At 44.2% G+C, this 144,179-nt stretch overlaps 1 protein-coding gene and 1 pseudogene across 2 annotated transcripts; both read left to right on the forward strand.

Moving 5' to 3' along the window:
* Positions 1–17,350: 17,350 nt before the first annotated feature.
* On the forward strand, positions 17,351–102,933 carry LOC310799052 (ferroxidase HEPHL1-like; the record flags this gene model as incomplete). The annotated part of the gene is made up of 22 exons (XM_083661620.1): positions 17,351–17,515; positions 23,485–23,690; positions 24,660–24,907; positions 33,656–33,868; positions 39,001–39,222; positions 41,884–42,138; positions 43,971–44,139; positions 65,676–65,815; positions 65,971–66,102; positions 70,367–70,572; positions 72,136–72,280; positions 72,573–72,785; positions 75,118–75,340; positions 75,479–75,618; positions 78,201–78,326; positions 78,454–78,560; positions 83,820–84,054; positions 88,385–88,524; positions 89,198–89,351; positions 95,509–95,716; positions 98,244–98,360; positions 102,680–102,933. 22 exons carry the CDS (start codon positions 17,351–17,353, stop codon positions 102,903–102,905), a joined length of 3,990 nt encoding a protein of 1,329 aa, XP_083517746.1. The 3' UTR covers positions 102,906–102,933.
* LOC310799200 (T-complex protein 1 subunit theta-like) lies at positions 84,784–87,989 on the forward strand (annotated as a pseudogene). Its single transcript has 2 exons — positions 84,784–85,272; positions 86,847–87,989. The product of its transcript is annotated as a T-complex protein 1 subunit theta-like (transcript).
* Positions 102,934–144,179: the final 41,246 nt, after the last annotated feature.

A 144,179-nucleotide genomic window follows, 5' to 3' on the forward strand; every position in this document is an offset into this window, starting at 1 on the left:
CAGTCGTGTAGTCTACAAGTTGTGTGCGAGATAGAGTATATATGTGCCCGGCGCCCTATCTATTATAAGTAAATGTATAGCTCAGTTCGTAGAGCGCCGTGGGAGAATGTGGTTCAAATCCTGTGTGAGGTGTTGCATTTTTAATTTAAGATATTTTAAGATATATTTAAGAAATATGCTCTAAATGTGAACGTTTAATCAAGGTCTGCAAATAGTCGATGAAAAAACGTTCACAAACTAACCCTAACCTTTCTTGCGCGTTTTTTCCAACGTTGACCCTAAACGTTTTTGAAACGTCTTTTCAACCTAGAAATCCATTTAGATTGTCTCCCCATATTTTGCAAGGATAGAATTGACCCGACCATTATTGAGTGAAATTAGTTTGCAATATGTTCAAAGTTACATTTACCCCTGTTTTTCACAACTGAATGGGCCAATCCAAAAAAACCCGTTTGATTGGCTCATTTGGCTGATGACCAAACAAACGCCCACCCACACACATGGCTCTGACACACTACTAACACACCGACATGCCACCGCCTCCTCCTCCTCCTCCCGCTCGGAAAAAGAGGGGTCGGTCCCCCTGCAGCAACTGTAAGTAACTTGTTACGTTAGGGTAGCAAAACGAGACGTCATTGTTGTAATTTTATTACTGAAAGTCCGACGCGCATCACGCGTCGCATTTGTGCCCCAGGCTGTCAAACTGTGACAGGCTAGAGGCTGTAGACAGGGACGCTGCAGCCTTTTCTTACGGCCGGGACACACATCTTGCATGTGCGTGGCGTGTGCGTGTGCGTGGCGTGCTTGCTGCGGCTGGCACGCCCGCGGCATCCACACAGGCAGCGTGGCTGCTGCGCGCTGCTGCCTGTCTGCCAACTATCTTCCTATAGAGTTTACCTTTTATTAAATTTGCTATAAACAATACAATGATGATTTTAACTGAAGATCGCTTGGGCTTACTTCAGAATCGAGGCAGTATCATTTGTGTGTGTGTGTGTGTGTGTCTGTGTGTGTGTGGTGGGGAGGGGAGGAACGAAGCCACTTGTAGCCTATGTGGTTTTCAGAGGGCAGGAGAACTGCAGCTGTGAGCTCAGCTCATCCTCTCGTCTCAAATCAAAACACAAATCACTGTAATATTACTGGTAAGTGAAAGTTAGTATAAGTCAGTGCACATTCTTTTATGCATGGTGTGTGGGTTTCAGTGGCAATGTTTTCTTTCCAAACCGGCTGTTTGTGAAAGAACATGATTAGATGGCTAAACCTACAGTTTGTGTTTGTTAGTTACAATTATGCTGACAGGACACATAAATATGGCTAAAAAAGGTTAAAAGAAACCTAATTTTTTTAATTTAAAATTAGATATTCCTCTAAATATGGCTAAAAAAGGTTAAAAAAAAAAGCTCACATTTTTTCAAAGCCGCCTCCCCTCCTGCCGTCCTCGACCCTACCAACCTTGAGACCAAAACGACGCCCTTGACTCTTTGGCTGTGCTCAGACGGAAACTTCAGATTTTTTTTTACCGGAAACAGTGCCATGACAGTTTGCCCACCGCATCAAGAAAAACGTTATATGAGAGCTACAAAATCTTTATAAATATCAACAACTAGCCAACGCTGGTGGCCTGTATGGAAACAGCGTTGTTCAAAATGGTTGAAAGTTATATAAATTTGGTCATTCAGTGGCAAACTACTTTACGGCCGTCACCTGTGTTTACCCTGCCTTTTCGACACAAAATGGCCCCCGAGAAAAAGAGTCTATAGAGTACTGCAGGGATGATGTCTTTTTGTAGTCAGAAGGCGGAAGTCCCGGACTTCCTGGATCTTACAGGGAAAAGTCAATGGGGTTTTTAGCTTCAGCAGGATAATCTTCACAAACGTGAATATCTTTTATGACTTTTGAAACGTATAAATGTTTTATTAAATGTGATTTTTAGAAAATGCTTCAAAAGGCATAAAAGTGATTCATGTTTGTGAAGATTATCCTGCTGAACCCAAATGACTGTTCCAATAAACTTTTGTTAACCACAGACCTTTGATGTTTGTTGTGTCGGGACCCAGGGCCGTAACCAGGGTTCCGAAATAGGGGAGGTCCAGCAAGGGGAGGGGGATTTAAAAAAAAAAAAGTTCCCCCCCACCCCTTTTTTTAGCCATATTTAGAGTAATATATCATTTTAAATCAACGTTAGGATTATACTGTTGTGATGTCATTATTCAGTATATTCTCTTTCATGTCACCACCTGCTCAGCTCTCCTGTCAACATAATTGTAACTAACAAACACAAACTGTTTTAGCCGAATTCATATCAAAATGACACCTACAAACACAGGTACACAACCCAAGCCGTACACAACACACAAAGTCATCATCGATAATAAAAAAAAACATACAGAGGGACATTTATTTATTCCTGATAGGAACGATTGAAAAATAAAATAAAATATATTATGTTGTTTTTAACTTTACACCACCTCTTTTTGTTACTTATTGGGTCATGAAACTGAAACCATGCATATAGCCACCTGCATACCTGACTTCGGGAGCTTGGCAATTGGCATCATGCATGATTAGCCAGTAGCATCCCAACGTGTCACACAGGTAACATTACTTAAGAGACAGACTAGACACTTACTTTCTTGGTTGTTGTTAAAAAATCTGTCAGTGTCACTCACTGTCTGTCGTTCACTCGCTCACTGTCTCGCAGCTCGCTCACCTTCAATTATCTCGCCAGGCAGACAGTCATCACTCACCACCATGCTGCTGCTCTCTCGGAATCAAGTTACCGCGGACGCGGCGTCAGATGACTTCCTGCCTGACCTGCCTTTCGTTTCAAAATAAAAGCGATCCCATGTTTTTCATGCTTTTCCATGCAGATTGTTTTATTTTTTTCTTTGAAATATTAGGGGAGGTCCGGACCTCCCCGTCCTCATAGCTAGTTACGGCCATGTCGGGACCACAATTTTGATCATCCTGATGAATTATTTTGTACTGTAAGGTACAACATGTCTCGCAGCTCGCTCACCTTCAATTATCTCGCCAGGCAGACAGTCATCACTCACCACCATGCTGCTGCTCTCTCGGAATCAAGTTACCGCGGACGCGGCGTCAGATGACTTCCTGCCTGACCTGCCTTTCGTTTCAAAATAAAAGCGATCCCATGTTTTTCATGCTTTTCCATGCAGATTGTTTTATTTTTTTCTTTGAAATATTAGGGGAGGTCCGGACCTCCCCGTCCTCATAGCTAGTTACGGCCATGTCGGGACCACAATTTTGATCATCCTGATGAATTATTTTGTACTGTATGTTTGTGGTGTACAAATAAATTCATTCATTCATTCACCTTATTTTATGTATTTAAGTGAAATCCCCATTCTAAAACCCTATTGACTTTTGCCCCGTAAGATAAGTCCGGGACTTGGGCCTTCCGACTACAAAAAGATGTCATCCCTGCGGTACTCTATGGGATGTGAGGTGCTGTGGAGATGACAGGCCTGTATCTGACCTGGTCCGTCTGACCTATATACTGTGAACTCTAGGACCTCACAAACCTCACACACAGACCGCCCATGCTCAGTCGAGTGCACCCGCAGGCGCCATTTTGCCCTGCTCTTTACCAGATTATGAGAGAAAAAAACCGCATTAGAAAACTGTATGGCGCTGAAAACTCATGGACACTAGCCTCCATGGCCCCGTTCCAATACCCATACTTCCATACTATTTAGTAGGCAAAAAAAGATTTAGTATGTCCCAATACATAGTGCAGATGCAGTATGCCAAGAGTACCAGGATGTTGTACTACATCAGCTCCTATTTCGGAGTATGCATCGATGCATGCTGCTTCAGCCAAACTTCCCCACAATCCTTTGCGCAGCAGGAAGTTATGTCTTCTTCTTCTTCTTCTAATGTTTTATGGCGGTTGGCAAACAACTTTTTGTGCATTACCGCCACCTACTGGAGTTACGTCGCACTGACTGAGCTGCGTGTTCATGAATGAGATAATTAACTTTATGTTAAAACCAAACAAGCATGGTGTGTACCAAAACATGCATATCTTGATTCCTGTTTAGATCTCTGACTTAATGTTTTTGCTTTATTTTATTTTGTTTATTTGATTGTCTGTTCCAATTTTGTAAATGTTTAGTCTGAATGTTTTGTATAATGTACTGTTTGTTACTGCCAGACTTTGTTTATTGAATAAAAAAAATAAAAAAAACTCAAATGTGGCGCTGCGGACATCGGCGGAAGTGAGCAAGAGGTCGGAGTTCAGGAAGCTCACGTGACGACAGATGTAGTGTGTCCCAATAGTATGCATTTTGCATGCATGCTGCACACTACAATCCATACTTTGTGAGGGCAGCGGCAGTACATACTACAAGAAAGAAGTACAAGTATGGGTATTGGAACGGGGCCCATGTTTTGTTAGCCCAGTTTGAGCTGACGTGGTTCAATAATGTGCATCTGGGCAAGTTGTGGGGAAGCTGTTGAAAGGATAGACCTTGCCCGCCATCTAGTGACAGGAGTTTAGCATTGCATCGTGTTTCTTGCCTATAGGTCTTAATGTGCTCCTTTGTGTTTGCAGTGTTGTTTTCAGTGTCTGTGTTGGACTTGCAGGAGTTAAGATCATTTCTGATTCCATGAAACAAAATAAGATCTCAATCTCATTGATACTCATAGAGCAGCTATTCAAATAATAGCATGTTGCATGTTGGAAGGAAAAAGAAGCATGTGTTTTCTCTCTCCTCTGTAGGCCATCAAGACCTGAGAGTGTGCAGGTTTTCATTCAAGCCAGTCACTACAGCAGCTGATTTCTCTGATTACTGGGACCTCCTACTTTACCCTGAATGGTTTAGGCTGATTGATTGCATGAAGACCATCAGGTGTTGTGGTCTATATTGTATCAGGGCTTGGTTGTGTTTCCTCTATCGAGAAGAACCAAGGCCCAAGTGTTATCAATAGACCCTTTTCACAGGGGCACTTTTGTGTAAAAAAGGCAGGGTAAACACAGGTGCAAGCAAAACAGTAATGAGGGTTTCCAACTTACAATCATCGAAGTTGGAAACCCTCATTAGTCTTTTGCTTGCAACTGTGTTTACCCTGCCTTTTTGACACAAAATGGCCCCCATATTTTCTATGGAGCTGGAGTCTGCAACATGTTCTCTTCTGTTTTCACCTGTTTGCCATTGACGGCATGTACAAAAATATATAATTTGGTGTGCATGATCTCTCTAGAGTAGTCTGAAAAATCTGTCACAGGGTTGAATGAATGAATGATTTAATTGTGGATAATAAAAGAGCATCAAAGGGATAAAAACATGAGAAAGTGCAAGCACTTATTTACATCATGGTCCCTGGTCTTATGGAAACAAGACATACAGCAACACATAACATCATATATACAGCACAGATCAAGCAACGAGTCCATCACTCACCCAAACAATTATCCATAGTAATATAAAAATAACAATAATACAAATAATACATAAAAACACAATCTTAATATCAGCCGGGACACAAAGCTCGAGGCTACAATAAGTTACTCAGCAACAATTTGTTCAGTTGGTTTTTGAACCCATTCAAGGACTGGGCAGATTTTATTACATTGCGATTTTTGTTCCATTCCTCCAACGAGCAGAGATAACCCAGTAGCTAGCTATAGCTCAATAAACCTAGCATGCTAAAAACACACCTGATATTTATTTGATTTGGAGATCATGGATGATGCAGTTGAATTTGATTGATTTGAGCTGGAATAACATGTGGATCATGTGGAGGAGCAGAGGAACAGGATCTTTTGTGATGGACAGCAGACAGACAGGGTAAACAAACAGGCTTCCTGCAACAAGCTCAATTACAGCTGCCTGTTATCTTGCTGTCACTGATATAATAACGATAACGACAACATTGACAAACATTGTAAACTTTATAAACATTCTAAATTGTTCCTACTTACTTCCTGTTACAGTCTTTGATAATACAATAGCTGACAGAAAATAAGCTAGATTCCCTAGCAACACAATTCTGTGAAAACTGTCTATAGAGCTGAGCTGTGTTGAGCAGAAAATATGAAGCAAAGTGCTTTCACACAACAAAAACAACAACAATAATAATAATATCAATAATGATGATGATGATGAATTTACCACTATTAAATACATAAAACAGTTGAATAATTTACATAAATGAATAAAAAATGAATACAAGGTAGCCTAATACAGGGCTAGATGGATAGAACTAGAAAATGAACAGGCATGCAACTAAACACAGATGTAAACAGATAAAAGTGAATGTGAAGAAGAAACATAATTACAAAATAAATGATAAAAAAGGAGATACACTGCCATTCAAAAGTTCAAAAAATTAAAAGTGTAAAAGTTTGGAGGCGAGTAAACTCCATTCCCCGAAAGGAACCAATGATCCACCCAAGGTCAGCACCAACCAATCAAATAAGGCACAGACAAGACACTGACTAGAGTACCGGAGGAATGAGTCCGGAAAACATGGATGCTAACACTTCCAGGTTCTTCACTGTTTCTGCCTATGGGATTTTTGAATGGGTTTTTGACGCGATGCTTTAAATAAGGTCTGTGGTTAATGCAAGCTTATTCAAACGCGAACCTGTGTTCAGCAGGATAATCTTCACACATTGTTATGTTTTCACACATGGAACGGCTCCACAAGCACTTTACATAATATGTACATTGTATTTTACATCCTTCACTTTGATGGTTGTCATGATGCTGCCTTCTTGGCCTGGTCTCTCCTGACAAACACATTTTAAATCTCATTGTGTCTACCTGGCCTGGCCTGGCCTGCCAATTTTTTTTTTTTTTTTTTGCAGGCCAGGCCACTCACTGAACAGCAGGCCAGGCGCCGCCTACTGGTTTACTAGTGGTTTTATTACTTTATTCAGGTTTAAAGTGGGTGCATCTCATTGTAAAATTAGACTTGGCCCAAATTGGGCTTCAAACGGCCCAAATTGGGCTTCAAACGGCCCAAATCGGGCTTCAAACAGCCCAAATCTGGCTTTAAACGACCCAAATCTGGCTTCAAACGGCCCAAATTGGGCTTCAAACGGCCCAAATCTGGCTTTAAACGACCCAAATCTGGCTTCAAACGGCCCAAATTGGGCTTCAAACGCCCCAAATTTTCCGCCGGCGGCACGCGCGTCGGCCCGTATCGGCCTGGCCTGCTTGGTATCTAATGCCCGGCCTGAATTATGATCCCAGTCCGCCCCTGATCACCAGTCTAATCTTCTGCACCAAAGTTCATCTATTGGTAAGAACCAAAGGCTTCTAACTTGTTCCACTGCAACATCATGGCTGGAGCACTGTTGTCCAAAAACGATAAGAGCCTCGCTCCTACCTTCAATACAATCTCTGTCTCCCTTCCAGACGGTAGACCAGAAACAGTATGGCTGCCTCTATCTCCACAAAATGTAATCCAGAAGCCACAGATTTGTTATAAATATCAACATAACCAGCCAACAGATATCAAAGCTGGTGGGCTTATAAGGAAAAGATATGGAAAGAACGTAACTCGAACTGGTTAAAAGTGACTATCTCTGCGTTTTGAGCCAGAACGGCCAGAACACTACGTTAGCAAACGTAGGGCTAGCTAACGGCTAACAAGCTAAGGGCAGATTGTATTCACTGTAATATTAAAAATTGTATGACACGTCTGCATAAGTGAGCGTTGACAACCGTGAAGTCTGACGTCAGCACCCGTTTCTAGTGCGTGATCCAATTTAAGACTTTGAGCCCAAAATAAGGTTATTTGTCAACAAAATACAGTGGCAACACTTTGGCTAATTAGCAGAGCAGGAAAAAACATGGCTACACATGAAATAGCTTAAAGGGGCACTAACCCCCTACATATGTATCAGAACAGTGATTTGAAAATACCTATGGAAAAAACCAAGAAATGACATATGCTCTTGTCTATACTGGACTCTTTGGCTTTGTTCAAGTCGAGATTCTTTTTCGGAAATCGACGCCATTACAGTTTGCCTACTGCCTCAAAAATAATTTATTTGAGAGGGGCCATATCTTTATAAATATCAACAATTAGCCAACGCTGGTGGCCTGTTTGGAAAGAGCTTTGCTCAAAATGGTTGAAAGTTATATCAATTTGGTAATTCAGTGGCGAACTAGAAATTTAATTATTTTTCTGCATGTTTCTCTATGGCAGTGTGTTAAACTACGTTACGAGAGCAAAGTGACGTGGGCTCGTTACAGCAGCACACCGCACAATACGACAAACCCCCCGTTCTGGGGTAACACAATGCGAGATTTCTCTACGTCATTCCCTCGTCCAAGTTGCCATATAGTCCCTTTTTCATTTTAGTTTGGGGGCTTTTCGTGATTCTTGTTAACACGTTGAGTGCCATGGACGAGATATCTCGGCTTACATGATCCAACCGTTAAGTGCCAAGGACGAGATATCTCGGCTTACATAAACATTTTTTTTTTTTGACGGTGGGACATCGATCAACCCCTTTTACGTCTCCTATAGCAGAATTGGAGGAAGAGAATGTGTATAATCTATTTTACCGACCAGCTAGGTGGCGACGGTGCCCTCCCGACAGAGAGAAAGTCAACCAAAAGCAGCCGCCTCCCGCGGCTGCTTCCTCCATTCTCAAGGAATGGCTTGCCGATTTTACAGTCATCAGTCACCAGACTCGCCGCTCTCGGGCCGCGCCAGCAGCAGCACACGGGGGATTGCAAATTTGCATAATATATTATGGGTAAAACACACTTTGAAACGCCCGCAGAAAGGCCAGAATCGCACGCATTCCGAAAACCCAGAAACGAACGAGCCTCATTCTCATACTGTAGGCGGGGAGGGAGGCTGCTCAAACTCGCTGCCAGGGAGGGAGGCTGCAGCAGAGCACTCGCTTGTGACAAACGCAGGCTGAAAGCCACTAGACACGCCCACGGAGGGAGGAGTTGAAGGAGAGGGCGTTCGGAACTATATTGTTTGGATGTCTGATCTCTCACTGATGCCAAAAATAAATGGTTAAAGTGACTGTTCTGCCTGTTTGATTGAATTTCACAAAACTGCGATTATCTCAGCTTTCACTCTCAGACAGCTGAAACCATGCTGTACTCAACGGCTAATATCTACATAACTACTAACTCTACAAACTAACTCTTTTAGACAGAGAAAGCACACATTCTATTAGTACTTTTGTGAACTTCGTGTTCACAAACTCCAAGCAGAAAAGAATCCTCGGCTCTTGTAAAATGAGCCAGAATCCTCAAAAAACGGCCTGGCAGAAGCTACCTACAGCATTGAAAAAAGGGCTGGCAGTCAATGTGTTAAAAGTTGTGCAAAAGTTTTCCTCTCAGCGCAGTGCAGGGCAGGCTGCGCCTCCTCCCTCCTGCCAGACCCAGGCTGGCGAAACAGCCTGCTGCATGCATGGGGCGCTCTAACCTCACGGAGCAACAAACACACACAGACAGAAATAGCTGGTGTGCGATTTGGAGAATACAGTCTGAGATTGGGTACAGGATTGAGGGAATCCCGCATCTGTTTGCGAAGGTGCGACTGGACAGGACGCTTTTCACAGACGGGCACAGTAGTGGGAGCGAGGCGAGTGTCTCTCAGGGCTACTCAGGGCACAGCTGCAGAGCTCTCCTCCTCCTCCATCGCGCATTCAGTCTGTCCAAAATCATTACCGATATAATCTCAGTAGGAGGGATGCAGGGAAATATGATAGTAGCCGATGTGTTTAGAGAAGCTTTGTCACGTTGTCACGTCGTAGTATAGCGTTATATTTTACATGTGCGCTAAACTGCGACCATATTTGTTTGCGGAAATATCAGTCTGCTCTCAGAGCACAGAGAGCTCTGCTCTGCTGCGCGCGCCCGCGGAGCTTGGAGCTAGTGCATGAGGTTTACAGTACGACTCTCTCCCGCTCGCTCCCGCCTGCCTGGGCTGGAGACAGCTGCTTCCAACTCGGACTGATAATATATACATCATTATTCGAGCTTATCCAGGTAAGATATTAATAAAGTAGTGACACATTCAGCGGGAAACTAACTATAATTAAGACATGTGCCAACTTTGACGACGTTTGGTTCAGTATTTTAAGAGCAAACTTCAACAGGAATAGGCTTGGAGTTCTGAGGAGCCGAAAGGGTACAGGGGGGGTAGGGGAGTAATTATCTTGAAATCCCATAGTCTTTGGGGGCACTGTGACGTCAGTGTGCCCCTAATCTCCCATTCATTTGAGAAAAAAAAAAGAAGCAGTGTTCGACCTTTAGAGGGCGCTTATGCCAGATATGCTGCTGAAAAATGATACAAATGGTCAAATGGCAACAGTTTCGTGTCAAATGTGGAAATTTTGACCAGAATTCTTCACACATCACCCCCAAAGTCATATATATTAGTTAAAAGCTGAAAAAAAGTGTTTTGGAGGTTAGTTACACTTTAAAAATGACAAAACTGACTGGAGGGTTGCTTTAAATGAAGATGTGTCTTGATTCGCCTTTTTCATCTCAGCCTTTTTATGTCTAAAAGGCAGGGAATAACACAGGTGCTTGGAAGTTGGAAACCCTCATTAATGTTTTGCTTGCACCTGTGTTACTTCCTGCCTTTTAGACACAACCTGGCTGCTGGTGAAAAAGGCTCATAATAGCCCATGAAGTCATGTTGTGTTCAGATTCTGGGGTTTGTCTTCTTGGGTTTGTGGACTTTGCTGTACAGCTCAGATGGATCCTCATCAGCTTCATGGCTGCTGGTTCTGAGAGGAGGGAAAAATATTAGTGCATTCTGAAGATAAGAGGATGTTCATAACATTAACTAAAACAGGTAGAACATGTAAATACAACGGTAATAAAATGGTTATAATCGATAAAGATCTTGAACATTGTTTAAAACTCATGCATTTTAAATCTCATAACAAGGACAGAGTGCTATGTTGGTGGTTCATTCAGGCCGGCTCACCCAGGATCAGTTTGGGGTGTTTTGAAGTTGACAGCAGCATAATGGACAGTCTCCTCCTCTCTTCTCTGACGTCTGACTTTGGAGGAGACAGGATCTGTCTGTGTCTTCAAGAAGTGGACGGTGGCGTAGTCCTGCTGGTCTGTCGGTTGTGTCTGTGCTGCAGCTGATGCGTCAGACACACGACCCGGGTTTAGCTGATGGGTAGACATCACATTTTAGACAAATCACTTTCTGCCATAGGAACAAACAAAAAATCTCACCCATGGAATTTCAGTCTGTTACCTTTATACCTACTTACATCTTCAACTGTGCAACAATACAGATGGTGCTAAGAAAGAGTAGCAATATAGCTATTGTGCTTTATTTTTCTTGTATTTTTTACTTATGAAAATGTGGTAGGACAGTAAAGAAACAACAACATAGCGTAGTGAAAAATGTGTAATTTAATTTCAAGTAGGTTCTCTTCTACAATCAGACTGTTTTGTTTTTTGTCAGGAATCCACAGATTACACCAAATGGCCATTGTTTTTAATTGAATAGTAAAATCAGATTTCTAGGATATATTCTAATAAATAGTCTATAAATTGATTGAAAAATAACATGCAAGAGGATGGGAGGGCCTGAGAAGAAATCAGTTCTCTTGATATCGTTGCAATTCCCACTAGTCGCTGATGGACGTCCATAAAGTGTTTGGAGTAATTAATGCCCCATTAAGGCCTTTCTATTCAAAACACTAACGTATTTGTGGATTGAACTGTGTTCTTCAATTTGATTGGTGAACCTCACCCTCCCACTGCAGACATACTGTACAGTGTGTTATATTTTACACATTTAGCTGAGTCATATTCAGACCAAATATGAATAAATGCAAAAGCATAACACACTTTTTAAATTCACCACCATCAACATGACAAGCAACCGGGATTGAAAGGGTCAAAGATACACCACCCACAGTGATGAAGAAACAAAGATTACTGTCTCAATAATTTGTTAATTTATGACAGAAGCGGTCGGTAAAGGAACACAAGGCAGGAAGAAAAGGTAGAGATGTTTGTAATAAACAAGAGAGGAAGTTGATTGAGTGCAAGAGGAGGAAGATGGGAAGAGGATGATTTATTTGGGTGAAGAAGAGGAAAGAGAGATGAAGTGAAACTCAGTCAGATGAGCTGTCAAGTTGTAGCCTGCTGGAAGACACAGAGTGACTCTGCAGTCTGAACTGAGGAGCCAGACTGCAGGAGGAAAGTACTTTTCTTTTTGGACTTGTTTAGTTCCTCTTCCTCACCTGCTGCTGCCTGTTGTCTGGTCTTCCTCCAGGTCCAGATGGTTGTTGGGAGGCCCTCTTCCTTCTGGTTAGGAGAATGAATGAACAACTGAATTCCTGAACACAGTGGATTTTAAATGCCCAAGTGAACATAAGCACAGTGAAACAGAATTGCTCACCTAATCCATAGGAAGACAAATAGACCTATGAGGAGGAGGATGACCAGGAGAAGAGTCGTAGTTACAGCAGCTGTTAATTTCCATGGGGCTGGAAGAGATCAGATGAAAATAGGAACAGGATTGAGGATGTTGATGTACACTGAGTTGACTTGTGTTGACCCTCCACTGCGCCCCAGCTATATATCTACTGGACAGTGCCCAGTTGTGAAAGTGAAGCAGGGCACAGCTGATCAAATATACATGATCAGCAAAACCTTTCCCTGGTTCATAAAGAAGACAAGAGTTGACAGATCAAAAGTGTTTAGTTGTTTTTACATTAGTTGTATTTCACTCACATGTCACATTGACAGAGACAGAGGCAGACCTCTTTGTCCCCAGCTCATTCTCAGCTTCACAGTGATACTCTCCAGAGTCAGAGGACTGGATGGAAACCAAGTCAAGCTGTGCTCCAGTTTTCAAAGCTTTCTCCTCTGGATCTCCATTCTTCTTGTACCAGGTGTAATTTGCTGCTGGGTTGGCATCACTGCTGCAGGTCAGAGTCACTGAACTCCCCTCCACTGTCTCACCAGAGGGACTCACCAACACTGAGGTGTTCCTGGGACCATCTGGAGGACATGGATTAACATGGATTAACATGATTAATGAAATAAGGATGTGTTGTAACAATGACACATAAACAATTAGTAGTAATATGTGGGAGGAAACATCTGTAAATTTGGAAGTCATCTTGTGACTGGAAGTCTGATGGTTTGAATTAGAGCCCGACCGATATATCGGTCCACCGATATTATCGGCCGATATTGGCCGATTAACCGATATATCGGTATCGAGTTATAGACAGCATGTTGTGTATATTTTATCTTTTTTCTTCACTCAAGTTATATTTTATATTTGTTCTATTTGTGTTTTTGTATTTCTAGTTATTTATAATTATTAAATTCCCAGTTAAGTTTACTGTTTCATTGCATTGATGTCATTTTGGACAATTTAGTGTATTGATAAACTGTAAAATATCCTCCCTACATTACATATCTCAAGTCATGTCAAGTCATATCTTTGTCAAGTGTTTGATATTTGAGGGATCATTGCAAAACAATTTTTTTAATATAATGTGTATAATATAATAATATCGGACGATATATCGATATTGGATTTCTGTTTTTACTCCCTAATATCGGCATCGGCCTAAAAAAATACGGTATCGGTCGGTCTCTACTTTGAATCCCCAGAACAATTAGTAGTAATAACGGTGAGCAGTGGTAGTGTCTCGACTACAGATAGGAACGTGGGTGTGGGAGTGTTATTCAGAGGAACACTATGCTTGTGGGACCACTTCCGGGGGGGAACTGGGCATGCGTGTCAGTCTCCGGTTACCGCCTAAGGGAATAGCTGCTAGCTATCGGTGTGACAGCCGCCTAGAGTTGTTGTATAACTAACTGTGAATAAAGATCCTTGTACCAGCAAGAAGCCTCTAGCTCTTCAATACCAGGAACGCTACATTGGCGTCAGAAGTTGAAAACGGTGAATATTGCCTCCGGAATCGGCGAGATGGTGAACAAGTTCCTGAAAAAAGAGCGGCAGAGGCTCAAACGGGAGGCGGGAAAGGAGAGAGCCGAAGCAGACAGCCAGGCGTCCGAAGAGGAAGACGAGTGGGTAGATGCAAACAATACTACAGAAACCCAGGCGGGAAAGATAGGAAGAAGCCGGGGGCCGGTGAAAGTGAAGACCGAGCCTGGCAACATCGCCACCGCAGCTATGGAAGCTGCGCCGCGGCCCAGCGAAGCTAGCCTGCGAGGAAGTGACCAGGACGGGGCGCAGACCGAAGCGACAAGGGAAGGCGGCCGCCGAGGGAAGAAGGAAACACCGCCGCCGAAATACAACGGTAAAGGCGAGTGGGAAGCATATTACACGATGTTTGAGACAGCAGCTAAAATGAATGGCTGGTCGAAGGAGGAGAAAGCCAGTCATTTAGTGATGTCCCTCGAAGGCGAAGCTACAACGTGTGTGGCGGCAATGGCGAATACAGAAGACTTAGACGTGGTGATGGCAGCACTGAGCAGGCGTTTCGGCCAATGCAAAGAAGAAGGCCGAAGATGGTCGCAGAGCTGGGTAACAGGCGTAGACGACCAGGGGAGTGCCTGCGAGCGCTAGCGACAGACATTGAGATCCTCAGCAGACGCGTATACAAACGGATGTCGCCAGAATCACTGGAAGAGTTAGCTAAAAACTACTTCATACAGGCCATCGAGCCACGGAGCCTGAACCAGAAAGTAACACTGAGACATCCAAAGACACTGGGAGCGGCACTGGAGTTGGCGCTGGAGATAGAGACAGTGGAAGGCTGGGACACGGGCAGAGGCAGAATGGAGGCCGCCCCCGTACTAAGAATGGCAGCGGAGAGTCCGCCACAAGAAGAGCCAGCGTGGAAGATGGCCTTGGCAGAGCAAGGCAACATGGTGAAAGAACTGTCCGAGTCAGTACAACAGCTAAAAGAACAACTGCTCCGCAGCGCCACCCTGCAGCCCAACCCCGCTCGGCAGCCCACTCAGCGGAACATGAGCTGGGGCAGAGGAAGAGTGATCTGCTGGAGATGCGGACGGCCCGGACATCGGGAAGCAGAATGCCGGCAGAGAACGTGGAACCAGGGAAACGGCGCAGGGCCCGTCCAGAGGGGGAGAGACGGGTCCCCGACTTCACAGTCCCCGTAGCCACGTCGTCGCAGGAGAGAGCCCACCGACAGCAGCGGGGGGGGTGGGGCTCCGTCTTCCCCCGAAGTAGACGGCATCGCCGGAGCCGTCAGCATGCAGAGCAGGCCGCGCACGATGAACGGCTGCCATGTTCCAGTCTACCTACAGGGGAGATACTGTGTCGCCCTAGTGGACACGGGGTCTACAGCAATGCTGGTGAACGTCAACAGCTGCTGAGGACAGTATCCGGTGAGTTAATGCCAATGAGGGGGAGGGGGTACGTTTGGATAATAGTGGGGGAACACACAGTGGAGTTTCCCGTGTGGGTAGTAGAAATGGCGGGACCCTGCATCCTGGGGGAGGACTATTTGACACTAAACCAATGCACAGTAGACCTAGGAAAGAGCACATTGACATTCGCAGGAGGGTCAATAGTACGGATGGGCCACCCTCCCACTGCCCCAGGGGAGAGAGCTAATGTAAATAACATCACTGTATATCGCGTCACTGTAGAGCACGAAACCCCAGCCCAGACCCCTGCCCCGCCCCAAAACCCTCCCCCAACCCAGACCCCTGTCCTACACCAAACCCCGCCCCAAGACCACGCCCCTAGCGCACCTCCGAACACTCACCCTCAGCCACCGCCGCAGGCGGAGGGGGAGACAGAGAGGTTAGAGATGCTGAGGGGATTGCACCAACGCCAGAGTGAAGGTTTAGAACCCCAACAGAGCGATGAACTGTGGCAAGTACTCAAAGAATATAAGGACATTTTAGCAATGTCGGATGATGAGCTAGGCTGTACCCACCTGGTGGAACACGAAATAGACACTGAGGGGGCGCGACCCGTCAGGTCATATCCCCGTCGGGTCCCAGCAGCGAGGAGAGACATAGCGAACGAAGCTGTAGAGAACATGCTGCGGGCGGGGATCATTGAGCCATCAGACAGCCCGTGGGCGTCAGGGCTAGTGTTGGTGAGAAAGAAGAATAGCCCCAAAATGCGATTTTGTGTAGACTATAGGGGGCTGAACAAAGTGACAAAAAAAGACGCATACCCGATGCCCATCATCGAGGAACTGTTAGACGCCGCGGGAGAGTCATCCTGGTTCTCATCCCTAGACCTCCGTAGCGGGTACTGGCAGGTGCCCCTCCGCGACGATGCCAAACAAAAGACCGCCTTCCGCACCGAGAAGGGGCTGTGGCAGTTTCGAGTACTCAGTTTCGGGCTGTGCAACGCACCAGCAACGTTCGAGAGGTTAATGGAGAAACTGCTAGGAGACATTCCCCGAACCGAATGCGTCGTGTATTTAGATGTCATCTTGACACATGGGGGCACGTTCCAGGCAGCAGTGGGGGTGCTATGAAAGGTCCTGCAGAAGATAGCAGAGGCGGGTCTAAAGTTACACCCAGATAAGTGCCACTTCCCGAAGAGGAGGGTGGAGTTCTTAGGGCATGGCATCGGCGCGGGGGGCATTCGCACCCAGGAAGAGACGACTCGGGCGATCGTGGAGTGGCCCACCCCCAGAAACAAAGGCGACCTCGAGAGCTTCGTAGGGCTAGCCTCATACTACAGGAAATTCGTAAACGGGTTTTCTAAAATAGCGGAACCACTGTTCAGGCTAAAAGAGAAGAACGCAGACTTCCACTGGACGACAGAATGCCACCTAGCCTTTAAAGCCCTCAAGAAAGCGCTGACCGAGTCTCCGGTGCTTAGAGCACCAGACCCCGCACTGCCGTTCCTACTAGACACTGATGCCAGCAACGGGGGTATGGGGGCCGTGCTGTCCCAGGTGGGGCCGGACGGGGAGCGGGTGGTGGCGTACTACAGCAAGACTTTCGATAAAACAGAACGTAACTACTGCGTCACCCGCCGGGAGCTCCTCGCCATAGTAGAGGCACTACGACACTTTAGATACTACCTCCTGGGACAGCCTCGGTTCACCATACGGACCGACCACTCGGCGCTGCAGTGGCTGTGGTCCTTCCGAGAGCCGGAGGGGCAAGTGTGCCGCTGGTTAGAGAAAATGGCAGACTACAACTTCACCATAGAACACAGGGCAGGGGCGCACCACGTCAACGCAGACGCCCTGTCACGACGACCCTGCGCAGAGAGAGGGTGTACGTACTGCGAAAAGAGAGAAGGAAGAGAGAGAGAGCTCCAAGAGGAAGCGAGGATATGCCCTAACCATACGGGGGACGGACCCGTATGCAAGGCACTACAGGTGGCAGAAGCGGCAGATTGGAGGGCCCATCAGGAGAATGACCTAGAGCTGGGGCCAGTAATGCGATGGGTAGAAGAGGGCCAAAAGCCGCCGTGGGAAGAGGTGGCCGGAGTCACCGACGCAACCAAGGTGCTGTGGTCAGAGTTCGACACCTTGAGATTGAGCAACGGCATACTGATGAAGTCCTGGAAGGAACCAGCGACGGGAGAGAGCCAGTGGCGGAAGGTAGTACCGGCGACGCTGAGAGAGGCGGTGTGCAGGAGCGGTCATGGAACTGCACATGGAACCGGACATTTCGGTGTAAACAAAACACTCCGCCGTCTGAGGCAGGGGTTCTATTGGGGGAGGATGAGGAGAGACGTGCAGGATTTCTGTCGACGGTGCGACCTCTGCGCAGCGTACAAGGGCCCGTTAGACCAGTCTCGCGCACCGCTCCAGCAGCTAGCAGCAGGAGCGCCCATGGAGAGGGTGGCGGTGGACGTGATGGGACCGTTTCCGCGCACAGACGATGGAAATCGATACGTCCTGGTCGCCATGGACTATTTCACAAAATGGCCAGAAGCATATGCGCTGCCCGACCAGGAGGCGGGAACGGTGGTCGACGCACTGGTGGCGGGTATGTTCAGTAGGTTCGGAGCACCGGAGACACTCCACAGTGACCAAGGGAGGAACTTTGAGTCACGAGTGTTCGCCACCATGTGCGAGAAACTGAACATTAAAAAGACGCGTACCACAGCACTGCACCCCCAGAGCGATGGCCTGGTAGAAAGGTTCAATCGGACACTGAAAAAGCAGTTGGCCATCCTCACAGAGGAGCACCAGAAAGACTGGGACACGCACCTGCCTCTCATCCTCATGGCCTACAGATCTGCCGCCCAAGAGTCCACCTCCTGCACACCCGCGCTGCTCATGTTAGGCCGAGAACTGAGGACGCCCACAGAAATGACGTTCGGCAAACCACCAGATGCACTGGATGCACCCCCGGGGCGAGAGTACGCCAGGAGGCTACAAGATCGGTTAGAGTCCGCTCACAACTTCGCTCGAGGCCAGCTAGAGAAAGCGGGCATGAGACAAAAGAGGAACTATGACGTGAGGGCGAAGGGAAACCATTTCCAGGGGGGGACTTGATCTGGGTGTACACGCCCCAGAGAAAGAAAGGGCGTAACCCCAAGCTGGACTGTCACTGGACAGGCCCATGCAGGGTCTTGGAGAGAATGGGGGAGGTGGTGTACCGAGTGCAGATGCCACGTGGTGGCAGGAAGGTACTCCACCGAGACAGGTTGGCCCCGTACCGAGGGGGGTGCACCCTTCCCCCAGATCTCGGCCACACAGCGGTTTCACCTAGACGTGCTAGAAGAAGGGAACTGTTTCCACAGGGAGGGGCGTCCGGCTATGACCTGACGGCCACCACCCAGGGGCTCGAAGTCTCAGAAACACTGCAGGTGGGATCAGCCCCACAGGCAGAATCACAGAGACTAACACGGCCACGGAGAGAGACACGGGCTCCAGGACATTTGGAGAACTTATATAGTTCTCCAGAGTTATATTGAAAAAAAAAAAAAAGGAGGAGGGTGTGGAAATGTTGTCAAAAAGAAAAAAGAAATGATGTGTGATGGCATGAGATATTGTGGGGAAGGAATATGTGGGAAAAGCTAGACAGGAAACATCAAGAGTGGGTAAGAAAAAAAAAAAGAAATAAAGATGCTGGAATGTTTTTGGTACAAGGGGATGTGTGGGTGTGGTGTCAACGTGGGCGTTGACTTATTGTTGGGCGGGGAGTATGTAGCGAATCAGTGTTACACATATAACGGTGAGCAGTGGTAGTGTCTCAACTACAGATAGGAACGTGTGTGTGGGAGTGTTATTCAGAGGAACACTATGCTTGTGGGACCACTTCCACGGGGGGGGCACGGTGGCTCAGTGGTAGAGCTGTCGCCTCACAGTCAGAAGGTCCTGAGTTCGATTCTCGCCTGGGACACTGTGGGCGCTGTGGTTGTGTTCCCCCCCATATCTTCAGTGCCTACTGCCCAGGTGGGGTATCTCGTCGTAAGGGCCTTTCTCTCTGTGTGGAGTTTGCATGTTCTCCCCGTGCTCCCCCAGGGGGTTCCTCCGTATATAACCCCCCCCCACTAAAAACATGCAGAAGATCAGATCGTCATCGTCATCCGACCAGTGACGACAACACCCGAAGTCGGTCCCCGGGCGCTGTACGAGAAAGCGACCACTGCTCCTGGCCTGCCCCTCGGAGGAAAGGACAAGCCAGGATGGGTCAAATGCAGAGGACAAATTTCACCGGCCACCGTCAGCATGAGTGTGTTTGTGGCCGCAGGCATGTGTTGATGTGTGATCGTGTGACAATAAAAAGACGGACTTGTCTGTCTGAAATCGTTTTTTTTTTTTCCGGGGGGGAACTGGGCATGCGTGTCAGTCTCCGGTTACCGCCTAAGGGAATAGCTGCTAGCTATCGGTGTGACAGCCGCCTAGAGTTGTTGTATAACTAACTGTGAATAAAGATCCTTGTACCAGCAAGAAGCCTCTAACTCTTCAATACCAGGAACGCTACAATATATTGGAGTTTGTATAGACTTTGGGACACACGCAGACACACAGTCGCAGTGATAGCTAGTCAGTGTTGGGCAATGGGCAGTAAAGTATAAGGGATTACAATTTCCAAAACAGCTAGTGGAACTTCAGTGCCCTGTCAGTAGCTACTGGCACTTTAGTGGCACGTGGAAGCTAATGGAATTTCAGTGGCATGTCAGTGGAGTACGTCAGTGGCAGCTAGTGGCACATGGTGGCACATCAGTGACCTGTCAGTGGCACCTAGTGGAATGTCAATGACCTGTCAATGGCAGCTAGTGGCACATCAGTGACCTGTCAGTCGAAGCTAGTGGAACGTCAGTGACCTGTCAGTGGAAGCTAGTGGCACGTCAATGACCTGTCAATGGCAGCTAGTGGCACGTCAGTGACCTGTCAGTGGAAGCTAGTGGCACGTCAATGACCTGTCAGTGGAAGCTAGTGGAACGTCAATGACTTGTCAATGGCAGCTAGTGGCACGTCAGTGACCTGTCAGTGGAAGCTAGTGGCACGTCAGTGACCTGTCAGTGGAAGCTAGTGGCACGTCAGTGACCTGTCAGTGGAAGCTAGTGGCACGTCAATGACCTGTCAATGGAAGCTAGTGGCACGTCAGTAACCTGTCAGTGGCAGCTAGTGGAATGTCAATGACCTGTCAGTGGCAGCTAGTGGCACATCAGTGACCTGTCAGTGGAAGCTAGTGGCACGTCAGTGACCTGTCAGTGGAAGCTAGTGGCACGTCAGTGACCTGTCAGTGGAAGCTAGTGGCACGTCAGTGACCTGTCAGTGGAAGCTAGTGGCACGTCAATGACCTGTCAGTGGAAGCTAGTGGAACGTCAATGACTTGTCAGTGGCAGCTAGTGGAACGTCAGTAACCTGTCAGTGGCAGCTAGTGGAATGTCAGTGACCTGACAGTGGCAGCTAGTGGCACATCAGTGGCATGGAAGCTAGTGGAATTTTCAGTGACACTTAAATAAAAATATCAATCAATCAATCAATCAATCAATCAATCAATCAATCATGTATCACTGCTGCACATGGAGTCCAGTGTAGTGTATTGTGATTATTAGAGTTAGGAACCTCAACAATCCCATCCCCTAAAGAGGAATCCCATAGAGCCTATTAATGACTGTTGTAGGCAAATTCTTTGTGTGTCTGTATCTAGTTAGGGTGTCCCTATAGTCTCGCAGCAGTGCCAGCCGTAGATAAGCTTGATGACGTCGATGGTGGGTCTGACTATGTGAGACTAGGATGTCCCGAATTTGTACAGTAAAGGCATGAGTGCATCAATTTACCCCCCGCTTGGTCTCTTTACTTGTACTGCAGGCAGTCGGTCAGCAGGTGTCGCCCTGATCCTCTGATGTTTGGAAAATGACACATCTCACACCTATAACTCACCGGCTCAGTGCGGGTAAACTACCCAGCTCACAAAATGACATTGTGCCATTCATTCTCTTGAATTAAACCAATCCAAATTTAGGCAAAAGGGGAAAACTGGCATGGGCATTTTCAAAGGTGGTCCCTTGTCCTATCAGTCTCACCTCAAGAGATCTGAATGAGAATGGGTCCTGGGTATCCACGAGTCTCCCCTTTCCAGACACGCCCAGTTTATGCTAATTCCATGCCGTTTTTGTTCAAACCCATTTGGCCTTTTGCCTGCATTATGTTATTTTCACCTATTTTTCTATTTGAATATTTATGTTACTGGGGCGGCCCTAACACTCTTGGAATTGCATAAATTATAGCTATGACTGGAAAGCTGAGACTCTTGTGGATTCAATGAGCCAAATTGTATTCATGCGTGAATTATCTTCACTTATAAAATAACCTATTGTGACCTATTATGACAGCCTCGTGAAACTTTACAACCACGGCCCTACAGCCCTATAGGGCATTCAGGGGACGTAGAGCTTTCCTATCTATACTAACAATAAGGGTTTCTGACCAATTTCCAGAACAGAAGTGCTCGCCACCCAATCACCAAAAAATGCAATTCTTATACAGAAATCTCCAAATGTCAGTGAACTAGTATGAGTTGTGCCAAACAAACGTTAATATCTCAAAAAGTATACATCACATCATCACTTATATTTTGACATTCTGAGTGAGAGCAGAATTAGTTCAAGAGTTTGATGTATAATATGTCATGTTAAAGTTGTGTGCACTGTCGCAGTTTTTAAATTGTAAACAGTGTCAGCCGGCTAGACTCAGACGCTCAAACTCAGGCTCCATAGGGTTCCATTGCCGTTTCCACCCAGTGATCTCCATAGCCATTTGTTGTGTCTTAACAGAATGTTTGTAGGTTTAGTTTCAAGGGAACAAATCAACACTAGACTGAAACAGGTCTCTTCAGAATGCTTTATTCAGTGAGAGAGCCAAAGACACGTCTACTCAGTTTGGAAGGCACCTGGACAGAACATTCCAGAATCAGGCGGCTCTAGCTCTGATCTTGGCGCAGCCAATCAGCTTACACCAATTGAGTATTAACCAATTAAGAGCACTCTGCTCTACTCACAGTGCACACATTTTTTTTTTTTTTTTTTTTTTTGCACAATTTTATTTATCATTAAGCTACTTGGTTTCAAACACCACACCATTCATCTGATCGACTTCAAACTTCAAACTCTGGGAGTGCGCTTAGGGGGACTCAACGGAGTGCAGGGAGCTGAATTCCATGTAATTTGGCATAGCGCCACCTACTGGCAACACAAAAAGCGGTTTATCTCGATAGCCATTCATCCGATTGACTTCAAACTTGGAGAGTGTGCTCCTGGGAACTCGAAGTAGTGCGGCGGAATTTCATGCAATTTGGACTTATTCCAGGACTGTCTGTATGTCTGTCCTTCGCGTATCTCGAGAACCGTTTGTCGGATCGTCTTCAAACTTGCGCTTAGCCTTAGGGGGACCTGACAGAGTGCAGTGTGTGTGCGGGGGGGAAGCGCCCACGGGGTGGTGCATGGGGGAACGGGCACTGCACTAGTGCTTATAAATGTCCATTTCACCTAAAGCAGTGAAACAGCACCGCATCAAGTGACTCATCATTAGGTAGGCTGTTGATATGCCTACACCTAAATAATCAGGCCTGCCTACCAGTTATGAAATGTGTGCAAGAGAAATTCTGCAATGGTGCGTCGGCTACGTAGCCAATAGGCTACTTTCCCCCAGGTAGTAGACCTACAGTAGGCTAAGTACAGTTGTGTCGACTGAATTAAAGCAAAGCCAAGGGGATTTAAAGTTGGTTGGAGAGTTAGGCTACAGTTAAGTCACTTAGGCATAAGCGTATTTTTTTTTTTTTTTACAAACAAGTGATGAATAAAGCAAAAGAGGCAGATGTATTTCGCCTATAGGCTGGCTAATTCTATAGGAATTGTATTCTTGTATTGTAGGAATGTAACAGCCTGAGGAGATGAGTATCCCTGCACGTCTGGTCTGATATGGTAGATAGCCTATAGCTACTGTACCACACCAGGTCGCCGTCACTGCTCTCTGCTGAATAGCGCGAGTGTTTTGCCAGAGTTTCATAATGCTGCTGCCCCCGCTGCAATGCAATGCGCAGTGTTGACGTGCTGCTTATGGGGAGTCAACGGATGTTTCCTCTCTTGAAGCCAAACCCCCGCTAGACACTCGGCCCTGCATCTAACGGGACAAATCATTTGGACATCATGGCAGGGACGTTGAAGCTGTTGAGTTTGTTGGCTGTTCTTTCCTCCCTCGCGGAAGGGGCGCGCAGGGAGAGAGTTTACTATGTGGGAATCATTGAGGACGTCTGGGATTACGCACCAAGTGGAAGGAACCTCATAAACGCCCACGAAGTCGCGAACGACAAGTGAGTTTGAGCCAGGGTCAACTTTAAATGTGTTGAAAATATGTAATCATGCGGATAGGAAGAAGACCATGCGCGACCTAGTGTGAAAAGTGATCATCAGGTTGATTCGCCCTGTCTCAACCTCGCATGGGGTGTAGTAGGCTGACAGATAGCCTGTGTGTGGTGATCGAGAAACGCAAGGGACAAAGGCAGACTTGTTGATTAAAACTTTCAATGAAAGTGATACTTCATGGGCAATATTTTTTTATTTTACTATATGAAGCCAAGATTCAAATATGATGAGGCATGATTATTAGTGACTGTCTTCTTTCATGAGGTTGCAGGCTTCATTGGCTGTTGTTCGTTTCTTTCAGTATTATAATTGTCACTGAACTGTAGAACAATTTAAATGTTTTCCTGCCTCATTGCCAGTCTGTCTCAGGTATGATAGTGGTGTAGGCACATTTGAGGCATAGCTTCCTTATTCCATAGTTTTAAAGAGATGTTTGAAGCATAACCCAAATTGTTAGCATTGCACAATTTAGCCTTTTCCATCACTTTCACTTACCTGTAGCTATATGCAGCACAAATACTTTGAGGTGTGTCAGTAAATTCCTATGACCAGGTGGTCAGTAACACCCTGAAGTCAGACCGTCACCAAGGTTATCTGTAATCTGCTGCTGGTCCCTGTAAATGCAATGCTTTCTGTTCTAGATTTTTGTTTGTTTGTGAATTGGATTTACTGTAGCACAACTATGGTGGCAACAGCTCCAGTAACAGGTTATTAGCCTGTAGCAACATTTTTAGCCTGTAGCAACATGTAATCACAATGACATGTTTAATTGTTAGAGCTGCAAAACAGATAGGAGAAATTTGTTCTCAAACACACCACGACACCAGCAAGAATGACAGCATACAAGCTAGTTTCTGTGTGTTTTAAGATGAAATTTATGCCGTTGCTGCTGTCCTTCCATCCATATCTGTTCTCAGACATGCATCTGACTACTTGGTGGGAGGACGCCATCGCATCGGCAGTTCGTATAAGAAGGCGATGTTCCGGCAGTACACGGATGCCACATACCGTTTCCAGGCCCCCCGGCCTAAATGGTTGGGCTTCCTGGGGCCAATACTGCGGGCCGAGGTTGATGATGTCATCGTGGTCCACCTGAAGAACTTTGCAAACAACAGGAGTTACTCCATGCATCCCCATGGAGTCTTCTATGAGAAGGATTCAGAGGGTAATGTACAGTGATACACAGAACACACACACACACACACACACACACACACACACACACACACACACACACACACAGCATCAAAGAGACACTACTAAGACTTTTGTATTTGGAAGAGTTTTGATGTCAAATTAGATACCTCCTTGACAAAAGTGACACAGACTGATACACAATGATAGCTAGGCTATAGGATCCGTAGTAATATATTTTAAAGAATATTAAATGAGGAATTAAAAGGATTTCTTTCCTAAATGGATATAGAGTTTTAGAAATGATCTCTCCTAATAAATCATGACAAAATGTGATGCAAAAGGTATAAAGGTAAATTACATAATTTCACATCACATTACCATTGTTTGGATGACATTTAAGACTTTTTTTTTTATGAAAGCAAGTGAGTGACATCACAGATACCTGAAGAAGTCAATGTGGACTGATCACACATACACATTCTAACATGTGAAATGCTCTGGCAAAATGTACCATCACTTTAAGTTAAATTGTTTTCTTCGCAAATTCCTTTAAAGGGGGACTTACCCCCCCCCCCCCCCCCCCATAAATATACAGCAGCAGCAGCAGCATCCATTCACTCACTGACAAATAGTCTGAACAACACACACTCACTGCGGCAAGTTGGTTGCAAAAATCATATCTAGGCTACATAAAAAATAAAAATAAATCTGATTTGTATCTGAGAAACCAAATCTCATCATATTGGGGGTCCATGGCCCCAATGTGAACTAAATTAGGGCTCCTTAGTATGAACAAGGTTGGGAATGATTTACAGCAACATAAAATGCAATTTCCTTCCTTTTATTTCTATTTATGATTATAGTGACTTTTATTGATAGTATTTATGTTACATCACCACATGGCCATCTTGGTAGGAAAATAACAGGCGATTGTAATCAATTAACAGGTGATTAACATGCAGGTCAAGTGACACAAACAGCCAATGAGCTGTGTGTATTGTAGCGCCATATTGGTAGGAAAATGCTTGTGACATCATGGGAATAGGCTTGGAGTTGTGAGGAGCTGGGAAAGGGTACAGGGGGAGTAGGGGAGTTACTATCTTGAAATCCCATAGTCTTTGGGTACAACGTGACGTCAGATTGTACCACATTTTGTGCAGTTTTGAGGGCAAAAGAAAAGCAGGGCTGAACCCATAGAGGTCACTTATGCGGCTGAAAATTATGCAAATGGTACAATGGTAACAGTTTGGTCTCAAATGTGGAAATTCTGACCAGAATTCTTCACACGCCACCCCCAAAGTCATATATATTGGTTAAAAGCTGAAAAAAAGTGTTTTGGGGGTAAGTTACACTTTAAGGGAGTGTGCTATTTAACCCAGCTTTGATCAAAACACTTGTTTTGGTCAAACAAACATGGATATTTCTCTGATTTGTTTCTTCTTGGAGCTTCCAAAAGCTTCCAAAAGTTTAATCAAATGTAATTTTAAAAAATCATGCAGAAAAGTAGAATAAAAATAACTATAGACGTACAGGATCGATGTTCAAGGGATTTAGCTGGTGGACATTCATTGTAGTTTTGGCATTCTTTTACGACACTGACCTGACATGGCTCACATCTCAAATAAGCAGTGTCTGCATATTCAGACACAAAGGGATATGAATTCTTATCTTGTATCAGGTTTTTTCGTTACCTGATGCTTGACTGAGATTCATTGGGGCAGATTAGATAAGTTCTCCTACTCTTCCACTTCGGGGCCAGACTGACTCGCATAACAGGAAGATGACATGGGGGAAAAAATTGCAATGACACAAACAGTTCTTTTAGATCAGTGCAAAAGGATGTGTGTACAAAGTGTGACCTGGCTGGCACACTTTCATTTTCACTTTCACTGGTATTCTATTCTGGCAGATGCACTGTCTTAAGTATTCTGAACTCTGCAAATCTGTTATGTAATACCCCACCATCCCCCACCATATTAGCGAGATGCTTGCTGTTCTGGGCATTTTCCAGTGCTCTCAAATGTTTGTTTCCTCCTTGAAACAGGTTATGAATGGTGTCCTGCCCTATTTCCGAAATGTAAGTCATTCTGTGAGTCATTCAGACAGGACAAATGTTCTGTAGCCTACAGAACAGAACAGAACAGAACAGAACAGAACAGAACAGAACAGAACAGAACAGAACAGAACAGAACAGAACAGAACAGCCTCTCAGGAGTCAAAACATCAAGTGATCAAATCTGCTAGGCAAGGCAAGGCAAAGCAGCATTATAGAACATCTCATACATATTACGTATTACTATATGACTAGTGTTTTATGTATGTGTGTATCAGTGGCGGCTGGTGAGCTTGGCAATAGGGGAGGACGGTTCTCCGGAAAAAAAAACGAAAAAAAATTGGGCGTTTTTTTTTCTTCTCTTTTGCAGTTTGAAGACAGATTTTAACAACATACAAACAAAACAAAACAAAAGCTCAGACACAGCTGGAAAACAAAGCAAAGCATACTATTGATTGACAATTATAATATGGTGCTACCACCCATATAAGGGTGCTTACATGCTTATAAAAGCATAATATGGGTTCCCATACAAGGGGCCAAGACAAACCAGCTGAGCAAGTCACCCACCGCCCCTAACCTCATCAAGGTAGGCCAGAAACGGGTCCCAAATATGTCACTCCTATACCCTAATGTAATCTCAATAGCAGCACCAGTCTCCTTCAAGGATACAAGATCAATAGAAATCATTAGCTACAGACCGCTTTATAGATCCACACTGTTACAGCAGGCAACATCAAACTTAATTTCAGTTTAATTCAATCACACAAATTACACCACGCACCCCCATATAGATAAGATTTTGTTCCAGGGTCCCCCATCTGATAAGAGTTTTGCTTTTAGATGTTTTATCACAGACATTAATGAAACCCATGACCAAAATAGTCATACATTCTGTGATTGTGTTACTTATGGATGGAATTATAGTGAACATAGATTAATCCCACCTTTTTGCTGGGGACCCCACTTTGAAAACCACTAGCTTATGCTACACCTGTTGCAAGAAGGTGAATTTTCACACATTTTCAATGCAGATTGAGGACAAATAAGATGGATTGTCATCTGGTGCATTTTAACGTTAGGCGCACCCAGGAGAAAGAGAGTTGAAGTGGGAATAATTTCTGGCTGAGCAATGTAATGCACCTCAAAATAAAGTAAGATATTTAGGCTACAGTTAGTCTGTCAGTAAAAGGTTTGATGGATGAACAAATCAATCAAAAACACTTCACTACGTCCAACATAGGCTACAAGTTTCGTTTCATTCCATTGCATGTTTCGTTCCGTGTTTCGTTCCATGTTTCGTTCCGCGCTGCCAAATTCAGTAAAAAATGAGTTTAACTCATTGAGTGCCAATGACGACTAAAGTCGTCAATTCAAATAGTAACGTAGAGTGCCAATGACGACTAAAGTCGTCAATTGCGTTTTTTGACGGTGGGACGTGGATCAAAGCCTGATGCATCTCCTGTAAAAATATGGGGGATGTTGAAGGTGTATAAGCTATTTTACGGACCCATTAGGTGGCGACAGTGCTCTCCAGATTAGAGAAAGATGAGGAAAAAACAGAGAAGAAGTCATGGGGAAACGGAAACCGCATCGGTATGCATCGATATGCATGAAGCATAACATTAGCTGTGCCTGTGAACAGCAGCCAATCTGCTCCCACAATTGAGCCCCTCCGTCTCCGCTGCGATAGCCCCTCCACATGATTAGTTGCCAGAAAAGCAGCACCCGACACCAGCGTCTTTCTGAAAAGTTACATTATTCTCAGCTGGAAGCGCTGGGAGCCGGCGACAAAAACGGCGGAGCGCTGTGAAAAAGCTGGGTGTAGCGCACTTTTCAGTGCAGAGCAAACGCAGCAGAGAGCCACCAGAGACACTCCCATGGAGGAGGGGTTTGCAGTTGAGGGGGGTGGGGCACGCAGGGCAGCATACAACACCAACCCAGACAGCAGGCTCGATGGACAGATTGGCAAACACAAGCTAGAATATCTGATGCCCACCAGCAGTAAATCAAGACCAGCAAGAAGGTGTAGGGTCTGCGCACGCAGGGGCCAGCGCTGCTGGTTGCAGCTAAAAAATATTATTTTGCTATCAAAATTCCTTTGTTTTCGCTGTTTTATTGAAGGAAATTATTTTTGAGGTGTCACTACATCAGAAAATATTAGCTTCAGAGTCAGTGATGTGCTTGAAATGCTTCATTTCACAAAAGGCTCATTATCTCAGCTTCTAGTTTGAAACGTCTGTTTTTGGTGAAAACAACCTATCTTCTACTGCTGATAACTAAAGAACGGAAAATGATATCAATAAACTTTTTTTTTGCTGATGATACAAGACAGTCTCATCGTTCTTTGGGCGTGTTCGGTGTTTACATAGTAATATCACACAATGTTCTGTGGGTCTTGAGAAATCACTGAAAACGCTCTGAAAGGGCTGGCACTGGGAGCATCCGTTTTCCAGAAGTGGCTGGCAGCCAATGAGTTAATATCGCCAAATGGCGGGCTATTCAGCATAAAACAATATAATACGAAAAAGTAGCACTGCTTGGTGGACGCCAAATTTAGTAGAAGACCCGGATAACTCGAACTTAATTTACTTACTTGAATATCCATGCTGTCTGTAGCCGTGCGAGTGCAGCCGATGAGGTTAAATTATCCCAGTGTTTGCTTCTGAGCCTCCATGTACCACGCTGCCCTTTCTAAACTCGTTGAGGCGCTTGCGTAATACAATGCAACGACTGTCTGGCTTGTGAGCTAACCTACTGCTTGATAATATAAAACATAGGAAAAGAGAAAGGGGACAATATAGGTGCTACTGTCTGTAAATCTATCTATTAGCCTGTCAGGTCTTCATTTCCTCCATTTCCAATGGAGTGGATTCAACAAGATTTTCAGATGTATTCAGCATTGGACAATACAGAATGTCAATCTTAGCAATCTATCCAACAACAACCAATTAGGTTTCACCTGATTTCACCAGGCTAAGGGCGTGTTCCGCTCCAGCTCAATCTGATTGGTTGGAAAACACATCACTCTCACGTGTTCTCTGTGAATTGCAAGTGTTTTTCAACCAATCATATTTTTTCATTAGATAAATTACCAAATAAATAAACGCCCACAGGGCGAATGTTTTTTAATCTACCTACTCCAGGCTGGGACCAGGGCCAGAGTGACTCGTCTGCATGGAGCTCTCCTTTCCATCAGTGCCCTACAGGTCACTGTTGTTGAAGCATTTTAAGAATATAATGAATGAAAAAATGAGCGTCTGCACATAAGAAAAAACACATTTGATTGATATTTTATTATAAAAAAAAAAAGAAAAAAGAAAAAAAAAAAGAAAAAGAAAAAAAACGACGATTTCAGACGGACAAGCCCGTCTTTATTGTCACACGATTACACACATCAACACATGCACGGACGGCCACAACACACACATGCTGACGGTGGCCGGTGAAATTTGTCCTCTGCATTTAACCCATCCTGGCTTTGTCCTTTCCTCCGGGGGGCAGGCCAGGAGCAGTGGTCGCTTTCTCGTACAGCGCCCGGGGACCAACTTCGGATGTTGTCGTCACTGGTCGGATGACGATGACGATCTGATCTTCTGCATGTTTTTTAATGGGGGGGGGGGGGGTTATATACGGAGGAACCCCCCTGGGGGAGCACGGGGAGAACATGCAAACTCCACACAGACAGAAAGGCCCTTACGACGAGATACCCCACCTGGGCAGTAGGCACTGAAGATATGGGGGGGAACACAACCACAGCGCCCGCAGTGTCCCAGGCGAGAATCGAACTCAGGACCTTCTGACTGCGAGGCGACAGCTCTACCACTGAGCCACCGTGCCCCCGGTGGCTAATAATTTGTTTTATATAAAATCCCCAATCTAATAGAGGAGGACCATCCCACTATGCCTCACTGGAAAAACCTCCTCTGGTGTGTATGTATGTACATATACATGTGTATGTATATATATATATATATATATATATATATATGTATGTATATATATATGTATATGTATATATATATATATATGTATATATATATATATATATATATATATATATATATATATATATATATATATATATATATATTTTTTTTTTTATATATATGTATATATATGTGGATATTTCTATAGTATGTGTTGTTATACAAGTATAAATGTAATAATTTAGTATTGTGGAAAAGGGGTGGGTGTTAATAAGTTATACTTCTTCTCACTCCTTTTCGAATATGTCTACATTTGTTACCCCTTCATCTTTATTTCATAATACTATTTCAATCGACTTATTAACGTGTAATTTTGAAGGCCCCGTATATTGTCTCTGTTTTGTTTACATATTATTCGAAATAAACATGACAAACAATACACTCAAGCAATTCAAGCTGCTTTACCGAGTAATAAGAAATAGAGTAAATGTAAAATACTCCTCCTCCTACTTCTACTACTACTATTACTACTACTACCACTACTACTATTACTACTACTATTACTACTACTACTATTACTACTACTACCACTACTACTACTACTACTGCCACTACTAATATTATTATTAGTATTAGTATTATTATTATAAAAAAGTGCAAAAGTATACAAACAAGAGATCCACAAGATAAGACTTAAAAAGTAAAGTAGTGCAGTTCAACTCAAGTGAAATAGAAACATAAAAGAGCCCTTGTAGATGCATATTGTGAGTGAACCCATATGTTTTTTCTTTAATTTTCTTATTTCCTGTCCTTCCTAATTCTACTCTCGATCAGATACATAGATACATATATATTTTTTAGATTATTTTTGGGCATTTGGGCTTTATCTATTTTTTATATAGGACAGTAGGGAGAGAGAGAGGGGATGACATGCGGCAAAGGACCGCAGGTCGGATTCGAACCCTGGTCGGCCGGCGTGCGAAGGGCATGAGCCTTCGTGGTATGCGTGCTACCAGGTGAGCTACCAGCCTAGGACGCATCTCTTGATCTGATATTGATGTCAGATCTCACTGCCTAACCTCCTGAGACCCTGCGACCTCATACGGGGACATTACAGGCATTTCTACACCATAATACTTCATTCTGCTGAACTTAGACCTGTTGTCCTCATGTGTAGACACTTCTTCTGCCTAGTAGAAGCCAATACACTATATCATGTCAAAAAAAGATGGCGGCAATCTCCACCAAATCCTTCTACAGCCACAGAAGTAGACAAGGTCCTAAACCTGATCAAATTTTAGTGATTTGTTGATTTATGCTTAGGACCATTTGTAGTTTGTAAAGGCATGCAGATTTGATCAATTTTAGCAATAGTCAATGCTGCAACGTTGCTAAAGAAGTACTCGTATGCGGACAACAGGACGAAATACTTCACTTTTTACCAGATTTTTAGGACACACCCCATTAAGTAAACACGGGAGAAATTGCTCAATATTGTTGAGGGATGATGATTTCAGATGATGAGGATGAAATGGGACAGTTTACAGCAGGGGTTCCCAAACCTTTTGGGCTTGTGACCCTATTTTGACGTCACAAAAATCTAGGGACCCGAGACATTTCAAATTCCGGTAGACCATCGATAATATCATCAGTGACATCGTCAGCTATGTCACATGTGCTTCTTTCCCCCGCAGAATTCTGACTTTAATCTAAAAATTCAGACTTTTTTCCTCAAAATTCCGACAGTAACTCTTGGTCCACAGATGGATGGGAATCATACAGGGTAAAGATAAAGCTCTGTCATCTAGCTCTTTGAGTTGTTAGATAAAGCTCTGTCATCTAGATCTTTGAGTTGTTAGATAAAGCTCAGTCATCTACTGTAGCTCTTTGAGCTAATTCTGTGTTAAGCCATGTCAGGTGACAAATGAGGAACTCAAAGTTCACTGGTGTATCCATTGTCTTTCACTATGTGTGAGGTCATTTATGTGTTTATAGCACATACATACTTACACATGACACGTGGCAGTTGAAAGCTTAAAAGTGATAGGACCAAAGTAGAAATGGATACCACCTTGATTTTGAATAGTAATAATATCAAGTTTGTGATTATAGTGTTAAGGCCATTTAAAGTTGATCTTATATCTCTCTCTCTTAAATCCTATATTTCATGTAGAATATGTTCTGCATTGTTCTGCTCAATTTAGTTTCTTATAAAAATAAAATCAATGGCAAAATTGTTCTTTTACAACACACATAACCATTTTGTTGTCTACCAATTTAACATCAAAACAGACAGGTCCAAATTGCTTTTCACACTAAGGGCCCTATCATCGTACGGCGCTATCGTTTGCGCAGCCGTTTGCGCACCTCTTATGCTTTCTTCCCTGCGTCTTAAGCTATCGTCTGCTGCCTTCCACCATCCAGTTTTGCGCTGGAATCTAAGGGCAGACACAGGTGTAGGCGTGTCCCAGGCGTGCCGTGTGCCTCTTAGCCTATCATCTGCCTCCCTCATTTTGCGCTCTGGCGAAGATACCATCATCACGCAGTAGCCCCCTTGCACTCAGCAAGAAAGAAGTGGACATGTCATGATCTCACACTTGGGAGTACTGTTTTAGGCATAAACACGCCTATATGGAAGTTTGCACGAGATGACGTGAAGCACAGCGGCCCGACACGCCCACAATTAGGGCTTTGTGCGGCGCTATTCCAGCGCAAAATTACCGCCTTTGCGATGAGCCCTAAAAAGCTAAGTGTAGGAAACACTAATCTCTGACTTCATGCATTTGTCCACCAGGGGCACTCTATCCAGATGGGACATCATCCAAGTTGAAGCAGGATGACTCCGTTCCCCCAGGAGGAAACTACACCTACCGCTGGGAGGTCAGGCCAGAATTTGCACCCACAGATGGCGATGCCAACTGTCTGACCTGGGTCTACCACTCTCACCTTGAAGCTCCTAAGGATATCTCCTCTGGACTCATAGGTGCACTGCTCACCTGTAAAAAAGGTATGAAGATATGTGACCAAATACCATGAACCCATGCTCACACAACAATATTAATTTAAAATCAGAAAGCGTTTGCTCAGAATGCATTTTTTTATTCACTAATTCATCATTCAAACAAAAATATTTATCAACCCCTCATGTAATATACAATTTTAAAGCTCTGAATGCAAATATCAGTAATCTATGACAAACAATGTGCCTGCCCCCCCCCCCCCCCCCCCCCCGTAGAAGAGCTGTAGAAGAGCACATGCTCCCTCCAATACATGTGCAGTTGCCAGCCGCTTCTTTCACCAGCAGGATCTAGCACATAGTGGATCACGCTATAATCACTATTCTTCCCCAGTTACCCTTCCCACGAACCTGCGCCCCGACTGACCAGAGGAGGCACCAGTGCAGCGACCAGGACACATATCCCTCGCCTGGGTAAACTCAGCCTTCAACGTGACGTAACAGGCTATGCCTGTAGCGTAAGTTTCGTGATAGTACATAGAGGTCACGTGGAGGCTGGGTTTACCCAGGCTAACATAGCCCACCGGGTTCCCACCTGCAGACAGTGGCGATTCCAGAGTCTGTTGGGGTCCTAGGCAAAAATTCCCAGGGGCCCCTTCCAACCAGCGTTCATCACGATTATTTTTATAAATAGGCTATATTTTTCTAGCCGATGCGTTTAGAACATTATTCTCAGTTTGCTTTTGCTATAGTGTAGCATATTTACATGCTTGCTGTATTTAAACTGCTGTGAGATTTGTTTGAGGGGCATTTGTATGTATGTAATGTATATAATGGAAACAGATGGGGATGAAAGAGGGAGGTGGGAGCTCACAGCGCTTTGGTCGGGCTTTTCTGACCGGACTGGATCGCACCGTGGAATCGGAGCTTGAAAGCGAACAATGTGATTGCTTCACTGCAGATCACCAATGGCCACAGTTGTGAATAATTCTACACCATGCCCACTAATAGCGCTGCGTCAGGCCATAAACGCTAATTTAAGGCCAGGGGGAAGATAGAGGCCATAGGCCTTTGAAGGCATCGCGATTTGACCTTCCGTTTCCCAGAAAATGTCAACATTTCTCTCATTGGATAAAAATGTGGTGTCGACCTCCCACTGTCCAATGGTTACGGTTGTGGAGATACGTCCGCCCTGGATGCAGGGCTTGGGGGGTTCCAAGTTACTGAGCAAACACTCTATTTCAGTGATTGCTGTCAGAATATAGAACCATTTAACACTTATTTGAACAAAAACATTGCTGAATGCAGCTTTAAAAGAAGGAAGGGGGCTTAGGGGAAGGGTTCTTGGTAAAATAAAGTGCGTGTGATTGTGTGGGATGAGGGGGCAGCCAGGTGGTTAGTGGATTTATTTAAACAGGCTCTTATTGAGGATAGTCACAGCTGATGGGATGAAGGATTTATTTTAACTGTTCTTCCGGGCCATTTGGACTTTCAGTCTGCAGCCTGAGGGTAGTAACTGAAAAGTTGGGTGGTGTGGTGGTTGGGGTTGTTGTAGTCTGAATTGCCTAATCAGTAGGCCTCTCTGCTCCACTGTCTGGCTTTCTTTTTCCTAATCCTCTTCTTCTTCTTTTTTTTTTACTTCCAGATAACTTCTTCATTGTTCTTCTTTCACTTTCAATTCAAGAGAAAGTAGATGAATCATGCAAGTTTGACGGGAATGACATGGGGCGTCTTTAGGGAGTTGTCATTGCAAATCGTCCATTGGTTGGAAATGGGGAGGGATTTGCGGTCACTGATGTGGAGTAAAGTTTCTCAGCCCCCTCATCCCACACAATCACATGCACTTTATTTGACCATTAACCCTTCCCCTATAAGCCCCCTTCGTTCTTTTCTCCTGGCCCCGCCTAATGGCCTGGGGCCCCAAGCAATTGCCTGTATCGACTCTGGCTGCAGACACAGCCAATTGTGTCTGTAGGAACATCTGATAAAGCCGGAAATACCGCTGCCGGGATATTGAACCCGGGTTTCCGCGGTGGTAGGCGAGTGCTTTTAGATCTACATAGTGATGGGCAAGCTACTTGGAAAATGTAGTAAGCTAAGCTGCCAGTTACTATAGAATAAATATAGCTTCACTACATTGAAGCTATCCCCAGAGAACTGTAGCAAGCTAAGCTACGAGCAACATGGCAAAAGCATGTTGCTGCATGTATCGAAGCTACCTTTTTTCTTTTTCTTTTTTACATTGAATCAACTTCATGCCAAATGAATGTTATCTCGTGATCAAGAAAAACTTTCCACCAAACAAATAGGCAGGCAAAAATTAAAAAGAAATCCCAATTCAATTGGTTAATATAAAACAAACTAAAACTCTCACTGCCACAATATTCAAAAACAGAATTCCAAAATAAACCCATAAAAGGCAGTGATAGAAACAATAAAAAATAATCTATTGGCGACTTCAACACAGGATAAATTCAACTCTCCTCTCCTCTAGTTTCCCCTCTCCTCCCTTCTCCCCTCGGGCTGTGTATTTTCCTTTCCCGACAGCATGACCCGCCCTATTCTGCCTCTGATTGGCTTACCAACCTAAACCAACTACTATGTCACTACTCATGCCTAAACCCAACCCAGAGCAATCTAGTAAGAGAGTGGCACCAGCGGAGGTCCAAAATGTGTGACATGTAGCCAGTGAATAGCCAGGAAGGAGGCTCAACTTTCCGGGAACTTTTGTGAGGTAAAAAACTGGTCCATTGGAGTGAATGGAGATGTCGCAACCCAATTGGAGGAAGAGTAGGGCGGGTTTAGCAGTGCAAGGATGGTAAAAACAAGGATAAGAGAACACTTGTCCCTTATATGGAAGTGCTTGCTGCTATCGGCTACACTTGACCAAGCATTGTCTCCTCCTCCTCTTCTATTCCAGACCGCAGCTGGAAGAAGGCAGATCTCCGCGCTGCCTGGGAGCTTTGCTCATGTGTTTTCTCTGGGAAATAACTTTTAGTGTTTGTGGGACGCTACCGCGCTACTTGGTCTATAAATAGCTTCGCTATTGAAAACGCGAATTGATTCAAAAGGAGCTACGCTACCACCAAGCTACTGAGAAATAGCTTCGCTACTTGTAGTGCCCAACACTGGATCTACACTACCCAGACATCCCATATTTTTCCCCTGTTTGCTCACGTCTGTATCTGTCACTATGTGACTTCAAAAGGCACGGGCATCATATCAGTGGGTCATTGTTATATAACCTTTTAGACCTAGGGATGGGTACCGTTCACATTTGAACCGATACCGGTACGATACCGGTACCTGGAATTCGGTACGGTACCCAAAACGGTACCATTTTCGGTACTTTACACCCTCTAATAACAAAAAAAATTACAGTTGTAAAAAAATAATAATCCAAACTTCTCAGAGAGAGCGGTCGGTATTCACTAAAGCCTTCATATCTCAGGCTCTGTAGCACATAGAAACATAAAATAAAAAGCATTTGAGAGCTTAACCCTTTGGCTTTTCGTATTATATTTGCCCTAATGTTCATTAAAAAAATGTTTTATCTTTAACCCCTAAAAATAAAAATATTCTAATGCATTTTAAGAAATGTTACTAAAGATTATGGCACATGTAACCCTGCCAAATAAAAAGCCACGGGTTTAAGCTCTCAAATGCTTTTTATTTAATGTTGATAGCTACTATACAGGCTGAGGAAATACGTTCTGTTGAACCCTTGACAATTACTGCAGCAAGAGTAACGTTAGCGTTTAACGTAGTAACGTTTGCAGTCGTTGTGAAGACAGTGAAAAGCCCCGTTATCTAACAACCACAACAGCAGTGAAACAACTTATCCAGCTAACGCTAGCTAATTAAATAACGTTACCTGATGTTGTAGAAGTCGATGCCTCTCTCAACGTTACAGCTGAGGAGGTGCTGCTAACGTTAGCTGCAGTGCGGTAGGCTATCTGCTTCATTCACCCTCAGCCTATCTAAGACGTTATAGTCTTCAGCGTTTAGCTAAATATATCTTGTGTTTGACCATGCTTCCTCAAGTTTGAGGTGTTTCCCTGGCCAGCTTTGCAATTCACATCACAAATGTTGCAACCAGTGTTGTCTGAGTCTATCTTGGTAAAGTGTAGTCACATTTTCGGGTGGTCCTGTTTCTTGATGTTTCAGGTGTGTGACGTACTGACGTAACGCGCTCTCGCGTGTTGCCTTAAGGTTCCGTCGGAATTTCTATTTTACCCACTCTCTTCTATTACTCAGATGCGTTCAAGTACCGAAATGAGGTACCGTTTTATTTCATGTGAACTGATACTCGGTAGTACCGCCCCCTTTCGGTCGGTGCCTGTAAAAGTACCGAGTTCGGTACCCATCCTTACTTAGACCTGCTCATAACTTAGAGACATCAGATATGTTTTAATCCTGCTTTTAAAATGTTCCACAAAGTTAGCATCTCCGATCATTACTGGGAGACTATTCCAGAGATATGGTGATCAGTAACAGAAAGCCCCACTGCCTATCTTTATCCTTGGAACAGACAGGAGACCTGTATCCTGGGATTGCAGAGGTCTTATTTGTATGGGATAATAAATTGGTTATACTAGCTCTATTCAGCAGATGAAAAGGGCAGTTTATGTATTTCAAATGAAAGGTCAGGATCAAACAGGACACTAAGATTCTTAATGAAGAGACTCTGTGATACTCTAAAAAGCCATCAAAATTAAAAGAAAAAATTGTTGCGCCAAGAATCAGCATCTTTGTTTTGTTCAGTAGAAGGAAATTTGATGTCATCCTGCCTTCGACTGAGATAAGCATGTCTCTGCATTTTGTATTTGCAGGTCATTTTTAGGTTAGATGGAGATGTAAAGTTGACTATGATCTGCATAAGAATGAATTCCTAAACTGTATTTATGAACTAGGTACCTACGAGGCAACATGTACATGGAAAATATAATTGGGCCAATGACGGAACCCTGTGGCACACCGTAGGTTACCATAGGTCCTCAATGAGAACATGAAAGAACTCCCACAAACACCTTCATTAGAAAAAAAAAAAGAGAGAAAATGGGAGAAAGACGACACAGAGAGGGAGCCCCTCTCTGAGTGGGCAAACAAAGCTGAAGTTTATGATTGCCTAAGTATTTAGAGTATTCACCCACAGTTTATCTCATGTTTCTGTGTGCACACAGGCATCCTGAAGGAGATTTCTCAACCAGTCCGGGGTCAGACAACACCAGAGCCTGTGCTAGAATCAGAGCGTAATGATGTGGACCAGGATGTGTTCCTAATGTTCAATGTGGTAAATGAAGGCCTGAGTTGGTACCTGGAGGACAACATTCAGACCTTCTGCTCTGATCCAGACGGAGTCAACCGGGCAGATCCTGATTTTGAGAAGTCAAACCTGATGCATGGTGCGTGATGACATTTTTAAAAATCATATTCATTGTTTAGATCTTAACAGGGCGTTCACACCATACGGCGAAGCAATGTTCAAGCCACGCTGAAGCTGCGCCGAAGCGATCATTCAGGATTCAGTTCTATTTTCCAAGCGTCAAGCATGAAGCTGCCAGGCAGGAAGTCAATGGAAGTTGTGGGTGGGGTCAAGGCACGCTGAGCAAGGCGCTGAGGAAAAGAGAGTGCTTCTTGTGTGACCGGTTTAACGTGAGCTCAGCTTCAGCGTGGCTTTAGCTTAAGCTCTGCTTCTGTTAAGCGCCTAGTGTGAACAAACTACTCTACATGGATTAAGTTGGTTAACCACAAGGATATTATTCATTATGCTATGGAATATTGTTTTGTTTTTTAATCTGAATTGCACATTTAGAATACAAATTTAAAATACTTATCCCAATTTTCTTCCTTTCCCATTTTCTATCCCCTGCCCCCGATGACCCTACATTTTCAATCTCTGTTATCCTAGTACATTGCTATGAATTATATGATTAATTTGCAGCAATGCTGTCTGTATCCTTAAATTCTTTTGAAATGTCCGCAGAATGCAGTTACATCACATCAGGTTTCACATCACTAGCCAGAATAGCCTTCCTCTTTCGCAATAAAGCCTCTTTCACTCACGCTGCCAAACTAAAAAAAATGACAGAACTCCCAATTCTTGACTATGGCGATGTCATCTATAGAACGGCTTCAGAAACAGCCCTCAAGAAACTGGACACTCGCCATCATTCGGCCATCCGCTTTGCCACCAACGCACCCTTCCACACTCACGACTGTAAACTTTATGATCTGATAGACTGGCCCTCCCTCAAAACCCGGCGATCCCTCCACTGGCATCACTTTATATACAAGACAATAGTAGGCAAGACACCACACTACCTCACCTCTCTCCTCCATATAGCCTCCAATGCATACAACACTAGGTCAAGTGAGCACATCAAGCTCACCATCCCCAGCTCAGTCAGATACAGATCTGATTTCGGCCGCACCTCCTTCCGCTTTGCAGCCGCAAACGATTGGAACGCACTCCAAAGCACCCTCAAACTCACAACCCTGACATCACTTTCCATCTTCAAACAGAAACTCAATCAACTCTTTGTTGACCGCTGCACCTGCTGATTAGCTCCGGATCTCTCTCTCACACACACACACACACACACACACACACACACACACACACACACACACACACACACTTACACACACACACACACACACACACACACACGCACACTTACACACACACACACACACACACACACACACACACACACACACGCACGCTTACACACACACACACACACACACACACACACACACACACGACCGCTGTACCTGCTGATTAGCTCCGGATCTCTCTCTCTCACACACACACACACACACACACACACACACACACACACACACACACACACACACACACACACACACACACACTCACACACACACACACACACACACACACACACACACACACACACACACACACACACACACACACACACACACACACACACAACCCCCCCTTCAGTTTAGTAGTAGTGTAGCACTTATTTTCTGTGTATATCTGTACATTCTGTCTATATTTGTACATATGCTGTTACTTGTCTATATGTTTATATGTTTATTTGTACACTGTCTATATTTGTTCATATGCTGTTACTTGTCTATATGTTTATTTGTACACTGTCTATATTTGTACATATGCTGTTACTTGTCTATATGTTTATATGTTTATTTGTACACTGTCTATATTTGTTCATATGCTGTTACTTGTCTATATGTTTATATGTTTATTTGTACACTGTCTATATTTGTTCATATGCTGTTACTTGTCTATATGTTTAAATGTTTATTTGTACACTGTCTATATTTGTACATATGCTGTTACTTGTCTATATGTTTATATGTTTATTTGTACACTGTCTATATTTGTTCATATGCTGTTACTTGTCTATATGTTTATTTGTACACTGTCTATATTTGTACATATGCTGTTACTTGTCTATATGTTTATATGTTTATTTGTACACTGTCTATATTTGTACATATGCTGTTACTTGTCTATATGTTTATATGTTTATTTGTACACTGTCTATATTTGTACATATGCTGTTACTTGTCTATATGTTTATATGTTTATTTGTACACTGTCTATATTTGTACATATGCTGTTACTTGTCTATATGTTTATATGTTTATTTGTACACTGTCTATATTTGTACATATGCTGTTACTTGTCTATATGTTTATATGTTTATTTGTACACTGTCTATATTTGGTCATATGCTGTTACTTGGCTATACTTTTATATGTTTATTTGTACACTCTGTCTATATTTGTACTATGCTGTTACTTGTCTATATGTGTATATATTTATTTGTCTTTTTGTTACTAGACTTTGACAATGTAGCTATTCCTACTGGGCCCTCTTGGCCGGGTCATGTTTGCAAATGAGAACTGGTTCTCAAACAATTCACCTGGTTAAATAAAGGTCAAATAAATAAATAAATAAATAAACTAGTTCTCTCCACAGACTATAAAAGAAAGATTAAGATGAAATATGTTCACCGTTTGTCCTGCCGTCTAACTTCTCCCTCTGGTTTTTCTTTGTGTGACAGCCATTAACGGGTACATGTTTGGCAACCTGCCTGGAATCGAGTTATGCCAGCACCGCTCGGTGGCCTGGCATTTGTTTGGTATGGGTAACGAGGTTGATATTCACTCCGCCTATTTCCACGGGAACACACTGTTGGACCGTGGTCACCGCACGGACGTCCTCAGCTTGTTCCCAGCCACGTTTGCTACAGCCCAGATGGTCCCGACGGCAATGGGAAAGTGGCTGCTGACCTGCCAGGTTAATGACCACCTTCAGGGTAAGGGCACTGCAACTTTAACCTCTGTGTCTCCTCTTGTCCTCTTTGCTGTGACACCTGATTGGTTGTGGAGAGTTGCTGACAGGGGGAGAATGTGTTTTGTTGTGAGTCCACCACTGCTATTATTGTCAATGCACTAGTAAGAGGTTAAAGTCATGAGCCTGAGTTTCTGCTCTAAGAGTCACTTTTGTCATGTGGAAACAGGCCTTGAGTTTCATTTCCAGGCAGGGGCCTGTCCAAAGTCTGAGCCTTTCACCTTAATGAGCAATACATGCTCAGTGTGAGTAATGCTGACACTTGTGAAAATACGACCTCTGTGCATCACACCGGACTTTCCATAGTGTGTTATACTTGTCTCTGTAACTTTACAGGAAAGTCACTTTATGGTCCACACATTACAGTAATTTAAAGCAGCTACGAGCAAGATTTTCGATTATTATTAAACAGTCTAAATTTAATATCGATGCCTCACATCTTACCTCTAATAGTAGACGAGACCAACGCCGAGTAGTCTCGCTTGAACCCCGAGTGAATCGGCCAGTGTTGTCTTGACGATTAGTCTGTCTGCGGCCAGGGCAGATCAGGAAGTGAAATTAAACGGTTTGCGGCAGCCACTTCTGCCATAACCACAAAATAACAAAATAACTTCCAAACAAACTGTTAGAATATAACGAGAGATGTTTGCGAGAGTAGCAAGCCCCTGCATGGCGTTCTCCGTGTTTATGGTCTGTTGCTAGGCAGAGCGAAACGGTTGAAGGCAGGCAGCTGCCGTAAACCGTTTTGTTTCACTTCCGGGTTTATCCGGCCCGCCGGTAGACAGACACAGACTCTATAATCATCAAGAGAGCAATCTCCGATTCACACGGCTTTGGTCTCAGCTACTATTATAGGTAAAATGTGATGCATCAATATTATAATTATACTGTTTAATAACAATCGAAACCCTTGCTCGTAGCTGCTTTAAAGGCTCATTACAAGACCGTGGTACAGTGCCACCATCACCCCAATCGTCGTTCTATAGCTGTCTCTGTTTTTGTTTTGCTTTCACAGCAGCCAAGGGCAGAGATTAGGAACAAGTACATGCATGCTGAGGAGCCCAACTGCCCTAACAGCTTGTACATAACAGCTTTTGAATAACTAGTGCTGGCAATTGCTGTCATCCCTTAATAGCATCAATTAATACATACGTATCTCCCTCTAAGAAGTGAATGGTATAGTTACACTGTATGGATACTGCAACAAAACATAGTATTACATAGCTACCTGTCCTGACATCCTCTCACAAAGCAAAACAGCAAACCAAAACAATTGTGTTGTAATTCCTCGCTCAGCCACAAGAGACCCTCACCACTGATCGTGGATTGGGGCTTTAATACATCACATTATAGCTAAGCACATTACAGTTTATTGACTAGAATACACATCATACTTTAGAACAGAACCTTAGAACAGAACCCTGCCACACTATGACTTTATACCCTGCCAATACATCTGAGGGATTCTAATTGGGTTTTTTCAACCATTAAGCACTCCTAAGGTTGATTTACACCTCCACCTTACTATTACACATTTACAAGTTCATGGGTATAATGTTTTACAAAATTCACATCACATTACCATTGTTTGGATGAGTTATGATGACATTTTAAGACTGTGTGTGTGTGTGTGTGTGTGTGCATGCGCGCGCGCGTTTGTGTGTGTACTTGCCTCATTGTATTTAATTTTAAATATTATATTTAAACTGACTGCAGCTTGCAAAGCACTATATATACGTGTGTGTGTGTCTGTGTGTCTGTGCGTGTGCGTGCGTGTGTGTGTTACATCTATCCTAGCTGGGATGCAGGCCTTGTATGAAGTGAAGTCCTGTGGCGATCAGACCAGTCCCTCTCCAGCGGGAGGTGTCATGAGGGATTACTACCTGGCAGCAGAGAAGGTCCGATGGAACTATGCCCCATCTGGAATGGACCTGATCAATAACGTATCCCTTATTGAGAGTGGCAGGTAGGCAGACACATTCATGTAAAATGATGAGAGACATCCTGCAAACTACAACCTACTGTCTGCAATACATTCTAACTGAGTAATTCACCCTCAAATTAAATTCCAGTCATTCTACTACTCACTCCCCCATGTCAGACAAACCTCCATACAAGTTTGTAGTACTACCAAACACACAATGAGTTCGCCCAGCGGTTCCCAACCTTGGGGTCCATGGGAATTCAAATGCGGTCGCCTGTTTTTGTTGTTGTTGTTGTTGTTTTTTACACCACACACAATTTCAAAGTACCGAAGAGCATTAGGGGCACATGTGAAACATTATTTTAGTTCTGAGTTTAAAGGGTGCCGCGTCTATGTGCCGACAGGCCGCAATGCCGATAGCCCACAAGCAGAACCAGCTCATGAGCGAGGCGGCGTGCAGCGTGTCGGTGGACCGGCTGGAGCTCACCTCTCCCAGCCCCCACGCCAAACCTAACCTCCCCCCATGCCTAAACCTAACCTCCCCCAGACCCTAACCCAAAACCTAACCTCTCCCACCCCCCGCGCCTAAACCTAACCTCCCCTCCCCCAGACCCTAACCCAAAACCTAACCTCTCCCACCCCCCACGCCTAAACCTAAGGTCGGCATTGCGGGTGGTCGGCATAGCGGGTGGACACCGTTTAAAGGCCCATTCCGTCGGTTCTGGCGAGAAATAAATGTGCACAAAGTGTTTTTTATTGGCAATGAGTGAATGCGCCTTGACGTAACTTAAAAATGGCGACCAGGGGCGTTTCTCTCCGACCAGCCGTTCAGAAGATACATGGAAATACCGCAGTTTCGAAGGGGTTAGCATTTCCCGCCACAGCTAGAGGATATGACGTCTGCGCGTGTTCACGAGCTTGCCTCTTGTCCTAGACGGCTAACAGGAAATGGCTAAGGTTACGTTAGCTGCTAGCTGCTAGCAAAAGGAAACAACAACACAGACTCCAGAAAAAGTCCACACTAAATAAATAAATATTTATCTAATGAAGCCCGTCTGGCCAGACAGCAGCAATGTGACCGACATCGGGGGGAAACTAGAGTCAGGACTGTGTTTTCGGTTCATGAAGGGAACTTGCTGCTTGTAGCTACTGTAATGTGGTTTTGACCAGATAACGTTAGCTGCTTGCTAATGGATTTTCAAGATTCAAGATTTTTACTGTCACTCCGTAGTACAAGTATCTGACCACCTGGTCAGAAACTCTGCTAACATTACCGTCTTGTGTGAAGTAATGCAACCCTAACGTTACTACCGTTATGCTTATGGTCATGGAACATTATTGTTTGACTGCAGTTAGCTGCGGTAGTGATAACCATAACGTTAGCTTGATGCTATACGCGGCTAACTAATAGATTTAGCTATATTTATAGAAATTACCACCAATTACCAATTACCACCACTAATAATGTTAGCTACTGTCTTGTGTTGATAATGAATCTAACAGTCGGAAATATGCCTAACGTTAGCCTACTGTCTGTTATGCTTACGGTACATTGTTTGACTGTTCAGTTTGGTCAACTCCAGGCATTACACGGTACCGTACATACAGGGGGAGCAGGCTATTTCCTGGCTTGTGCTAACGTGAGTATCCACTTCCCCGCAGCCAGCAGGCTCTGACTGCAGTTAGCTGCAGTGGGACTGCACATAGTAATGTTAGCTTGATGCTAATCGCGGCTAACTAATATTAATTTACATTTATAGAAATTACCACCAGCCCCACTAATAACGTTACCGTCTTGTGTGGATAATGAATTTAACAGTCGTAAATATGCCTAACGTTACTGTTATGCTTATGAAACATTGTTTGATTGTTCAGTTTGGTCAACTCCAGGCATTACATGGTAGGCTACCGTACATACAGGGGGAGCAGGCTATTTCCTGGCTTGTGCTAACGTGAGTATCCACTTCCCCGCAGCCAACGCAAGCCAAAACACGGCCAAACATGCCACAATAACGTCCCCTAATTCATCCAGAATCCTTCCTGGGCATCTCGAGGCTGATCTGACCAATAAATTGTCCAGGTTGCTGTTTTCAAGTGACTTTTATGAGTTAACGTTACAAAGCAACCAACAGCTCTGCTGTTGCCAGGCAACTGCTTGTGCGCGTGCGAGTATGGTACCCCCGCGTCAGCTCGTTCACACGCTGCCTGCAGTTACTCTAACGGCCACCGGCGTCAGTAAGAGTGAGTATTGACGGAACGGGCCTTTAAGTCAGAATTCTGAAAATAAAGTTAGAATTCTGAGAGAGAGAAAAAAAGTGTCCGAATTCTGAGAAAAAAGTCAGAAGACTTGTGAGGTCTCTAGACCATAGTTCAAGCAGTAGGCCATTCGTGCATAATCTAATCCGATCACCCCTGACGTCATTCAAGTTCTAGTATGACGTGGTCAGTCAAAGTCTTAGTATGACGTCCGTAATGACGTCAGATATGACGTCAGTTAATTCTCATATATATAGCAAGGGTTCTACGTCACCTCTCTCTCTCTGGCCGACCATAACAGCAGCAGCTTCACAGCAGTCCATCTCCCTTGAGCCCTCCTCCGGAGCGTTGTTTTGCACCATATCCGGAGACCGAATCAGCACCCTCAAGCCTTCTCTACCCGTGGAAATCCAACGCAGATATTCCCCGCATATTCCTCAACGCTTCCCACTCCATTCCCGGCATGTCGAGCTCCGAGCCAGAGCAGTCCACGGACAGCGACAGCAGCCCAGCCAACGAGACCCCGTTCCAGATCGGCCACGGTGCGTTCTTGCTTTCCGAGACGTCTGATGAAGACGTTGGCGAAGCGGCCGGACCACAGGCTGCCAACGCAGCCACGATGAAAGGGCCCGGCGCGCGTTCCCGTGGCACGGGGCGCGCCACTGCGACGGCCCTTGGAAGGAGAGCAGATGACGAAGTGCCGCGTGCGCCCGGTCGCCCAAGAACGCGCGCGAGCGTGCCAGAGGGGGAGGCCGCTCGGCGCGGACGTGCGAGAGGCCGCGGACGAAGATCAGCAGAGGCAGCCGCTCCGAGAGCGGGGAGACGCCGGGGAAATACAGGCCGCGGGGCCACCGCGAGACGCCATGTCCTTCCTGGTCGCACTGACCTCCAGGCCGCCGCCCCGGAAGCGGAAACGGCACCATTCGCAGCTCCGCCGAGCCGACAGGGGTCGTCAAGAGCCATTCTGCTGTCCCTGCTAGATGCTAGCAGATCAGTGGATGCTCGTCTGATGGCCCTGGAAACCCCCCCCCCTTTCCCCCCACGTTCGCCACAGCCCAGCCAGCGCAGCAGCCGATCCCGCCCCCGCCCACGCAGCAAGCCAACGTGCTCCTCACCACCGCCCAACCCGCCCAGATGAACACCCTGGCGTCCGCCACGCCCGCCATCTCATTTGGTATGCCTTTTGTTTCTCCCTGTGCCGATGTGTCTCCCAGGTTGAGATCCCAGATTTTGAAGGGCAGAGACATCAATTTAGTTAGCATACTCTTGCCATCCCCCGAGTGCAAAAGGAAGGTCGGGGGTGACCCAGATGGCCCTGTCTATTTAAAGTCGTCCGACCCCCGCCTGTCCAAAGACCTCTCCCTATGTGACTTCCTGAACACGTTCGGCGTCTACCGCGACGTGATCTGTGAGGTGTACTGTAGCGGAAAAACCCCTAGAGCTGACCTTTCAGGTCGCTTATGGAATATTTTAAAATATCCAAACTATATTAACCCAATAATATAGCTCGATGCGATACCAAAATATTATCTCCTTCAAGCACTTTTGATGCCCGGGGAGAAAAACCCTCATCCGGTATACGAGAGTTCCCTACAAGCCACTATATATTACGTCCCTCTAGGTCCTGACCTTATAACCCTTTATATTTAGACTCCGGCTTCTCTAATCTAGCTCGAATCGGTCAGACGTGGTTTTTTCCACCTTACTAGCCTACGGAAGCTCCGGAGTTCAGAGTATATAGTTAATCTTTCTATCGATAAATTTATCATTCACAGATAGTAGGGGTTAATCACTCTTCTTTTTATACCCGCTGATTCACACAACAAATATTCTTCGATTAGCAATCACCAGTATTTAGACCAGAGCTCTGTTTTGTCAGGATTAAAACTCAAACACAAACCCCGGCTACGATAACCACTTCCAGCCGTGTCAGACTTAAAAAGTCTGTCACCAACCGGTCCCAGCTATCCAGGGCACTCTCTCCTGCTTAAGCACAATTGTTACAAAAGCAATCACACGCCTTAGAGAGATGTTCTACCTTAAACCGGGCGGAAAAATGCTACGTCCATTTTCCCACTGCGACTAGTCACCCTCATTACATTCAACACACTCAAGGGAGGGGGTCACGCTTAGCGCGTGCCCGCGGCCCTTATTGGGCCAGGTATTATACCCAAGGCTAAAAGGTGCCTCTGGTGGAAATACTCACTGCTCTTGAAGCGAGGAGAACCTCAAAATGGTACCGGCAGGAAAAAGGAGTGAAAATAGGTTTAAAAAAATATTTATTTCGAAATCAAAAAATAAAAGTTTTACAAGATATAAAACAAAGTTTTTTCGTTCAAGACCAGAAGTCCTAAAGTATGAAAAAGCTCTGAAGCAGTCTTCCCAAGGAGTGATGTGAAGAGGTGATCTTCAAAAAAGTGATTGATTTTTCTGTGGGGCTTCTCCCATATTTATACAAGATTCACCCCGTCCCAATATGCTAAAACCCTCCCCATACATGAGGCCGGCTTCCCATGAGCTCATTTTGATCAGATGATGGCTGGAGCAGGTGTTCAGCTCTGGCTTTCTGCCTACTAGTAAGCTAGTTAGGGGTTTTTCTGGTTATAATGACTAATTGCCCCCCTCCCAGAGAAATGTGACTTGTTTCATCCAATAGCCAGCCCGGGATTTATAACTCCACCTATTCTGAGGTTTCTTAAGTTCATTCATCTCTCCGGGGACCTTGGTGTACATAGCTAATATGGCCTTGACCTTAATTGACACACGTCACTCCCCCTGTTATCTGACAGGTCGCATCATTACTCTTCGTGCAGCGGGGGAATACAATGGACTCTCTCACAAACAGCGCAAAGCAACGATACATTTTCTTTAAAAAAGTGTGGGCAGGTGTTCGGTAGACCCGTATAAGGGCCTTGTGGACTGCTCTGTTTATCCGCCCCTCCTCTACCTACTTTGAACAACAGAAGATAAGGGTAAACAAAGAAATACAAAGGCTAAACAAACAGTGTAGTTTCTCAAAAAACATTACCTAAGCAAGCATATACTCTTAAATTGTGTGCTAGGTCGCTCCGCATAGGTGCCCCCCCATCTCACCATCCCCCCTCCTCTGGTTGTACACCTAGAGGTTGGACAGTAGATGAAAAGCACCCTAGCAAAGCGCCCAGGCAAAAACCATGATCTCATCCTTACAGCATCTCTTGCACCCACTAACGCTGAAAACGAAAGTGACCTCAAGTAACCTCTTTCCCCTTCCTGCACTTGGCAAGAAGGGGAATCCACTGTCCGTTCTCAGAGCAGAGCAGAGCAGAGCAGAGCAGCAAAGCAGTTCTAATGCCATTTTTTTTACTTGAAATACATCTCCCCCAGCTGAACAGTAATAGGCCACAGTGTTTGGAGCAGATATAAACCAATACAGCATGATATTCGAAGGTTATTATATAAAAGCCAATGCTATCCCTTTAGCCCAATTTTTATAAGCAAACATAGCACGAATAGCACACCAGAATAAAATAAGTAATTGTATTGGAACAAAGGGATAAACAAGCCCGGTTATATCTCTTCTTCTCATGTACCAAATAAGTGTAGGGCGCATTGATTTAAACTAAACTTTGGACCATAACAAGCGTTTAACGAGTTAGCATATAAAAGCAGTACCAAGGGCCTACTATAGTAACCCCAATATCACAAATCTCTACACCCTCCTTTACTATAGGAGGGCTCTTGGTGCGATCCATTTATCTTCAAGCCTGGCTCCGTGATACTGTTCATTAATGTTCTCTCAAAACGCAAGATAATGTCCTTTCCCCTCTGTATATCAACCCCCGGCCCATCCTTACTCCTTGGGCCAGAAACGGGAGACAGACATACAGAGGGGCTGATCTTCGTAGGTGCTAACAAAGCACCACTCGCCTTCTGCTCCCCTCAGCTTGGTGATTTTCACGGGAATAGCACCGAGGGGTAAGCTGACATGGCGGAAACGAGGGTCGCCAAATGACCCCGTCACCGCTTGGCTTTTGTCCGCTGAGATGCGGACTCTTATGTGTCTTATGTGGACTCTTATGTTCCCCCATTGGCAGGGAACCCCAGATGCTCTGGGTGTATATCCTCTTCAGTTCCTCACTGAGGTTCAGGCCGTAGATTCTTAACGTGATTGGCCTAACCTCCGGGGGAACCTTCATTGGCCCGATGGCCATTAGTCTCTCTGGACATATTCAGTCATGCTCCATATGACTGCATGGCTTTCTCTTTGGATCTTTGGATCCAAAGATCTCTTTGTTTCTTTGTCTCTTTGGATACTTGGCGATCCGCACACTGCGACGATGGAGGCGGCTGTGCTGACCGATGAAGCGGGCGGGCTCTTTCTCTCGCTGATATCTCCCTCCATCTTGCTTCATCCTCTCCCCCATTGGGCCGAAGGCGGTGTAGGCCCATTCTGGGAATGCCCTGTGTCGTGCTGACCAGTCGCGTAGTTCTTCCTTGGTCATTTAGAAGGAAATGACCTAGGGGAAGTTGTTCGTTGTCTTCGGGAGGGAGGAGGGGATCCGGCAGTGCGTGGTCTTCGGGGAGGAGGGCTGTAGTTGAGAGCCCTTCTTGTAGTTGAGCCTCTTTGCGCCCTGGCTTGTTGAAGGTTTGGAGCCGGGCTAGCATAGCCCCTCCTTTCTGAATCTTTGGCCCCGAACCTCTCCTGGCCCTCTCCGGGCCTTCTGACTCCATAGAATGGTTTTGGCTGGTTGGCTGGTTGCGGTGCCCACCTCGGTAGGGCTTCTCGGGGTACCAGCAGGGGTTGCGGCTCCCACCGGGGGTACTGTATTATGTTTCCTACCCTCCTGAGAGGGTTGTACAGATGTAAGTGGGCTACCTTAAAACGAGAGCGGATGACCCTTCCAGGTTCTGGCCACCTCTCTCCTTCTACCCCCGTTACTTCCCCCGTCATGACATTGATGACGAGGTGGGTAGGGTTTCCCGGTCCTTCAAATATTCCTGTCTAAAACATGTACACAATCTTTTATTATTCATTACTCTTTTATATAACATTTCATACCATTTTTACTCATTATGGTCCAAATAAAATCATTTACAAATGCCCATTTGACTTTTAAACCTTAATGAACCTATTCAAAGAAATGTACCCTCAGACACTAGATGTCTGGTGGTTACTGGTAGATTCAACAAATTTTCATAAATACTTCAAATCTACCTTACCTCCGGAGAGGGGTTACACAATGTTAAGCTGATCGTTCCCATTTGGGTTGTCACCGGCTTGGTGGAATCCAGCTGCTCTCGCCCGTTGTCCATATCCAGCTATTGTTATCCCTATATAAACAATCACTATTATTACTATTAACCCAAATAGGTGTTTAAGAGCTCTGAGTTCTTTTGGTAAATCCCTCCTTTCCGCTATTGGTCTTACCCGCCTGCGATATCTTAAACTAGATGGATTTGCCAGCCTCGTAGTAATCCTCTTTCGCGTCATGTAATACCCAGGTTCTGAGGGAACCGTTTTCCAAAATGAAAGCTTGTCTGCAGGCAGTCACTCCTAGGTCTGGGATGACTCTCCGCAGCGCAGACCTATCTACCCCTCCCAGGGTCACACCCCTTTAGTGGGAGGGTCTAACTGAATTTAACGCCCCGTTAGTCAGGCTTTGTGCGCGTCATCAACTCGTGACTGCGTCTTTGAGTGGTGTGATACAGACCACTCCCCCAGCGCCATTTTGTGGCACTTAGGTTTCGTTACTTTCGTTTTTGCCTTCGTCGGCTGTTTCCTCCTAGGGAAACGAATTACTAAAATTTGTTCATCTAAAAACTAACTACTGTTTCTAATGGGTTAGTTGTTAGTTAGTTAGTTAGTTATTACCTTTTAAAACAGAAACCCGGTGTTTTTAGCAACACCTAGTTTATGGGTTACTAAGTGTTATCCAACTCCTTGTTAATAGGAGCTGAATACTGTACCCTCCTTTTTAGGGCGCCTATGGTGAACTAAGGGGGTGTTTGATGTTTGGGAGTGGGGTTTTTCTTAAAGAAAGCAACTCCACAGACCCGGGTTCTCTCCCATCCTTCCATCCCCTTCCCTCTGCTCTGCGCCTGTAGGAAGTGGGGTCGCATCCCAATGAATGTGGATGACTTCACCTTCCTCGAGCACTCTCGGCTCTTCTTCCAGGGTCGGGGCCTCTGTACGCCCCCGCATATAAGAATACAATAGGTCATCAAACCGCCCTTCTTCTAAACGATTTAATAACCTTGTGGCTTCGTGAAATATAGTAACTTGGTTTGGTCTCCATTCTTCAAGAGAGTTGTTATCTCTCAAATGACTGTCTTGTAATTTGCTCAGGTCAATCATCGCTTTCTGTGCTATTTCGTTAAAAGCTGGAGTATGTTTTCCTATTTCTATCAATGCCCTGTTGGCCATCCTCCTGACTTTATCCAAGGAGAGATAGACGTTTACCCCCTGTAGGTGGTAAACGGGCCTGTAAGGAGGGACAAACCTCTCCTTTTCAAAATCCAAGTCTTGTCGTCTATCCACCGTCAGATGATAGCCACGTTTACTTTCAATTCTCACCTCCACCTCCATTGGAGACTTAGGTATCCATAGGCATGGTCCCAAACCCCCTTATATCTAACCCAAGTCGCCATCTCCTTGCGCCCACAGAAGTTCAATAGATTACCTATGTGGATCTGCAGGGTCAATTGGTCAGGACTAAGGCTAGGAAACTCCTCATTGTTTACCAGGTAAGAGGGCAATTTCCATGCTTCGGTTATGTGTAATTCGGTATACCGATTGCCTGCTTCAGGGTTATCGAAAACAAACATTACTTTGCGTACCTCCTTCCAATTTCCTTCACACCCCTTGGAAACGTTATAATGACACATTGCCTGGAAATTTGGGCCACACGTGGTGTTTGTGGTCCACACACATGTTCGCAGCATTCTTAACTCAGCCCAGTTATATTTATTTCTATAATAAATATAGTCATCAGGCTTCTGGTAGTATGATTGTGCTTTAAACTTTCCTTCGGGATTTCGATTGTAATAATATAAGTTATCAGCCCCCATTTTCTCTAAATAGGGGAGTATCAACCTATATTCTCCAGCGTCTGGCCTTGCGTAGACATAAGGGAGCACTAGCTGATTGGTCTTTCCATCTGACCTCTCTCCCGCCACTAAGGCGAAGAACTGGTACCACATGAACTTGTCATAACCGGTGCTATCTGCTGAACAAACCCTAGCGGCTTGCAGAAAGTGGCCTGTCCACTTAGTCCCCGCCGGCCAATACGTGGTTCGTAGCCTGCCATGTCCTGGTGCATAGGCCGTCCTATTGCCGTGAGGCCATGACATACCCGGCTTTGTAGAATATATTCCATCCGCGCGCCAAGGTATTTCCCACTCATGTACTGAGGCCCAAACTACGTGTTCATATTCCTGTATTGCCGACCAATCTCGAGCATCGCCCCTCTGGGTATGATTAGTCAGGTCTGACCGTCGATTCTTGCCTACCGGAAATGCTCCGGGTATGCAGATATCGCACCGTTTAATCCCCAGGCGGCGCTTTAGACAAGCTAACGTCATAGGCCACCAGCTGGATTGCTTGTGCTCTTTGTACTCTTTCCATTCGCTACTGGTTACATCCGGTACTCGAATGTACCATTCAGTGCGATCTGAGTGGTTATAGCTAAGTAAGTCCTGAATCATCAGGGCTGGTTTACTCCACTTATCCTTCCAGGTAGTGAATAATGTCCACTCAAACCACCCCTCTTTCACGATTACAGGATGGCGGGGGCAGTATTTACAGGTAGGCGAAATCTGTTGGGACTGTTGTTGCTCCCAGAGCTCTTTGTCAGCCTGTGTTTCTACCGGACTTGGTAGATGCAGCTTAGGCTGTGGATTAACATCCTGCTCATACTGCGTGAGCTGCTCAGAAGGGGGCATCCCTTTGCAGACAGTTAACTCCTTCTCCTGTTGACTAGTTCGGTTCTGCATAACCCCAAGAGTGATGAGCAACTGCTGACATTGATCTATATCTAGGTTCAGCTTTCTCATTTCTTTTTCGAAGAGTTTCTTATTCTCCTCGCTGGAGAGGAGCCTCTTTATCTCCCTCCTTCTCCGACGTGAAAACCTTCTCCCTCCTGACTGAGGCGTGGGCATTGGTGCCCCTACTATTGTGGTTTCTCTAACTTCTTCCTGTCGCTGAGGTTCGGCCTCAATTTCCCACAGTTCCTCAAAGAACTCACTGGGTGACCAACCATCTTGTGCCAACCTCTTATCTCCCTGTATCTCGCCTTCAGGGAGAAACAGTGCATACTCCAGTCCGACTGTGTACACTTCTGTTCCATCAAGGAGCATGTGAGCCTTGAGGTTAGTTAGGGACCATCCCTGTCTTTCTGTCCCATATAGGGACAGAATCTCTAGTTGACCATACAGGGTGGTCTTGGTCATGTTTAGCTTGGTGCCCCTAGCTCCACAAGCTAGCATAGCCGTTAGCTCGGACCCTTTCAAAATCCACCTCAGAGTTTTACACTCTGTGTTATTATCTGGGTGGTAGGCCTTGGTTGTCCACCGCTGCCAGTCCCTCTCCTCTGGGTTTGGTGACATCCGAACACCAGAGGTGTCTGAGGATGACTCATCAACCTCATCAGACTCCTCCCCAGTACCAACGTGCCAATTAACCCCTTCTGGGGGTGACACTTCAACTGTTCCATTCCGTCCGGAGCGGATCATAGTACACTGAGGATTGCCGATGACCACAGAGCAGAAAGTCTGCGTCCAGTTCCCATAGGGACCCGGACCCAAAGGCACTTCCTGCTTTATCACTTTCAGTGATACTAATCTCCCTTCCTGCACAGAGGAGGTACGATTGGTTACATCATACTTTACTCTCACTCCTAGCGCGAAAGGCATCACCAGCAAAGCTATGGTGACGATAATCAACCCCCATTTTAGGGTTTTCCAGCAACATCCCCTTTGCCCCTTCAGAGGTTCAGGTCCCATCTCGGGAGTTGCCTCCGTGTCGTCCTCTGTCTCCATCTGTCAACACAGCAAGGAGGACAGGGATTTATTCATCCCGAATCTGGTTATTCGGGATGAATTATTATTATTTTAATTATAATAATAATAATAACCATTAATAACCGTAAACAACTCTAAGAACGCACGTCTCGTATGCGCATCCTCATTTCATGCTCCAAATAGGGTTCTCCCCTTTTGAGCCTGGGTGCCACACCCCCAGACCCTACTCAGGACCTCGGGATGCAACCTACTACACCATCTTTGCCTCATGGAGCAACACTTAATGTTCTCCATGGGAACCATCATGCGTCCCTCCCATGTGTCCCCCATATGGGGATGGTCCTGTCGTGAAATGGTGCAACTGGATATTACCTCCACCTTGCACTTGTAACAAACGGTCACCCTATGTTGACCTGCCAATTCTACCCCCCCATTTCTGACTGGGAGGTTTTTGGCCAGGGCCGGCCTGTTACGCCGGAGATCTTTCCACCTCAGGTCCAAGACCAGCAGGTGGCATTCCACGCAGTGACCCGGACCATACGATTCCCAATCAAACCACACATCCATCCTGCCTATGGTTCTCACCCACAAATACCTCTCCCTTGGTGTTGGCCGAAATAAGGTAGTGTCTTTGGGTCAGTCCTACAGAGCTCCGGCTGGCCATGGAGGTAAGTGCTTTTTTACTTCTGCAAAAGTAAAAAAACTTCTTAAGAGATATATTGATTTATTTAAGGTTGCCTTCTTGCTTGCTAGCCTGAGCATCGAAACTAGCAAAAACTGTTTATTAATTAATATTAATATAATAATAATTAATTTGAAATTGCTATTTAGTTAGACCTGCTTGTCTTCACCTTGCAATTTAGACCTAAGCTGGTACGGATGTACCACCCTGCAGTCTTTCAGTTTAAACCACGGTGCGTTGTATTTCGGTGACCTCCTTCTCCTTCATCTCTCAGTCCGTTATTTACTCCCGTCTCCATTCGTTTCTTGTCCTAATATGAGTCTATTTTAGTTTCAATATTTATTAAGTATTTGTTAAATAAAATTGAAACTAATAAAATAAAAAAATAAAATAAAATAAAATAAAATAAAATAAAATAAAATTAATAATCCAATCAATTTAAATAATTAATTTAAATTAAACTAAACTAATTAAAATTAATTAAAATTAAAAAATTAATTAATATAGTAATTTCTATGTTCCACCATGGCCTAACACCAGGTAGTAGGTTTGGATAATGTTTTATCCTTTCATGTTCGGGAATGATGATCATCCCCTTGTCTTTTTGCCCATCTTGTGGCATAAAGATACTTATCATCATCTGCTCCTGGTCTATTTCATCCACTTCTCAGTGGACTGTGTAATTCAATTAACCATTAAATTGTGTTACAAATTATTGTCATAATTATTGTCATATTGTCAATAGTTTATTAAAACTGAAATAATCAGACACAAGGATGCAAAATGTACACATACAGTAATATCAGTAAACTGACAGAGCTGCTTTCAGCTAAAAGAGCTGCTTTCATTTTTCAATGAACAGAAAATTATATTATTTCTTCCATTATTAACTATTATTTTCCCTATTTGTGTGTTTTGCTATTGGTAGTGTGCTACGCAGCACTAATAAAAGTAAAAGTTTCGTCAGGCAACATAATTTTTACTAGATACGATTATGTTAGAATTAGGGATGCCTGATAATTATCGGACCGATATGGCCATTGTGCGTTATTATTTATTATCCCTATAATGGCCTTTTTTTCGATAAATTATCCGATAATAATCCTGCTTATTTTCTGCATATCTATGATTTTCTGCCTCGGAAGCGGAGCTTTTTGTTGTCGCACATTCATGACATCACAGCTGCGACGTAAACATGGCTGCCTCCAGAGTGGAGTGTGTTGCTATTTTTTCATTTTCATAATGCTCATAAAGCTACTGTAATTTGCAATCCCGGTTCCACACGGGTTCCCAGGGGAAGGGAAACCTCTAAACTGGCATTACGTTAAAACCAAAGCTGCGATGATGCAGCGGATATGTTTGTTTTCTAGGTTATCGAGTGTTACCGTTAGCATTAGCTCACTCGTAGCGGGCCTACCCTGCAGGCTAGTCCGCTTGGCAAACTGACATTTACAGTTTATGGCTTGTAATCAAAAGCCCCACAAAAGCACTTAATACACAGAGCTTCCGTAAACTTATCGAGACTAATGGAATCCCCTTTACCCGAAATGGAACATCCAGGGATTATGTATTTAACTCCAAAAAGATCGCTAACATTAAGCTAACCGTGCTAGTTAGCGTTAGCTGCGGGACAGAGCCAATAATAAGACAAAGGAACAGTCGCGCACATTAGGCTATATATAAAAAAACATCCGTCAGTCAATCTTACATAGTGCCTTTTATTTGATCTGGTAGCAGCATTCTTCAGTAAAAAGTGAAATGACACCGATGGTTTTATATAGTGCCTGCCCCATTCATTGGGCTCAGGCTACAATTCACTGAGAACTGGTGCCAATGCACAATTTGAACAGATTAGTATGACAATAAGAGTCTAAACTACTATGCCTTTTGTCATTGTGTTTTATCAGCAGACTAAGCAGCTTGGCTTTTCATTCTATAAAAGCCTTTATTTTTGTATTGACTATAATTGAGTGATACATAAGATTACATTACATAAGATACACTTCATTACACAATCATATTATATCATGTCTACAATGGGTTTTAATGTATCGAATACATTATTTTTTACCTATCTTTAAACCCAAATAAACGTAGGTAACATATTCTCTATAAGCCAACAATAAGGTTGCTTTACATAAACCGCTATGTTTTCTAACACATAACACAGCAGCCTCCCAATAACTGCAGCGACTACATTTCCCAGAAAGCTTAGCGCCCTAGGCGCATGCGTTTAAGCAGTTCCTAGCTGGATGCGGAGCTACTAAATAGTCCGTGTCTAGCTACTACAGCTGGCAAGACACAAACAGCACGAAATACAATATGACACGTTAATGCAACGGATTATACTGCAACGCATTATGGAGTTAAAGTCACCGTTTACCACGCTATCATTCTCCTCGGCCGACAAAGCATTTAATGGACGCTATGTGTCCGCTAATAATGGACTGAGGATTCTACCAGCTAGCTGAGAGCTAGCCGAGGGGGCTACGTTATTTTCATATTAGAGGCTGAACGCCTATAATCCACAAGTTATTAATGTAACTACTGCACATCGGGATAGTGTGGTAAGCGTTATGGTAAACGTTAACGACTCAGTTATTTATGATTTAACCATCGATATCAGGCTATTTTAGCTATCGATGCTATTTTTAGCAACTAGCAGCGAATACATATCAACGGGCTGTGTACTTGTGTCAAAGGCTTGATCACACATTAGCCGCTGCTGCATAATAACGAGCACCTACAGCAGCCGCATATACCTATAATTAACGTCTTCAAGGATCCCCGAAGTATAAATCAAATGAATTTAGCTACAGAAAGCCTTGACAAAACAATTCAAATGGCATTTGTCTCTGTTATCAGAGGAAAGTGGCTGCAGTAGATCAATAATTATTTACATATTTTATCAGTCTAATTACTTAGACCCAATTATTTTACTAAATGTCCCAAAGGACTTGACACATGTGCTGTGTAAACAAATTATATAGCACACTCATTTTCTCCAAAAGCATAGGTCTTTTTTCATCATACAGAGGACAGAAGATCATAAAATAAGGATTATATTCTGTGATCCTGTTCTAGATCACAGAACGGGCAAAGTGTTCCAGGCTTATCCTATATTTCCATATTCCATTTTTCTTTATGAAATTGGAAGAAAGCTTTTTAATTTCTCGAATATTACAACGTACACTATTGTGTAATATAAATGACAAATCAGAATATATTATGAATGACATATCAGATATATATATTATAAACACAATGTCCATAATATACTATTCTTTACACCATACTATATTATGCTCATAATATAACTTGAAATTATTTTTCCATTTGTCGCTGGGTTTTAGGAGACTAAGGTCCCGGACCTAGATTCTAGGTTCTGAGGTCACCGATTCGCAAAACAACTTCATTTTCACTCTTATTTAGAAGCTGCGCTTCTCCCCCTTCCCTATGTGGAGACCGACATGTTTCCCCGCTGCTGCAGACAGCCTCTGGATACTCGCTCTGAGGAGATTTCAATCTATGGCCTAATCTCTCCTCAGTCGCTTTTGTCAGTGTTCCACCTTATAATACGTCCGACCTGGCTTAACTAGCCTTGACCCAGCCCTTTTAGCCCTTTACGCAGTCATACGAAGTTATAATTAATTAATATAATTTCTTATATCTTTATTTACCACGGTTAGGTGTACGTAGGTTTCCCCGTAAAACTTTTAGCTTAAGATTTAATTTGGGCGGACAGCTGGGTTTGCTTGTGGTCCCAGTCGGTATTACGTTGGTTCGTGTTTTCAGCTCTTAGCTCAATACTGCAATATCGAGCAAAAGAAAAGATCCCAGCCTGGATCCGTACCTCTCCGTGCGTTGGTCCCTCGTTTAGTAACTAACCCCTGGCTTCTCCAGGAGTAAACTAAATTACCATTTGCGCGTCACGTTAGGGCGCCATGTAGCGGAAAAACCCCTAGAGGTGACCTTTCAGGTCGCTTATGGAATATTTTAAAATATCCAAACTATATTAACCCAATAATATAGCTCGATGCGATACCAAAATATTATCTCCTTCAAGCACTTTTGATGCCCGGGGAGAAAAACCCTCATCCGGTATACGAGAGTTCCCTACAAGCCACTATATATTACGTCCCTCGTAGGTCCTGACCTTATAACCCTTTATATTTAGACTCCGGCTTCTCTAATCTAGCTCGAATCGGTCAGACGTGGTTTTTTCCACCTTACTAGCCTACGGAAGCTCCGGAGTTCAGAGTATATAGTTAATCTTTCTATCGATAAATTTATCATTCACAGATAGTAGGGGTTAATCACTCTTCTTTTTATACCCGCTGATTCACACAACAAATATTCTTCGATTAGCAATCACCAGTATTTAGACCAGAGCTCTGTTTTGTCAAGGATTAAAACTCAAACACAAACCCCGGCTACGATAACCACTTCCAGCCGTGTCAGACTTAAAAAGTCTGTCACCAACCGGTCCCAGCTATCCAGGGCACTCTCTCCTGCTTAAGCACAATTGTTACAAAAGCAATCACACGCCTTAGAGAGATGTTCTACCTTAAACCGGGCGGAAAAATGCTACGTCCATTTTTCCACTGCGACTAGTCACCCTCATTACATTCAACACACTCAAGGGAGGGGGTCACGCTTAACGTGTGCCCGCGGCCCTTATTGGGCCAGGTATTATACCTAAGGCTTAAAGGTGCCTCTGGTGGAAATACTCACTGCTCTTGAAGCGAGGAGAACCTCAAAATGGTATCGGCAGGAAAAAGGAGTGAAAATAGGTTTAAAAAAATATTTATTTCAAAATCAAAAAATAAAAGTTTTACAAGATATAAAACAAAGTTTTTCGTTCAAGACAAGAAGTCCTAAAATATGAAAAAGCTCTGAAGCAGTCTTCCCAAGGAGTGTTCCAAAAAGTGATCAAGAATGATGAATTCTGATTCTTCTGTGGGGCTTCTCCCATATTTATACAAGATTCACCCCGTCCCAATATGCTAAAACCCTCCCCATACATGAGGCCGGCTTCCCATGAGCTCATTTTGATCAGATGATGGCTGGAGCAGGTGTTCAGCTCTGGCTTTCTGCCTACTAGTAAGCTAGTCAGGGGTTTTTCTGGTTATAATGACTAATTGCCCCCCTCCCAGAGAAATGTGACTTGTTCCATCCAATAGCCAACCCGGGATTTATAACTCCACCTATTCTGAGGTTTCTTAAGTTCATCCATCTCTCCGGGGACCTTGGTGTACATAGCTAATATGGCCTTGACCTTAATTGACACACGTCACTCCCCCTGTTATCTGACAGGTCGCATCATTACTCTTCGTGCAGCGGGGGAATACAATGGACTCTCTCACAAACAGCGCAAAGCAACGATACTTTTTCTTTAAAAAAGTGTGGGCAGGTGTTCGGTAGACCCGTATAAGGGCCTTGTGGACTGCTCTGTTTATCCGCCCCTCCTCTACCTACTTTGAACAACAGAAGATAAGGGTAAACAAAGAAATACAAAGGCTAAACAAACAGTGTAGTTTTCTCAAAAACCATTACCTAAGCAAGCATATACTCTTAAATTGTGTGCTAGGTCGCTCTGCATAGGTGCCCCCCCATCTCACCATCCCCCCTCCTCTGGTTGTACACCTAGAGGTTGGACAGTAGATGAAAAGCACCCTAGCAAAGCGCCCAGGCAAAAACCATGATCCCATTCTTACAGCATCACCTGCATTCACCAACTCTGAAAACGAAAGTGACCTCAAGTACACTTCTTTCCTCTTCCTGCACTTGGCAAGAAGGGGAACCCACTGTCCGTTCTCAGAGCAGAGCAGAGCAGAGCAGAGCAGCAAAGCAGTTCTAATGCCATTTTTTTGACTTGAAATACATCTCCCCCAGCTGAACAGTAATAGGCCACAGTGTTTGGAGCAGATATAAACCAATACAGCATGATATTCGAAGGTTATTATATAAAAGCCAATGCTATCCTTTTAGCCCAATTTTTATAAGCAAACATAGCACGAATAGCACACCAGAATAAAATAAGTAATTGTATTGGAACAAAAGGACAAACAAGCCCGGTTATATCTCTTCTTCTCATGTACCAAATAAGTGTAGGGCGCATTGATTTAAACTAAACTTTGGACCATAACAAGCGTTTAACGAGTTAGCATATAGAAGCAGTACCAAGGGCCTACTATAGTAATCCCAATATCACAAATCTCTACAGTACCCAGAGCGCCGCCACGAGCTAGATTTATATATAGCGCTAATAGTGGACCTCTACTCCAGCCACGGTAAATTATTCTACCAGTATCATAAAGCATTCTCCGCTAAAGCCGCCCTGATGATCACCCGGGCTAATACGCGGCTTAACTGGTCCATTATGGACATGCAGATCTTCATGTCGCTGGTTAGCGGGCGGCCGGTGAACACCTGCCACTCGTGCGGCGAACCGGGGCACTCTGCACAATTCTGCCCAAAGGCGGCCTTTCAGTCCGGCGCCGCCCCCAGCCCCGCCCCCTCCTGGGCGCCCGACACCAGTGGGTCCTCCCAGGTGCATGCCCATTCCCCCGACTACCTTTGCAGATATTTCAATGAAAACGTGTGCACATATCCCAAATGTAATTTCCTGCACGCATGTAGCACCTGCGGGGACGCCCACCCCCGCTCCCGCTGCCCGCAAAGGACCCGCCCCCCACCAAACAAGAAATATTGATTTACTTTGCTTTGAAAACACCACATGTACTGTAGGTGTCCCTCGTGTTTGATTAAATAAAGCGAGTTGATTGACAATCTACCTGGTCTGCGATCCGATCATCCCATCTTTAAACGCCCACTAATAACAATACTAATAAAAAAAAAAAAAAAAAAAAAAACTAAGTCACCAACCCCTAAGTCATCCGCTAAGCCACTAAGTCACCAACCCTAAGTCATCCAAGTCCAGCGCCAAGTCGGGAAGTCACTAAGTCACCGAGGCCAAGTTGGGAACCCCTAAGCCACTAAGTCACCAACCCCTAAGCCACCAAGTCACCAACCCCTAAGTCATCCCCCAAGCCACTAAGTCACCAACCCCTAAGTCACCCCCTAAGCCACTAAGTCACCAACCCCTAAGTCATCCCCTAAGCCACTAAGTCACCAACCCCTAAGTCATCCCCTAAGCCACTAAGTCACCAACCCCTAAGCCACCCCCTAAGCCACTAAGTCACCAACCCCTAAGCCATCCCCTAAGCCACCAAGTCACCAACCCCTAAGTCATCCCCTAAGCCACTAAGTCACCAACCCCTAAGTCACCCCTAAGCCACTAAGTCACCATCCCCTAAGTCATCCCCTAAGCCACTAAGTCACCAACCCCCCTAAGCCACTAAGTCACCAACCCCTAAGCCATCCCTTAAGCCACCAAGTCACCAACCCCTAAGTTCATCCCCCAAGCCACTAAGTCACCAACCCCTAAGTCACCCCCTAAGCCACTAAGTCACCAACCCCTAAGCCACCAAGTCACCAACCCCTAAGTCATCCCCCAAGCCACTAAGTCACCAACCCCTAAGTCACCCCCTAAGCCACTAAGTCACCAACCCCTAAGTCATCCCCTAAGCCACTAAGTCACCAACCCCTAAGTCACCCCCTAAGCCACTAAGTCACCAGCCCCTAAGCCACCAAGTCACCAACCCCTAAGTCATCCCCCAAGCCACTAAGTCACCAACCCCTAAATCACCCCCTAAGCCACTAAGTCTCCAACCCCTAAGTCATCCCCTAAGCCACTAAGTCACCAACCCCTAAGCCATCCCCTAAGTCACTAAGTCACCTACCCCTAAGTCACTAAGTCACCAACCCCTAAGTCATCCTAACTCCTGGAAACAATCTACTCCCCATGGCTCGCTACATCAGGCTCAGGCCTCAGACTGGCCCCAGCGCCAAGTTGGGAAGCCACTAAGTCACCCAGGCCAAGTCGGGTCACCAACCCCTAAGTCATCCAAGTCCAGCGCCCAGTCGGGAAATCTCTAAGTCACCCAGGCCAAGTTGGGAACCCCTAAGTCACTAAGTCACCAACCCCTAAGTCATCCAGCACCTCAAGAGGACGCTCCAGCGTGTCTTCATCAGCTCTCCAGCTACACCCGCCCGGAGCAGGCGGCCATACCGTGGCCCAAAGAACCCTCCTTCCTCAATCGGCGAGCATGGCAACAAACAGTGTCCCGGGCTCCGTGCCAAAATGTCTCGTTGGTGGTGGCTCCCCGAAAAGCACAGCGCCCAGTAGGCGCAGTAAATCTCCCGGATCATTTTTGGGGAAGAGAGAAGAGAGAGTCGAGAGAGAGAGTCAGGGTCAGTCAGAAGGCCAAGTCGTGCGGCGCGCAAGGCCCGACCGAGCTGGGAAGCGCCAGCCGCAACGCAAGTAGGGGGGTCAAGATCGAAGGCCCGACCGAGTTGGGAAGCGGCAGCCGCAAGTAGCCATAAGTCGTTAAAAAAGGTCGAAGGCCAGAAAAGTACAACCAACTACCGGTGCCCGCAGATCTCAATTAACCTCCGGTAATCAGATCTTCCTTTTGGGGGATCTCCTAGCCTAAGCAGATGCCCTCCTCTTGCCTCAAGAGCAGCGCCACTGGCTAATGGAGTCATGCGCCAAATTATTTGCCATGCATGCCGATTGCTAAATAAAGTTTGTTAAATCTTACCGACTGGCCTCTCATGATTGAAGTGAGGTCTCTAGACCATAGTTCAAGCAGTAGGCCATTCGTGCATAATCTAATCCGATCACCCCTGACGTCATTCAAGTTCTAGTATGACGTGGTCAGTCAAAGTCTTAGTATGACGTCCGTAATGACGTCAGATATGACGTCAGTTAATTATCATATATATAGCAAGGGTTCTACGTCACCTCTCTCTCTCTGGCCGACCATAACAGCAGCAGCTTCACAGCAGTCCATCTCCCTTGAGCCCTCCTCCGGAGCGTTGTTTTGCCCCACCCACCTCCCCAGTCCGCCACCAACGAGTCGTGACTCCTGATCCCCCACGGGGGGGGGATCTCCTAGCCTAAGCAGATGCCCTCCTCTTGCCTGAAGAGCAGCGCCACTGGCTAATGGAGTCATGCGCCAAAGTATTTGCCATGCATGCCGATTGCTAAATAAAGTTTGTTAAATCTTACCGACTGGCCTCTCATGATTGAACTGAGATTAAAGTCAGAATTCTCAGATTAAAGTGATAATCTTGAAGATTTCCATTTCATCCTCATGGGCTGAACTATTCGTTTAAGGCTGGTGATTATTGCCGAAACAAAGTTGTGTGTGTATGTGTATTGGCTCTGAACATGGCTGATTATGACGTGGTCGTTCCTGCGGTGAGTCAGGATTGTGGTATCTAGTGTAAACAGTGTATAGATAGCAATTCAGTTGTTTTGTTTTTTGTTTGTTATTGTTTCATGACCTGACACAGTTGTAACCTCCGACTGGCCAGCTGTTTTTTTTTCTGTTCTGTTTCACTGTAGTATGAAATTCCACAGCCCTGAATCATCAAGGATGCATCTTGAATTCATGCCACGTCACTCCTTCTGACTCCACTCATCCTGCGCTCTCCATGCCCTCCCCCTCCATACCCACAACCCCTCCCCCTCCCCCTCCATACCCACAACCCCTCTCCTCCATGCATGTAGTGCGTCAGAGGCGTTCTTTGGCACAGATGGGGGTATGATCGGGGGGACCTACTTCAAAGTGGTATACACGGCATACACAGATAGCACCTTCACCACCAAAAAACCATCAACGCCTGATACAGAACATTTGGGAATCCTGGGTGAGGCCTTCTCTTTCAACCAAGTGTCTTTCTCTCCTGGGGGGACGTCTCATATTCCCCTCTTTTATTCCTCATGTTCACTCTGGCAGTACACTGGTATTTTGACTCTTGCATATAATTTTCTCACCATCTCTCTTGTCTTACATCTGCCCCAGGCCCTGTCCTGAGGGCTGAGGAAGGAGACACCCTCAGAGTCACGTTCATGAATAAGGCTGATGGGAACTTCAGTATCCAGCCTCATGGTCTGCATGACGACAAACACTTCCAGGGAAGCAGCTACGATGATGGTGAGACACTTCAAAGCAGCTAGTTTCTTTTTTTTTTTTTTTTATTCTTTTTTTTTTATTCTTCAGCATGGAATACAGAGCATATGTTACATCATTACTATTATTTTCTTGTGTCATACATAATGTTATATCGTTCATACATACATACATACAATCATTCCCCTGCGTTCCCTTCCCCACTCCCCCCTCTCTCTCAATTCCCATGTATGCTTATTGACAGTTGTATTCGGTACCACACATTTCTTTATGCTCTTCTCCGCATATCTACTTAGTCATCTCTATATCAACTCTGTTTTTTACATTTATTAACAAAAAATACAAAAATAAATCATAACATGTACATATCTGTAGCTATTAAACCTTGAACTAAGGGATTCCTTGCCCTGCACAGTCTCCTATACAAAGTCTGCTCTAATTGGTGCTATATACTCGATCCAATTTTCCCAGATTCCTTTAAACTTATCCTGTTGCAGTCTGATAGAATAAGTCAGCTTCTCCATCACATATATATCATGCACTACTTCAATCCAATCATCCACCTTAGGCGCTTCGGCCTTCAGCCATTTCCTTGTAATCGCTTTCTTACTTGCAATTAACATCATTCTAAATATTTGTTTGTCTCCTAATCGCACAAGCCCTTGGTCTACTTTCCCCAAGTATAATACCTCAAATGAGAGTGGAAGATTCACTTTGGTTATTTCATCCATACATTTCTTTAACTCTTGCCAGTAACCTTTTAGAATAGGGCAGTCCCAGAATATATGGAAATGGTCGGCTCGGTCTACTCCACACATTCTCCAGCACCTTGTGTTTTGATATTTTTTCTGTGCAGGAGTTAAAAAATATCTTGTGATATTTTTCCATCCATGTTCTCTCCAAGAAGAGGAGCATGTTGTTTTCCACTGTTGTTCAAAGACCTGTTCCCATTCCTCCATTGTCATCTCAATATTTGCTTCTCTCTCCCATTTCTCTTTTATATATATTGTGTCACTGCCCTTCAAATCTTCCACTCTCATATATAAATTTGAAATTAATTTTCTTCCCAAGTTTGATTCATGTGCCAAGGTAAACATATTAATTATTCCCAATTCTGATCCATCTAGATTCCCCTCTCTCATTGTTTGTCCTATGTAATGTCTCAATTGCAAATATCTATAAAAGTCCTGATTAGCCAAGCCAAATTGATCCTTCACTTCTTGAAAGCTTTTAATATTCCCATTCTTCAGTAATTCCCAGTGTATCTTGGGTCCCCGCTCCCATGTTTTGAATCTCCCATCTGTTCTATTTGGTATGAATTCTGAATCATGTGCAATCCATCTCATCAACCTACTATGTATTGTCAAATTATTTTTTGTTACTATTGTATTCCAAATTTTAGTTGATATATCCAGCCATGGATTTACCTCGTGTCTCCTCAATTTTTTATCGGCTATTATAGCCTGGATAGGAACCCCATCTGTTGTCATAACTTCAATTTCTTTCCACCTCGCTTTATAAGAGGGATTGCACAGACTCAGCAATGTTTTTATTTGCGCTGCTTGATAGTAACTCTTCAAACACGGTAAAGCTAACCCTCCCTTATTCTTAGGTAACTGCAGTATCCTATACCTGATTCTCGGTCTCTTCCCTTGCCAGATATATCGTGAAATCATTTTGTCCCATTCTATGAATTCCCTGTCGGTTACTTCCACAGGTAACGTCTGAAATAAATAAAGTAGCCTCGGAAGTATGTTCATCTTAATCGCTTCTGCTCTGGCATTAATGCCCATAAATGGAATAAGATTCCATCTCCTAATATCATTTTTAATTTGACCAAGCAGAGGGTCATAGTTAACAGATTTTAGTTGACCTAGATCTTGTGGCAAATTGATTCCCAGATATCTCATTGATTTCAACTCCCAGTTAATATCATATCTTTCTCTAATGGCTTGGTCTGGCCTATAATTAAATGAGATAACCTGTGTTTTTTGTACATTTACCTTGTAGCCTGATAGCATACCATAGTCTGCTAAGGTCGACATAAGTGCTGGGATAGATTTATTCGGCTGAGACAGATATATTAATACATCATCTGCAAACAATGCTATTTTCTGTACTCCCCCCTCCATGTTTATACCCTGTATGTTTTCATTTTGTTTAATCCATTGGCTCAGCGGTTCCAAGAAAATCGCGAAGAGCAGGGGACTAGCCGCGCACCCTTGACGGCAACCACGTTCTAGCATGATAGACTTTGAGATGCTCCCATTTACCTTGATCCTAGCTGTTGGTCTATTGTATAGAGCCTGTATAGTTTTTATAAACCCTTCATGAAAACCAAATCGTTCTAATACCAAAGCAGCTAGTTTCATATAGATTCCACATTCTACAAATTCCTCTCGCCAGCTATGTCCTTCACTATATCGCTGCACAACCTGCCGCCCATATTTTTCATTTACATTATGTATCTAGTGTATTACAGTTTTGTTCGATTGCTTTGGCCTACTGCCACAAATTCTAGTTACACACCAAATCCACATCCCTATACAAATCAAATGGTTTTGTACCATATTATGTCTAATGAGTCAAATTTTATTCAATCTGATTTACAGTATCATGTATTCAAGACCTTACACCCTGTACCTCTACACACAATGTATATGCCTAAATACGTCCCGAGATAGCCAAACAAATGTAAACGGTGCCAAAATCAGGCAGGGGGCAATTAACGTCCCTCCACATAAACACACTGCCACAGTATTGTATGGGTCAGAAGTGATGTTTTTAAGGGGAAACCTTTGTATATAATGCTTTTTATTGAAATAGTTGCATAGTATACCTTTAACAGTAGCTGAATGCAAATGAGGATGTGCCCATTGACTGGGCTTTCTTGGTAGCATAGCGGTTCTATCTAGGTAGTCTTTTTGCTAGCTGGTGCTCTGAATCACTGTTCTTTGCATGATCAAATCCTTCCACTCTGGTTGGCCTAGCAGTTTAATTAGAGCTGGGTATTGGTTCAAATTTCAGGAATCGATTCGATACCGATTCACAAGGTTGCAAATCGATTAATTTCGATTCGATTCAATTCCGATTCGATTAATTTCAATATCGATTTGGTTAGTGATACCAAGCTGTACCCTGAATTACATGACTGTCCAGTTATGTAACACAGGGGTTCCCAACTTTTTTTGCGCCAAGTAGATACATGGGGAAAAAAAGTTGCAGACCTGTTTTAATGGTTTTAGTTACACATATATTTACTCACCAGGTGGTGACAAAGGGTAAATAACAGCCTTTTCATCTGTCAATAAAGACACTTTCACAATTATGCACAGTGATTTGATTTCAGCCTATATAATTTCTAAAAGTAGATATTAATGATCAAACATTTCCATTCATGTAGCCTACAGTATTTATGTTTTTGTTTCAACTACAAACATAAATGTCAACTTGAAACTATGTTTCAACTACCACACACAGCATAATATTTTAGCCTGTTTATAAAAAAAAAAAAAAAAAAAAAAAAAATCGATCTCTGGACATATGAATCGATAATCGAGGATTAAAATAAAAATCGATTAAAAATCGGAGAATCAATTTTTTGAACCCAGCCCTCCATGGTCTGTTTTGAACTAACTATCCATTGAAAAGTTAAAAATGGACCCAAGCATAGTGATAAAAAATGCCAAGATCCTTTTGAATCTTATTTCATGCAGTGTTTCCCCTAGAAAATCTTTCAGGCCTGGAGGGATTTAGAAACGTACCCCGCCCGCAACGGTGGGGGCCGTCGCTGGTGACGCTAAACTCTTAGCTAACCTGTTTGCATCTATGTTCGCAATGGCATCCCAAGTATCATCATACTATTATGGGATGCGATGCGAACAGTTGTATTAGGGGATGTTTCCCATACGTTTCCCAGGCAACGACACACGTTGACACGTTTTGGAACAGCGCCGCACGCTGGCACGATGCTCCTAAAAGCAAAATGCTTATTGTTTTGAATGATTCGGCATCTTCTATTACTGTCAACACCAGTATTCTCGTATTGTAATAATATGCCATAAAGGTTTATTGAAATTTTGGGGGGAGCAGGAATTATTTTTTATTTATTATTATTATTATTTTTGTTGTTGTTGTTGTTATTTATTTATTTTTGCAATTTTTGTTCTGGCCTGGTGGGCCCGCCAGGCCTGTAGAATGGTAGGGGAAACACTGTCATGTGCATGAAAAGATGACTGTACAGACAGAAGCAGCAGATCTGGTAATTGTAGTGCTTTGTGTGTGACAGGTGTTGACAAGCCTGGCTCCCAGGTGGGTCCAGGGGAGACCTTCATTTATGAGTGGCAGGTGCTGGAAGGTCCCTCTGCCTCAGACACTCCCTGTATCCCTTACCTGTACTACTCCGCCAGTGAGCCCATCCAGGACACCAACTCTGGATTGGTGGGACCCCTGCTGGTGTGCAAGAAAGGCAGGCTGGGGGAGAACGGAACCCAGGTGCTGTATGAACACACTTTCTCTCTCTTTTTATTTGACTTCATCAATGTCTGCCTTTCTCATTGTTTCAGGGAGGAGGCAGAAAAAGACAAAATACACAGCATTTTAACGGATTTCCTCTGTGCACACATACTGTAACAAGAAAACAAAATTCACTACAGGAAGGCACCAATAGGCTATTTGATTAGATTAGGTGAGACGGAACTGTAATGATCACTGTTGGGAAATTGGGTCACTGCAGATAAGATTGCTAAGAGTGGAACACAAAGTACTGAAGATGATGCAGCAAGTACGTGTAGCAAAATAACATCTTGAGATGTTGAGGGGAACACAAAACACATGTTTGATAAGCAGACACTGACAGATACACACATTATTACTCACATTATCATGAACACAAAATGAAGTACATGCTTACAGTAATGTGTCCAGACATGCAAATGTACATTTGTAAGCTATTTACAATTCCATTATCAGCTTCATATTGGTTTTTCATATTGGTTTTTCATATTGATAGCGATTTTCACATATTGTTATAAGTTGTACTGTATTTTACTTACTTACCGGTACCAACTCACTGTAAACATCAAGCCAGTGTAGTTTTGATCTCTTAACTACTAGCGGAATACCCGCCCCTGTGTGACATTCACACCTGGCACTAACATGAGTTTTCTGTGATCAGATTGCAATCGGATAGTGCTTGACAACATTAGCCTGTTACACCTGGCGTTAGCATGCGTTTTGGGTGATCAGATTGCAATCAAAACGGGTGTCCTCTCAATCCGCATACAGTTCCTGTATGCGGATTGAGAGGACACATTGCATTTACACTTGTGTTCAATGTGGTCACAATGCGTCCCTGACCACCTCCGGAGGTGGTTTGACCGATCAGATCGCAATCACAATGTTAGTGCCAGGTGTAAATGGCCTCACTGTCAGGCCTCGTTCACAGAGTTGGCATGCAGCCTCTCTCTCCTCCAGAAGGTTTTCATAGTCACACTTCACTCATTACAACTCAGCTCACCTGTGCTGCTCCACTCTGGAGCTCCCCATGGTGCTGAACCTGTCTGAGTCATTTTGGCCACTAATTAGCCATTTTTGCCCATTTACTCGGCCCTACTTAACTAATTAAAAAATCCGGCTCATAGCTGTGGGGCTTAACACAATTCTGCTCACTCACTCACTCACTCACTCACTCACAGACAGACAGACAGACAGACACTTCACATTCAATTCTGCTCACTCACTCACAGACAGACAGACAGACAGACAGACAGACAGACAGACAGACAGACAGACAGACAGACAGACAGACAGACACTTCACATTCAATTCTGCTCACTCACTCACAGGGAATCATTCAGAATCTGCTGTTATTAAGAATGACAAGCATTGTCAATGTGTGTTTTAACTTCTTTTGAAGGATTGCATTGCATGTCCCTCTGTGTGTTGAGGGAATTCTAGAATGTGTGAAGCAGATCTGAACAATGTATTACATGTTCCATTTCCTTTGGTATTGATAACATGCATTGATCTTGACTGTCTGTGTGTGCTATTTAACAGAGGGACGTGGATAAGGAGTTGTTCCTTCTGTTTTCTGTCATGGATGAGAACTTGAGCTGGTATTTGATGGAGAATATCAACGTGTTTGGCAGCAATGAGACGGACCCTGCAGATGAAGACTTTGAGGAGAGCAATAAGATGCATGGTAATCACTGTGTGTGTGTGTGTGTGTGTGTGTGTGTGTGTGTGTGTGTGTGTGTGTGTGTGTGTGTGTGTGTGTGTGCGCGTGTGCGCGTGTGCACGTGTGCGTGTGTATTTAGTTGCCTCATTGTTTGTATTTAATTTTAAATATTATATTTATACTGACTGCAGCTTGCAAAGCACTGTCATATCTGAGTGCAGTTACTGGCATTTCCTTCATAACTGCTTTTTTGTATCTCTTATATATATATATATATATATATATATATATATTTTTTTAATCCCCTTAATTTTAGCGGTGAATGGGCTCATGTATGGGAACCTTCCTGGACTGACGGTATGTGCCGGGGACAGAGTTGTGTGGTACAACTTTGGGCTAGGTACAGAGGTGGACATCCATGGTGTTTATTTCGAGGGCAACACCTTCCAGAGGCAGGGTATGACCCGCGACACCATCAGCCTGTTCCCACACACCACTGCTGCAGTTCTCATGAAGCCACACACTGCTGGTCAGTTACATGGCTCTCTACACACACATGCACGCACACACACACACACACACACACACACACACACACACACACACACACACACACACACACACACACACACACCCGCTGCTGCTATCCAAACATTGCATACTTTTGTCTTTCACACACATTCTCTGGGTCTGTCACGTCTGGGGTTTTTTTATTGTATCTCTGCCAAACCAAGAATCAATTTAAAATATGTTCTTTGCAAACATGCTGACATTCTCTTGAGTGTGTTTCCCATGATGTGTAACAACCTCCATCCAGCACTTCACAGCGGCAAACATATACAGCCACAATCTAAACTGGTGCAGGAAATGTCTGCCAAGACTGTTAGTGATACAGGTTAAAGGGGAATTCCACCATAAATGACCATCCGTTTATTTCTTCAAATGTAGACGTTTGCCTAAAACTCATAATACAGGTTTCTCCTGTTTTATGTGTTGATGAGTTATGAGTTATGAGAAAAATACAGTCCTATGAAATCATTGACATGGGATGGATAGTCAAGTTCAACATGTATAATTTGATAGAATGTTGTATGGGACATGTCATTAGCCTCAGTTGCCTATCTCAAGTAATTCAGTAAGCTCCCCTTTAACTAGGGATGCACAATGTATCAGCAATCATATCTAGGGCTGGGTTCAAAAAATCGATTCTCCGATTTTTAATCGATTTTTATTTTAATCCTCGATTATCGATTCATATGTCCAGAGATCGAATTAAAAATTTTTTTTATTTTTTTTAATAAACAGGCTAAAATATTATGCTGTGTGTGGTAGTTGAAGCATAGTTTCAAGTTGACGTTTATTTATGTTTGTAGTTGAAACAAAAACATAAATACTGTAGGCTACATGAATGGAAATGTTTGATCAATAATATCTACTTTTAGAAATTATATAGGCTGAAATCAAATCACTGTGCATAATTGTGAAAGTGTCTTTATTGACAGATGAAAAGGCTGTTATTTACCCTTTGTCACCACCTGGTGAGTAAATATATGTGTAACTAAAACCATTAAAATTGACAACAGGTCTGCAACCTTTTTTCCCCATGTATCTACTTGGCTGGTTGGGAACCCCTATGTTACATAACTGGACATGTAATTCAGGGTACAGCTCAAAAAACATTTTGAAACATATTGAAATTGATCGAATCGGAATCAAATCGAATCGAATCGAATCGAAATTAATCGATTCGCAACCTTGTGAATCGGAATCGAATCGATTCTTGAAATTTTAACCAATACCCAGCTCTAATCATATCGGGATTCTGCATCAGTCCGCCAGCCAAAATGTTCACATTGAGAGGAAACAATGCGGTAAATCTATGCTTGATGGGCTTTTCCAAATGTTTTGGAAATAAAGAAATGCATTACTTTTCCTAATTCACAGTGTTTACATGTGTTTTTCACGATGTACAAAATTTGATTATCATAGAAATGTGTTTTTATACAGGTCATATCGACATCTGTAGATATTGGTTATTGGCCATAACAGCAATGTTAATAATATTGGTGTCGGCCCAAAAAAATTATATCGGTGCATCCCTACCTTTAACATTTGAATGAGTGAGCCAACCACAAACTCCACGCATTGTTACGATGTTGCATAGTTCTTACTAAAAACTCTCTTCATTGTTACGATGTTGCATACTTCTTACTACAAACTCTCTTCATTGTTACGATGTTGCATAGTTCTTACTAAAAACTCTCTTCATTGTTACGATGTTGCATAGTTCTTACTAAAAACTCTCTTCATTGTTACGATGTTGCATAGTTCTTCTTACTACAAACTCTCTTCATTGTTACGATGTTGCATAGTTCTTACTACAAACTCTCTTCATTGTTTACGATGTTGCATAGTTCTTCTTACTACAAACTCTCTTCATAGTTACGATGTTGCATAGTTCTTACTACAAACTCTCTTCATTGTTACGATGTTGCATAGTTCTTACTACAAACTCTCTTCATTGTTACGATGTTGCATAGTTCTTACTACAAACTCTCTTCATTGTTACGATGTTGCATAGTTCTTACTAAAAACTCTCTTCATTGTTACGATGCTGCATAGTTCTTACTAAAAACTCTCTTCATTGTTACGATGTTGCATAGTTCTTACTAAAAACTCTCTTCATTGTTACGATGTTGCATAGTTCTTACTAAAAACTCTCTTCATTGTTACGATGTTGCATAGTTCTTACTAAAAACTCTCTTCATTGTTACGATGTTGCATAGTTCTTACTACAAACTCTCTTCATTGTTACGATGTTGCATAGTTCTTACTAAAAACTCTCTTCATTGCCTACACAGGTGTGTATGAAGTGAGCTGCAGAGTCACAGACCACTTCTCAGCTGGGATGAGGCAGCAGTACATGGTGAAGGATTGTCCGGGGCGTAATGTGAACCACGCGCACACACACAGAGGGCCGTCCAAGGTTGTACAGTATTTTATCAGCGCTGAAGAAATCGAGTGGGACTACTCACCGGACAGAGCCTGGGAGCTGGAGAAGCACAATGCCACAGCTGAAAACAGGTGTGTGTGTGCATTCACGCTAGATAATTGCACGTTGGAAGTATTTCTGTTTTGGAGCTGGAACCTGTGATTTACAGCCTAACTTAGTACTAAGTATTTAAGTTTGTTAATGCTAGCAAATTGGTGTGTGTCTCCCAGTCCAGGCAGTATATTTGTGGAGAGAGGGGAGACCAGGATTGGCTCACGCTATCAAAAGGTGGTGTACAGAGAGTACACCGATGAAACCTTCAAAATACAGAAGGAGCGACCGCCCAACCAACAACACTTGGGAATTCTGGGTACGCCGAGCTGTTCTTGTCTCTCTTATCTATACTTCTACCTATTCATTCTGGGACCGTCTTTATGTGAGTGAGTTTGTTTGTCCTTGGCATATCTGGAGAATCGTTCGTCAAATCGACTTCAAACTTGGCACATGACGTGTGTGTGTGGGACCCTGACTTAGTGCCGTGTTGAAATTTGTGCAATTTGGTCACGCCAAATGCCAGATATGAATGCTTTCCCCCGCTGGTGCCAGGACGACGTGGTGTAGGATTAAACACGCGCCCCCCACAGCGCTCTCTGCAACACAAAAAGTGGTTATCTCGAGAACCGTTTGTTCAATCAACTTCACACAAGTGCAATGTCAAATTTGGTGCAATTTCGACATGCACATAAGTATTGATATACTGGAAATGTTTTATTTATTTATTTATTTATTTATTTATTTATTTATTTATTTATTTATTTATTTATTTATTTATTTATTTATTTATTTATTTATTTATTTGGGACAGTGCACATCAATCAACATATCAGCAATACACCTCAATGCAAATGTGCCATCAGGGCAGGTACACTACACACAAAACAAGAAATCACAAGACATGTAACAAACAGTACAAAAGACAAATCACAGACAGTATTACTGTACTATAAAAAAAAATACATAGTGTTACAAGTTCAGTATAAATTCATGTGGATGTATCTGTTTTCAGATACATACAAACTTGGCATTGTTCGTTATCTCAATCCCGGACGTAGCCACCATAAGTTAAAATGCCAACTGCGGCATTCATTGTCTAGGGGTTTATACTACTACACCGATAACTGTAACATTAACACTGAAAGGCTGTTTACCAATTGAGCAGGTCACCCACCCAAGGCTTTAGCTGATGCGGCCTCCTGAAGCATCCCGACAATGGGCCATCCCGCTCGGTTGAATGCGTGAGGAATCCCAGATAATCCTCACATGGTCAAAAGGGGTCCCATGAAGATGGGACAGGACAAAAGTGACAAAACCAAGCAAAACAAGACATAAACTAGTATAGACTATCAACAAGCTGCGTGGCGGGCCGCAGCCGCATCTTCTGTATGGACCGGACTGAGCTCCCGAGGGTCGAGTCAGACGCCATTTTAAGTACGCCTACGGCAGCCCCGTATGAATAAAAAGGCGCCATACAGACTCAGAGACGATATAGAGGTATAAAGGGCGCCTCTATATCCTTCTAAATGAGGAGACCAGATCAAAAGATAAACAACCACAACAAATAGACATAAATATTGATCATATCCACATGAGAATGGGGACGACTCTAAAACACAGTAAAAAGTTAAGAGTGCTTAATGGACCGAAAGTCCCCCAGAAAGGGGCACCAGGGGAGGAAACTGTTATTACTGTATGTGTGGGTACATGACTGATTTGCTATTTTTTTTCAGTGATCCTCACTATTTCTTCGATGAGAGCCGCACTGGCAGGACAAAGTCAATAGGAGAGCCACTTTTACCGCAAAACACCAAAAGCCACCCCAACCAAGCACATCTGCCTACCATTTTTTTGTTTTATTGTTTTACACACACACACACACACACACTGACACACACACACACACACACACACACACACACACAATATATACCAGTTTCCCCTAGAAAATCTTTCAGGCCTGGAGGGATTTCGAAACGTACCCCGACCGCAACGGTGGGGGCCGTCGGTGGGGGCCGTCGCTGGCGATGCTGAAGTGTTAGCTAACCTGTTCACATCTATGTTCGCAATGGCATCCAAAGTATCATCATACTATTATGGGATGCGATGCGAACAGTTGTATTATGGGATGTGCGCGGCCTCGCCTGCCCTGCAGCTCGCCGAGCTGGCCTGCTCTATTGGCGCGTACGCGGGTGTGTGTTGCTCACAAAATTGTATTGCCCTTAAGTTTACATGCGCGCGGGTGTGTGTGTGCCCCTTAAGTTTCCATCAGTGCCTATGACATCATCAGTGATGTCATAAGATGATTTTGCTCTTATTACATCACTGATGACATAATCAGTCTTATGACATTACTGATTACATCATCAGTGATGTCACAATGCCTATGACACAATGCCTATGACATCATCAGTATGCCTCTAACTTAGTGTGTGTTCGTTCTCTAGCGCCACATAAAGCAAAAAATGTGTGTGTGTGTGTGTGTGTGTGTGTGTGTGTGTGCGTGTGTGTGTGTGCGTGCGTGTGTGTGTGCGTGCGTGCGTGTTGGATAGAAATTGGGGACACACCTGACTTAAGACCAGGTGATTGGGGACGGTGGGTACAATTGGGGACAAAAGCTGTGTCCCGAGTTGGTAAAAAGCTGATTTTAGGGTTAGGTTAATGGTTACGGTTAGGATTGGGGTTAGGTTTAGGCAAGTAGTGGTGAGCATTAGGTTAGGGTTAAGGTTAGGATTAGGGTTAGGTTTAGGTTTAGGTTTAGGTTAGGGTTAGGTTTAGGCAGGTAGTGGTTAAGTTTAGGTTTAGGCAAGTAGTGGTTATGGTTAGCGTTAGGTTAGGGTAAGTCTCCAGTCTTTATGAACACGTTCACATGTATTTGTTGTGTTTCTTCCCCTGCAGGTCCAATAATCAGAGCAGAGGTAGGAGAGCAGATCCTGATCAAATTCAGAAACAACGCCAACCGGTCGTACTCCATTCACGCACATGGAGTGAAAACCAGTGACATGCACAATCCAGTGGAACCTGGTGAGAAAGAATAGAGTTTGTGAAAATAAGAAATGTGTAGCTATTGCTTATGAAGCCAGAGCAGTACAAACCCTGTGTGTTTATCATTAGTGTCTTTATATTTGTCTGTGTGTTCTCGTCCCGTCAGGCATCATGACAGAGTTCAGGTGGGACATTCCTCCCAGCTCCGGTCCAGGAATCTCAGATCCTAACTGCATCTCTTACGCCTACTACTCCACTGTCCATTTCATCAAAGTACACACACTACTACTCCACTGTCCATTTCATCAAAGTACACACACTACTACTCCACTGTCCATTTCATCAAAGTACACACACTACTACTCCACTGTCCATTTCATCAAAGTACACACTACTACTCCACTGTCCATTTCATCAAAGTACACACACTACTACTCCACTGTTCATTTCATCAAAGTACACACTACTACTCCACTGTCCATTTAATCAAAGTACACACTATTACTGCACTGTCCATTTCATCAAAGTACACACACTACTACTGCACTGTCCATTTCATCAAAGTACACACACTACTACTGCACTGTCCATTTCATCAAAGTACACACACTACTACTGCACTGTCCATTTAATCAAAGTACACACTATTACTGCACTGTCCATTTCATCAAAGTACACACACTACTACTGCACTGTCCATTTCATCAAAGTACACACACTACTACTCCACTGTCCATTTCATCAAAGTACTGTGGTGTCTCGGCAGCCTAACCCCCGGCAGGTGAGAGCGGGAGGACGGCCAGCCAACACAGTGACATCAGAGCCCAGGGTTCCAGACAGAGACGCTGTCTGGGACGCGTCATCAGTAATAGGTATTTCCCCAATTAGCTGCGGAATCAGTGGGACTGCTCGCAGCTGCGCGCTGTGAGGAGCGGCTCACACGGCTGAGACTGATTCCACAATCAGCGGCTTAGATATTAGGTGCAGCTCTGAATGTTCACTGTCTGGCTGGCTCTCCTCGAGAGAGGGGGTCCTCTCCTTGCTGTCGGGCGGTAGGTGATAGTTACACTCCTCTCCTTAATGCTTCTGCTGTTAAGTGTATGATATTCTCTGAGCGCTCATCTCTCCTCTCGTCCACAGGCAAGATGAGGGAGCATGTAACTAAGGCAAGCTACTGGTGGCAAGCTACTGGAGAATGTATCCGAGGACTGGAGCATGTATCAGAGGAAGTGAGCCCGGCCACAGGCTGGAGCCCTCACCAGAGGAAGCGAGCCAGGCAATGTACTGGAGCGCTTGGTGCCACGTTTTGGAGAAAGCTCATCTGCTGTGACTCACCTGTTAGGTGAACCCCACCTGCCTGGATTGAGACTTTGAATGAACAGCCCCAAGAAGGGAAGAATTTAAGTTGGATTTTGAATTGAATAATGAATAAAACAACGCTCCTTGCGTTTAACCCTGCTTTTCGTGTCTTGGCTTGCATCAGAGTTGCCACAAATGGTGGAGAATGCAGGCACTCTGATTCAACGCCAACCTCACGCACTAGGGAGCAAAAGCTGGCTCTAGTGGCGCTGATAAAAAGCCAAAGTGAACTACAGCAGGTCGTAAAAGAATTGGGGAAAAAAAAAAGTAGAGAAAGACGAAATTACTTTACGGGCCCCCGGAGACGTGCTCACCAAGCAGAGCCCGATGAGGACGTCGAGGCCGACTGGGAGCTCTTCGGGGAGACCCCCTGTAGAGAAAAACTCGTCATAGACCGATGCCTACGCTCCTTGCCGCCCGACGCCAGAAAACGCCAGCCACTCAGAACCGACCCGGCCGGGACAGCCGCCGCCGTCAGCCGCCGCCACCGGGCCCCACGCAGAGCGAGCCGCGCCCTGATCCCCCCGATGAGGGGAAACGAGGGGAAAACGGATTCCCCATCAGCGCCTCGCCTGCCCAGCCTTCCGGACGGATTCCGAAGGACCGGGGTCCGAAAGCTCGGCCGGAGACGAAGGTCCGCCCGACAGGATGCAGCCCAGGGGAGCCCCTCCTCGCTGAACGCCTTGGGTGAGTTATGGAAGAACCACCAAGTCAGCGGGGACGGGATGCGCTCCACCCAGAGTGATCTCCTCCGCACGCCCGACGCCAGAAAAGAAAGCAGAAAATGATGATGGGAAAAAAAAAAAAAATGTTTCAGCAGGGACATGACGTGCGCTACCCAGAGCGTTTAAACCTGCGAAAAAGGAGGGAAATTTTTTAGGGGGAGGATGGGTGGCTGTGTGGCTTGGTGAAGTTATTGGAGAACCACCAAGTCAGCGGGGACATGATGCGCTCTACCCCGAGCGATCCCCTCCGCAAGCCAGCCACTCCAGCCAGCCACTCCAGCTAAAGCTGCTCTAGCGGTAGAGAACGGCAGAGCAGCCCAGAAAGCAGGAAGTGAGGATGATGACGACGATGAAGAAGACGACGAGTCTGACGCCACCCGTGGAAGTGGTGAAGAAGGCCACTCCAGCGAAAGCTGCGCCAGCGGTAATGAACGGCAAAGCAGCCAAGAAAGCAGAAAGTGATGATGAAGACGATGAGGATGATGACTCGGAGGCAGAAATACCACACGCCGAGGCCATGTCCCGCCGCGAGGAAGCAGGAGATATGGAAGCTCGCCGCACGGGCAGCGAGCTTAGGGGGAGGATATGTGGTGTCTCGGCAGCCTAACCCCCGGCAGGTGAGAGCGGGAGGACGGCCAGCCAACACAGTGACATCAGAGCCCAGGGTTCCAGACAGAGACGCTGTCTGGGACGCGTCATCAGTAATAGGTATTTCCCCAATTAGCTGCGGAATCAGTGGGACTGCTCGCAGCTGCGCGCTGTGAGGAGCGGCTCACACGGCTGAGACTGATTCCACAATCAGCGGCTTAGATATTAGGTGCAGCTCTGAATGTTCACTGTCTGGCTGGCTCTCCTCGAGAGAGGGGGTCCTCTCCTTGCTGTCGGGCGGTAGGTGATAGTTACACTCCTCTCCTTAATGCTTCTGCTGTTAAGTGTATGATATTCTCTGAGCGCTCATCTCTCCTCTCGTCCACAGGCAAGATGAGGGAGCATGTAACTAAGGCAAGCTACTGGTGGCAAGCTACTGGAGAATGTATCCGAGGACTGGAGCATGTATCAGAGGAAGTGAGCCCGGCCACAGGCTGGAGCCCTCACCAGAGGAAGCGAGCCAGGCAATGTACTGGAGCGCTTGGTGCCACGTTTTGGAGAAAGCTCATCTGCTGTGACTCACCTGTTAGGTGAACCCCACCTGCCTGGATTGAGACTTTGAATGAACAGCCCCAAGAAGGGAAGAATTTAAGTTGGATTTTGAATTGAATAATGAATAAAACAACGCTCCTTGCGTTTAACCCTGCTTTTCGTGTCTTGGCTTGCATCAGAGTTGCCACAGTACACACACTACTACTGCACTGTCCATTTAATCAAAGTACACACTATTACTGCACTGTCCATTTCATCAAAGTACACACACTACTACTGCACTGTCCATTTCATCAAAGTACACACACTACTACTGCACTGTCCATTTCATCAAAGTACACACACTACTACTCCACTGTCCATTTCATCAAAGTACACACACTACTACTGCACTGTCCATTTCATCAAAGTACACACACTACTACTCCACTGTCCATTTCATCAAAGTACACACACTACTACTGCACTGTCCATTTAATCAAAGTACACACTATTACTGCACTGTCCATTTCATCAAAGTACACACACTACTACTCCACTGTCCATTTCATCAAAGTACACACACTACTACTGCACTGTCCATTTAATCAAAGTACACACACTACTACTCCACTGTCCATTTCATCAAAGTACACACACTACTACTGCACTGTCCATTTAATCAAAGTACACACTATTACTGCACTGTCCATTTCATCAAAGTACACACACTACTACTCCACTGTCCATTTAATCAAAGTACACACTATTACTGCACTGTCCATTTCATCAAAGTACACACACTACTACTCCACTGTCCATTTCATCAAAGTACACACACTACTACTCCACTGTCCATTTCATCAAAGTACACACACTACTACTCCACTGTCCATTTCATCAAAGTACACACACTACTACTCCACTGTCCATTTCATCAAAGTACACACACTACTACTCCACTGTCCATTTCATCAAAGTACACACACTACTACTCCACTGTCCATTTCATCAAAGTACACACACTACTACTCCACTGTCCATTTCATCAAAGTACACACACTACTACTGCACTGTCCATTTAATCAAAGTACACACACTACTACTGCACTGTCCATTTCATCAAAGTACACACACTACTACTCCACTGTCCATTTCATCAAAGTACACACTATTACTGCACTGTCCATTTCATCAAAGTACACACACCATTTCATCAAAGTACACACTATTACTGCACTGTCCATTTCATCAAAGTACACACACTACTACTGCACTGTCCATTTCATCAAAGTACACACACTACTACTCCACTGTCCATTTCATCAAAGTACAGAAGAAAACCCCCCTTTTAGCCGAAACCCCCCCTAGCATTGAGAAAGACAACCCCGGCTTTCAGCCCTTTGCATAAAACTGCCAACCGGTCTGCTTGCCTCAGCGATACAGCGGGCGCTGGGCGGAAGGCGACGCTTGTCGCCGACCGGTTGGCTCGGCAGCACAGCGACTTACGAAAACCACCGACCGGGCGTGGCCGCATCCAGCGACCAATCCGGCGTAATTCGGCGCGCTGACTCAGCATTGAGATTTGAGAAACCCCGCAGCGGCTTATGAAAATCGCCGTCTGTGCGTGGTCGCAGCGATACAGCGGGCGTAAGGTGACCAACCAATCCGGCATAATTCGGCGCGCTGAATTGGCATTTAAGCCAGACAACCTTACTTTTTGCTTTAAGAAATAAAACCTAAAAAGAAAACCCCCCCTTTGCCTAAACTCCCCCCTTGGGGGATTCTCTATTCTAGTCCGAGCAGATGCCCTCTCTCACCGCAAGAAGAGAGGCATCTCAGCGCGGAGTCATTACGCCGTACACACACTGCATGTAGGCTACCATTCACACAAATAGCACACACTTGGATTAACGTGGGCAAAATGTCCGACAGCTTTAGATTAGCTAACAACCTAAGCTACTGATATTATCAGACATGATAGACATTCAAAATATGAATCATACAAACATTCAATGATCATGATTGAAGTGTTACAGCACCATTTCTCATAACCATGAGCCTACTTTTTGAAAATAAATTTAACTTCATCTGTAGTCGCGGACCCCGAGCCGAGCACATCTGGTAGGGCGAGCCGATCGGTACCCACACGGGACAGCAGCGGGAATGATTTAAAAAATGCGATAAAAAAAAACCCAGCACACACTTGACAGTATTAAGCTACTGTAAATGAGAATGTGTTCTTTATTCTTGACATGTCTGTTTGAAGAGGGGTTAAAAAGTCTATGTCAATGTTTATGTGACAGCATGTTGGTTTGTTTACATTCAGGATCTGTACAGCGGTCTCCTGGGGCCACTGGTGGTCTGCAGACCTCAGACTTTACAGGGTCCAGATAGACAGAGGAGAGATGTGGAGAATGAGTTTGCTCTACTCTTTATGGTGTTTGATGAAAACCAGTCCTGGTACTTGGAGAAGAACATCGAAACGTACCTTGGCACCGACCCAAACACGAGGACGAGGATTGACGAGGACGAGGATTTTAAGGAGAGCAACCTGATGCATGGTGAGAGAAAGAGGGAGAGGTGGAGCGACAGAGTGAAAGTAAAGTGTTAAGACCAGATATTAAACTGTAGGAAGTAATTCATTCCTGTCCGGAAACAGGGTCACTGCAGCAGCAGCAAAAGCAATGGGATAGGATAGTCCTGTGCCATACAGATTCAGGGTAATGGGATGTCGCATGGAGAAAGAGAGAACTAAAATATAAGCACACAAATTGAATAATATAAGAATATTTATTTTGCGTGAGGCCTCTTCAGTTCTTTGCCCACCAGCTTTGAAAAAAAAAGTTGCCTGCCACCACCAGCGTCTTTGATCATTTTCACTAATATCAAGACCCACAGAATAGTTCTATGAATATGTAAACACTGAATATCTCAAAAGAAAGAAGAGGGGCTTTCATAGGGGGGAATGAATATATTCTAGCTTCATCCATTCTTTAGTTATCAACACATGAATGTAAGTAGTGTTCATCAAAAATGTCCGTCCGTCCGTAACATGTCAAGAATACCACACGAGGGGCCCGGTTAATCGGTCGTATTAAACATGACCGACCCCATGTGAAGGGCCCAATAGATATTGCAACATCAGTGATTAAACAGTGACATCATCAATGTCAAAGACATTGTGACATCATCAGTGATGTCATAAAGCCTTCCCTGCTGGGTTATAAATTGGACCACTCAGTGCCTAAGCCAACTCAAATACACTGCAGTTATCTTTGCTACATCTTAAAATGGCCTTTCACGTACCCAAAGCTCCGGGCTTTGCCCAAATGTTGAAGGATGGCGCTAAGCAGTATTCAGGGCTTGAAGGGTCTTCCGTAATATCCGCACCTGTAAGGAGTTGGCTCAGACCACACACACCGCTTATGGGCCAAACGGCATGAATACATTTATCGTCAACCATTTGGGGAAGCTGTTTGTCACCAATGATGCTGCGACAATTCTCAGAGAGCTTGAGGGGCAACACCCTGCAGCCAAGATGATTGTGATGGCATCCCACATGCAAGAGCAGGAGGTCGGAGACGGGACAAACTTTGTCCTGGTGTTTGCTGGTGCTATCCTGGGGCTGGCTGAAGAGCTGCTCAGAATGGGCCTGTCTGTGTCAGAGGTGATTGAAGGCTATGAGATGGCATGTAAATAGGCTCTGGAGATCCTGCCAGAATGTGTGTGTTCCTCAGCCAAGAACCTCCATGATGTTGATGAGGCATCAGCTTTTATCCGTTCAGGGCCGGCCCGCCCTATATGCGAACTAAGCGGCTGCCTAGAGCCCCGGGATTTGCCAGGGGCCCCCTCAATTTTTTTTTTTTAACACATTCACTGCCAGCCGTTTTTTCAATACTGTAGGTAGCTTCTGCCAAGTGGTTTTTTTTGAGGATTCTGGCTCATCTTTCAATAGCCGAGGATTATTTTCTGCTAGGATTTTGTGAATACAAAATATCTCAAAAGAACTAATAGAATGTGTGCTTTCTCTGTCTAAAAGAGTTAGTTTGTAGAGTTAGTAGTTATGTAGACATTAGCAGTTGAATACAGCATGGTTTCAGCGTCTGAAAATTTAAGCTGAGATAATTGGCTTTTTGTGAAATTCGATAGAACAGTCACTTTAACCATTTATTTTTCGCATCAGTAAGACGTCAGACATCTAAACAATAGTTTTGAACAGTAATTTCCTCCATAACAGCAGGAAACCCCCCTCTCCTTCAAACTCCTCCCTCCGTGGGCGTTCTCCTCCGCCCTCCTTGGCTGTCTGCTGCCTGGCTGCCCCTCGTCGGGCGAGTCTTGATGGGCTCGCTCGTTTCTTGGGGTTTCGGTTGAGAGCTTTGATGAAGCTTTTGCGATTCTGGGCTTATTTATGCTGCGTGTTTCAAAGTGTGCACCCAGTCTATTTTTGGAACCCCCCACCGGTGTGCGCCACCGTTGTGCGTCAGCGCGAAAGCGTTTTCGCCAATCCATTTTACACTATGAGAATGGTTTCCTCGCGCTTTCCCCTGCAGTTTTGGCTCGGCTTTTTCTACTCTGGAGAGCACTGTCGCCACTTAGTGGGTCGGTGGAATGGGTTGTACACGTTCGGTGGCTCCCATATTTATATAGGAGACGTAAAAGGGTTAGATCCACGTCCCACCGTCAATTTTTTTTTTTTTTTTTTTAAGACGAGATATCTCGTCATTGGCAGTCAACCGTTGGATTTTGTAAGACGAGATATCTCGTCAATGGCAGTGAACGTGTTAAATAAACATAGGCTATAATATTATAGGCTGTGTGTGGTAGTTAAAACATAGGTTGACGTTTATTTATGTTTGTAGTTTAAACAAAAACATAAATACTGTAGGCTACATACAGTACAACACAAAAGGCTGTTATTTACCTTTTGTCGCCACCTGGTGAGTAAATATTATGTAACTAAAACCATTACAATTGAAAACCGGTCCTGCATGTATCTACCGGTCCTTGGCACAAAAAAGGTTGGGAACCCCTGGTTTAACTGACCTGGCAACCCTTATGGCTGCTGGGTTCTACACGCTTGCTTGACACTGATAGGGCTACAAACGAGCGTCATCATCGTCACGTTTGTTTGTTTTAAATATTCCTCTAAATATGGCTAAAAGTCCAAAAAACTTCAAATTTTCTTCGGCACTGCCCTGGCGGGCAGCACCGAGAGTCCCCTCCTTACACCTCCCCCTACTTAAAAGTACTTCCAGCGCGGATGCCCCCAAACCCCCGCCCCTGGGAGGGGGCCCCTAATCTATATCCTGCTTAGGGCCCCCAGATGGCTAAGGCCGGCCCTGTATCCGTTCAGCAATCATGAGCAAACAGTACGGCAACGAAGACTTCCTCTCCAAACTCATCGCTCAGGCCTGTGTCTCCATCTTCCCGCTAGAATCCAGCAGCTTCAATGTTGCCAACGTTAGAGTATACAAGATCTTGGGTTGTGGGTTGACATCCTCCTCCATGCTACATGGCATGGCGTTCAAGAAGGAGACAGAGGGAGATATCACATCATTTAAAGATGCCAAAATTGCAGTTTTCTCCTGCCCCTTTGATTGTATGGTGACAGAGACCAAGGGCACAGTGCTGATAAATAATGCCCAGGAGCTGATGAACTTCAGTAAGGGAGAGGAGGACATGATGGAGGCGCAGGTGAAGGGCATCAAGGAGGCCGGTGCCAACGTGGTGGTGACTGGGGGCAAGGTGGCCGACATGGCACTGCACTACGCCAATAAGTACAACCTCATGGTGTTCAGATTCAACTCCAAATGGGACCTGAGGAGGTTATGCAAGACCGTGGGAGCTGTAGCACTTCCCAGGATGACCACTCCTACTCCAGAGGAGATGGGTCACTGTGACAACATCTACCTGACGGAGGTGTGAGACACCCAGGTGGTTGTCTTCAAACACGAGAATGAGGATGGTGCCATCTCAACGCTGGTGATCAGAGGTTCCACTGACAACTTGATGGATGACATTGAAAGGGCCGTTGATGATGCAGTCAACACTTTCAAGCTTCTCGTCAGGGACAAGCGCTTGGTACCTGGAGCTGGAGCCACTGAGATTGAGCTGGCCAGACAGATTGCCTCTTATGGAGAGTCCTGCCCCGGTCTGGAGCAGTATGCGATCAAGAAGTTCGCAGAAGCCTTTGAGGCCGGCCCCGCGCCCTGGCTGAGAACTCTGGTGTGAAGGGAAGCGAGCTCATCTCTAAACTACGCTGTGCATCACGAGGGAAACAAAAACATCGGTTTTGACATTGAGGGAGAAGGCTCTGCTGTGAAAGACATGCTTGAGGCTGGTATTCTGGAGCCTTACCTGGTCAAACACTGGGGCATAAAACTAGCTACCAACGCTGCCATCACAGTACTGAGAGTGGACCAGATCATCATGGCCAAACCTGCAGGGGGACCCAAAGCTCCCCCAGGGCAAGAAGGACTGGGACGAGGATGACTGAACCTGATGTTGTCCAACCCTCGGCTCTGTTACCCTGACACGTCAAACACGGAATCACAATGCTTTTCTACTTGTTTATTTAAAGTTCAACAGTCCGGTTTATTTTGTAGAAAGTCGCCATACATAGGTTAAGAACAAATTGTGAAAGTAAAATGTATGGATGGCACTGTTTGCTTTTTATGTTTTAGTCCCAAATAAAAGGCACTTGTGCTGTACAATAAAATAAGAAAAGAAAAATGCTGGTAATGATGGCATCAGTGAGTGAAATATAAACTATGGTTTATTTGTTTAACTATAAACTCGTTTGGTGTCATGCCCTGACACAAACTGACTGCTTCTGTGTGTGTGTGTGTGTGTGTGTGTGTGTGTGTGTGTGTGTGTGTGTGTGTATTGAAGGGATAAATGGCAAGCTGTATGGTAACCTCCATGGCCTGGTGATGACGGAGGGCCAGAAAGTCGACTGGTACCTCCTGGGCATGGGCAACGAAGTGGACATGCACACTGTACACTTCCATGCTCAGACTTTCACCTACAAGGTACCTTCTCCACCACCACCACCATCACCATCATCATCACAGTCTAAAAGTGCACGCTTATTTAGAGCCTAGTTCCATAGTTTTTACTTTGATTTAAATTGTTCTCTTCTTTTGTGCTGTTATTTGACAATAGTAAATATTGATGTTGTGTCATGTACCCTATGAAGACTAGCTCATATTTCTGTCTGCTAAAATAGTGTCATTGCACATTAATGTCTAGGGTGTAATATGTGAAGGTCTTACACCCAGATAAAAAGCTGACTCATGTATGGTTGGCATGATCATGCTTTCAGTTCCTCAACTCCATGCTCACTTCCTCCTCTGTGTTGTCTCTGTCACCAACCGTGTGTGTGTGTGTGTGTGTGTGTGTGTGTGTGTGTGTGTGTGTGTGTGTGCGCGCGCATGTGTGTGTGTATGTGTGGGCGTGCGTGCGTGCACATCAGACGGATCATGATCATGCTTTCAGTTCCTCAACTCCATGCTCACTTCCTCCTCTGTGTGTGTGTGTGTGTGTGTGTGTGTGTGTGTGTGTGTGTGTGTGTGTGTGTGTCTGTGTGTGTGTGTGTGTGTGTGTGTGTGTGTGTGTGTGTGTGTGTGTGTGTGTGTGTGTGTGTGTGTGTGTGTGTGTGTGTGTGTGTGTGTGTGCGTGCGTGTGTGCGTGCGTGCACATCAGACGGACCGTGCGCATCGTGCAGATGTGTTTGATCTCTTCCCCGGGACTTTCCAGACAGTGGAGATGGAGGCCGGAAATCCTGGGACTTGGTTGCTCCACTGCCATGTGACTGACCACATTCATGCCGGCATGGAGACCACTTTCACCATCAGAGGTGTGTGTGTGTGTGTGTGTGTGTGTGTGTGTGTGTGTGTGTGTGTGTGTGTGTGTGTGTGTGTGTGTGTGTCTGGGTCTGTGTGTTTTAATTCCAGAAAAGTCCTCATAATGGAAAGATCATTCTTAATCATAATCTAACTAAATTAACTGGAACAACTCATAACGCATTATTATTAGTATTAATATTTATACTATTCAGATTTCTAATGCATTTAAAATTTGACATCATTATGGCCACCTATTTCAACACACTGCACGGACATTTTAGATGTAGATGCATATCAATCAGTTGCTAAATTTTGTAATCACTAGAACTGATCTAATATTCCATCTATCACAACTTAGTTTGTTATAAGTGAACCTATCAAGAATCAGCCAATTATTCACTTGAAAGTATGTGAGGAATATGAAGGAAGATCAGACTTTGATGCTGCCGATGTGAAACTATCTTGGGGGATGATGGCAGCAGGCATTTGCTGCTGGGTTTTTACAATGGCTATAGACCTTATTCGATAACCCTGGACGGCGCCATATTGTTGACAAACCGCAGCCGTAATGTAGGTCTAGCCGAGCGTATAGCAACAGCTATGGCTTTGTGAAAGAGAAGTGATGAAAAAATAAGTTTGGTCGGAGGTGCGGACCCCTATAAAAAACGGACTTGGAGTAAATATAACTCATTATATTGCCAGGTATAACGTACCGGACATTGTGAATACAGTATTGGCATAGGCTACACACGTCTCAGGAGCTGAAGGCTTTCAAATCCCTTGAGTCCTAGCTATAACTATTTCATCTGTGGCAATTGGTCTGACATTTTTACTTTTGTGCCACCAACGACATCATCATCATCATCATCATCAAACATTGTCGTGACAGCAAAGGTAAATAACCCTAACGTTAAATGTTTGTTTGATCTGACCCTTGCTTGCATGACCCCAATGTTTGATACTAACGTTACCCTCATAGTCTCTTTCCCTTCACGTTTGTGTAGCTAGTAGCTAACACCCAGGCTTTTATTGCTGCTATTACTACAGCCGTGTAACACAGCACACTATCGCTGTTGTGAAATAGCTCCTGACGCAGTAAAACGGCATTAAATAGGCTAGTAAGTAACGTTGGCTAGCGTCCTAAGCTATGACAGCTGTCAGTCACTTTTAAACAGCGCGCTGCGGAATGTCAACAATATGGCGGCGGTGGGCGTGCCCGTACGTGAGTGACGTCAATCGAATAAGGTCTATACTGTATGTCTTTAAGTCTTCCCATACAGTACAACTCTAATGCCTTCATACCCAACGTTCATAATTTGCTTGCCCAAGGTGCTGGGCAAGCAAATGCTTTGTTATTTAATTCAACTAAATAAACTTTGTAAAAGTAATGGTAACTTCATGACCCAAAAAGTAATTTAAGACCTGGCAAAATCGTAATACATCCTTTATTATATAAAAAGGAGCAAGTGGGCAATATCTGTTTCAATTTTTGTCCCACTGATGATGTCACAATGTCTATGACATCATTATTGACCAAAATCATCTTATGACAACACTGATGATGTCATAGGCACTGATGATGATGTTACGCTGCTAACTAACCTAGCTCGTACTAAGTCCTAGTTTCCCCACTAAGGTTAATCAGCCCGTAAACTGGCGCTTCCCTACGTGTGGTTTTAACGTGAAAGTACCTGGGTGAATGTAATTCTACCTTAGGGGTATCATGCATGTTTGGCTCACCCAAGGCTTGTCGGTGTTGTTGCCTTGGCGTGGCTACGACCAGCTCGTGCCTGATCAGACGAGCCCTTCTCAGCTGCTGCGTCTGTTCAGCTCGGCCAGCCCGCTCTCAGTATGGCCGTTCAGGGGTTAGGAGAAAAAGGTGTATCCGTGGTCCGTGTGGTGGAGGTTGTTGCAAAAACAGTCTCTGTTGTGCAAGAGTCCGCGTTAGCGTCTTAGCGTCCTCGCTCCTCACGGTGTGCTCGCCACTCCCAAAAGTCACCGAGAGCGCGGCCCAGCTGCGACCTGTTAAAGAATCAAACAACACTCCACCCCTTTTGTGTGACGTCAGTCTATCCCTAGCTATAATCTACGCTGTCCAAATCACACCTATCATAACGGAACGGAACCACATCTCCCAGCTAATAATAAATACCATATCGTAACAATGATGTCATAGATATTGTGACAAGGGGCCGATACCCTAGCTTTATTTTATATAAATAAATGCAGTCGAATTTAAAGATGAGCTGAACCCAAGTGGTGCAAGGGTCAGAGACGTATCGGACTGAAAACAAATCTTGCCTGAGATGACAGAGGTTTGAGAGGCGGGCCATAGCGTGTTGATGATTTGATTTGACAATTCCGGGGACTGGATTTGGCGTTGGCCAATCCTGGCATGTTCTGCCCCCAAATCGAGTGGGATTCAGCGTGTTGTGGCGCTACGCCAGGGCCGGCACCAGGATGAAATGACTAAGGGGGCGGTTATAACTGGGGAGGGGGCTGATATTTTTATATCGTAAAACATAGGTTAGAGGCGCAGCTTATGAACAGGCAATGCAGGCAATTGCTTAGGGCCCCAGGCCATTAAGGGGCCCCTGATGGCTGAGAAACTTTACTCCACAGCAGTGACCGCAACTCCCTCCCCATAAACAACCAATGGACGATTTGTAAAGAGGCCCCATGTAATTCCCATCATACTCGTATGATTCATGTACATTCTCTTGAATTGAAAGTGAAACATACATTCAAGAGAATGTATGTGAATCATCAACACAGTCTCTTAGAAAAACGTATAATACAACGATGTGGACCAACGTTGCTATTTTACAATTTCGGCTCGAAAAACGTAAAATATTAACGTTCCGAGTGGTTAGGGTGAGGATTAGAGTAGGGGGAGGGGTTAGAAACAGAAAATCTCCATAAAACACGCCCAAACCTTCAGTCATTCACTTTCACTTTCAATTCAAGAGAACATAATTATGTGAATCCTTCCTGTCAAACTTGCATGATTCATGTACTTTCTCTTGAATTGAAAGTGAAAGGAACGCTGGTTGGAAGGGGCCCCTTGGAATTTTTGCCTAGGGCCCCAACAGACTCTAGAATCACCACTGAGGTTATATACCCGCTATGCCTATTTCTGGACTTTTTAACCATAATAACCTCTGAAAAGCGCAATAACAACACAAGAAAGTCTACTATTCAAAATCAAATAAATCATTTATTTCACAGCAGCAGATTAAGGCATTAATAGAGCTGAGCTTTGCATAACATGAAATGCGGGACCTGTCTGGAGCACTCTGAACATATATTTCTATGAAAAGTCATAGAATAAACAATTGCTGCAAAAATCAACAACTAAACAAAATAATAGCCAGTCAGTGCCAGGTTCATTAAATTAAAGAAATAAAGTGATCAGATGTGTTGTCTCCGTCTTTCTGCCCTAGTGACAACCAAAGCACAGCAAATAGCGCTTCCCTGCCAATTCTGAAACAACAGAGCTATGTTTATAGGGGGTAGCCTATATTAACACGTTGAGTGCCAATGACGAGATATCTCGGCTTACAGGATCCAACCATTGAGTGCCAAAGACGAGATATCTCGGCTTACATAAAAAAAAAAAAAATTGACGGTGGGACATCGATCAACCCCTTTTACGTCTCCTATACCAATATTGGAGGAAGAGAATGTGTATAATCTATTTTACCGACCCACTGAGTGGCGACATGTCTCTCCACAGTAGAAAGAGGCGACCCAAAACTGGAGGGAAAAGCGAGACGAAGCCGTTCTCATACTGTAAAATTGATGGCGAAAACGCTTTCACTTTCGCGCTGATGCACAGCGGTGGCAACGGTGGGGGGTTCCAAGAATAGATTGGATGCACACTTTGAAACACGCAGCATAAATATGACCAGAATCGCAAAAGCTTCATCAAAGCTCTCAACCAAAACTCCAAGAAGCGAGCGAGTCCATCCCTACTTCCTCAAAGAGCGGCCGCGCAGACAGGCACAGGACAGCAGCAGCAAAGCAGTGAGACTGGTGACAAGCCTTGTGACACGGCCGCTGCAGCCAAGAAGAACGCCCACGGAGGGAGGAGTTGGAAGCAGAGGGGTGTTTCCTGCTGTTATGGAGGAAATTACTGTTCAAAACTATTGTTTAGATGTCTGACGTCTTACTGATGCCAAAAATTAATGGTTAAAGTGACTGTTCTATCGAATTTCACAAAAAGCCATTTATCTCTGAATAATTTTTCTGACGCTGAAACCATGCTGTATTCAACTGCTAATGCTTACATAACTACTAACTCTACAAACTAACTCTTTTAGACAGAGAAAGCACACATTCTATTAGTTCTTTTTAGATGATTGGTGTTCACGAAGTCTTAACAGAAAAGAATCCTCGGCTCTTGTAAAATGAGCCAGAATCCTCAAAAAAAAACTGGCAGAACCTACCTACAGCATTGAAAAAAGGGCTGGCAGTCAATGTGTTAACTTAAACTGATCAAATTTGATGAAGACTGCAGAAACAGCAGCCGAAACATGTCAGGTACAAACATTGCCTAGCTGGCCTTTATCCACCTTATTTTTGAATGCCCCACTGTAAAAAATACTTGTGGGAACAAGGTCCGGTTTAACGTGACTCATTGTTGCAGCTTGCCATTTCCTTTGTTATACTCTGGCTGCAGACCCGAATTATAAACCGGAAGTTGGAGTCCGTTATAAAAGTTATAAATATAGTCACGTTATAAACAACTAACCAACGCTGCGGGTCCGTATGGAAACATAAGTTAAAACAGTGTAAAAATTACACCGGAAGCGGAAGAAGCACCCATCAGGCATCATGGCAGCTAGAAATAAGGTGGATAGATGAACTATTCTATGAACTGTTCTTCTAATGTTAGGCTATATATGTTAGCTAGCTACTGATCCTGTTGGCAACTGTAGGCCTACAGTAAGTGCAACATTACATTTCAAATGTACGTATGTTTAAGCCTTTACCACACAGGTGGTTTTATTTAATGCCAGGCTTGGAAATATAACTTTTGTGGGGGGTTTTAGGATTATAGACAATAAATGCTGTGTAGCATGCTGCTACATTGATGTTGAGCCCAGATAGCATCTCAGACAAATCTTGCCCATGTATCCTATGCAGAATCCTGAATACCGAGGTTTTCCATTGCATTTTTCCTAGTAGGAAGTCGGAATTTTCAACATCCCTGTTGGACTTAGTACACATAATGACCAATTAACCACAAGACTGTTATAGTAATATTGACACGAATGTTATCTGTAACAGATTTTTAAGTGTGACAGTTGAAGTAGGCTATATTTACTGTGAACTGTAATTGCTTTCTGAGATTTATTTTCTCTTTAAACTGCAAGGTATTTAATGCTTGAACGGTCATATGATTACATTTAGATTGGCGGATCTTATTATTCTCATTATCTTTTTGCTTTCGGCCAAGCTCAGGAGAATGGCAGAGAGAAACGAGTCAATGTACAGGCACGTTGTTTAAATTTAATCTGACTCTCCTTTTCCATGACTTTTAATGTAAAAAATGCTAATTGTTCATGAATGTCACAAAAAATATGTCACAAGCCTTTTATAAGTGCCGTCTATGTAAATCCACCTACAAAGAAAGGGTTGCCATGGGAGGGTTACTATGTACTACTAAGTACTATGGGTACTGGATATATGTTTATATGTACCACTACCCACCTCTTGGTAAAGTACCTAATAGTAGGCCTACCCTATAGATGCAATTTGTCTTCACATACTACATTTTTTGGGAAGTATTGTACTTGTGTGTGATATAGAAGGCCTCAAGTGTGCGTGCTCTGATTACTTTCAAGAGTGACATTCAAGACGGTAGCCTTGGCATGATAGAAAATCCCTCTGAAGAGAGCACACTCGAGGTCTTAAGAGTTGAAACCTGAAGCAATGTAATAAAAACTTGACGGCATTCCACACTGTCTCACTCCCCTCTTTCTTTCTACCTTTACTTATTCTTTCTTTCTTTCAATCTCCATCTTTCTCCCCTCTCACTCCTCTATGTTGAGCCCTCCTCTCTCCTATGTCCTCTCCTTATCCCCTCTCCTATGTCCTCTCCTTATCCCCTCTCTTCTGCCTTGCTTCCTGTTGCGTCTCCTCCTCTCTGTCCTTGCCGTTCAGATGCAATGGGTGGCGGCTCGGGCCTGGGCACCAGTGCCATTGTGGGGATACTGATGGTGGTGTTCTTCCTGCTGCTGCTGGGCGTGGACGTCACCTGCTACTTCCTCAACAAGTGCGGCCTCCTCATGTGCATCGCCGTCAACTTCTGCGGAAAGGCCGGCCCGGGTGCCAAGAACAAGGACATCGAGGAGGGCAAGGCAGCATTCACGTAAGTTAGCATGGCCTTTTGACCTGTGACAGCTTATAACTTATTAGTGATGTAATGTTAAATACAAAGGAGGGGAAACCTTCTTTCCATGAGCATCATCAAGTCAAGTCAAGTCAAGTTTATTTGTATAGCACATTTCATACACAGAGGCAATTCAAAGTGCTTCACATAAAATGGTTGACAGGAAAAGAAAAGAAAAGAAGAGAATAAAATGGACATTTAATCCATCAAGGAAGGACATCATCAAGGAAACAACCACTGATATGAACAAAAATTAAGCAGGAACAGTAACTGAGTGCTGTGGAATGGGAGCACAAGCACATCTATGTTCCCTCAGTCCTATGTTCCCTCAACCCTATATTCCCTCAGTCCTATGTTCCCTCAACCCTATATTCCCTCAGTCCTATGTTCCCTCAACCCTATGTTCCCTCAGTCCTATGTTCCCTCAACCCTATGTTCCCTCAGTCCTATGTTCCCTCAACCCTATGTTCCCTCAGTCCTATGTTCCCTCAATTGTATGTTCCCTCACTCAGCCCTATGTTCCCTCAGCCCTATGTTCCCTCAGCCCTATGTTCCCTCACTCAGCCCTATGTTCCCTCAGCCCTATATGTTCCCTCAGCCCTATGTTCCGTCAGCCCTATGTTCCGTCAGCCCTATGTTCCCTCACTCAGCCCTATGTTCCCTCAGTCCTATGTTCCCTCACTCAGCCCTATGTTCCGTCAGCCCTATGTTCCCTCACTCAGCCCTATGTTCCCTCACTCAGCCCTATGTTCCCTCACTCAGCCCTATGTTCCCTCACTCAGCCCTATGTTCCCTCACTCAGCCCTATGTTCCCTCACTCAGCCCTATGTTCCCTCAGCCCTATGTTCCCTCAGTCCTATGTTCCCTCACTCAGCCCTATGTTCCCTCACTCAGCCCTATGTTCCATCAGCCCTATGTTCCCTCAGTCCTATGTTCCCTCACTCAGCCCTATGTTCCGTCAGCCCTATGTTCCCTCACTCAGCCCTATGTTCCCTCACTCAGCCCTATGTTCCGTCAGCCCTATGTTCCCTCACTCAGCCCTATGTTCCCTCACTCAGCCCTATGTTCCGTCAGCCCTATGTTCCCTCACTCAGCCCTATGTTCCCTCAGCCCTATGTTTCCTCAGCCTTATGTTCCCTCACTCAGCCCTATGTTCCCTCACTCAGCCCTATGTTCCCTCACTCAGCCCTATGTTCCCTCAGCCCTATGTTCCCTCACTCAGCCCTATGTTCCCTCACTCAGCCCTATGTTCCGTCAGCCCTATGTTCCCTCACTCAGCCCTATGTTCCCTCACTCAGCCCTATGTTCCGTCAGCCCTATGTTCCCTCACTCAGCCCTATGTTCCCTCTGCCCTATGTTTCCTCAGCCTTATGTTCCCTCAGCCTTATGTTCCCTCACTCAGCCCTATGTTCCCTCACTCAGCCCTATGTTCCCTCACTCAGCCCTATGTTCCGTCAGCCCTATGTTCCCTCACTCAGCCCTATGTTCCCTCAGCCCTATGTTTCCTCAGCCTTATGTTCCCTCACTCAGCCCTATGTTCCCTCACTCAGCCCTATGTTCCCTCACTCAGCCCTATGTTTCCTCAGCCTTATGTTCCCTCACTCAGCCCTATGTTCCCTCAGTCCTATGTTCCCTCACTCAGCCATATGTTCCCTCAGTCCTATGTTCCCTCCCTCAGCCCTATGTTCCATCAGCCCTATGTTCCCTCAGCCCTATGTTCCCTCACTCAGCCTATGTTTCCTCAGCCTTATGTTCCCTCAGCCCTATGTTCCCTCAGCCCTATGTTCCCTCACTCAGCCCTATGTTCCCTCAGCCCTATGTTCCCTCACTCAGCCCTATGTTCCCTCAGCCCTATGTTCCCTCACTCAGCCCTATGTTCCCTCAGTCCTATGTTCCCTCACTCAGCCCTATGTTCCCTCAGTCCTATATTTCCTCAGCCTTATGTTCCCTCAACCATATGTTCCCTTTGATCAGTAACTAACATAATATTTATTTTCCCAGGATGCCAAATGCATGACCCGCCCTACTCTGCCTCTGATTGGGTTACCCTGATATTCGACCCTAACCGTAACCAATAATCACTCCTCATGCCTAGCCAATCATGACTCGCCATGCTTAAATGTAACCCAATCAATGGCAGAGTAGGGCGCATCATGCCCTCGCCGTCCTAGGAAAAGAAATTCTGCGTACCTACCCTTAACATTTATTTATCCAAACAGTTCATTTTATGTTAGTGTGAGCCGAATTAAAACGGTTTTCATTCTGTCATACATTAACCCATTTCTCATTGCATAGGCTCTGACATTCAAAACACAACATCAGAAAGGAATATTTTATTTACGTTAATCAGCCTGTTTTGATTGGTGGCTGATTGATTGGTGTGTGTGTGTGTGTGTGTGTGTGTGTGTGTGTGTGTGTGTGTGTGTGTGTGTGTGTGTGTGTGAGAGAGAGAGAGCTGTATCAATAATTGAATGTTAGTGGTGACTCTGTTGCCTTCTGACAACAGGAAAGATGAATCTAAGGAGCCCATTGTGGAGGTGAGGGCGGAGAAGGAACACAGCCCCAACCAAGAAGGAGGGGGTCCCACTGAGCCCAATGAGACCACCCCTTTGACAGAACCTGAGTGAGTACCCCACCATCACAGGAACACACCACTTGCCCAACCTGGGGTTTGTCCTGGGCTTGGGCCTATAACTTCGGACAGACCCCAACTGTTATTACTCTCTCGTGGGAGTTATGGGATAATACTGGTACAGAGTTGGCAGTTAATTTAAATCACTACAGTAAAATAACTTGTATGACAGGTTCAAACTCTTAGGGCCCTATCTTCGTACGGCGCTATCGTTTGCGCTGCCGTTTGCGCGCCTCTTATTGCTATCTTCCCTGCGTCTTAAGCTATCGTCTGCCTCCACTGTCCAGTTTTGCGCTGGGGTCTAAGCGCAGACACAGAAGTACGCGTTCCCAGGCGTGTCCGTGGGCCTCTAGCCTATCATCTGTCTCGCGCAAGTGTCATTTAGCGCTGTCGGGAAGATACCATCGGTATGTTCCGAGCGCAAAGAGAGGTTTGGGCGTTGCCCGTTCCAAAAATGTATTAGAAAAAGGGGCCTTGGGTGCTCTCAATTTTAACGGCAGCAAATAGCTGGTCTTAGCGCAAACAACCCCACTACGCCAGACGTACGCCTGAGCGCACACAGTATTCTCCGTGCAGTGCAGGAAATCCTTGCTTGGATACATTACGCACGGCATGGATGTCTCTCTCTATCTCCAACACTTCGCGCACGCAGACACTCTTCCCTCCTCAGAATGCCACATTGATTTTCAACTATAGCCTACATTGCAGAAAAAACACATCTTGATTTAAAAATGAGAATTTGTTTGTCTGGTTTTATTAGGCTACATAATTCCCGACCATACAGGTCTGTGGTGTAACATTACACCACAGTTATTATTATTGTAACATACTTTAGGTAGGAGAGGGTAGGAGAAAATAAAAAGCAAATGTTGATCTTTTCCAACCATTATACGTTTAATAGCACCGCAATAGCCCTCTCCACTTCCCTCGTCGGGAGGAGAGAAAGAGAGACACACGGGGCATACTGCCTCACCGCGTAATAGCTAGTAACCTATAGGCCTAGCTACTGCAAAAGTTAACTGTTGAAAATTCGATGTGTGGTTTTGTCACGAGTAGCCTACAGTGAAGTCCCTCTCGCCATCAAACAGACAGTGACGGAAGCATGTGTCTTTATGTGCGCCAAGGGGAGAATGACGGACTAAATTGGTGGGATTCGATGTATATATATTAATAGAAACGAATAGAAAATAGCTGATTAATAAAATGTGTGCTGGTGGAACGAAATTCAACTTCAAATAGAGCAGCATCACTCATCGCGGCTCTCAGTACACTGCAAAATTACGCATGCAGTATACCCCCGCAGTGGAGATGCAGGAGAAGAGAGCCCGAAAAGGGATAAGCATACGTCCATACAGACGTTTGGGCAGCAGCCCTTTTTCAGCGTGTGAAATGGCAATAATACACAGGTGATTCACAGGTGGGCATGAGCACGTTATTTGATTTCTATGCACGACAGCCTCACATCTCTCTCTCTCTCTCTCTACCTCTCCCCATCAAGGCTATCTTTTCTCTCTCCCTCTTTCTCTCTCTCACTCTAGTCCCTCGCAGTGAGGAGGAATCTGGGCATGACCACACCTCCACAATGCTTTTGGGCATAAACACGCCTATACGGAGATGTGCGCCGAGATGACGTGAAGCGCAGCGGGCTGACACGCCCACAATTAGGGCTTTGCGCGGCGCTATTCCAGCGCAAAACGGGCGCTAACGCAAAATGACCGCCGTTGGGAAGATAGGGCCCTTAGTCATCTTAATCCTACAGGGTTCCCATGGGTCCTTGAAATCCTTGAAAGTTTGTGAATTTGAGATTTAACAAAAAAGTAACATTGCTAAATAGGCTACATTCCACTGTCTGCATGTAGTCTGCCGTCACTATAACACAGCACAGTGGAGAAGTGTTCACACATTCAAGCCTCTCTCTCTCTCTCTCTCTCTCTCTCTCGCGCGCGCTCTCTCTCTCTCTCTCTCTCTCTCTCTCTCTCTCTCGCTCTCTCTCTCTCTCTCTCGCTCTCTCTCTCTCTCTCTCTCTCGCTCTCTCTCTCTCTCTCTCTCTCTCTCTCTCTCTCTGTCTCTCTCTAATTGTTGTATGTGAGCTTCTGCAAAGCATATATCCCACTATAAAAATTCTCAGTGTTGTAACAGTAATTAACCTTGATCTGTGTCTCAAACTATGCCATATTGACTCATTGAAATTGAGGAAATCTGGCCTTTAACTCATTGAGTGCCAGCCACTTTTGGAGAACGGACGCTCCCAGTGCCAGAGTTTCAGAGCGTTTTCAGTGATTTCTCGAGGCCCACAGAATATTGTGTGATATTACTATGTAAACACCGAACACGCACAAAGAACGATGAGACTCTATTGTATCAGCAGCAAAAAAAAGTTTATTGATATCATTTTCCGTTCTTTAGTTATCAGCCGGAGAAGATAGGTCAAAAACAGCAAAAACAGGCGTTTCCATCTAGAAAGCTGAGATATTGAGCCTTTTGTGAAATTAAGCATTTCAAGCAAATCACTGACTCTGAAACTAATATTTTCTGACCTGAAACATCTGAACAGTAATTTCCTTCAATATAACAGCACCCCCACCCCCCTCAACTCCAAACTCCTCCTCCGTGGGTGTGTCTCTGGTGGCTTTGCTCGCTCTGCTGCTTGTCAGGCGAGTCTCTGCTGCTTGCGGATCCACGTTCGGATGGCCGCCGCTCGTCGGGGGAGTCTGGATCGGGCTCGCTCGTTTCTGGGGTTTCGGTTGTGAGCTGGGATGAAGCTGCGTCCGTTTCTGGGCTCTCTGCTGCGCGTTTCAAAGTGTGCTGCACCCAGAGTCTATTTTCGGAGCCCCCCACCGTTGTGCGCCGGCTCCCAGCGCGACAGCGAAAAGCCAAACCATTCAATGGTTTCATCACGGCTTTTTCTGCTGTTTTTACTCAACTTTCTCTAATCTGGAGAGCACTGTCGCCACCTAATGGGTCGGTAAAATAGGTTATACACATTCAACATGCCCCAAAATTTTACAGGAGATGTATTAGGCATTGATCCACGTCCCACCGTCAAAAAACGCAATTGACGAACATACTCGTCCTTGGCACTCTACGTACGCTACTAAACGAATTGACGAACATACTCGTCCTTGGCACTCAATGAGTTAAAGTCGAGCTGAACCCAAAAATGTTTTTATTTTATTTTTTTATTTTAGTTCAAATACCTAGGTATTCAGTGCAAAAATCTAATTTCTTTAGTTTTTCACACTTTTCACATCAAAAGTTAATTTTTCAAGATTTCATTCATAACAGTAATCTACAGTTTGCTGACGTCACCTAGTACTATCACATTTCTACACCATTTCAACCAATCAGATCACGACATGGCAGCTGTCAATCAAATCTTCATTTCAGGATAATTTTCTCTTCCAAATGAAGGGGGAAATGGCGCCTAGTGCCTGTCATCTGGCAGAATTTCTAGCCCATAAACTAACTACTAACTTGACCAATTATGCAAACTAAATCAAACGGTAATGTCTAAGAATGCAAAGAAATGTAACTGGCTCATTAAAACTCGCATTCCAGGAATATTATTTACCGCAATAGCGACAATGGCGCGCGCCTCAGAGAGCCTGGTTGTCAGGGGGTCGCACCTCGGAGATTCCAGGCCAACGGGCTGCACTCTCCGCTCGGCAACATGAAGGCAGCTGGCTGCCTGCGGCTCGCTGAGCTCCACTCAGCCACTAACCTCGTGTCAGCAGGCTCTTCCCGAGGAGAGCGCCACAACACGCTGAATCCCACTCGATTTGGAGGCGGAACACGCCAGGATTGGCCAAAGCCCAATCCAGTCCTCAGAATTGTCAAATAAAATAATCGACATGCTACTCTGACCCGCCTCTCAACCTGTCATCTCAGACAAGTTATCATTTCAGTCTGAAACGGACTCCGACACACGCGACGAACGGGTTCAGTTCGACTTTAAAGTCCTTGAAAAGTCCTCGAATTTGATGTTTAAGAAGGTGCGGGAACCCTGATCCTAAAACTCTGATCTCCTGTCGTTTTTTAGTTTGCCATATTATTTGTGATAGTTTTGTGTGCACCCCTCACTCCACAAAGATGTTGTGTAGAGTTTCCTTTGACACTGCACATAGAACTCACTGTGTTTCTGCCTTGACCCTTGACCCTTGACCTTCACACCCCCTCTACCCCTTTATCTCTCCTGTTGCCCTTTTCTTTCTTTCCTCACTTTCCCGGTGGCTCTGTGTCCGCTCCCTGCCTCCCCGCCTCCCCTCTCCTCTCCTCTCCTGCTTCTCCTCCTCCTCCTCCTCACCAAACAGGCCTGCCACTGCAGACACCGCCTCCACAGATGGGCCACAGAGCCAGCGTGACCCAGTCAAAGCCCCTGACAGCACCCAGAATAAGGACTTACAAATAGACGGCCTGACCAAGGATGTGCCCAATGCGCTCGCTACAGACTCGACCACACCAGGCCAAGACGAGTATGAACACCTCCATTCCCCCACTCCTCAAATTGTTTGTTCTGCCCTGTTACCATTCCAATAGTCCACTAGCATACCATGTATAAAGGAAAAATCCACCCTACAATGCTTTAAAAAAAAAAGCTATTGGCAATGTATCTTGCATTTCCGGACGTATTTTTCGTGTTTGGTGATATATTTGTCTAATTCTAAAAAACTAATAGATGATGTGACTATTTCCAGCACGGCTCTAATGGAGTTTTATAACAGAAAAAGTATCTATAAAACATCAACTCCACCAGTCCCTCAGAATAAAAGAGCAGGGCCAAGTTAGGTTAAGATTTCCTTTAGAGTCAGAGAGTTAAAGTGTCCATAAAATAGAATCGGCCGAACAAAACACCCTTAAATCTTCTCTATTAGGTTCAACATTTTAAGGAAAACATAAGCACAAGATTTAAGGGTGTTTTTGTGCAGCAGATTCTATTTTATGGACACCTTAACTATCTGAGTCTAAGGGAAATCTTAACCTAAGGTGCTTTGTGCTTGTGCAACTGGGCCTAGGGCTTTTGCAGAGAGATCCATTGTAGAAGAGGCAGTTCTGTGAGTAAGGGATACAGCTACCATCACAGGCACTCCCAAATATTCACCAAAAGGTTCGAGTCCGATCTGGGAAACATTAGGTACTGTAGTCACTCACTCAAGTAGAAGTAGACAAGGCAGGTTCAGGGAAAGTGGGTCGTCCAACACAGAAAATCACAACACATGATCACAAAATGCAAAACTCATTGCATTGAACATTCAAATATCTAACCGTAGTTATAGCGTTAGAGTAGCCTGCAGGGCCGGCCCTAGTCATATTGGTGCCCCAGGCGAGATTTGATTTGGCTAGATTTTAAAGTTACGAGCCAATTCATTTCCACTAGCCAAAATGTTTTTCTTGAAATAAACCAGAATATGAGTGCCACTGGGTTAATATAAGCATACGTATCAGTACAAATCAGTTATAGCATAATGAATCTATAAATTACAGTATTTCACTGATCAATTGTGTGATTTCAAATTGTGTGAAAATAAAGAGATTTTTATTTATATGTAAATTGATAGCAGGGGAGCACTTCAAGTGTGTCACTGGTATCTGGGCCTGACTTGTATGTCACTTTATTTTTTTATAAATAATTATGAGGGGGTGCCCTTTTTTCACACTTATGCACCTGGCCCCTAAACTGTCTGTGCACATCTCTGGATCGCAGGCAGGCTCGTTACTTGCACGTTTGAACGCCCACCATCTGCTCTGCTATTTCACTCGCGTCTTTCTCTTCTCCCTCCCTCCCTCCCTCTCTCTCTCTCTCTCCCTCTGTCAATAGTCACAGCTCACAGCTGTATCTGTAAGTTCTTCACAATAAAAATTGTCTGGGTGTTTTGTCAATGAAAGTCCACCTTATATGAATCAGCAGTCATCAGGAAATGTTTAAACAAGGCTCCAGACGACAAAGTGATCAGCATTAAACGCTAGTCTAGCAGATGTCAAACAGAAACTAAACTAAAAAAGAGGAAAACTAAAGCAGCCTAGCCTATACAGCCTTTTAAAAATGTAATTTCCTGGTTCACTTTTGACGGGGAGAAGAGAGAGGGAGAAGAAGGCAGGTGAAGTGATTGTGAAACTCAGACACTCACCACCCACAACGTAGGCTACTCTACTCACCTGCTGCAGCTGTACTGACGCTGCGCCTGGATGCTGTCTGTGACAAACGGCTTGTCCAACATCATATGTCGTGTTCTGCACCATCGCATAATTGCTATTATACCATGGTCTGGGTGAATACTCGATTCTGATTGGCTGCAAGGTGTCCATTAAAAAGTGATATTGTACAGTGATAATGGACACCTAGCTAAATGGTCTGTTCACCGTTCATATCAATGCGCCATAGTTTCATCAGTGTTATCAGGAGAGCAGTTTGAGCTCTATACCCCCGTTAAGGGTTAATATGACAATTTTGGAACTTGAGAAAAAAATTGAGTCGGTCAAAGTAAGTATTTAAATCACCCCTGTGTGCTCAGTTTATCAAAAATAACTCTTATTTACAATTTTGATTTTCGTTTCGGAGATTTTTTAACCTCGCGTCACCAGGCTCTTCTCGGCGAGAAAGAGAAGATTTCCCTCGGCTCGTGCACGAGCAGGGGCGAGAGAGAGAGAGAGAGAGAGAGAGAGAGAGAGAGAGAGAGAGAGAGAGAGAGAGAGAGAGAGAGAGAGAGAGAACTCTCTCTGCATTTCACCACATCAGCAGCACACGCAGGGCGCTGCTCTCTCACTCTCACTTCCTGAAACTCTTCGCTCTTAAATGTTAATATACTTGGCCAATACGTATCTATCATACAAAATAAAGCAAGCTGCCAAACGGTAATGTCTTCATTTAATGTAGAACGCAAAACATCGTTAAACCTGCATTCCTGTAATAAAGTTAACGTTTGAGTCGGCTTTAAAACGGAGCGGGTGGTGGAGGTGGGAGGGACTATTTTATTTCGTGGAAGACTGATTTACAGTATGAATAACAGACATTTAGCCATTTAGATTGCTTTATTTATTACACATGGAAATATAAATGACTGGTCTTATTGTTTTGTTGGCAAGTGACCATGGTATAAGCGGGTTAATGCACTTCGAGGTGTCCATTATCACTTTTTAAGGGACTTCGCGGAGGCAACCATCCTCGGCTTCGCCTCGGACGGTTCACGCCTCCACGTCGTCCCTTAAAAAGTGATAATGGACACCTCGTCGTACATTAACCCTTACATAATAGACATCGGTTCGCGCAAACAGATGCGGGATTCCCGCAATCCTGCGGCCAATTTCAGGCACTGATTGTGCAGAAAAGGAGGGGGCGCCTACCAGCGATTTGTTTGTTTGTTTGTTGTTGTTTTGTGAGGGGCTACAGCGCCCTAGCCGAACTGGCGCCCCAGGCAGGATACTGTTTCGCCTGTAGGGTGAGCCGGCCCTGAGCCTATCCCACAGGCGGAATGTTCCTTTGAGGATGCGTTGTATTGGGCATGCTAAATGGTATGTTAGTATGAACATTGGGATGTAACCAGTGCCTGTCTTCATTCAACCACCATCTCCTCCACCCTCCACTCGTTTGTCTATTCACATGGGCTCAGTTCTCTTTTGACTCTCTACCACCTCCTTCTGTCTCACTAATGTCACTGCTTTGATCAGTTGGATTATTACGGGTGACACATTTTGAATGGCACAAATCTTGTCACTCAAGTTATGTTTTCCCTCAACAACCTCTACACCACCAAACACAGCATCACCCCCCATCCCTGTCATTTTGCTCCAGAATTATGCCAATTTCAAATAAGCGGTCAAAAGAACCCGCATGTCCCTTTGGACCGTTACCTATACTATGTGAATATCATATTACTATTTAATCAATGTTTTGACAAGAAATAAGTGAATTGCCATCTCAGTATTCCTGCAGACATTCTCCAAAGCTGTAGCTTTGTCCCAGATGTTCATAGCCTACTGATAGGAAGGAAAGTTGTGTTCAGTGGTGGTATGACGGGTTACTGTTTTGAGTTTTGCTGTCAGTTGTTCTCTTGCAGATGTCTGACACCCCTATGAGCAAGCTATCTGGCCAAAGATATATTATAGAAGCTTACTGACAATCACTCCATCTCATACTTGACTTTTCACTCGGAGGAGCAGAAGATGAAGAAGACGTCAGTGATGAATTATGGGTAGTTGAGGCCATGTTGGGAGTGGGCTTTGTAGTGGCTATTTGTCCTTTGTTAAACAAGAAAAAATAAAGAAAAAACTAAACATGTTCAAAATCAAAGCCACTGAGGCACCAGGAATTAATCATATCTTACGCAGGGAAAATAAGTCAATTGTCCAGGCAGGCATAGCGTTTCTGTTGATTTATTCACCATTTTCCAAGCAAACAGACAAACAAAAGTTTGCCGCCTCTCTTGCCCTGGTAAAAAACCATAAACCCCTCCCGGTGCCTTGACTGAGTCTACCTGTATGCCCATATAAGTAAGTTCACCTGAGTGCGCCCCAGCTGCCAGCACCTTCAAAATAAAAGCTTAATAAGTGCTCAAATTAACCAAATAATTATACTAATACTAATCAACTCAATTTAGCAATATTATTCTACAAAAAATAAATGTTTATTATTAAATACCACCAAAACAACCAATAGCTCCAACAGGCGGCTCTTGTTCAGTAGCACCTTGATGAAACCAGACTTGTCATTTGAGAGATTTGTCATCATAACTGTGACGGGATTGAAGCGCAGCTCTCCTGCTGATCTATGCCGTGATTTTTCTTCAGCACCCCGTACAGAAATCTCTTGTCAGGCAACTTGTGGGTTTATTGGTTTTCTGAGCAGCGCTCTTCTCCCAGGACCCCCGTTCTCTAGGGATATGAGATATATCCCTGTAGTGTAAAAACCATTCCCACAAGGATAGATCCCTATTGGTGCAATGTTACATATCATTTGAGCTTAGCCATACAGTGTAAAAAAAAAAGGCTGCATCCATACAGAACTATGAGGCCATTTACAGCTGACGTTAACATGCGTTTTCTGTGATCAGATTGCAATCAGATTGTATTTTATCACTTGAAATGCCAGGTGTAAACGCATTGAAGAAGGATTGCAATCTGATCGGCCAAACCACCTCCGGAGGTGGTCAGGGATGCATTGTGTACACATTGAACACAAGTGTAAATGCAATGTGTCCTCTCAATCTGGATACAGCAACTTTATGCGGATTGAGAGGACAACCATTTCTGCAATCTGATTGCAATCAGATTGCAGAAAATGCATGTTAACGCCAGGTGTAAATGGAATCAGGCTGAAGTGATAAAATACAATCTGATTGCAATCTGATCACAGAAAACGCATGTTAGCGCCAGGTGTAAATGGCCTCTATGTGACCTTCAACAGCTGTTGAAAATACAAGAGCAGCTGATTTGGAGTGAGTGGAAAAATCAAGGGCAAATACTGGGGTTAGTGATAGTGGATGAAGTTGAAGATGGAGTATGAGAATTGTCTCGTGGCTAGTCAACCAAACCAGTGCACCCAGTGGGGGACAGATGGAGACACAGAGGGACAGAGGAGGACACAGGGGGGGCAACACATGGGGACAGGGAACAGAGGAGGACACATTACATTATGTCATTTGGCAGACGCTTTTATCCAAAGCGACTTACAATAACACATTTTTGTCAACAATAGAGAAATCAATTATGCAATATAATCTATGACAGCTGCAACTTTTGAAGGAATAGAGTGGTAAAGTTTTTTTTTGAGAGAGAGAAAGATGTTAGTTCAAGAAGGGCCCAGGTGGAGCCTGTAAAGGTGTGTTTTTAGTCTTTGCTGAAAGATCGGCAGTGATTTGGCCATCCTGACCGAAGGGGGGAGCTCATTCCACCATTGAGGTGCCAGGGACGAGAAGAGTCGCGATTGGGATGAGCGACTTTTGAGCCCCTGTAGCGGAGGAGGGGCGAGGCGAGATGTTTGAGGGGCAGGGATTGGGGGGCATGTAGGTTTTCTTTGAAGACTGTGTATAGTGGATTAATTAGGGCTGCAATAGATTATGGATGTATCATCTATCAATCTGCATCAAAAACATTACTTAAGAAATTAGATACAATGCAATATCAGGCTTTGAGACTCTGTTGTGGTGCCATTAAAACAACCCCAGTTGCAGCTATACAGGTGGAAATGAATGAAAAACCATTGGAAATCAGGAGAAAACAGTTAGCAATAGTATATTGGGCAAACCTTAAGGGCCATAAGGGGAATCATCCTACACAAAAAGTATTGCAGCCATGTCAAGAGAAGGAGAAAAGACAGTTCAACAGCTTTGGATGGACAATTGGAAAGGTAGTCAATGAGTTAGGGATAGGGGATATAGTAGTAAGCCCCACTGTGCCATACTCAGGTGTTCCACCATGGTTATTTGAGGAGGTTGTGGTTGACTTGAGATTACTGGAACTAAGTAGGAAGAAAGATGGGGAAAAGATAGGTAGGTACCAAGTTAACAGTTATATAGATGGGAAGTATGCAGACTATCTTAAAATATACACAGATGCATCAAAGACAACAAGTAGTAGAGTGGGGGTGGCATTTATAAGTCCAGAATTAAATGTAATGGTGAATAAAAGAGTAACTGACAAATTGTCAGTATATACAGGGGAATTGTTGGCTATTCTTTTAGCACTTAATTGGGTAGAAGAAAAGAAACCGGGTAATGTTTTAGTAGGGTCAGACTCCACTAGTGCATTAGTAAGTATCAAGAATGTACAGTCGGAGGGAAGATTGGATATTGTACTGGAAATATCTCAGGCAATTTACAGAGTCAGCAAAGCAGGAACAATTGTGAAATTTATTTGGGTCCCAGCACATATAGGAGTGGAGGGTAATGAATTATCAGATAAGTATGCGAAAGATGCAACTAGGCAGAAGTAAATATGGTAGTAAGTTATAGTAAGGCAGAAGTTAAAAGTATAGTCAAAGGAGAAATGAAAAAGAAATGGCAGGATGAGTGGAATAAAGAAACTAAAGGTAGGCATTATTACAATATCCAAAAGACAGTAGGAAGAATGAGAAGCATGAGCAGAAATAAAAAAGATGAAGATATCATATCAAGGATGAGATTTGGGCACACTGGGCTTAACAGTACACTTAAGATTATGGGAAAGCATGAGACTGGTAGGTGTGAATATTGCGATAGGCAGGAAACCGTAGAACATGTAATGATTGATTGTCCATACTACCAACAGGAAAGACAGATCCTCAACAACAAATTGGAGAGCAATCGTATCAAGCTGGATTTAAAAGAGATATCCCACTGAGCAAGAATACGTCCAAAGAACGTCATATGAACGTAATTTTTGGACGTCCCAAAGAGCTCCACCGAGGAGCCAGACTGGAAGTTTTTATGACGTCTTTTCATGACGTCTTCTGAACCTCCAAAGTTTGACATCCATAGGATGTCATCAGAATTACTTCTTCTGAACGTCTAATATTAGACGTTCAGAGGATGTCTTCTGAGCGACGTCTTATTAACGTCCAATGTTTGATGTCCAGAGGATGTCTTCTGAACACCGTCTTCTGAACGTCTTTGTTGGACGTCCTAAAGACGTTCAGAAGATACGTGCAAAGGATGTCTTCAGAACGTCTTTGTCAGACATCTAAAATATGTCTACTGAGGAGCCAGAATGGACGTCTTTTTATGACGCCTTGTCAACGTCTGTTGTTGACGTCCTGAATACCTCTTTATAAAAGTTTAAAAATAAGTTCAAATGTGGTTATTTTTTGGACGTCTTGTAACGTGACGTCTTTTTAGACGACACCTTTTAGACCTCCACATGTATACTGCTATACAAGACAATCTATACAAAGTTGGCCTTACTTACAAATAACAATTTCTCAAACTATTTAATTATCACTTACATTTATTTGAACGTCATAATCCAGGACAGACAACAGTAATAGTAATAACATTAATATACACATATATACATATCGATATATTGCGATTTCCTACTTTTTCAACTGCAAATGATGTCCCCAAAGGAAAACTTTGTCAACATCTGGTTTATATAAGAACAATTTTCCAGTCTGTACATCTGACTTCAACCATTTTATTGCAGCAACATTGTCAAGTTGACAGACCAACAACTTTCATAAAGTCATGTCATAGTTGCATGCACTTGACAAACTGAACTGTTTGTTGCAGTCTACTTACGGTCCACCTTAACTGGATGTGTGGACTACTGTACTTAGGTAGCTTTTGAACAATGCTACTTCACTTCACTTCACTTGCACAAAACATCTTGTGCAGCCCATTCAGTAACTAGGGAATTTGTAAAATACTGTTATGACAAAACTGTTACTGTTAAAACAAAATGAAAAGATGCTACAGTTTGTTTACTGCTGGCCTTGGAACTAAAGTTTATAAAAAAAAAAAAAAAAAAAAAAAGCAAAAACCTCCTATGAATGAACTCCCTTTCTGGCTGGTGCATGTTTGAGGTGCTCTGCAGCATGTTGGCGGATAACCTCCTCCGTTGCATCCTTATTCCATTTCAGTACAGCAGCTGCAAGAGTTGAAAAAGACAAAAATTATAAATGTGCAATTTTAGTCTAATTCTCTTGTGCTCTGGCCTCTGGGTTGAAATAGGTATCGCTGTTATCTACTTGGAAGAAAGCAGAAGTTCAAATAATAAAAACAAACCCTAAAAACTACATCAAGTGTGTTTTAATTTTCATCTCTGTGGGCAGTGGTGGCCTAAAGGTAGGAAGCAAGCTCGTGACAAGAAGGTTGTAGGTTCAATACCAAAAGAGTGGGTAAAGTGAAAAGCAGCACTTGCCCCTCCCTCATTACCACCACTGAGGTGACCTTGAGCAAGGCCCTTAACTCTGACCGCTCCAGTGCAGCTGATCAGTGGCCAGCAGATCAGACTGTGGTTGCTGGTCAGCTTCCAGGTGTGAATGTGTGTAAGAATGTGAACAGGGTACTCTTGAAAAAGAGACCATTGCTCCCCCTGTATAACATAAAAAAGGTAACAGTTTTCTTCCCCTATGCAACGTGAAATATGGGCTTACCTTTTAGTGCTCTGTAATGGTTGGTGGTCTCCAGACCCATCTTCTCTTTTTTCCCTTTCCCCTTCATATTGAAGTTGGCCATGAGGGAATTATTGAAGAGCCTGAAGAAAAATAAATGTGATTTACACAGAGGTGGGAGTAAGTCACACATATGCAAGTCACAAGCAAGTTTCAACCTTTAAGTCTCAAGCAAGTCTAAAGTTAATGTGAGAATCAAGCAAGCAAGTCCAAATCACTGCTCTATGTAAAGACATTGTTCAGGCCGGGCAAGCAGATGACAAGTCAAGCCACACTGTATGAAATTCTGACCCGTTTCCACATTTAAAGCTGCTGTAAGTGATTTCCTCATTTTGCATAGTTCCGCTGGCATTTTCAGCACTGCAGTTAGCAGTCCCCCCCTACAGCATTGGCTTTCGGCCTGTGAACACGCACAGAGGACCGCCACTTTGTAGAGTTCTGTCTCCTGATTGGATAAGGTGGGGAGGCTCCCAGAAAAAAATCAGTTTTGCTGCGGGGCGGAGGGACTGAGAGATCCATGTCATTGACCAAATAATTTATATTAGTGATAGCTGTCAGAATGTCGAGCTGTTTTACACTTATTTTAATTTTAACCAAAAATATCACAGCAGCTTTAACTCAATTAAAACACAGTGGTCAGATGTCTGATGAGAGAGAATGCAGATGTCTCTGTGTGTGTGTGTGTGTGTGTGTGTGTGTGTGTGTGTGTGTGTGTGTGTGTGTGTGTGTGTGTGTGTGTGTGTGTGTGTGTGTGTGTGTGTATGAGAGAGAGATTATTGAAAACAGTTCATGAAACATACCGGTCAAGGACTTTGTGGACACAGTCCTTTAGATCCTTCCCTCCAATTCGGGCAAGTTGCAGCACCTGGAAAAGGTCCATTAAAAAACAATTTTCAGAATATTAAAGACCCCCTAAAGTCATGCTTCAAGATGTGTATAAAATACTTTGAATAATAATTTGTGTCTGATGGTTTTTCCCCACAAAAAAGTTAAAACCCCTCCGCACCCTCTTCTCTACTGTCAAGAAACGAATCCAATCCCCCGGACAACACCACACTTTGCTCCCCTGATCTCAGCAATGCCTTCCTCCACTAACAAAATCTCCCAAATCAATAGCTACTGCCTCCATCACCAACTCCTCCACCCCCACCCCCACTAATCTTCCCTTTGGCCGATTACACGCCCCCCTCTTCTCTGCAACATTAACCTGCAACATGCTCTTTAAATCCCGACTCCAAACCTACCTGTTATCCCAAGCTTACAACCTCCCCTACCCTTAACCACCTCTTCCTACCTCGCCACCCACATTTTACACCTCCCTCTCTTCTGTCTGGCCACTGTCCCTCCCACACACTCCCTCCTTCCCCTCTGTTTCCATATATCCCTAATCAACGTGAGTTACTTGTATCTGTTGCCTGTTGTTATCTTGTTTTCTATGTACTCATACTGTGTCAGCATCTTAGGGTAATTGAAAAGCACTTTATAAAATAAATGAATTATTATTCTTTATTATTAATTATCTTGTTAAAATCCTTAAAATGGCTTCCCCTCCCTCTTTTTCATTTAAAAATCCAAAGCAACCAATCAGGGTTATCTAGATTCTAGAACATAACTAGCCAATCACAGCATACAACACATGCTTTTCAACACATTCTCACTCATTACAAAGTGACGACAAGGGTTCCTGACCGATTAAAAATGTGTTAACTGCTGAATACTGGACAGGGATTGGCTCCAGGATTCGTGATGTCACGAATCTTGCCTGTTGAAAACGGCCTTGGCTGGGTTTCCCAAAAGCTTCTTAGCGCTAAGAAGCTTCTTAGACCCTTCTTAAGGCTCCACGGGAGGGGTCTAAGAAGCTTCTTAGTACTAAGATACTTTTGGAAAACCCGGGCCTTTTCAGTTAGCTCTGATAAACGTTCCACTTTCAGCAGACGATTGTGGAAACAGCCTTCTAGTGTCAAACTCTGCACAGACATCATTCTGCACAGTGAAGCTCAAACATCTAACAAGAAGAAAAACTGATTTTTTACTTTAGGGGGGCTTTAAAAATGTACTTCTTCAATGCTATACTCCAGTAGGCCTATATACGCTCGTTCCCCATGAGTGCACTGGAGCAATGCATTTATCCATTAACCGAAAACATTTGGAACAAGGGCACTACTGTTATTACTTTCAGACTCTTGTTAATCCTACCAGGTTATTAAAAGTGTTGCTGTCCTCAAGGTGTAGCTCCTCTCTCTGGAAGTCCTCCATGGTGTCCAACCTCTCCACATGGGTGGCTGAAAGGGCAGGCGCACTTCGGCAAAGGTTTTTGATGTCCGTGTGCATGTCAAACAATTTCTCCAAGACTCTTTTCTGAAATTCTGAAATAAAAAAGAACACAAATGTTGATAGTGATGACTTTCTGTAATAGTCATTGAGGATGTTCGACTGAGTGTAAGTTCTGTATTTTACTAAGACCAAAACTGGCCTAACTAAGTAGCACAACGTTAATTGCTAATGTTAGCGCAGTTGGCCTGCCGACAGCCATATCTGGAATAAATACAAATATATTTTCTTAAGCGGTGCAGAATACTGCATTCGCTTCTAGGAGTGACACGTCTTTTAGGGGTCACCTGACCTAACCATAACTCTAGGGCACAAACCTTTTGTGCCCAAGGCACACCTGTATTCATATCATGAAAAATAATCTGGAAATGTTTTTTATTTACTTCACAAATGTATTTACTTAACTAGTGACATCATTTTAGATGTTTCATAATAAGTCTATAGCTGGTTGAGTCCCATTTTAGTTAGGCAGGTTGTCACAAAATCCCACGGCACACCTGGCCTTGCCTCACAGCACACCATTTGGGAACCACTGCCCAAGGGGTACGCATCCCCCAGTTTGACCTGCATTCATCAACAACTACTACATCCCCATATACAGTTAAAGGAAAGATATTGCAGTATCCCTTTAATTATCTAAATTCAGCAATTGAAACAATTAATGGTTTGACAGCTCAATTTGAAACACTTTAGCACTTACTTGCTTCGGGCATTGGGAATCCGGCTGGTGCCCTCTGAGACCCTGCATCTGTAGTACATGTAAAACAAAAGTGTTCAGGAAATTACCAAGTGACATTTCTGAGAGAGAACAGATTTGGGCCCCAAGACGCAGTTGTCAGAAGTTTGCATACACTTAGGTTGAGGTCATAAAAACTAATCCAAAAGATTCCACGTTCAAAAAATGTGTTTGCTCAGCCGGTTAGAACATGTCATTTCTGCATGACAAATATTTAAAAATAAACTTTTTTTTAAAGACATTACTTCACTTAAATGACAATATCACAATTACAGTGGGTCAGAACTAATCATTGAATTGCAAAGCGTTTTGATGGATACTTGAAGCAGGCTTTGAACAACTCACCATGCCTCAGCCTGACACTGTCCCCGCCCCTGGAGCTGTTGTTTTGCCTGGATCCACCACTGTCCCTGGAGCTGTTGTTTTGCCTGCCACCACTGTCCCTGTTTTGCCAGGGGTTGACACTGGGACTGTTTAACCTGGTGCTGACACTGTGCCTAGAGCCATCTGTGGGCCTGGAGCCACCGCTGAACCTGGGGCTGACACTGTGCCTGGAGCCATCTGTGGGCCTGGAGTCACCGCTGTACCTGGGGCTGAGTCTGTGCCTGGAGCCACCGCTGGGGCTGGGCCTGACCCTGGGACTGACACTGGGCCTGGAGCCACCGCTGGGGCTGGGGCTGAACCTGGGACTGACACTGGGCCTGGAGCCACCGCTGGACCTGGGGCTGAACCTGGGACTGACACTGGGCCTGGAGCCACCGCTGGGGCTGGGCCTGACCCTGGGACTGACACTGGGCCTGGAGCCACCGCTGGGGCTGGGGCTGAACCTGGGACTGACACTGGGCCTGGAGCCACCGCTGGACCCGGGGCTGAACCTGGGACTGACACTGGGCCTGGAGCCACCGCTGGGGCTGGGCCTGACCCTGGGACTGACACTGGGCCTGGAGCCACCGCTGGGGCTGGGCCTGACCGTGGGACTGACACTGGAGCAATCACTGAACCTGGGGCTAACACTGGGCCTGGAGTGCCTGCAGCCACCGCTGAACCTGGGGCTGACAATGGACCTGGAGCCATCTCTGGACCTGGAGCCATCTCTGTGCCTGGAGCCATCTTTGTGCCTGGAGCCATCTCTGGATCTGGAGCCATCTCTGGACCTGGAGCCATCTCTGTGCCTAGAGCCATCTTTGTGCCTGGAGCCATCTCTGGACCTGGAGCCATCTCTGGACCTGGAGCCATCTCTGTGCCTGGAGCCATCTTTGTGCCTGGAGCCATCTCTGGACCTGGAGCCATGTCTGGACCTGGAGCCATCTCTGGACCTGGAGCCATCTCTGGACCTGGAGCCATCACCGTCATGTGTAGAGACTGAAAAACACACAAAGCATGTTCTTAGATTTAACATCACTAACACGTATCACAAACTAACAGGTGACTGGTTTAATGTGACAAATACTCACTTGGTGTGATAATTTCCCTAGCCAGGCCACCATGTTCCACCGGGATGGATAAGCGAGGATTTTCAGAGCCTGAAACATTTAAATGACCCTGTAGCTACTTTCAACCTGTGTATATTAAATAATTAATTACTATATTTATTAAATTGTGATCAATACTCACAAGGAGGCTTTACTTTTGATGGTGGAGGGGGAAAGGGGTCCATGCTCTCCTGCTCCTCCTCCTCAGAATCTTTTAAGAGTGCAATTCAAAATGTGATATAAAACATGTTCAGGCCCAGTTTCTCCCCAATAAATACAATTTCAGATTCCTAAATTAATTGATAAAACATACCAACAACATAATCATCCAATTTTAGGTTACGTTTTCTTTTCCTCTTCGTAACCACCTCGTCCATGTCATCATCTCCTTGGCTGGACTCGGCTTGGCTGGTCTGATTGTAGTCATTGCATTCTTTTTCCTCAGCTAGAATTAACATATTTCAACTGTAAAAACCATTTGACCCAGCATATTTTTATTTTTTTGCTGAGGAATGAAACCATTCATTAATCAAAACCTACCTGATCTTGTTTTTATTTTGATAAACTGGAAGGTCATCCAGTCATCCTCGGGGTTCTGCTTCTTCTTGAAAGCTGCTTCTAGTACCTTTACATTCTTTGAATTTGGCCATCGCACGATTTTCTTCTTTTGGTCTATCCAATTTTCGGGAACTGTACCCTCTGTCTCTTTTCCATTCTCCACCCACACAGCCTTGGCATACATGATCTGGAAAGGACAGTATATGTTACTTTCAGGTTTGACATTTTAATTTATCCACAGCAGTTTGTAGTGCTGGAGATTTGTATCATGTGCTAGCCTGCGTTAAAGAAAAAGAATATCCAATTGATATTTAATCAAATCTGCTCTATTCATAAATCCCAATATCGATATTTTAATATAATGCTTTTTCCCGTGGATGCATGCAGTTTTAACCCTGTTACGAGATTTCGTCTCCATGTGTAAATATATATATTTTTAACAATACACCAGGTTAGAGGGTTCGTTGTACAATTTACAGGAACAGTTCTTTGAGAATCTCTAATATCCAAGCCAAATTGGTATTGTAACTGAAATATCGAATGTAAACGTAAATTGATTCGGGACAGTGTGTGGGAATCGCATTGGGAAATCAGTGGTGACACCCACCCCTATTTGTACGGTCCCTAGGAATCAAACCCAAGACCATTATTGATATCACCTTGTTCTACCAATTAGGCTACACACGAACACATTTCTACAATAATTACCTATGACATTATTATGAAATATTTTTCATTGCAATCATTAACATGTTACTGAGCAGGTCAAGATGTTAGTGTGCAGGTCAATATGTTACCGTGCAGTTTAATGTGCAGGTTAAGATGTTACTGTGCAGGTTAAGATGGTAATTAGTTAATGAAGAGAGTTTAGAGTTAAATTAAACCTTTACAAGTGGTGTTCCACACCATGGCGAAGGGGTATGAGGACATAACCACCAGTTTCTTGCGGGAGGCAGGCCACCTTGCGGAAGAGATCCTTTTCACGCAGTAGTCCTCTTTCCATTCGGCCCTGCACATTACCTGTGCATACGATATTTAGGAGTTTGGAGCTGCATGGTTGTTCAAATAATGGTGAAGTGTGGCGCTGGTGCAGAATTTCACACATCAAAGTGCCGTCTGCATTCTTTGCCCGAATGAAAGCAAAGCTCTCATCTCTCAAGAGAAAACAACGGTCTCTTTCTTTGACAGAAACAAACACTTTAGGCTGTGTTTTGCACTCGTCCACTTCTGCATGTTCCATTTCTGCCAAACGCCTAGTGACCTGTTCCAGGGGGCTTCTCCCACTCCTCACATACTTCTTGATTTTTTGCAGGTAGTTCTCAAAAGGAAAAGCGGAAATGTCATTTAACGAACAGTTGAAGTGTCTGACATCTTCATGAAGATGGAGTAGTCCATGTACATTGTACACAGCAAAGGTTTGGCCATAGAGATGAGCACAGCACTTGACAAAATGTTTCAGTAGTTCATTGGCAAATTGGAGATAACCATTCCGAGTCCTCTCATCTGACTCCAGCAGGATCGACATGGCCACAGTCAAGGACAGGAAATGTTTGTATCTTCCAGGGGACAACACAGTTTTTAGTACCACAGGTCCTGTGTATAACAAAAACTGCCGTAGTTCGGTGGCCTTCCACCTATCCACTTCATCTAAACCCCGGGGTTGCCGAGCAAATTCACTTGGCATCTTCCCTCTCAGCGACGTCAGTTTTTGGGTTATTTCTTGCCTTTGCCTGACAGATAAACGACAAAATCTTGGGCCACGACTAGTCAAAAATCTTAACAGTCGTCGGACTACTCCCAAGCTTACCATATGCATGTAATCTAATACGAATGAGCTGACACAAGGAATTCCTGACGCAATGAAGGGGCTGATACCGTTTTGGTGGGTGCTGTACTCCACTCTACTGAAAACTTCGTCTGTTCGAGAAGTGCATACCGGTTTATTGAAAACGATTGTCTCCTCGACACGAGCACCTCTGATTATACATCTCTCACAACTCTCATAGGCAGTATGACCCTTAATACATTTGAGATATGCCCTTGCTGGCGCATCACAGATGAGAGCTTCAATATGGACTGTGTAAGTCTGGCCTTCATAAATTATCCCAGTGTCTTTGAGATGTTTGTACTCAGTCAAAAAATCATGAAGATACTCCTCAAGGGGACGAGGCTTACGTTTTCCACTAAACATAGCTACAATAAATGGATCAAAATGGTTCAACTTCGCTAGTATTGGCCAGAATTCGATACCACTACTTTTGAAAAGCGGGAGGCCATCAATGTTTACACTGAGGTGTAAGACATTACTCTCGGTGCGACTTAAAAAGCGGCGGATCCCCTTTTCTAAGCCGTAGTACATGTACTGCCCGCCACATTTAGCCTCAGATGCTTTATTTTGTGGTGTAGAAAGGAGTGTCCTTGGATCAATAGGCAACAGATGCCCCTGCTTCCTTAATATGGCCAATAATTCTTTCAAAGATCTGTGTGTCTCTCCATTTTTGATGGCCCATTGTTTTAAGCCCTCTTCAAGATTCACATTATCTGCAGCTTCATCATTTAGTCGGTCATCGGTAGAGTCTTGGTCCACTTCAGTGCTGCAGTCCAAAATGTACAAACTATTTGGAGTCCCAGGTACGTCGTCACTGTTGAAACGATTTGGAGTCCCAGGCATGTCACTGTGGAAGCTATTTGGAGTGGCAGGCACGTTGTCACTGTTGAAACTATTTGGAGAATCAGACACATTGTCACTGTCAATCCCCATGAGATTCTCATCACTGTCAGAATCTTGGAGAAGCTGTTCAATGTCTCGTTTTCTTTTTCGCCATCGTCTCTTGTAACCCTTCATGTCCATCTGGAAAATACGGGGGGGGGGGGGGTGGGGACCATATGAACATTTAATTTCACGTTGATCCCGTCCTAATTATTCGAAATGAACGATATGATCAATTAAAATAAAACTCAATATAGCACTAAACATACTAGAATAACTTTACCCTACACTTTGTAAACTAGCAACGATTCCTCGCCCGCCCTGCAGCTCGCCCACTGCGCACCGCATACGCAGCTCTGCCGCTATGCTGCCTTGTCTGCCCTATTGGCACCAGGAAGGATGACATCACTGATGACATCATCATTTTGATTTCTGATTTAACTTTTTTAGTTCAAGGACACAGCGGTCAAGCTGAGACAGCTTCAGCCATGTCGATGACAATTGCCTGGAAAGGTGTGGGCTCCCCCTTCTGGCAAATGGGAATTATAAACAAAACTGGAAATCAATTAGGACTGTGACTTGCTAGTGAGCAAAGTTCCTCCTCTTTTTCAAGTCACTCATGAGTCTGGGTGATATTCATTCTCATGTGACGATATCTTCACGATCAATGGAAATTCACTGCAACACAATTATCTTGAGTGTTAAAGGAGTAGGGGGCACAAGACCGGTGAGGGTGCTGCATTTGGTTAAGACAATACCTTGAAGTACAGGTAGAGGCTGAGACTGCGGCAAACTGGAGACTGCAGGCAGAGGCTGTAGGCAGAGGCTGAAGCTGGAACTGTGGCAGACTGACAGAGGCTGGATGGAGGCGGTGGCTGCAGCGGAAAAAGGTCAAGCATGAAAGGTCACCAAAACAAAATTGGTAGGGAGCACCCCAGAACCAAAGCAGACAAGTTATGAGACTTAACATTGGGTACCTTGAAGGACAATGACACTATCAAACTGGAGACAGCAGGCAGAGGCTGAAGCTGGAACTGTGGCAGACTGACAGAGGCTGGATGGAGGCGGTGGCTGCAGCGGAAAAAGGTCAAGCATGAAAGGTCACCAAAACAAAATTGGTAGGGAGCACCCCAGAACCAAAGCAGACAAGTTATGAGACTTAACATTGGGTACCTTGAAGGACAATGACACTATCAAACTGGAGACGGCAGGCAGAGGCTGAAGCTGGAACTGTGGCAGACTGACAGAGGCTGGATGGAGGCGGTGGCTGCAGCGAAAAAAGGTCAAGCATGAAAGGTCACCAAAACAAAATTGGTAGGGAGCACCCCGGAACCAAAGCAGACAAGTTATGAGACTTAACATTGGGTACCTTGAAGGATAATGACACTATCAAACTGGAGACGGCAGGCAGAGGCCGAAGCTGGAACTGTGGCAGACTGACAGAGGCTGGATGGAAGCGGTGGCTGCAGCGAAAAAAGGTCATGCATGAAAGGTCACCAAAACAAAATTGGTAGGGAGCACCCCAGAACCAAAGCAGACAAGTTATGAGACTTAACATTGGGTACCTTGAAGGACAATGACACTATCAAACTGGAGACGGCAGGCAGAGGCCGAAGCTGGAACTGTGGCAGACTGACAGAGGCTGGATGGAGGCGGTGGCTGCAGCGGAAAAAGGTCAAGCATGAAAGGTCACCAAAACAAAATTGGTAGGGAGCACCCCAGAACCAAAGCAGACAAGTTATGAGACTTAACATTGGGTACCTTGAAGGACAATGACACTATCAAACTGGAGACGGCAGGCAGAGGCTGAAGCTGGAACTGTGGCAGACTGACAGAGGCTGGATGGAGGCGGTGGCTGCAGCGAAAAAAGGTCAAGCATGAAAGGTCACCAAAACAAAATTGGTAGGGAGCACCCCAGAACCAAAGCAGACAAGTTATGAGACTTAACATTGGGTACCTTGAAGGACAATGACACTATCAAACTGGAGACGGCAGGCAGAGGCTGAAGCTGGAACTGTGGCAGACTGACAGAGGCTGGATGGAGGCGGTGGCTGCAGCGAAAAAAGGTCAAGCATGAAAGGTCACCAAAACAAAATTGGTAGGGAGCACCCCGGAACCAAAGCAGACAAGTTATGAGACTTAACATTGGGTACCTTGAAGGACAATGACACTATCAAACTGGAGACGGCAGGCAGAGGCTGAAGCTGGAACTGTGGCAGACTGACAGAGGCTGGATGGAGGCGGTGGCTGCAGCGGAAAAAGGTCAAGCATGAAAGGTCACCAAAACAAAATTGGTAGGGAGCACCCCAGAACCAAAGCAGACAAGTTATGAGACTTAACATTGGGTACCTTGAAGGACAATGACACTATCAAACTGGAGACAGCAGGCAGAGGCTGAAGCTGGAACTGTGGCAGACTGACAGAGGCTGGATGGAGGCGGTGGCTGCAGCGGAAAAAGGTCAAGCATGAAAGGTCACCAAAACAAAATTGGTAGGGAGCACTCCAGAACCAAAGCAGACAAGTTATGAGACTTAACATTGGGTACCTTGAAGGACAATGACACTATCAAACTGGAGACGGCAGGCAGAGGCCGAAGCTGGAACTGTGGCAGACTGACAGAGGCTGTGTGTATATATGTGTATATATATATACATATATATATATACACACACAGGCACTGCTTCCTGGACTAGCTCTTATCCCCTGCCTGTCTGCTCCGACTGTTTTTGTTTTATTAGCTCTGTCTGTCTGCTATGTTTTTAACTGTGTTTTAACTTGTTTTCATTTGTTGTAAGCAGTGGCGTGCCGTCCATTAGGCGAACTAGGCAAATGCTAGGGGCGCTTGAGCCGTTAGGGGCGCCAGAGAGGGTAAAAAAAAAAAAAAAAAAAAAAAATTACAAATACGTTTGTATGATAATAGGCCTACTATTATTTTACAATAGTAGACAAAAAATAAGCAGCACAACGTCTTAAGTCTTTAAATAATAGTGAAATCATTTTCTAATTCTGCCTTTCTGGCTGCCTGGGCTGCAGCACTTTCACCATGGTCCCTAATCCATACCACCCCACCCCCTGCGCGGCCGCGCCCCCTTCTACCTGCTCAGAGCTTTTTCCCAGAGTGGGGGAAGGGAGCTGGAAGGTGGGTGCTGAGGGTGCTGCAGCACCCCCTGGTGGCAAGAAATGGGATTTTCGAAATTGTTGGATTTGGCTGTCTTGTGTTTATACCACCAACAAGATGCATTAAAAAACAGTTGGGCTTCCCAGCTCTAATCTTATTTCATACGCTCTCTCTTCAAAAGTGTTTGATTTTCATCATAATCTGGTTTTCCATAATAATAATAATAAGTTCAGTGTTTATGCCTGTGTTGCTGTCTGTTGTAGTGTAAAACGACTAAAGGGAGAGCAGGTGCTTACATAAAAGTGAGTGAGAAAAGGAGAAGATACTGAATAATGACATCACAACAGTATAATCCTAATGTTAATTTAAAATTTAATATTCTTCTAAATATGGATGAAAGTCCAAAAAACGTCACCTCACAGCACTGAGAGTTCCTTCCTTACAGCACCCCCTACCTAACAGTACTTCCAGCGCCACTGGGGAAGGGCCATTCTGAGCCTGCACTGCAGTGGTGGATTAGCTGCGATATAATTTTTATTATATTTTCTTTGGGGGAGGGGGGGGGGGGGGGGGGGTAAGCTTCTAACCAGGTAATGACTTACCTGGTTAAAGGTTAAATAAAATAAAAAATAAAATAGCAACATGCACAATTAAGATAACAGCTCGAGGCTATTTCAGGAAATTATCTTACCAAGGATGATCACAGGAGTTACCTAGCTGGGAAGGAATCAAAGGGATGATTATTCATGATGAGCATCACACTACCAGTCCAGTATTATTAGATTTCCCTAAAGTAAAGTACAATTAAATGAAAACGCATGTTTGAAACCCTATAATAATTAGAGATTCACTTCAGTTATGTTTATAACCCCTATCACACAAGCATGTCTCAAAAGGCTCAACTGTTGCGTCACTGATACTACAACATGCAGGGCTCTTGTGCCTCACGTGCGCCATGCTGTGTCAATCTCTCCCCCCTCATCAGGCACGCACACACGCACACACACACACACACAGAGAAAGATGGAACTACAAAAACACAACGCTTTTAATTCATGTTGAGTGCTTTCCACGTGTTCAGAATCATTTTATTTTGAAAATCCGACTGGAAGGCGTATTGTTTTTATCGCTAGTCTAACATGACTGTTTGAAGCCAGTCAACCATCAACCACCAGTCAAAGCCGATGGCTTTGGATTTGGAGATCAAGCTAGCATCAGTGCTGCTGATGGCAGCTGCCTGCGACAGTGTTTTGGTATCAACCTTGTTAATCTCGCTATATTCTTCATCACAGCGGGGCATTACCCACTGTGTGGTTCATTACCCATTTTACTGACGTCCTCACTAATCACACGGCTAGCTGTTTACATGGCTAGCTAGTTATTAGCATAGCTCGCTGTTAGCGATCATGGGTGTTCTCTCTCTCCCTCTAAGATGTAGCTTGCTCGTAACATTACTTATTTGCGGGAGTGTGCATGGGATAAAGTCTCCCGCTAGTGTTGATGCCCAGTGTGATGGCACATGGCAGAGAAACGTGTAGCTGCGTCGCGTGTAACGTTAGCAGGCATTGATTTTGAAAGCAGAAAAACACAAGTAGCCTAAATATTCACAACGATAACGTTAGCTTAGCAGCTGATTGAAGCTTGACTTGCTTGAACGTGGCCTAGCGAACTCAACATTAAACAAAAGCAAGTTAGCTCATGTTAGGCCCTGTGTCCACCTAGCTTCTTTTTCCTACGTTAAAAGCTGGGAGTGCGCTGGGGAACGCTGATCCCAGCGCACAATATACAAGGAAGCAGTCTGCAAGTAACGTTAGTTCAGCTTGATAGCTGACAGCTAGCAAGCTAACAACACAGGTAGGCTACGCTATTAAAAGCAGTAAGCACAACACTCACGCTGCATGGGGGCTGACTTTACCGCTTAACGCTGCAACACTACGCTCTCCCCCCATTGGAAACAATTGAAAATAGACGCTGGAGCTGATGAAAAGAAGCTAGGTGGACACAGGGCCTTAGCCTGTAAGCCAGATGCTGTCTTAGTAATAGCCTCATATAGCATAAGATAATGCAGCCGCTAACGCGCGAATTAACACAGCAGGTTGAAATCGTGTACAAAAACAACACATGTTTTTGATTAATATGCTTTATCTATTCCTTATTTAAACAGAACTGAACAAAAGAGAACACTAGGCTAATTCCTTACCTCTACTGCTGTAGCCTTGTCTTCCAAGCGGGAGCAGAGAATACTTCTTTCCAAATCCGCGGGATTTGACAAAATGGAATCTCCCTACATGCAACGCGGCGTACAACCAATCACTGCTGTAGCGTCGTGCATGACGTCATGACGTCATGGCCATGGTGACGAGGGTGATTGTTAACACAAGATAAGTAACTTCTCAGCTGTGTCTGGTCTGGTGTTGTATATATAGCGACTAGCTTGCCAACGCTAACATTCTGAGATCACTATCAATGTCATTTACTGTGACATAAGCTAAAATTGTATATTTATGTTGTGATGTTTACAGAAGCTAGCTAGCTATATGAAGTCACTTTGGCAAGATGTTACTCAGTGTGGTTCTCAAAGTGGGGTCTGGGGACCCCCAGGGGTCCTTGAGGGGGTTCCAAGGGGTCCGCAGCAAGTATTAATTTTTTTTTCAGTAATTCCATCCATATAACACAATGACAGAATGTATGGCTATTTTGGTCATGGGTTTCATACAGTGTCTCTAATAAAACATATAATCCCAGGGGCCCCGGGGACAAAATCTTATCAAATGGGGGACTGTGGTCTAATTTATGTCCGGGTGCTTGACATGACGGTTTGAGAACCAAGTAAGTCATTAAGTTGTAAGTCATCTGCTCATGCTGGTTGTATCATGAAATGGTAGTAGTGTAACTAGCCTGTCTGTTTGTCTGTCTGTCTCACTGTCTGTTTCGTGAGGCGGACATTTTCACAGTGTATGGCAAAGCTGTCCCTGGGGTTTCAGTGGTCCTCCAGTGTGATGGCACCAGGCTCTGGCAAACTGCGCTACGTTCTCATCGCCTCCATCGTCAGGGCGCTGCCGATGGACATCATCTGCATTTGGTGGTGCTCTGCATTACCAGGTGAGTTACACACACACAGATCCTAACAAGCCTGGATGTAGTGTTTTGTGGGTTGTTGTTTTGGGCTATGGAGCCTGGAGCCTAAGGCGAAGCAACTGAAAGGTCACATTGAATACTACTGGCACAGTCACCTCCCTTCCTAAATTTAGACAGAGGTATATTTACATCTGTCATTGTAGAAAAGTTACCCAAGGACTCAATCTCCCACAATCCTCCACACCTCCTACTGAACGGTACCCTGCCTTCACCTCACTCACCTCAATAGACCCTTTTCACGGGGGGCATTTTGTGTCGAAAAGGCAGAATAAACACAGGTGCAAGTGTCACGGGTGTGTGCGTGACTGTGTATAAGAGCGGATTCTACTGGGGAGTGGTGCTGGCCCAAACAGCATACACAGACAAGAATGGAACATTGGAACAAATGGGTTTTATTACTAAAATATAAAAAGAGAAAAATGTGCCTATTTAAAAGAGTCCAGTCTCCGTGGGACAACGTCCAGCCTCTGTTAATCCCGAGCAACTGTGTTGTCTCCCTCTCGTCCGGTTCCCCGTCCTCTCCTGACGTCTCCAGCTGACGATGAGGGTATAAAGCAGAGCAGGGCTTAATGCTTAATTCCCCAGATAAATGACAGTTCAGAAATGGTAGGATAACTCACTAGGACTGGTATTTTGGATGAGCCAAGTTAAATAGTGGATAAATGCACTGCAACCCAATTCACTGCAAAACAAATGCAATACGTCTATTGCATGTAAATCACTTGAACGTAATGTGCACGACACGCCTTAAGGGCTCCTCCTCGTTCCGTGTCGTAGTAAGCTATAGTAGTTCCACTGAGCGTTCTTGTTACTGTCAATGTCTGGGGTTAGGCTTGCGGGCAGACCCGCGTCGTCTGTGCACGGAGCTGGTCACAATCAAAGATAAAACAATAAAAATGGAGCGGGACTTAACTGAAGGAGGGGGGAAGCGCACCTCCACCCCTCCACTTTCCCACGGCGTGTCTCCCGCTGTCACTCCTGTTCTCTCTCCCTCGCAGCTCGTGCGAGATAGGGTCGCAGCGTTCCTCCGCCTACTCCCACACTTCCAGGCTCAGGTCGGCTCGCGCTCAGGTCTCAGGTCGGCTCTGGCTCTCCCGCTGCCACAAGCTCTGGCTCCTCGTGTCTGTTCTCGCATCCGTCCCAGGCACAGCTGACACACTGATTCTGCCGCACACTGACTCTGCCGCACACTGACTCTCTGTCTCTTGGTTCGTCTGGAGGAGGAATGGCAGCTGAAACACAAAGAGACTGAGGAGCCCTCACCCCACCTGCGGCTCACAGTTCATGGTGGAGCGACTTCCGGGGCCTTCACCCCCTCTCCCTCTCACCCGTGCATCAGCCACGGTGCGACCTCAGGTACGCGAGGGAGAGGAGGTAGCTTGGCCATCCCAGCCGAAGCCGCTCCCACCAATCTTACCTAAACCGCAGGCAGGGCTGAACACTGCTCCCCAGCTCCGCCATTCCTCCTCTCGACTCTGGCACGTCAGTCCTCCATGTCCAGCACGGCTCTCTCTCCGACTCTGTGTGTCACACACCAGCTCTGCATCTCCTAATCAACAATCGGGGGTAATTGAGGGAACCACCCACAGAGCCCCGTCCGCTAATCACAGCCATTTTGCCCAGAATAATTTAGAAAGTCCCGCGAAATAGAGAAACTCCCCCTACAAACAGTGCCACCCCCAGGTTAACCATGGCACCCACCTTTCTGCCACACACCCATACATCACCCTGTGACACAAGCAAAACACTAATGAGGGTTTCCAAATTCCAATCATGGAAGTTGGAAACCCTCATTAGTGTTTTGCTTGCACCTGTGTTTACATTGCCTTTTCGACCCAAAATGGCACCCGTGAGGAGGGTCTATTACACAATTGCACACAATCCCGACTGATCACCTCCAAGGCATGCATGTGCAACTCTTGTGGTGTAATAGTAACACGTCCATCCTGGTGGAAGATTCAGGTTCAATTCCTGGTGCGAGTGTGTGACTTGTTGGTCAAATCAGTCTTTCATTCAAAGGACTTTTTATTGTGAGTTGGACACACACAGCCCTCATCCATCCACTCCACATCCTTATGGGGTCATCCCTATGTTCCTGGGGTCCTATGTTCCCCGGGTCCTATGTTCCCCGTTTTTGTGGGACCGGGGAACATAGAACCCTTTCTATGTTCCCTGGGAGAGGTTAGGTTTTGGGTTAGGGTCTGGGGGAGGTTAGGTTTAGGGTTAGTGAAAAACGGGGAATATAGAACCCGGGGAACATAGAACCCGGGGAACATAGACATGATCCCATCCTTATCCTTAAGCACTTAGAAATGATCAGAAAGTATGGTTGACTTTGCACATGTGTGGAATGCTTCCCTACTAACAGGTGTAGTGTTGGCGAACGCAGCCCCAGGCCTGACTCCTCTCACCAATCACCTAGGCTCTGAGTATATACGACATCCATGAGCATTGTTTTCCCTGTCACTGCTGCCATTTGCCCTGTTCAGGCTGACAAATTGGGTCCTAGAGTGCTACATTGTTTTGTTCAGATGGCTAACCCCCTGTGGGTGCTCCTGTCTGTTTTGCTGTTGTATGACTGTTTGTTCTCCCTCTTGCTCCTCATGTGCCCTGATTGGAGGTATGTAGGCAGATACTTTGGGAAAGAAGCTATATTGTGGTCTTCAAATGTTTAACTTTTAGCTTCCTTGCTGGTGACCCCTGTCCATATCTTCATAGGCTACTCGTAGACTCATTACTAACAGTGGTGAGTAGGCCTTGAGTAAACACTTTGAAATAGACAGTATTTTGTATTCAGGTGGATGACTATAATGACAATAATGTCTCTTTTGTAGGTCTCCACCTACTGCTATAACTTGTCTAATTATTTGGTTTAATCTTGTTTGTCGTTCTTTTTCTGTCTTTGATTTAGTGGAGCTGAGTGCCAGTCATCTGCGAGGCAGGGAAGGCGGGGATGCTAGTAATTCCGGGTGAGGACCCTTCACTGTGGTTAAAGACCCCGGGACACATGATTGGTTCACCTGTTTGCAGTATGAGTGTGTTTAGGTTGCTGTAACTTAATGTATGGTGAGTATTGATTGCACCCCTGGACACACCCTATTCTGGCCTCAGCCTACTCCAGTTTTCTATTCTTTGCATTACCAGTAGCCCAATGAAATTGTAAAACAATACATTATTAAAATAGTTTTGTAATAAAATTATGCTGTTACTACTTAAATCACATATTGTGTTTATTTACTGACTGTTACTTTTAGTTTTTCAGCTACTTTCTTCAACATTCTTATTTGATGCATGGTTTTCAGGATTTTTAAACGGGAGGCTCCTCGCTACCTCTCTGACTACTTTTGTAAAGTCAGTGAGGTACATGGCTACTCCACAAGAGGAAGCACCTCCAACATTGTTCCCCCCAAATTTAAAACTTTAAAGGGTAAATGTACCTTTTCTTACTCAGCAGCTATTTTATGGATCAAACTCCCTTAGAGTATAAAGACCCTTAATTCCAGGTTCTCTTTTAAGCTTGCCTTGAAAAAATGGCTGGTTGGCTCCCAAATGGGTTCCTAACCTTTTATTTTTTTTCTTTTGTCTCCTGTATGGTCGCAGTTTTTAAACCCTAGGTAGGTCTTTGATTTATTATATGAGCTGGTCTCTATCTTTTTATTTATTGATTGATGCATTTTTTGTTTGTTATGTAAATAACCATTCAGTCAATGACTAATCAGTCATTGAATGTATGGTTGTGTGTAAAATGTTTTCATTGTTTGTGTTGTTGTTGCCCGCGCACACACGCGCTCTTACCTGTATACATATTCACTCCACTTGTCCCACACAAATGACCACATGGAAACAAGCCCTTGGGCTTTATTGTGTTTTATTCCTTTTGATCAATATTTTTTGTTGTATTGTCTTGTACAATTCTGCTATTATTGTATCAATAAAGTTATCAATCAATCAATCAATCAATCAAAATAAAATAATTTATTTTGAATCATGTCTCTGTCCCCTCAGTTGGTTTTCTATCTTGTTCATATATCAAGTTATTTCCCCCTCACTCCGCCACTATTTGGCGCAGTCGGCATGGATCACTGTTAAGGCAGAGACATGTAGTCATTTTTAGTTTGTATACCGGTTCATTCTATTACATGTAATTGTACTGTAATGGTTTGTGTGTGGCAAAACGGGAGTAGGTCCTGGACGGATCCCTCAACTGCCAACCAGTGCTCTCCTAATCTCTTCTGCTCTGTTTCCTCATGGAGGAGGACAAATCTGCTCGTATGGTGCCCATCTACAACATATTAAAAGGGCGGAGCGCTACTATGTTCAGAATACCTTTTTTATGATTATTAATATGACATAATAAAAAAAAATCTATTTTTTTTGTTTTTTTGGGTATATGTACGTGTAACCACTCTATTGAGTGTAGAATTTGACGAGAAATCCAACGAGACCACTCCCGCGTCGATCCGGGCACCGGAAGTGGTCGAAACGCGACTTCCGGTATGTGGGCGTGGTTTTGACTTCCGTTTTTTTGTGGGCGGAAAGAGGAGTGTGAGAGGAGTTCCCACAAGAAATTTCAGCCCCCTAGGACTTATAACCTAGGAGTTATAAGCAACCCTAATTTCAAGATTTTTAAACGATTGCGCCTCGATAGCTCCTCCCCCCTGGGGACCCCCGGTCCCATTTTCACAGGGTGTACTCTATAATAGGGGGGCTACAAGCTCCAACCGAAATTGGAGCGCCAGGACCTCCAGGGGAGTTGATTGATTGCGAAGCTTTCAGACTGATGGAAGGTGTCAGGGTTGTACAGCCTGACAGCTTCCATCAGTCAGAAGCCCTCGCTATCAATCAACTCCCCTGGAGGTCCTGGCACTCCAATTTCGGTTGGAGCTTGTAGCCCCCCTATTATAGAGTACACCCTGTGAAAATGGGACCGGGGGTCCCCAGGGGGGAGGAGCTATCGAGGCGCAATCGTTAAAAAATCTTGAAATTAGGGTTGCTTATAACTCCTAGGTTATAAGTCCTAGGGGGCTGACATTTCTTGTGGGAACTCCTCTTGAATTATGGATTCAGCTGGCAAAAAACCGGAAGTTTTAGCCAGATGTTCAAATATTGAACTGCATTTCTACATCCAAGAGGGGTCGGAATTTGACGTACAGATACTGAACCTGATTTGCACATTACGCAGATGTCTAAAAAAATATCCTAGCCAGACGTTCAAATATTGAACTAAATTTCCACATCCAAAAGGGGTCATAGTCTGACGTCCAGATACTGAACCTGATTTGCACATCGAGCAGATGTCTAAAAAAATATCCTAGCCAGACGTTCAAATATTGAACTAAATTTCCACATCCAAAAGGGGTCATAGTTTGACGTCCAGATACTGCACCTGATTTGCACGTCGAGCAGATGTCTAAAAAAATATCCTAGCCAGACGTTCAAATATTGAACTAAATTTCCACATCCAAAAGGGGTCATAGTTTGACGTCCAGATACTGCACCTGATTTGCACGTGGAGCAGAGGTCCAAAAAATTACGTTCAAACATTGAACTATATTTAGACATCCAAGAGGAGTCGTAGTTTGACGTCCAGAGACTGAACCTGTTTTGCACGTGGAGCAGAGGTCCAAAATATGACGTACAAATATTAGACTACTTATTTAGGTCCAAGAGGGGTCGTACTTCGACATCCAGATAGTGAACCTGATCTGCACGTCGAGCATACGTCCAAAGAAATGACGTTCAAATATTAGACTTCATTCCTACATCCAACAGGGGTCATACTTTGACGTCCAGATACTGAACCTGATTTGCACATCAGTCGGACGTCCAAAGAAATGACGTTCAAATATTAGACTACATTTCCACATCCAAAAGGGGTCGTACTTTGACGTACATAAACTGTACCTGATTTGCACGTCGAACAGACATACAAATAAGGTCCTGCACCGACCGACGCAATATAGACATGATATGCACGTCTGGTGGACGTCTCATGTTTGCTGGGTAGTTGCATAATATGCAGGTTGCTTTTACGATGCTGTCTGCCAGATCGGGGTTCACCTCCATTGGCCTTTTGAAGACCCTGAAACGCTGGGTGAGGATCCCGAATGCATTTTCAGAAATGCGTCGCGCTCTTGACAGGCGGAGGTTGAAGATCCGCTTCTCCTCATCAAGACCTCTTCCAGGGTATGGTCGGAGGAGGTATGGCTTCATCGGAAAAGCCTCATCTGCCACGATGACGTGGTTGATCCTCCCTCGTTCAGGTGCAGATGGAAGCTCTACTGGGGGTGGAATGTTCAAAGTTCCACGCTGGAGGGCTCGTCCCAGAGCAGAATCGGCAAATATGCCCCCGTCGCTATTCCCACCATAGCTCCCCACATCTATGGCAAGGAAACAGTAATCTGCATCCACCAATGCAAGGAGGACAGTGGAAAAGGTGCCCTTGTAGTTCCAGAACAGGGAACCTGTATTTGCAGGGGCCTCGATCCGGATGTGCTTCCCATCAAGAGCTCCTAGGCAATTGGGGAAGTTCCAGCGTTCCCCGAACCTCTTGGCGGTGTGCTTCCAGACCTCCTCTGTTGGAGCTGGCATGTACTTCTGCTGGAGCTGCAGCCAGATTTGGTCACAGGTCTCCCTCACAATCTTCCCCACAGTGGTAATGCCCATCCTGTAACTGCTGGCGATGGTGGTGAATGAATCCCCAGTGCTGAGATATCTAAAATCATACAGAGAATGATGAATAAACTTGTATAATAATATAATAAAAATGAAATTATACTAATATATATATATATATATATATATATATATATAATCATTATTTAGAAATTAAATACAAACAATTTAATTAATTAATTATGATTGTTTATCATTATTATTTATAAATGAATTAATTACAATTAATATATTATAATTACAACAATAATTATATATATATATATATATATAATTATTGTTGTAATTATAATATATTAATTGTAATTAATTAATTTATAAATAATAATGATAAACAATCATAATTATAATTAATTAATTAAATTGTTTGTATTTAATTTCTAAATAATGATTATATATATATATATATATATATATATAATTAATCATTAATCTGGAAGAAATTAAGAGACCACTGCAGAATTATCAGTTTATCTGGTTTTACTAGGTATGTGTTTGAGTAAAAGGAACAATTTTGTTTTATTCTAGTAACTACTGCGAACATAACATGTTCATATTCATTTTTAAACAACACAATACTAATGTTTTAACTTAGGAGGACCTCACACATCAATATTTGGTGGATAACCCAGATTTTTAATCACAGCTTTCATGCGTTTTGGCAGGCCCAGACCAAATTAATTAATTGATTAACGAACAGTGAGGCCTGCCTCGCTCCCTTTGCACTGTGCTCCAAGCACAGACGCAGTGCATAGATAATTATTTTGAAATAAACACCAACAAAAATTTATGAAAATTTTGTTTGCTAAAAATATGTTAGGTCTTTCAAAAATGATTAAATCGATATTTTTTCAATAGCTACATTTTGACTGGGCCGGTAAATATTATATAAGGCCGGAATTTTGGAACGATACAGGCTGCATGGCTGTATTAGGTCGGCCAGAAAATATCCTAGTAGAATCCCTGCTGTCCGCGGTGCTGAAATTGAGCAGAGACACATCACTTTGGTTGAAACAGTCTGCTTTTCGTGGTGAATTGAACTTTCGGCCCTATAGGCTATTTTTTTCTCTCCATTCTAGCAATCAACAGAATGGACTAATCGTTCTATGATTTTGCATAGACCTATTGTGTGTCTGTGTGTGTGTGTGTGTGGTGGGGGGGGGGGGGGGGGGGGGTAGGTGTGTGTGTGTGTGTGTGTGTGTGTGTGTGTGTGTGTTTGTGTGTGTGTGTGTGTGTGTGTGTGTGTGTGTGAGAGAGAGAGAGAGAGAGAGAGAGAGAGGGGGGGAGAGAGCTTACCTCAGACACACTGCCAGCCGCTGTTCTGGATCAATAGGATCGCGGTAGTTGGTGGTATATTTTTTAATGTGTGGTTCCAGTATTGCTAACAGCACATCAAACTGGTCCACTGACATCCTGAAATAGACCTTGAAACGGTCAGGGAAATCCCGCAGCTCCCTAATCAGCAGGTTAAATTCTCCATACTCAACACGCCTGGTGAGGATTGGATGGACCCAATACCTTCTTTTTCTTTTTCTTTCAAGAAGAGCGACGACCACAAAATCATCATCACTGCTTGATGACTCCATTTTGACCTGTAGCTACTGCGAATTTTCGCAACGAATATTGGATAATTCGCATCGGACTCAGTGTGCAAGGTATCTGTGCGTGACTTTTTTTTTCGGATGACGTATTCAAAAACGGAGCGAACAATTCGGACTCCGTGTGCAAGGTATCTGTGCGTGACGTTTTTTTCCGGATGACGGATTAAAAAAACGCAGCGAACAATTCGGACTCTGTGTGCAAGGACCTTTAGCGCCAGGCGCAGCGCAGATTAGTGGGTGTGGACCAGCGCACTCGATATTTTGGTGTCGGCGCTACACCACTACCGCTACTACCTTAAAGGATGGCTTTACCAGTTTTCAACCATTTGTATCCTTACAATGTCAGTAGTATGAGTAGATGGGCAGCCTTTACCTCCCCTCAGTAAACCCTCTTGGCTGTACTCCCTTATCATTCACATTCACACTGCACCGCTCTGACGCGTTTTACGTCACGACCGCGTCAGAGCGGTGTACCACTCATGCGGAAGTGCTGTCGATTAGAACTACAACTCTTTTGTGTGTGTGCCTGCCTCTAGCGGGCCTCCACGCGCCTCCACAGCTCCAAAATCAAAACACTCAGCCATCTTTTCTGCCCGCATCGGTCTGGAGCTAACTAGCTCAGCTCACCATGGCTCAACCATGGCTGAAGGAAATATTCTTGGTGAAATTGAAGAGTTTGATATGGATGAAGACGATTTCCTAAGTGTGCTAATAAACTCTGACATTCAGGGCTACTTAACGCCATATGAGCCAGACTACAGTGCAGAGGAATTGCGCCGTTGAGGCAGTTGAACAGACGAACCAGAGGCCGGCCCCGAGGCTCCCCATGCGGGGACAAACTCTGCATCGTGCCGCTGCCGCAAATGTGCTCTGATGGATCGCTCGGCTACAGCGAGAGGCCAATTTCTTCTTGAAGAAGTTGCAGAATATTCCGAGGAACGAGAGGGATGTGTAACGTTGCATCAAAGTATTCGACCATGGATCGTTGGGTTTTAGAAACTTGAGATGGAAAATAAACTAGAAGAGACAGCAAAGGCCAGCAGCATCGAGTAAGTACTGTAATAGCAGAACGTGTAATACATTACTATACTGTTTTGGTCTTAGAATAGTGGCATCTGGGAATAAATTAAATAATTATGTGATTGGTTTTCATAGCGATACAACAATACGTGTAACAATACGTTACTATACTGTTTTGGTGTCTGTGTAAAGTTAGTCCTGATAGCTAGCAGTAGATTATGATGATAACCAATCGTTTTTTGGATAATAATATTTAGCAGAACATTTGTATGTAAGTCAAACGTTACACTGAAAATAGGTTTGCCATTCTAATACTTTTTTTTCTTTGTTTGTTTTTGTTTTTTTGCCGACAGTGTCGCCTCATAGCCTATCGACATCGTCGTATTGTTTTGCCAGCGTGTTGTGCAGGCGATCCATGTACCCTTCACCTGATAAACAATATATCTAATCCAATCCAATCCACTTTATTTATAAAGCACATTTGAAACAACAGAGTTGACCAAAGTGCTGTACACTCAAACAAAAATAGCAGTGACAAAAGAAAATACTCAGCACACACAAGTAAGACAGAAGTTAAAATAGTGACAAAAAACAGAAAGTAGAAAAAACGCGTGGCTTCCAGCAAGCAATCCATGACATAGAAGAACATTTTCGAAATCTTAGAATTTGCTAGACATACATTTTTCATCTTCTGTAGGCTACATCTTATTACGTATTACCGTGGCTGTGTGGTGACATCAAGATTTATTTAATTATGTCGTGGCCACGCATTAGTAACTGGTGGCCATGATATGTGTGGCCATGAGATAAGTAAGTCGTGGCCACGAGTTACTAATGCGTGGGAACGAGTTAAGTAATTCGTGGGAACGAGTTAAGTAATTCGTGGGAACGAGTTAAGTAATTAGTGGGAACGAGATAAGTAAGTCGTGGCCATGAGATAAACAAGGCGTGGCCACGAGATACTGTAGGTGTACTGATCAAACCGGTGGGAAACTGCGAGGAGCCAGGTGGCTGTTTGTTGATGTTGCAGTGAAAAGGTAATGTTGATCTGTATTAATCATACTTTGGCATGCGCATGCCTATAAACATATAGGATTAGTATTTCTGGGCTGGGGTTATGCTGGGGTTATCGGTTTTAGGATAAAACTACGATTGATGCCTTCTTTCATTATTCCCATTTCTCGTCAATATAGACACATGTGTGCGCCTCAACAGCAAAAAAACGAAACTGGAAGATTCCCTGTGGCTGGGTTAGTTGTTGCCCTCCAGGGCTGGTGACCGGGTAAGTAAACACATTAAAATAGCAATTCATGGCCTGCAGTGCACATTTCAAATGGGTCAGGCCATCAGCACCAGCACCACTGCAGTGTTTTTTTGTCTCCGAGAAGCTGAAGCCGCACCGGGCCGCATGTGCGGAGCCGCCCCTCCACACAGCGCACGTCGCATCATCCAGAGCATGAATACGATGGGGCAAACACAGACCCGCAGTTTGGTGATGTCCCTTCTAAAATTCACTTTCAACAGGGCCAGTTTGGCATGTTTTGGTAACGCTTTAGAATATAGCCCGCAAATAAGCATGTAGTTATAGTATAACAACGGGGTACCAGGAGTGTAGTTATAGTATAACTACGGGGTATAAGGAGTGAATTAACTAGAGGGTAACAAGATCTGTACTTATAGTATAACTACGGGTACCAGGAGTGTAGTTATAGTATAACTACGGGGTTTAAGGAGTGTAGTTATAGTATAACTACGGGGTTTAAGGAGTGTAGTTAGTTATAGTATAACTACGGGGTTCAAGGAGTGTAGTTATAGTCTAACTACGGGGTTTAAGGAGTGAAAAAATACTTGAACTAGAGGGTAACAAGATCTGTACTTATAGTCTAACTATGGGGTCACAGGCTTTATTATGAAGCAGGGGACCAATTTTGTACTTATAGGCTAATTACGGGGTACCACACTGTACTTACAGGGTAACTACAGGGTTTAAGGAGTGTAGTTATAGTATAACTACAGGGTTTAAGGAGTGTAGTTATAGTATAACTACAGGGTTTAAGGAGTGTAGTTATAGTATAACTACGGGGTTTAAGGAGTGTAGTTATAGTATAACTATGGGGTTTAAGGAGTGTAGTTATAGTCTAACTACGGGGTTTAAGGAGTGAAAAAATACTTGAACTAGAGGGTAACAAGATCTGTACTTATAGTCTAACTATGGGGTCACAGGCTTTATTATGAAGCAGGGGACCAATTTTGTACTTATAGGCTAATTACGGGGTACCACACTGTACTTACAGGGTAACTACGGGGTTTAAGGAGTGTAGTTATAGTATAACTACAGGGTTTAAGGAGTGTAGTTATAGTATAACTACAGGGTTTAAGGAGTGTAGTTATATAGTATAACTACGGGGTTTAAGGAGTGTAGTTATAGTATAACTACGGGGTTTAAGGAGTGTGTAGTTATAGTATAACTACGGGGTTTAAGGAGTGTAGTTATAGTATAACTACGGGGTTTAAGGAGTGTAGTTATAGTATAACTACGGGGTTTAAGGACTGTAGTTATAGTATAACTACGGGGTTTAAGGAGTGTAGTTATAGTATAACTACGGGGTTTAAAGCGTGTAGTTATAGTATAACTACGGTTTTACCAAAACATTGGTAAAAAAACATTATTTTTTTTACCAAAACATGACCAAACATGCCACACTGACGTCCGCTAATCCATCCAGAATCCTTAACGGCCGTCTCAAGGCTGATCTGGCTCATAAATTGTCCAGGTTGCCGTTTTTAAAGCAGGACTAAACCCCCAGATTTCTGGCAGAACGGCATGCTGCTTGATTTGAAAAAAGCTATGGGAAAAAACAAGAAAAGAAGGCGAAGAGCGTCCCTCTTGTCTCACTATACTCTTTGGCTGTGCTCAGACGGAAACTTCTGATTTTTTTTTACCGGAAACGGCACCATGACAGTTTGCCCACCGCATCAAGAAAAACGTTATATGAGAGCTACAAAATCTTTATAAATATCAACAACTAGCCAACGCTGGTGGCCTGTATGGAAACAGCATTGCTCGAAATGGTTGAAAGTTATATCAATTTGGTCATTCAGTGGCGAACTACTTTACGGCCGTCACCTGTGTTTACGCTGCCTTTTCGACACAAAATGCCCCCCGTGAAAACGGTCTATAGAGGACTGCAGGGATCACGTCTTTTTGTAGTCAGAAGGCGGAAGTCCCGGACTTCCTGGATCTTACAGGGAAAAGTCAATGGGGTTTTAGAATGGGGATTTCACTAAAATGCATAAATTAAGGTCTGTTGTTAACAAAAGTTTATTGGAGCAGTAATTTAGGTTCAGCAGGATAATCTTCACAAATCCCCATTCTAAAACTAATGAAATCCCCATTCTAAAACCCCATTGACTTTTGCCCCGTAAGATCCAGGAAGTCCGGGACTCCCGCCTTTCGACTATAAAAAGATGTCATCCCTGCAGTACTCTATGGGACATGAGGTGCTGTGGAGACGACAGGCCTGTATCTGACCTATATACTGTGAACTCTAGGACCTCACAAACCTCACACACAGACCGCCCATGCTCAGTCAAGCGCACCCGCAGGCGCCATTTTGCCCTGCTCTTTACCAGATTATGAGAGAAAAAAACTGCATTAGAAAACTGTATGGTGCTGAAAACTCATGGACACTACTGCCCTGCAAAGCTAAAAGGGGGTAACTCGCCAGAGTGTAGAACTGAGAAAAATGACTTTAAAGTTCTGTTGTTGTCCAGCCAAATGTATAGTAGCAAGAAAACTGGAAATGTGTTAATTATTTGTTTATTTAATGTAGTTATTTATCTACATAATTTTTTTTAGCTCAAACTTGACCTTTGACCCTTATTTGGAAGTTACCTTACTCTGGCTTTGCATTGTCTGCAAAATAATAAGGGGTGATGCCAAGCAAAAAGACAGTAACTTCAATTTGATCCTTCACTTGGTTGCTTATCACTATATAAAACCAGTATATATGATAATAATGATAACATAGACATGAAGTATCATGTTCATGGCACAATTATGCTTAATATAATATACGTATACATATAATATAACTAGATTATCAGGCCGCTACACATCCTTCAAGCCTAGTTTGGTGGGACTCTTGTTGGCCCGTTGTGTGTATGTGTGTTGGCTCCTCGGGGGTTGATGTCGTATGAGCTGGCACATCTGGGGTTAATTTCATATGAGCGGCACCTTGGGGGTTAATGTTGTATGAGCTGGTACCTCAGGGGTTAATGTCATATGAGCTGGCACCTCGGGGGTTAATGTCATATGAGCTGGCACCTCTGGGGTTAATTTCATATGCGCTGCGCCTCGGGAGTTAATGTTGTGTGAGCTGATACCTGGAGGGTTAATGTTGCATGAGCTGGCACCTCTGGGGTTAATTTCATATGCACGGCGCCTCAGGGGTTAATGTTGTATGAGCTGATACCTGGAGGGATAATGCCGTATAAGCTGGCACCTCTGGGGTTCATTTTATATGAGCGGCACCTCGGGGGTTGATGTTGTATGAGCTGGTACCTCAGCGGTTAATATCATATGAGCTGGCGCCTCGGGGGTTAATTTCATATGAGCGACGCCTCGGGGGTTAATGTTGTATGAGCTGGCACCTCCGGGGTTAATTTCATATGAGCGGTGCCTCTGGGGTTAATGTGGTATGAGCTGGCGCCTCTGGGGTTAATGTCGTATGAGCTGGCGCCTCTGGGGATAATGTGGTATGAGCTGGCGCCTCGGGGGTAAATGTGGTATGAGCTGGTGCCTCGGGGGTTAATGTCATATGAGGTGCCAGTAATGTAACTCATACCTCAACTCAAGCTGAGCATTCTGGTGAGTTACCCCCTTTTTGCATTGCAGGGCAGAGCATTCAGAGTGCAGTCAAACCAAACCAAACAACCGTAACTGATGTTACCTCAGTCTTGCTTGGCTTTTCTAGGGCTTTTGGAAGTTACTGTAAATATGACCCCCTATTTTCTCCAAAAAACAACACAATTGACTCAAGATATTTTTCCACATGATAAAGCAGATCTTCAATGTTCCAAAAATGACAAAAACTCATTTTTGACAAAAATTGAGTTACCCCCTTTTAGCTTTGCAGGGCAGACTAGCCTGCATGTTTTGTTAACCCAGTTTGAGCTGACGTGGTTCAATAATCTGCATCTGGGCAAGTCGTGGGGAAGCTGTTGAAAGGATAGACCTTGCCCGCCATCTAGTGACAAGAGTTTAGCATTGCATTGTGTTTCTTGCCTATAGGTCTTAATGTGCTCCTTTGTGTTTGCAGTGTTGTTTTCAGTGTCTGTGTTGGACTTGCAGGAGTTAAGATAATTTCTGATTCCATGAAATAAAATAAGATCTCAATCTCATTGATACTCATAGAGCAGCTATTCAAATAATAGCATGTTGCATGTTGGAAGGAAAAAGAAGCATGTGTTTTCTCTCTCCTCTGTAGGCCATCAAGACCTGAGAGTGTGCAGGTTTTCATTCAAGCCAATCACTACAGCAGCTGATTTCTCTGATTACTGGGACCTCCTACTTCAATTTCAATTTCAATTTCGTTTATTTGTTCGATAGGGGACAGGTGTACATAAATGAACATTTAAAAAAAAATGTAAATGCACGACAATTGCAGTCACAGGACTGATTTCCATTGCTTGTCCCCCTGCCCGATGATATAGGCTTAGAGTCCTGAGGGGTGAAAAGTAACAGTGCAACAAAAACATATTTAAAATGTAAACACAAAGCAAAGTGCATTTATGCAGAGAGGTAGTCCTAAGAGGTAAAAGGTAGCATAGTGCAACAAAACATATTACATATAAACACAATGCAAAATGAGAACTGAGTTAGAGCTCTATATGGCTCTACATGGCTAAGTGAAAAGTGCTGAGTAAAATAAAATATACAGGAATTACATTCTGATACTAAAACCTGAGTTTGGGATCACATACAGCTAAAAAGTGAGATCCACATAGAGGACTCACTCGGACAAGATATAAGAAGAAAAAAAAGAGTAAAAAACAGATACAACACATATAATATACACAAACTGTTCTAAGCCCTAGTGATGTGTGCAAAGTTGAGTGGACTTCAGCCATCTCTTTACTTGACCCTTACTTTACCCTGAATGGTTTAGGCTGATTGATTGCATGAAGACCATCAGGTGGTGCGGTCTATATTGTATCAGGGCTTGGTTGTGTTTACTCCTATCGAGAAGAACCAAGGCCCAAGTGTTATCAATAGACCCTTTTCACAGGGGCACTTTTGTGTCGAAAAGGCAGGGTAAACACAGGTGCAAGCAAAACAGTAATGAGGGTTTCCAACTTACAATCATCAAAGTTGGAAACCCTCATTAGTGTTTTGCTTGTAACTGTGTTTACCCTGCCTTTTTGATACAAAATGGCCCCCGTGAAAAGTGTAGAGTATTTTCTATGGAGCTGGAGTCTGCAACATGTTCTCTTCTGTTTTCACCTCTTTGCCGCCAGTGACAGCATGTACAAAAATATATAATTTGGTGTGCATGTCATGATCTCTCTACAGTAGTCTGAAAAATCTGTCACAGGGTTGAATGAATGAATGAATGATTTATTTGTGGATAATAAAAGAGCATCAAAGGGATAAAAACATGAGAAATTGCAAGCACTTATTTACATCATGGTCCCTGGTCTTATGGAAACAAGACATACAGCAACACATAACATCATATATACAGCACAGATCAAGCAACGAGTCCATCACTCACCCAAACAATTATCCATAGTAATATAAAAATAATAATAAAAACACATAATAATACATAAAAACACAATCTTAAAATCAGCCGGGACTCAAAGCTCTAGGCTACACTAAGTTACTCAGCAAGTATTTTTTCAGTTGGTTTTTTCACCCATTCAAGGACTGGGCAGATTTTATTACATTGGGATTTTTGTTCCATTCCTCCAACTGTCAGGATTGGTGTTACCCTTGCTGTTGGTGTTAGACATGTGGATCTATTCGCGGGTAGTTGATGGCCAAGACACTCTCGGTAACTGAAGTCTCGATGAGTAGGGAAGTTGTGGAACTTGATAGCTAGGTCTGCACTGTTCGAGGTTGGGAACGGTTGCAGAGGTTGACGTGATCTTAGTTTATGAACCACTAGAGAGGACCTGCAGAAACAAGCCTTTATAGAACCCGAATATGACATCACCTGTGTCATGACATCACCAGCCGAAAGGCATGATTGGGACACTTATGAATCATGACATCATCACCGTCTGCGACGTCATCAGTGATCCATGACATCATAGTAGGAACGACGACATCATAGTAGGAATGATGATATCACAGTAGGAATGATGACATCATCCTAACACCAACGAGCAGAGATAACCCAGTAGCTAGCTATAGCTCAATAAACCTAGCATGCTAAAAACACATCTGATATTTATTTGATTTGGAGATCATGGACGATGCAGTTGAATTTGATTGATTTGAGCTGGAATAACATGTGGATCATGTGGAGGAGCAGAGGAACAGGAGCTTTTGTGACAGACAGCAGACAGACAGGGTCAACAAACAGGCTTCCTGCAACAAGATCAATTACAGCTGCCCGTTATCTTGCTGTCGCTGATATAATAACGATAACGACAACATTGACAAACATTCTAAACTTTATAAACATTCTAAATTGTTCCTACTTACTTCCTGTTACAGTCTTTGCTAACACAATAGCTGGCAGAAAATAAACTAGATTCCCTAGCAACACAATTCTGAAAACTGTCTATAGACAAAATATGAAGCAAAGTGCTTTCACACAACAACAAAAACAACAACAATAGTAATATTAATGATGATGATGATGAATTTACCACTATTAAATACATAAAACAGTTGAATAATAAACATAAAATGAATAAAAAATGAATACAAGGTAGCCTAAAACAGGGCTAGATGGATAGAACTAGAAAATGAACAGGCATGCAACTAAACACATGTAAACCGATAAAAGTGAATGTGAAGAAGAAGCATATACAAAATAAATGATAAATAAGGAGATACACTGCCATTCAAAAGTTCAAAAGCTTAAAAGTGTAAAAGTTTGGAGCAGAGAAAACTCCATTCCCCCGAAAGGAACCAATGATCCACCCAAGGTCAGCACCAACCAATCAAATAAGGCACAGCCAAGACACTGACTAGATCAGAGGTTCTCAAATGTTTTTCAGCCAAGGAGCCCTTACAAGATAGAAAATATACCAGGGACCCCCTCATTCTGACTTGTGATTTCAGGCTAAGCTTAATTGTTTCCACGGTAACGTGCTTGACTTTTAATTTGATAGGTTTGTTAGATTAGAATGTAATCCATGAACCATTCTAGATTTAAACCATAAACTATTTTCGTTGAACTATGAAGCTTTTGCAAAAAAAAAAAAGTTTAAATTTTTTATTTACCTGAAAACTTTTCGCGGACCCCCTGGGATGCTTTTGCACTTTGCCAGGGATCGCTGGCAAAGTGCCAGGGATCCCTGGGGGTCCCCGGACCCCCATTTGAGAATGACTGGACTAGAGTATCACAGGAATGAGTCCGGAAAACATGGATGCTAACACTTCCTGGTTCTTCAGTGTTTCTGCCTATGGGATTTTTGAATGGGTTTTTGATGCGATGCTTTAAATAAGGTCTGTGGTTAACACAAGCTTATTCAAACGCGAACCTGTGTTCAGCAGGATAATCTTCACACATTTTTATGAGTTTTCACGCATGGAACGGCTCCACAAGCACTTTACATAAACATTGTATTTATATCCTTCACTTTGATGGTTGTCATGATGCTGCCTTCTTGGCCTGGTATCTCCTGACAAACACATTTTAAATCTCATTGTGTCTACCTGCTTAAAGCCTCCCTCCAGTCACATTTCTGCCTGTGTATAATCCTGCGTGTACAGTGGAAACACAAAGCTGCATGCGCCGTCATCAACTACATCACCAGTCTAATCTTCTGCACCAAAGTTCATCTATTGGTAAGAACCAAAGGCTTCTACCTTGTTCCACTGCAACATCATGGCTGGAGCACTGTTGTCCATAAAGGATAAGAGCCTCGCTCCTACTGTACCTTCAATACGATCTCTGTCTCCCTTCCAGCCGGTAGACCAGAAACAGTATGGCTGCCTCTATCTCCACAAATTGTAACCCAGAAGCCACAGTATTGTTATAAATATCAACATAACCAGCCAACAGATATCAAAGCTGGTGAGCATATAAGGAAAAGATATGGAAAGAACGTAACTCGAACTGGTTAAAAGTGACTATCTCTGCCTTTTGAGCCAGAATGGCCAGAACACTACGTTAGCAAACGTAGGGCT

The sequence above is a fragment of the Poromitra crassiceps genome (genome assembly GCF_964638095.1).
Source record: "Poromitra crassiceps genome assembly, chromosome: 27".
Classification (NCBI taxonomy): Eukaryota; Metazoa; Chordata; class Actinopteri; order Beryciformes; family Melamphaidae; genus Poromitra; species Poromitra crassiceps.